The sequence below is a fragment of the Larus michahellis genome, chromosome 6, assembly GCF_964199755.1.
Source record: "Larus michahellis chromosome 6, bLarMic1.1, whole genome shotgun sequence".
Taxonomy (NCBI): Eukaryota; Metazoa; Chordata; class Aves; order Charadriiformes; family Laridae; genus Larus; species Larus michahellis.
In genome coordinates this window covers 58,162,333-58,290,241 of record NC_133901.1, presented here as the reverse complement: position 1 = coordinate 58,290,241, position 127,909 = coordinate 58,162,333, and the positions used below count along the sequence as shown (strand labels likewise).

Here is a 127,909-nt window from a genome sequence, read left to right as displayed (position 1 = left end):
TGTTAAAGGGCGAGGAAAAAACTTCCCTTTAAAATACTCCCAACAGACCCTATTCTGTGTGTTTCCAAACCACATCTACAAGGAGCTTTTAATGAGCACTAAGGGCACCCAGCCAGCAGCCACCCCCACGAGGTTCTCAGCAGCCACAGGATTGGGACCTTTAGTCATAATTATGCTGAAAATCATGAAAACAAACAATTCCATAAATCAGTTTGTCATCAGTGATGATGTTTGTTTACTTTTCTCACTACACTCTGCTGACAAAGATACTAAACTGAGGGAATCGCTTTCATTATCCACTTGCTGGGCATATGCAATGCTTTTCTATTTTGATCAGTGGCTGAGCTGCTTGAATGGTTTGGAAAAAAAGGCAATAAAAATGGATTCTCAAATATTTTAGTGTATCAAAATGAACAGGCGAGCTTTCCAGAAGCTCTCTTGCTTGGCAAAACTGCAGTGCAATAAAAAAATGTGGCACCTCCCATAGCCAGCAGAGTTCTCTCATCGTGCTGGTTTAGACTCTGTTTACTGTTCATTTTCTTTTGAACAATCCTGTATTATTTGCTAAGTACCAGCCATATACCTGTTTCTTGTCTTTGCATTTTGAGTTTTGTTTGTTTGTTTTACTAATCTGTTATTTTCTGGAAGTCACCCAGAATATTTTATTTGTTTTTAACCTCATTTATCAAAGTATTATCTAAAGCATCTGTTCAGAAAATGTTCATTTTAACTGTTTTCCCAACAATGACCTTCTTCCTCCCCCCCAGGCCACATCAAGTTGTCACTCACCAGACAGCTGTGGAATTTGGAATCATTCCTTTTAAATGCTTTACAATTCCAAATGGTAGATTTCTAATGGCACAATATGATTGCCACAAAGATCTTTAAATTTCCCAATCCTCCCGGCTTCAAAGGCTGGACCGTCCTTGATCTCCTGAAGGAATGCTTTTGAATCTTGTGCTTTTATAGGGGCTACCTATGAAGATATTTTAGGGGCTTTTTCCTTTCATACTTAGAGCCTGAGGAACTAAACATTCACATACCCACTGGTTTCTTTCAGAGTAAGATCAAGACTTACGAAGTTGTTTCTAGAGATTTTCAGCTCACTTTTCATTAATTCCAGAGTTTGTTCCAAAACTGTTTGGACTGCTTCCAAAGCAACATAAGAGTATCCTCGGCGTAGCAGTGACTACGATACTGTTTTATCCTGTGTCTGCCTTCCACCTACATGGCTTCTTCACATGGTTCCTAGCCTCTCCATGAGCATGCCTGACAGTGTCCTGCCTCGTGGTGTGCCCACGGGTACAGCGGGGTCCCTTGCTCTTGGAGGATGTTCCACGGTCATGTCACTTACAAGGTAATAATTTGTTCAAGGAAAGTGAGCAAACCTAATCCTACAAGCAGTTTGGGGTCTGCCTTGACCAGGCAACCAAGACAGAGCCTAATTACCTGCAACAATTACAAATTTGCAGAATTACTAGACTTCTAAGCTTCCTTTTCTCTTCCCCTGCAGCCAGAGGCAACATTTTACTAGTAGTCCTTTCTTGCACAGTAGGATTTCTCAATCAGGAGGCTGCCGTTTTTTATTTCTCGCTGGTTAATTCTGTTGTATCTCATCATTGAAACACAGAATCCATCAATCTGAGGTTAAGAGATTTATAGTGCAGCAACAGGAATCCACTTGGTGCTAGAAATAGCCTTTATTTCTATTCAGTTCAGCTTATGTCAAGCCATAAGGCAAATTTGACCCTCAATTCTCTTGTTAATGAAGCACACGTGTATATTAAAAAATATAGAGTATCCCCCTGTCGATCCATTGTTGGTCCTGCAATGGAGCACCACGTGAGCACAAGGTCCCAGCCAGCAGATTCAGCTGTAGGTTGGAGGCCTTTGGCTGCAAACCCCTTGGGGAAAGCACCGTGCTTTCCATGGCATGACCTCTGCTGTGGCTGCAGGCTCTCGGGTATTATTATAAGGAGCAACTAATGCTCTGTCACCACAGTGAGTGTATGCTTAGATATCCCTTATTGCTAATGCACGTGATTTTTAAATAGTCCTCAGCCTAACCTCGGGTTTTGTGACGAGAACAACAAACTGTAGGAACAACTAATTACTAACCCAGTTTATGGGTCAGGGAACGAGCCTTAGATCCTCATTTACACAGGTTTCGTATGATCATGTAAGCCCTACCTCTCCAAGGCCATTTATGTTTGTTTGTTTAGATCAGTTTAAAAAAAAAAATCCCACATCCCAAAATAGAGAATGTTTTCCTTTGGAACTGGAAGCAAACACACTTGATGGCTTTAACATCTGCTGGACAATGCGTGGATGGGTGGTGGGCACCTCACACAGTTTTGTGACAAACACATGTGCGTACAGCATGTCAGATTATAAATCCAAGAATAAAGAGTCATTAAAACCTCCCTTCTCTAGCCCACCTGCCATGAAAACAGGCCTTTCACTCTATCTCTTTAAACTGAAAACGAGTATTGGGAAGGAAAATGCCGGCATTCCAGGGATTCAAGTCAAAAATCTCCCCCTCCAGTAAAGGAGGTCTGTCAACTGAACATAAATTGATCCATTGTCTGTCTCCCATCAGGACCCACAAGCCACCCCATGCACATACGCTTCTATTCTTGCTAGAAAGCGAGACCTCACAGTCCAAGACCATCACAGTAACATTTACATCTCTCATTGGCATGATCTGAAACTCTGCATAATTCTCACATACCTTTTCTGCTTTTGCAGCCTGTTAGTGCAATTTTTGGGTGCAGATTCCAGTGAGATTAACTTGCTCCCCAGCAGAGCACGAGCCCTCTCGGCTCCACCATGAGTGCAAAGCTTTCTGCTCTTGGAAGGGAGGAAAGGAGAAAGAGCCATTTGCACTCTGGATTAACTCTTACCAGAATTCACTTGAGTGCCACGAGTGATAAATTTGGTCCTATTCTTTCTCTTTTCCTCTAGGCTTGCAGTGGACTTATCATTGTTAGTGTGTCTGAATTATTAGTAGCATTATACTGAAACACATCTCAAAGGACGAAACAGCCAGGCTGTGCAAGATGCCCATGACCCTGCAGAGGAGAAAGGGCTTCTGACTTACAGACATCAGTTGTGACTCTTAAAACTGAATTTACTAGTATGCAATGATGGACAAATCATGATGCTCACAGATTATTCTCCTTACCTGTAACTGTGTTTCTTTTTCTGTTTAGACATTGTCAGCCTTGTACCGCTCTGAGCCCTATAACTGCATTAGTAATGCTAGGAAGAGAATAGCTTTTTAAAAGGGGTAAAGCCCACAGCGCTTTTTCCTGTTGCTTATCTCTCTTTCCACACACGCAAACATGCAAATGTGCTTTTTTTTTTTTTTTCCCCAGCATGTACCTCTGTACAAGGAATCAGGGAAGCCATAAGCCACGTACTTGCTTATTTTCTGTCATCCACTCCGAAGCGCAGGGCCCATTTGCTGCGTGGGTGCCCTGGCAGGTGTTTGGATGTGCAGGTGTGTGTGCAGGCAAAGTCCCGAGCGCAAGCACAGACAAAGATTGGAATACCAGGGCCTTTCAGTCCGAACCTGACACTGCCACTTTAAAACCAGAGACATGGACATCAAAGTTTTCCACTCCCCAGAAGGAATGGACTATTTTGCACCCTTCCAAATGATGTCTCTCATCTCTCTGCCTTTCCTACAGCCTTCTCTCTCTCTCACACACACACACACTTTTTCTAATACTATCCCTCCCTCTCCACTTCAAACCATGGGAAAAACCTGGGAAAAGAAGCTTGCCGACTAAGGGACCGTTTCGCTGCATTGTGTTTTCCAGCTAGACCTGAACAGACTGAAATCAATTCAGCTCTCTCTCACTCGCTCTTTCCCTCCCTCTCCCATGTCTTTTTTTGTTTCTCTTAGATCGTGCTCTCTGCCTTAAGAAAGCCCAGTTCAGTTATACCCATCCCCATAGCAATCAAGTGACCAGTGGGGTTTTTTTTATTGCTTGTAAAAACACAGTATCTTTTTCATGGGAGTCAGGTTTGGTTTTGGTTTTAAATGCTCACTGAGCAGTGGCAACAACCTGCAAAATCTTTGATCAATTCTCACGTATCCATTTGAAGTATCTTTAGTGGACCCATCAAAAGAAAGGGGCTTGGTAATTAATATTGTAATACAGTGTACCAGCTTCTCATTGTGTTATTGGCAGGAGGCCCAATTTAACAAAAGCACACAGAAATACCTGTATCTGATCTGAATTGCTACGTGCTCTAAAAAAATATACATTATTAAAGCTGAAGTCCAGCTGTTGCTATATTAATATCCTCTGTTTTTTATTTGCTCCTACCTTTTGGAAGGTTTCAGTTTTCATTCTGAAATTTTCCAGGCTTGCTCCCAATACCGAGGTTATAACTGCAGGGTAAGAACCAGAGGAGAATGCAAGAAGGTTCACTGGAAATTTGAACAGGCGAGATTCAGCCCAGCAGAGCCAGCAGCCCGAAGAAGGCAGAAGTGTCACTTAAATTTTGATCGTACCACCTGTTGACAAAGGCACAGAATTAAGATGTGCATGCAACCTGACTTTTATGCCTTCCAAGCTTTGCAATAGTTAATTACACAGTTAGTGTTCCCTTAACGTATTTTTTTTCTTTCCCTGAGTTGTCCAGGGTTTCAGGGCCAGATGTGAGCTTGCTGTAAAACAACAGTTTCTCTGCATTTGGCAGAATTATGCTGCTTTGCACCGAAACAGGGTATCACCCAAAGACAACACAAAATTTATCCACCTGGCCTATCCAGAACTTCCATAATAAAGAAAACCCACTGCCCAAGATTAACCACAAAACGGAAATGTCCAATGAATGGCAAATGCCGCCATTGCAAAACAGTTTAAGCAAGAAAAAGAAAGGTGCTGCGAAGTTGCAGGTTATCACCACCACCCAGTGGACCTGAGCCCCAGTGGGGATTTTATAGCTTGCCCTAAAAAACCTAACACTCTCCCAGTCAAACTGGACTTGCAAAGTCCAGCCAGCAGATGATGGCATGCAAGAACTTCTTCTCACATAGCCCCAGTTGACCACAAAATGGTGAGGTCCTAATATGCTGTAATGATAGCTAAATCAAAACCAGTGCTGCAGGAAACCACTCACCACTTACAAGGCACTCAGTTCAGTTCGAGTCATCACCCAGTCCCAGGGCAGGTACGTCCCATTTAAGAACTGAATTGTCACCTTCTGTGCTACCTGTAGTTTCCGGCTGGAGCAGTCCTAAATACAAGTCATTGCTCTGAAACCTGCCTTCCAGACTGACAAACTCAAAGCTGTCTGTCTGTCTGTCTGCCTGCCGCTGCCTGCTGAGTATCTGTGAAAGTCAAGCAGAACTGTTGGGTGCTTATCACCGCTGGAAACGTCATTTTATTTAGGTGCCAAAATACTGTTTTCAGTGTCTAACTTCACACTCTTAACACTACACTCACCTGCCTTTTGCACTATTTCGTTGTGGTACAAGCTTTAGTACTACGATTCCAAATTATTTCCCAAACAGCACAGCACAACACGGGCTGTTCTTCCTCTACCACCTCAAATACACTGGCGGGATCAGGTAATTGCCTTGCAACTTAAACGGCCCGAGGTTTATAACCAGTATCTCCTTAGTATCTTTATTTTGGCAGCACCCAGAACGCGGCCTAATTATTTTCAGCCAGCTGCACAGCTTTTCAGAGCTGTGCTTCAGGAGAAGAGGTGATTAATTATGACCCTAGTTTTGTGCAATACAGACTTTTAGGTAAAGGAATTGAAAAGATCAGCCATTCAGGTCGGCAGCAATTTCATTTGGTTTATACATGTGGGTATTGTGTGTGTGTTTATAAATATTCTCTGTATTTAATAAACAGTGTACTGTGTAAATACGGTTTACCAAGTATTTTTCCTATAAATTAATATATGCTAAGTAACATGCAGTATAACAGATTCTATATAAAATTGCAGAAAAGGGCAAATGAAATATTGCACAATGGGGAAATCCTAGATGATAGTAGATATTTGCCGTAGATCATAAATGAAAGTGGATAGAGCTTGTTATCTCTACCGCAAGGTACCTCCTGATTAGCGTGCTTAATCATACAAATGTAACGGTCTCCCGGAAGCTTTAGCACTGTATTTTTCTTTTTTTTTTTTTTGAGAAAAACAATGCTGGATAAAAAGAGAAAAAAAGTAAAAAAAAAAAACCAAAACTAAACATGGGGCAGAGCTTCGGTGTATTATCTTTGCTGTGACTGTGTTTTCAGGAGCAGTTTCCCGAGAGCTCAGTCTCTTACATGGTATGGTTTCTTGTGACTCTTCTGGCTCCTTATTTTATATAATACAAGAGTAAAATCTGAATATACGCTTTTTCAAACACTTGTAGTTGCTGAAACTGCCTGGCGGCTCTAGTTGCCCATTTCCAGGACTGCTGAACTTTTCTAGCTTGCAAATAATTGTCATGATTGTGTGTAAATGCCATCTCTTGGGACTCCTGCGATAGATACTGTAGGAATGCAATTCCCCTCAAAGTAGCCGAGAGGGATCCACTCCCCTGCACATCTTAAAACATTCTTTGGGGAAAAACTCTTTCTCTCCATCCAGACTCTCAATTACGTCCCTGAAAATCCTGGGAAGAGGGTTGAAAACAGGGTACACACTCCAAGAAATGAAAAATACGAAAGTTAAAAAAGAAGGGGGGAAAATAAAGACATTTTCCCTGCTCATATGAACAGATGGACAAGAATAGCCTCCCGAGCAATCTGAACTGTGTACAGGAACATAAAGGCAGCAAACGAGCACTGTATTATAAAGGCAGAGGAGAGAACTACAGTGAGAAAGCAGAGAGATGGTGTTGAGACATTTTCGGGGGCGGGGGGGAGATGATTCGTTGGGCCAAGTGACCTTTTCCCATCCAGCAATTTCTTCTGTCCCAGTGCAGAATGACAATGGGAACCCAATGGCAGCGCAATCTGACATCCACATCCACACCGAAAGAGATTCAACTCGACCATGCTGCGCTGCTGCGGCCACGGGATGCTGTGAAACAAGCCAGACCCAAGTTTCCAACTTGCCCTCTTTTCTGTTGTTGTTGTTATTGCTGTTTGTTTCCATTCACCCCCTTTTTATTCTCCATTTTTTTTCTGTCTTGACTCTGATGGGGGCTCTTTTTGTGCAAAACAAGCCCTTCTGATCTCTTTGAAAGGCCAGCTCTTGTCATTCTTCCAGATCATCATTGTATGACATGTTTTTATATCAGACTGACAAAGGAGCTATTTGATCAGGGGGTATGGTGTGTGATTGTAAGAAATTCAGCTAGCCGGTGGCAACCATTGTTCCCCAAAGCGGCTCCCTGACCCCATTCTATTCAAGGAAAAACTCCCTTGGAGTGGCCTCTATTCATTGAGTAACACCAGTCCGCAGTCTCACTCCAGGAGTATGCTCAATTCAGAGGTGTGTCACCGATATTGCCCATCAACCAGCCTTTAACTCTTTCATCAGCATTAGGTTTCCAACCCAACAGCTGTTATCATAGGATGAGCTGGGGAGGGGGTGGGGGGTCGCGATGCATTCCAGCTCGCTGGAGCTCTCCTTATCTTGGAGAAATTCAACCTTCCTTTCAAAAGTTGCCTCGGAAAGTATCTGTCTGCTGCTTTCTGCAGAGTGCAGCCCGAGTTGTTTGCCTTCCCATCCCCGTGCCCTGAAACGTTCCAATTTGTTACTCAGCTTCTAAAACGAGTATCTCTGGGCTCGCTTAAGCTAATGAGGGGCTTTGCATTGATTTAAATGGTCTTTGGATTTGGCCTAAAATGATCTGTGGCCCTCCTGCGTCCCAATCCCACAACTTTCCCAAATAATCTTGTACCCACGTGTGCATCCGTGGCACCAGTGCAACTACTGGCTGCAAGAAAAAACACACAGCCAAGGCTCATCTGTCTCCCTAGGAGATATTTCGTCTCACATTATTGGCAGAGAAAACTTTGGGCATTCCCACGAGCTCCGAGAAGGCTATTCACTAAAGCTACTCCTGCTTCCTTGAGCGTAGCCCTCCATGCACTAACACAGAGCCTCCAAAACCCAGGGAAATCAGTGCAAAAGCTCCCATTAGTTTTAAGAAGCTGTGAACCAGGCCCACAGTCCTGTGCGTGCAGCGGTTATAGAGCACTGCCATGCAGCCAGAATGGCATCAGACTCAGGCGCCAGATAGCAAAAAGTTACGGATTTGGCACCACAGTGATGGATGGTTTGGAACGCTATTAGGAGAACTGTCTAGATGACAGGATTAAATCTGGACAGCCCAGTACAAATGCAGGTACACAGGTCACTGACAGTGCCTTGAGGAAGTCTGTGGAGCAAGTTAGACTCAGTTCATCCATCTTAGCATGGTTCTCCTGCATCTTTCAGTGCAAATTTTTTCCCCATGCAATGAGCAGGTCCACTGGCTCTTGCAGGCCACCCATCTCTCGTCATGGTTGCAGTGTTCCGGGAGCAGAGTTACTTGCAGGGCCTGACAGTCAACCATTAGCTTTCTTCCCTGGTTGGAAACACAGCCCTGCTTTCAGCATCACCGCTACACCCTCTCCACCTTCTGCAGCCTTCTTCCACCGGCATTGCATCCTGCCCGGGGTTTGGTACCACCTTGATAGCAGCTATCTCCGGGATCGGGATTTGTTAATAAACTCGGGCTCCCTCTGCTGGGACAGAGCACAAAATACTGGGGCGGGGGGGTGGGTGTCTGTCTGCAGGACGGGGTTACTTCACTGCTGGTCTTTTGGCTTTTTTCCCCATGACATTTCGGTAGATGTCATGATGAACCCTGCGTGTTTCTCCACTGGGTGATAACGGTGGAATAAACAGCAATGCTCTGCACTGCAGCATCCTTCACTGCATGCTCCAAAACCTCTGGGAAACTTGCATTAAACTTCCAGTGACCTGTGAAGTGATTTGGCACCATCTCTGTTTTACGCAGGGGGCAGGAGGAGCTCAGGTGGTCAGCCAGTTGTTCCTTGTCACGAGCTGAAATCCATGGCCCTCTCCTCTGTCCATTGAGACACACGTATTCCCACACCACAACACTGGATTTAACCCATCTGAGAACAGTCCCTTAAAATGCCTCTGCCACAGACTTGCTCTCCACCACAAGAGCCTTTTTCCATCAACATCAGATGACCACAAAAGCTGCAGCAGGTTGGGGAAACCTTCTCCTGCCCTTGCCCAGGAGCGAGACCCAGTTGTGTGCACAAAAAGCTGCTCCTTGGGAGGAAACTGTGTCTGCACAGCCATCTCTGCATCACAAGTGGAAGGCACTTCCCTGCTCCACACATGCCATGCTAAGCTGCCGCTCCGCAATTTAAAGCATGGGGAAAGAGTCAGGTGCAGACCTGCTAGCCAGGCATTCCCAGTCTGCAGGTGTGTAACATCCCTGAGCAACGGCAAAGAACTGCACTAACTGGGGCTGCTAGGACAGATCAAGAAAAGGGGAATGTGGGTTAAATCTCAGGAAAAAGATCCAGGCAAGAGTGTAGCCTGCTAGGAAAGAGAAGCTAACACAGTCCTTGAGCAGAACGGACCAAGCTGCAGAGAATACACTTCAGGGAGATTTTCCCAGTGGGTCTAGGACTCTTCCCATCTGCCACCTATGAATTCAGCACGCTACATTATCTCTCTGACCTTTAATCCACCCTTAGTTACTGTGCAGAATGTTACTGCATCAACATTTTTTCCAACAAAAAGTGCAGTGTAGATCGAATTAAATGCATTTCCTCAGCAAAGCTGCTGCCTTCATCGCTCACGTCTCTGCTTCCTGCCCAGACATCACTGCTGAGGGTAAGCAGACTGGGCTGGATGCTCTAGTTTCAAGGAAGGTCAGATATTTCCCTAACAGCTCAATACTGGCCAAATAACTGGAGGAGATCTGTTGCCCTCCACGACAGCAATGACAGATCTCTCGTCAGTGATTCAGGCGTTCAGCTTGTTCAGAGTGGCGTCCTCCAGCATCCTGACGTTCACCCTGCTGCCTCTGGTTTTATCTAGAGCTGAGCCTTCTCTGCGTAGGCCATTGGCAGAGGTATAAATTTACTGTACTGATGGGGAAATATTTGCTTCCCCACAATGTATGTGGGGAAGCAAATAATATAATATATTAACAATATAGCAGCAAGTAACTTCGGAGCTCCTACCCTTGTAGGGACCAGCTATAGGTTTAAATCAGAAGAAGCAGCAGCACATTAAGGATGAGGGCTCCATACTACGTTGCCAACTCTCCTGTTTCCTGCCCTGAGCTCTTCATGCCCTGCCAGCACGTGCCCTACCTTTTGCCTGGCTGACTGCTCTTTGGGCTTCTTGTGGCCTTCTGCACGGTGGCCACCTACCAGGTGGCCTGCTTCAAATGACAGCTCCAAACCTGCCTCAGACAGCAGCAACGGCAGTGTGTATCCCAAGCATAAAAACCAGCAGGGGAGCAATAAGTCAGCACACACAGAGCTTTCCTGCACAGACAGCAACCAGGAAGGCCAGACCCATAAGTACCGACAGTTTCGATGCGCAGTACCTGGGATGCCACGCAGACAGTGGAGCAGAGTCCGATCCCGGTGTCTGACATCTCCCCCAAGAAGTCAGTGGAGCTCCTCTGGACTGTGCGGCAGGACAGGGTATGGCCAGGTCAGCCCAGCTCATCGTGCCATGTGGTGCACCCAGCTCTGGGATGGAGCAGGTACCCAAGAAGTGTGGAGAAGCAGCAAGCAGTGGATGCTACCCAGCAAAACAGCCATGAAATAGCTGCTGTGTCACTGGGGTTTTGCCCTTGCTGGCATTTCCCTAAGTGAGGGTCCCTTAAGCAGCCCATTAGGGGTTCACTTGGTCTCAAGTAGCAGAAGCTGCAAATTTGTCACCTTGGGTTTGCTCAGGGTGACAGGAGAACTAAAAGCCCATGTGCTTCACTGATTGTTTGGCTCCAGCTTCCCTCTCCTCCCTGTAGACATTCTTTCCCAGGAAATGTACTTTAGGGAGCACAAGGGTGGGACCCACAGCCCCTCCTCCTCTCTCCGCTGCTGAGCCCAGCTGCCTTCCAGAGAGGGCTTCTCTGCTGCCTTCTGCCTTTCCAGCTGGGACTTCCCCATGCTTCTGCTCGCTTTGTCTCCTCCACTGCTTGTCTCTTTGCTCACATCACCAGGAGACCCTCCCACACCGTAGGTAGCAAATACAAAAAGAAACGCCACATCCACACCACGTGTAAGGTGACCCCATGTTAAAGCGCTGAGGGCTTGTCCAAAATCCCAGCTCACGGAGCCTCGCCATCAGGGCGAAAACCTCAGCTGTGATTTTCTCTTCCCTGTAGGGAAGTTTCTCACCCTCCTTGATGCTTAAGGCACCAGGGGAGCTCTGGCTGGGGACCGAAGTGCCTGGAACCATGGTGGCCTGGGGGCTGTCACATCCAACCGCACCAGCTGGCAGCATGGCCCATGGGGAGGCCACCTCCACGTCACACCGCACCACCCTGGTGTCCAGCCTTGCGCCGGGAGTTGTACATCTCCTTCTTGCAAGGCGGTCGGAGGGCAGCGTTGGTGGAGGACAGGCGGCTGCTGCGGTGGAGACAGTCATCAAGTGCAAGTCATCCCCCTGCGCCGGTGTCAAGTGCCCGGCAAAACCCATGGCTCTGCAGGGGGAGGTGGTGAAACCCTCAGCTCCTCGCAATGATCGCTCTGAGAGGGAGTGAAGTGCAGACACTTCGGGCCCCATGACGGAGGCTGCAAGGGCTCAGCGTGTGTCAGCAACCACCGCTCTCCCCTCTCAGTTCCCCCAGTCCTTTAGGGGCTGGGGATGCCCCTCCACCAGCCATCAGCAATTAGTAGGAAAGAGCTTTACTTATGATTAACCAGGTCATGATAGTGGTGGGATTTGGGTCAGTGCAGCAGGTGCTGCACATACTGCCACAAGCTGCAGCCATGGCCTCGGGAATTTGCAGTTTCCACAGCACCTTTCCTCCCCCTGCCCAGCCGTAGCCCCTCCATCTTTTGGTCACACCTCGGCAAGTGCTGCGGGACAGCATCTGGAGACAGCGACCAGCTCTTCAAACACAGATTCTGCCAAAACCTTTGGGTATACGAAAACCTCCTCACTCACCGCTGTCGCTGTGCTGGCTCAGTGTAGAATTGCAGATACGGACATTGAGGATAATTGGGTCAAAGCAACCTCTACTCACATCTGAACTAATCCAGAGCGATTCTAGTGAAGTCTGAGGAAGAACTGAGAACATCACAACTGAGAGCAAAAACACCTCAGACTTCAACAACTGAATATTTGAATAACCAGAGATGGAGACCTCCTGGGCAAGCATGAGACTCAGGATTTCAGGATTCATTATAAAACAAATGCTACCTTTGCTTTAGAAATGTGCTGTAGCCTTTGCAGCAGAAAACAAGGAATAGGAAACTGTAACCATGCCTTAGCTGCACCTCCTGCGGGGATTGTCCATGCCTCTCTTCTTCAAAACAGACTGGAGTTACAGCAGTCCCGACAAAATGAGGGTTACAGCTCCACGTGTCTGCTTCAATAGCACCGAAAGTCCCTGCAAGAACCTCTTGGAAAATACCAGCCCTGAGCAGAGAGAGATCACTCCGGTGGGTGGTCACTGCATCATTTCTCCTCCCAAGATCCTGGACACAGCCAAGCCAACGCCGGACTCCACCGCCAGATGCTGCGGCCAAAACAGTTGGCTGCACTTCACAAGAGATGTTGACAGATGGGAATCAGCTTAAAAAAATCCCTACAAGAGCTTGGAGAGACCTGGAAAACCCGCTTGAAGTGCCTGCAGGAGCTTGGTCAGGTCAGTTGGCACCGTAAGCTGGAAGAAAAGACTGCAAAATCAAGTGCCGTGAGTTGAAGTTAGGCAATTTTAAACCAAAAATACCAAATAATATTGAAATATGGAGTCCCTGCAGGATATCCTTCCTTCCTTTTCCTAAAATGAGGACTATGGCATTCACTCAGAAGGCAATGAGCAGGATCCTCTCATCTAAGTATCGCAGAAGATTGGGACCTCCAATCCGTAATAATCCTCATGACCTCAAATCTGCTCATGTACAAAAGCAGGTTCCTTCTAGTTGGGATATGGGACAGAGTCCAACTTTCAGTCAAGGCTGGGGAATCGGACGTGAGGTTTAGAAAAAGATCAGTTTTGTGGTTTTGTACTTCACTTATAGCTCAGACTACTGCATATATACGCTGTTTCCCTCATTGGGCCACTTCCATACCTTTTCCTGGCCTCTTGCAGACTAATTCAGCTGATGCACAGCTCTGCCAGGATTTCTTTCAGATCTTAGTCTTTCCATGCACTAAGTCCCCCCACTTCTTCTCTAAAATGGGGCTATGCCACTTGCTTTCAGCTCCAGCTGGGAGCTCCTCGGGGCTCACCCCGTGTCTGCGCAGAGCCCAGATCAGCATCGGTCGCTGTGGCACGAGGTAAAAGGAGGAACGAGGATGCAAGACTTCGGTGAAACAGCCCTGGAAAGTGGGCGCCGCTTCTCTTGCTGAATTCTCTGCTGAGGGTTTGGCTCCGTTTGCGTCGGCTGCTGAAAGCTAAGCCACCCTGACGATGATGGAGCATTTTTGATGTCTAAAAAAAGCCCCCAGCAAAACCAATCGTTTCTGTTTATAACTGACCTTCTCTGTTATGCAGAAAAAGTCTGAGCAGCCAGAGCTCACCCAGCTCCAGCAGGTGAGAGGCACCCGTCACCACCTCCTGGAAGGGTGCATTTAGCAGCAGCTGAGGGGGAATGAGACACTCAGGAGATGCACAGACCAGGATTGCCGTGTGCACCCCAAACAGTTAAATACACAAGCTGCGAATAAAACATTTACTCGCAGACCCGGGTTGGGGAAAATGGGTGGTCAGGTCTCCTGCTTACCCTAAATTTCTCATTTTTTCCCCTTTGTGAGAATCAGATTCGCCTTGTACGGAACAGAGGGAGAAATCCTGAGCGACTCCTGGGATGCAGGACTCACTGCACATGCGCTGCCCAGCACAGGGGGAGTCCCAGCCACAACCCGGGAGTCCCCAAGGTGGCAAGGTAATCCCAACATGGGCGAGAGCAGAGCTACTTTTAGTAGGTATTTGATAAAATAAGCAACTTTGTCCTGTTTGCACAAGGAATATCTAACACAGCTAAGTACAGAAAACACGCATCGTGCTGGGGTATGTTCTGCTGGGAATCTGGGACTACCGTACCTCCTGTGAAAGGACGGCAAAAGCATGGCATCAGGAGGGGACCAGATCTACACTTCAAGGAACCTTGTGGAAAGATCTTTGAAACATCTACATGGGTCTCAGGTGCTCGTGTCCTGCTGAAAGCCACTGGGACCCAGCTTCAGAAACAGCGCTCGGGCTGCAGAGCCCAGGCCCTGGCAGGACCACTGGTCCCCGGGTGCCCTCAAAAGCATGAGGACCACGGTGTTGTACACCGAGGCACTCACTCCTCGCCCCGCGCCGCTCTGCTACCCAGCGCCATCGAGGTGTACGTTTCACAAGGTCAACCTCTGCAGCACGTCCTCTGCGTTTTCAAAGTCTTTTGCTAACAGGTGGCCGGATCCCTCCTCCCCGTACATGCTGCAGCTTGAATCAGCCACTTTGATCAGGGGAAAAACATCCCAGGGAGAAAAGCCCTTGATGTAGCACCAGCAACGTGTTAGAAGAACCCACCAGCACACAGTGGAGAACCAGGGCCTGAAGCTGCAGAGGGAAATGGATGAAGACCTAACCAGTAACCTTAAACAAAACCCTGCTGTTGGCCTTACCTGGGACTCAAAGAGTATTTTATGTCTTTCATGGAGATACTCACATCTGCAGATGAGTCCGCACTGCCCACCAGCAGACACAGGCCAGCGTCGGTCCCAGACTGCTCAGAGGCATCCCCAGGATTGCATATGCTGACGGGAACCGCTCTCCCCTTACGAGCTCCCAGCTGGCTGTGCAGATGAAAATGGCCCAGGTGATTTGTGGAAACATCCGAACATCCAAACTGGACAAGCTTATCTTTGCAGGTTTGCTAGCTGGAACAGCAACTGTGAAAGAGAGCTGGACACCGAGCAGTTCCCATCCGTGGGGGCTTTGAAAAACATGATGCTCCACACATATGAGTGGTTGCCCTACAAACAGCAGTGGCTGACTACCTGGAGCCTGGTGTGGCCTGCTGGCTGCCAGTCCATCCTAACACACCCCAACAACCCATGCTTTAATTAAAATGGATAGAAATCCTGGCCACCACCTTGCCTGCTCTACTGGTGTGGGACAGCTCGAATGTTTGTCTGAGCCAGATGCGTTCACAAAGTCTTGGCTTTAATGGCATTTTGTGAAACAGGTTGGCTCCTCCACTGCAGCCCCAACTGCTGAGAAATCAATCATTACCAGCAGTTAGCTGTTTGATGGTTAACAGCCTGAACCGAAGCCAAACTGGTTGTTAATTGGGCTAACAACTGATTTCAAGGGGTTGTTTTGCAGGGCCCAACACTCCCAGCAATTGACTCGGAGTTGTAACTAGCAGCCAGGCAGCAATTAACGGAGCCGAGGGAAATTCGCAGGCCATTACCAAAGGGCCGGCTCCCAGCTGGGCATCTGCTTCTCACGGGGCAATGGAGAGCGCATCCACGTCCCAGGGCCTGAGCAGGCAAGTACAGCCAGCACTCAAGGTCCCATTTCACATCTCAGCAGCCAAAATTTTCATAACAATATACAGCCTGGGTCTCATCATCCTGAACTTCAGCTACTCCAACAGCTTGGGTTTTTTTGATGTTACGATTGGAGTTTTTCTCATGTTTGCTATGAGCTTCCACAGGGACACCTTCCAGCCATCCTTCAAATCCTTTCCCAGGACTCTCTCTTGCTGGGGTAGTAACTAGACCCGTGGTTAGGTCTGCCTTGCCAGTTTATGCCATCTGCTACAGCTGACCATATGAAACAACACATCTTTGGGTCAAAGGCTGCTGTTTACTCTGTGAGCAGCTCATAAAAGAAAAGTCTCTACCACCAAGATGTGCCAACTACAGCAGAAAGAACTGGCAAAATGATCACAGCAAGAGTGAGGCTGAGTTTGTCCTTCTCCTTCTACTATAAAAACTTTAAGTGAAAAAAAATATTTTAAAAGACCATATTGGCAGGAGAGGTCATGCCAGGAAGAAGGCACCCTTAGCAGTGCCACAACCATGGGTGAAAGGGATGAGTCCATGGCTGAACAGAGGACTTGAATGGGAGCAGGGGCACAGACCAGGCACCCACTGAGCTGGGGAGGCTCTAGTGGCTCTCACAATCCCATTTCCAGTCCACAACGATTGACAGCACGAGTTTAGCAAAGTAGTAATACCTGGGCATAGTTGGAGTGGTTCTTCCCAATACAGCCAAGCCTCTCCCAGCCTCTGATCCAGGACTTTGCAAACACAGGTTGCATCTTGGCCATTACATCTGACAGCCTGGAGACCTTCTGCTGCTACAGCCACTATAGACGTAGGAGAGATGATGTAAGTCACACGAAGCCCAAGAGCATGCCCTCTGCTCCCAGCACAGCACATCTAAAGTGCATTTCATTGCAGAGTAGCCTGGGCCACTAATCAGGTAATATTAAATCCATCCACACATGAGCCCTCTCTCATCCCCTGGCTGACATGGCACAGGACCGGTGGGTGGACAAACAGTTTTGCTAGAACCCAGCACCACTTTCATGCTGACCCTGACCCAGAAAGGCTGCAAGTTCCCATTAACCAAGTTCCAAATATCCCTCCAACATCTCCCAAGAGCCCCTCTGCTGCACCAAGCCACAGGTGCCATGGTGTCCCCAGAGCCATGGGTTGTGACACCAGAGGACACAGATTGTGCCTGCTCAGTCTGGGAGGAAGGCAAACAGCAAACTTGGCCATCAAAGGTCTTCTGCAGCAAAGCCACAGCAACCACCCCACTCTGCTGCCCCAGGCCTGAAGGGCAGCCCCCGGCCCCAACCCCAAAGCAGAATGTGGCTGCAGCTCCCTGAGACCCTACCCTGAAGGTTTCTGGGAGAAAAGAAGCTGGGGGGGGGGGGCTCCATTTCTAGGGGAGAGCTGTTGCTGCTGTAGGTGTGCATGGGGATGGGGCAGAGACACTGCAGATGGGAAGCAGGGTGGTAATGAGGAGCAGATGTCTAGGTGCTTGGAGCATCCCAGGTGTTACAGAAGTGCTAAGTGTTATTATCATGGCCAGGAAACGGGCTGTGAAAACCCACCATGCTCTGCTTCTCCTTGCTCTACTACTTCTCCAGGATCTGGAGCCAGCTCTCCCCATCAGCCCCAGGAAAACAGGAGCCAGTCTGGAGGTCATTTTGGCTGCAGCCATGCCAGGACACCATGGTCAGAGGCTGTGTGGAAAGGAGAGGAGCACAGAGAGACCAAAGCTCAACAGGAGAGCTGGGTCTGGTCCACATGTGGCCAAGAAGGCTTTGAACCCTGCCACAGCATGACATAGTCCAACACAAGCATTTCGGTAGCAGCGTGGAAAGATGTTTCCCTTCATGAGACTAATTTTGTTGTCATCCCGCCCAAAGTTACCCATCTCATGAGCTCCTGGTCCCACAGAATCACTCCCTTGGGACAGAAGTGATCTCATTTCTGCTCCATCTCATGCCTCCCTCCAGGATGCTCCCACAGCAGGGCACGGGCCAGTGCTGAGCCCTCCCTGCTGGCAGGACGCAGCCCGCCGATGAGCCAGTTTGATTTGGAGTATCTGTGTGAGAGCAGAAATATGGGATCCCCCACAGAGCCCCTGAGCATCCGCGTTTCTGGCTATAAACCCCCTTCCAAGGAGGGGTCTTTAGAGAGCGGGGCTGAGATGATCCACAAGCCGCGGCCATCCCCCGCCCCCTCCCCAAGAGGAATTGCTCTCACACAAATGAAATGTGTGTAATTAATGGGCAGGGGGCTGGACAGGTCCGAGATGAAAGCGTTTCCTGGACTTGTCCTTCATTTGCATGGTATCAGAAGCTGTTCAGAAGGTGTGACTTTTCCCACAGGGAGCCCTCGGCTCGGTGGCACAATAAAGCCAGGACTTCTTACCCAGAATTAATTAAAGGAGGGGGATGGGGATGGCAGGGAGATGTTTGAAAGCTGAGCCTGATGCAATAAACAAACACCCCAGTCCTCCTTCCCAAGGCAGGGCATGCCCAAGGGGGCCTGGGTGAGCCCTGTCCCTCCATCCCTGCCACAGCATCACACAGCCCACCCCTCGTGGTGGGCACCTTTCCCTCAGCAGACCTTGCGGCAAAGTTCTCGTGCGTTGGCCCTGCAATGAAGACCAGCAGTGGTTGTACAGTAAGCGAGGGGAAGGGAGAAGAGACAATGTGTCCCAAAAGGTTTGGGGCTTGGTGGACCAAGCCCTGGTGCAGCCCCTGCTTGGACAGCCTTTTCTTGCCACTTTGATCTATTCCTGCCTATCTACTGTTTCTCTGCCACAGCCACATTTAGCCTAAAAAACAGATCTTCTCCCTGCCTGGAATTGCCCTGGTGTGTTCACTCCACATTTACTTCTTACCCCACATTGGTTGGCTGGACCAGCTGGGCTTCCTGGTCTTGCCTTGCAAGGCAGACTCTCTCAAACATCACTCAGCTCCAGCCTTGTCGCAGTGTCCAGTCAGCATCCTGCCGCAAAGGCAGGGACACACACGCACCACCGCTTGGAGCTCAGGATGGGGTAGTCTTCCCTGCGCCAACAGCCAGGGCAGTACTGCTCCTCTCCTGCTTCATCTGCCACCTCCCTCCAGCCAGCTGATGACAGCGAAGGGACCACAGGGAGTGGTGGTGCTGGGGATAGGCACATCTCTATCACAGAGACTTTGCTAGCTCGCAGCTGGGGTTTCTGCCCAAAACACCCATGCTAACAGCATGAGTCGACGGAAGCAAACACCCGCCTCCAAAGCCTCCTGTCCCCAGCACTCTTCTGGGTCCAGCCCTGGCTCAGTGTCCTGCAGTCCCCAGGGCCTTCGGGTGGCTATGATTCTCAAGCTCGGTCCACACACCCGCTGATGATGAAGAAGGAGGGAAAGGTCCCAGATTCATGAGCTGATGATTGACCCTACACATTCGACCAAAAACCAGGGTTTCTGCATCCCTGAAGGAACAGTAGGTACCACCAGGGATTGTCCCCACCTCCCTGCACGGGTGGTGGGAGCTACCAGCCCTGGAGGACCACACACTCAGGACACTGCAGGGCCCAGGTCATGGGGAAGAACTTGAGCCGCTCCAGCCATTCCAGGGACTAAGCAATATCAGTGCAGAGACAGGGTATGAGGAGCCATTAATTAATTCACTTACTCATTAACTAACTAGTAGTGGGCTCTTTAATCTTCCAAGCAAAGGTAAAACAACATTTGCTGGCTGGCAGCTGAAGCTGGGCAAATTCAAGCAATAAACAAAGCCCCAAGTTTTGTAGCGTTCCTAGGCAGCGTGGCCACCCAAAAACCCTTTAATAAAAAGGGGCTAATTAACCATGGACCAACCAAGCTGGGAAAGCAAGGGGTCCCTTCTCAGGAGCAAGACCTGGGTACCTTTCGCAACGGCAGGCTGTAGCAGAGCAGATGGCAGGAGTTGGGGATGGTGTGTGGTAGAGCTGTGCAAGGACACGGAGGTGTCCTTCCCCCCCTCAAAACCCAGGGTGCTGGGTGCCCCCTGCTCCAGCCCCCGGCTGCACCCCAGGATGGCAGGGATAGGGGGAAAGCCTTACTGGAGCTTCCACACCCGTCCCTGCTATCGCTGTCCCTGGAGGACAGATAACAAGGGAGGAGAGGTCTGCTGACCTGCCTGGAGCCAGTCCTGCCCCTCTGCTACCCTTACCTGGGGCAGCAACCCAGCACCAATTCACCCAGGTTCACAAAGCCATTAGGAAAAGCAATTAGACAAATTAATGAAAGAAAAGCACCCATTAAGGACTATCAAACACCATCTCTGCCTGGGGAAAGGCCAGGAGCCATTCACTTTTAGTTCCTGTAGTCTGGAAACCACAACATGGGGTTGCCCCAGCGCTGCTGGCTCCAGGCTTCTGCAGTGCTTGGATCCCTCCTGGGACAGCCAGGCAAATGTCATCTGCCTTTACCAGCACTGTCCTTCACCCACGACCCCTGCAATGTAGCAACGATGCTCAGAGTGTGGCCGAGTGCTCGGTCCCCAGGCTTCCCTCCTTGAAATTAATGATATATAAGGACAGCTCAGCCCAGCTGGTGGCATCAGTCAGGGGGTGGCTCATCCTTGCACCCTGCAGACAAGAAACACGCTGAGCACTAAGCGATGTCTTGAGGCTGGCAGCACCAGCAGGGCTGACACCAGCAATGGCGAGACTCTCACCTTGCAAGATCGCTCTATTTCTGCAATAAATACGTTTTTTTAAAAAATAATAAAGAATTTAATTCTTGCATCCTTCCATATCTGAGACCACTCGATATCCAAGTCCTACATCAGCTCCTCTGAACAAGACCCAGCACCTCAGCAGGGCTGAGTATTCACCAAAGGAGGGGACCCAACAGCTCATCTCACACAGACACCAAGCTCATCTGGACCAGAGAGGAGCAGATACCGGCTTTCTGTCTTGGAAAGCTTCATCCCACACTTAAAACTGATGGTCAAGGCTCCGCTGCACTCTGCCCCCATCCAGCCTGCAATGGGCCTGTCCCCACAGGGCAAGGAGGTGGCACCTGCCCATTAAACCTGGAATTTGCTGCAAGGAAAACCATGATTTCCACAAGACCCATCGGGGACTGAGATCTCAGAGCATCCTTCAGCGTCCCATGGCTTCTCCCTTGGGAGGAGGCAGCCTCAAGGGGCAGTTTCAGCCCCATCCTGCACCTCACCATCCTCCTCTGCCCCCCTCTCCAACCTGCCTCTCCAGCCCCAGGAAAGCATCAGGCTCAGTTAGACTAATACAAATTTTTAATGCACATATTAAATAAATATTTCAATCATTTCATATTCAATTTGTACACAACCAAAACAAAACACAAAAAAAAAAATCCTCAAGGAAACAAAAAAACCCCAAACAATCAAAAAAAACACGTTGGATGAAAAGTCACCCCTGGTTCTGGCTCCTATCCAGTGTCTTTGTTTGCCCTCCCCGTGAAGAATAATTGCTTTAACCCTTTGGAGAGAGTCGCAGTCCCAGGGCAGCATGTGCAGAGCGGGGCTGGCTGGGGATGTTCGCTCAAGAGATTTAATGTCTCCTTTGGGTTGTGGTTTGGGTTTTGGTTTTTTTTTTGTTTTTTTTTTTTTTTTCTAAATAGAAAATTGGGCTTCTGTCAACACAGAAGTTTTGAAAGAAAACCTCTCCTTTCCTAGGAGGACAAGGACCGTGGTATTTCATCAAAGAGCAAACCTGGAAGAGACAGTTGACAATGGAAGTGCCAACCACAAACCAAATATTATGACAAAACTAGCCCGAAATAGCTCCACAGTAATTTGTAAACTTTTTTTTAATTTTACGGGTGAAAAATTCCATCTGATAAAAAAAATATAAACAGGAGAAAAAATGTATCAGTTTTTGGTGAGAAGTTCACATTTTCCACATGGAAAAAAAAAAAACCAAACCAAAACAGTTACCAGCCTGCTCCACGGCAGCTGTCACCCACTGCCTCACCTTAGTAGTTTAAAACAAACCAAATGCCAAAGACGCTCTCGTGGGTAAGAGGTACCAAGTCAGTTCAGGACTTTCCCTGGGGCGTCCATCACCCCTGTCCCCTCCTGAGAAAAAAAATAAGCTGGGAGCTGTGAAGCCAACAGCGTTTCTGGAAGGATGCAAGCGGCTTCCAGCAACCCCTCGCTCAGCCGAAGAAGCGGGCGCATCCAAGGAAGGAAAGCATCCGGCGGTCCTCACCCCAGGCGTTGCAGCCGGCCCCCTGCCCCTGGCAGTGCCCACACATCCCCCAGGACACAAAACCCACCCGGGAGACCTCAGGCCACCTCTGAAATAAATCCCCTTCCCTTAATTTTTTTCAGACTTTTCCATCTTCTCTGATAAGCGTTAATTCAGTTCATTTAAGTAGCACATCACTCCCAGATTTGGATTTCTGTTTTTTGCTTGTTTGTTTTAAATGGTGATTATGTTTTTTTCTCCTTTACCCCTAGAGCTACAAAAAAAAAAAAATATTAAAAAATAAAACACGACCCCAAACAGACTAGAACATTTCTAAGCGAAGGGCTCTTCCCCCTTCACCAGTCTTTGAACGTTTCATTTCTCTTCAAGTTGGAGTACAAAAATAGAGCCTCTCTCTTTTTTTTTTTTCTCCTTTTTTTTTTTTTTTTGTAAAAACCAAACAACCACCCCCCCAAAATTATCAACAACTAGAGCAGGTAAGTTTTTTTTTTTTTTTTATCCTCCCCCCCTCCCTTATTTTTATGTTTAATACCCATATGGGAAAGTCTCTACGTATAGTCCACCAAGCTCAGAGGAAGGAGAGGCCTCCGGGAGAGGTGCGGGCAGGGGCAAGCAAGTCAAGGGCCCACCCTGGAGTTGGAGTTTCTAGTCCTTTTACTTCTCCGGTTGAAGGGGTAGTTGAGGAACTCAAAGCGTCTGTGGGGCTCGGTGGTCTGGTGGCCTTTGGGAAGCCTCTTCATGAAATGCACCTCACGTTGGTGCTGCCGGGTCTTGGAGCCCTTGCGCGGGCGGCCCTTGCGGGTGAAGGCCATGTACCAGCCTTCGTACTTGGCGTTCTGCAGCGCCGTGTAGTTGTTCTCCAGGACGATCTCCGTGAAGACGCAGTCCTTGCCTTTGCCGTTGCTCTGAGAAGGGGACAGAAGGGGGGATATAAGCAACGGGCGCTCGGTCAGAGGGCTGCTTCTCGCTACCCCAAGCCAGACTGGACGGTGTGGCGGCAGGGCTGCAGCGCTTGCGGGCAGCCAAGGGCTCGCTTTTCCCACCTCCTCCTACAGGTCAGAATTGCCCAAAATCTGCTTTTCCTTAGAAAGCTGTGGGGAGCGGGCACTGTGGCATGGACAGACACTGCTCATTGTAGCTCCTGTCCCTCCATGTGATGCCAGCAGCGGGCTGCCAGCCCCAGCCTTCGTTTCCACTGTACCCATAAGGGGTGTTTTTGCCTGCTCCCATCCTGCCCCCATCTGTGCCAGGGGCTGGATTCCCCCGCCAGCATGACCACAAGCAAACTCTCCATCTCAGTGGCAATTGACCCACCCATCCTATTTTTTTAGGATATTTTTTAGGGTATTTAATATAGGAGGGGCATCGGGGGGCAGGAGCGGTGATGGTCCACGAGAACCATGGTGGCAGGGAGCACAGGGGCAGTTGGAGGCTGAGATCCCCCACTATTACAGGCAGCAGCGGGACCAGGGAGAAGACCCCCATTGGCCAGCCCCAGGGAAGGAGTCGCCATGGCAAATCCTCCCAGACAATCGCTGTCCCAGCAGGATTTTGCACATCCAGCCCCCTCTGGCCCCAGGGAGGGAGCTTCGAGGCTCGGAGGGAGCGTGACTAACCAGCGTGCGGTGGGGCCTGGCCTTGGGGCCAGCCCCACGGAGCATCTTAACATTCCTGGCACTTGTACCATGTAATCGGGGAGAATAGCCCGGCAATCCGCCTATTTGTTCGGGGAGATACAAGGAATGCGCCCCACACGGCACCCACCCACCTCCCTTGCTCCCCTCCTTCCCTCCCACCGCCCAGGCTGCAGGACAGCTCATCCCCCTGCCCTCCAAAGGGGTCCCCTGAGACGCCCATCCCACCTCCCCATCCCCATGGATGGGCTCCGTATCAGGTTAGAGCTCCTCTCCCAGCAAGCCCTGCTCAGCACCCACACCACATCTGTCTCTCCCGTGCCCACCTCCCCATCCCACCTCCCACCACACCTGGCTCTCCCCTGCCCGCGAGCCCAGCGCCCGACCTTGCCGATCAGCTTCCCCTTCTTGTTCATGCAGATGTAGAAACCTGTGGCCGCCCCCTTGATGCGCACGCGGCTCCCGAAGGTGTCCGTCTCCACGATGAGCTTGGCTGGGGAGAGCGGTGGGAGGAAAGAGAGAGGGAGGTCAGAGGGGCTCTGGGATGGGGCAGGCACAGGGATGGAGACCCCGGCGATGCCAGGTGCTGGGCACAGAGGGCACACGCTGGGCAGGGGGGCGGCTGGGCCAGAGAGAGCCCTAAAATCAAGGCAGAAGGTGAAGAGCCAGCCTTGTCCCCTCTACCCTGCCACTGTGCCCCTGCTCTTGGTCACCTTCTTTTGCCACCCTGAGCCATGCTGGATTGGGAGTAGCTCTGCCTTGCCTGGCTCCATGGGGCTCAGTGGTTCAGGTGCCACAGAGTCATCCCAGAAGGGAGGCAGGCTAGCAAGCAGGGCACGCGATGGCCAGTGGAGAACAAGCCAGCTGCCCTGCAAACAGAGGCAGGTCTGGGTGAGCCTGCAGGCAGGCACCCTCTGGAAGCGCACAGCGTGCTGCCAGCTGTCCCCAGCCCAGGGGACACTGCTCCGCGCCTCTCTGCCGGGCCAGGACTGCAGGAGGAGCAGTGTCTTTGCAGCTGGCAGGGGAGGCGTGAAGGGTACGGCCATCCTTTTAATGCCTTTCACCTTTGCACGAGTCGAGAGGGCGTATTGATTTGGTCTCAGTTTTTTAATGGAGGCATCGATCGACTTCCGAAGGAGCTATGCAAATCGCCGGGTCGATGGGCCGCCTATAAATAGACCTGTCACCTTCCCTCCCTGCCTCCGCCCTGGGAACTCGAGCCCCGAAGCCCATCCATCCCCAGGGAAGGGGGAGGATGGGGACAGGACATCCTTCTGCCCAGCCCTGCAGCTGCTGTCCCCAGAGCCAGCTCCCCTCCCCAGGGCAAGCCCCGATGCAGATGGTGGCTACCTGTTTGCACCTCAAAAGCTCTGTGCTGTGCCAAGCACCAAAGATTTCCCCATGGCTCTAAAAAGTCAGCTGGGACTGTTCCGTCTCACCACCATCACCTCTTGCCCAGCATCAGCCCCTAGTACAATAAGCACAATTTGGCAAGGTAATTAGAACGCAGACCGCAAGGCTTCCAAGTCTACAGCCTTATTATGGGAATAAGCCCACTGATGCCTTATTTCTCCTCTCTGATCTCTGCACAAGGGCTGCTTGGTTCCTCAGGACTGTGGTCCACCCCTGGCTTGCACATCTCCATCCCAGGATGCTCAGCCACCGGCGAGACACAGCAAGGGTGATGTGGCTCTGGAGCGGGTGGCTTTGCAGTAGGATGCTTTGAATGGCAGGAGGAGGCTGTGGGCACATGCACAAGCTAAAGTGAGCCTAACTCACACTCCGGGCTAGGAGCAAACTGCTGCCTCTCTGTCTCTGCGACACCCTGATCCTGCATCCCTGGCATCACGGGCACTGCTGAGGTCAATGGCACCGAGGATGGGGACAGCGAGCTGGCAGTGCTGGCAGCAGCCAAGTTCCACAACGGAAAGGGCATCCCAAAATTTGCTGGGACCACCTGATTTAATGCTGCCGGGCAAGCCAGGCTCGATGCGCATGCAGGCACCCCTTCCCCACACTCCCTCCTACCAACAGCACCTCGTGGCAATCTCTCGTCCCCAGACCGCCCTGCGCCCACAGCCCCCCACCCCCAGCCCAGCACAGACTGGACTCAGAGCTGAACAATTTGGGAAAAGCCCACTCCAGGCTGTGCCACCCTGGCACGGACCCAGCATCCCCAAAACCAGCCACGGGAGCCACAGCGCTCTGCAAATGAAGCGCTGAGACAGGGACCCCCTATTTGTCTATATTGGGGAAAGGAAGGGGAATTGATCTCGGAGGCAGTAAAAGGTTTGAGGAGAATTGATTTTTCTCTCCCAGAGATAGAAAGAGCGGGGAGGGAGGGAGGGACGGAGGAGGGAGGGAGGAAGCAGGGAGGCCTCAGCCCCAGCGAGCACAAAACCCCGCTTTAAAGATGCACATCGCTTTCCTTTTGGCCTTTTCCCCCCCCCCCTCTTCCGTGATTTACAGCCACCGGCCGGGTTCGCCACCCGGCACGAGCCCAGCCAGCGCACGGCTCCATCCCTGCTGGCAGCAAAGGACAGGGACAACCTGTCCACAGGGGGACCTGCACACCCAGGCCCGTGTGGGTGACCCACAAACCCTGCAGACCCCCATCCTGACCAGCGGAAAACCCCGGGCACAGACGAAACCGGCCAGTCGGCAGGGAGCTGCACCGGCGTCCCCAGCCACTTGCGGGGTTTAGCCCGGGCTGCAGCCGGCCGCGGTTTGCTCAGTGGCGGGGAGGGACCAGGCGGGCTGCACCAGCCACTCGCCTTTCCTTAGAATTAAAAAAAAAAAAAAAAAAAAAAAGTCAATCAAATATTGACAATTAAGACAGATAACCGAAAATGCCGGACTCGATGTTAAGTCGGCTGTAAAAACGTCAGCGTGGGGAAAGGGGTCATCTGCAAAAATAAATCAACCCTTTTTACACGCCCACCCCCAAAAATGAGATAAAAAAAAAAAGCGGAGGGAAGGGCTCGGAAAGGGGGGCTCTTTTCTTTAAAAGTGGATTTCTAAATAACATTTTGGGGGAGTCCTTTTTTTTTTTTTTTTCCCTTTTTTTTGGGGGGGGAGGGGGGGAACTTGACGTTTTCAACTCTATTCTTTCACTTAAGTGACAGATTTATCCCAGTAAAATTATGTTTCATGCTCAAACTTTGAAGGGAAAGTGGCTACGTAAATGCTGAAAAAATGCAGCGAGACACACTTGATCCCCCAACTGGACTGCGAAGAGGAGAAAGTATTCAGGAAATGTTAAAAAAGGTGAAAGTAAGAAGCGTTTTAATAGTTCTTCCAGACATGGGGGCCTCCCTGGAGATTCATATAGAACAATCCTGAACCTCTATTTTAACATTTACAGACTTGCAACTCTTTTAAAACTTTACATCTGAAAAACTGCTTGTTCTCTTTCTGGTTTAGATCAGTCTTCATTTTCCTCCTTAGCTCTTCAAATGCTTAACCTTCTTTTATTACATTTTAATAGAGTTTTTCAAGCCACCATCAGTCCCCTCCTTCTGGCCTTATTTAAACCTGGTCGTTATTTAAATATGCACTAACTGCTTTTTAAAATCCAGGCATTATAGGACTAAAACAAGACAGGATTTTTTTTTGCTTGGGAAATTAGCTTTCAAGCCAGAGCTGCTCTAGGGTGGGAATAATTCATTTGGAAGATTAATGCTGGATGTATGGAATACCTTATAGATGGAATCTGTGCCGCGATTGAACTGCTAAAGTCCAGTGTGAAATTTTCAGCCAAAGCAAAAGGAAGAGAAAAAAAAATACAGAAGGGGAAGGAAGAAAAGTGTTTCTACTAATCTCCCTGAGCAAGAAAGGGAAATTGCAGCTAATACCAAAGGAAAACAGTTGTGATTCCTACGTACAACACACAGGAATACAGGCGCTTCCCTGATCCAGGTGCAGGATCAGGCCTCCCGCAGCCGGCCCCGCAGCGGTGCTGGGGCTCCCCGGCCCCGCTGACCCCTGCGCGGCGTTTGACTGTCCCAATGTGTCATTAGCGCACGCAATCAAAGTGTTTGGGCTTCAGGGGTCTCTAGCGGAGGGATCGGTCCCCCTGCCCCATGGGGGGAGGTTTCGGGGAGGGGGTGCCAGGGCTGGGGTGGTGGCAGAGGTGCCACGGCAAAGCGCAGGCTCTCGTGCTCACAGAGTCCCCCCCAGTTTGTCTCTGGAGATGCTGCAGCATCTTCTTACGCAGCCAACTGCCTCTGCTTGGGATTTGTTTTGAGAAGGGAGGGAAAACGCCACTGCGGACAGTTCTAGTTTAGGGAAGGCTTCCAAAGCGGCCGTTCCCCCTTCCCCCCTCCTTTTCTTTTTCAACTTGCCTTTCTATTTCTTTTCCAAAAGGAAGTCTCAGAGATTCCCAGCCCTGCAAAGGGCTGGGCTGAGACGACGGCTGCTGCTCGGCACGCCGCAGCCCCGAGCCCTGCCAGTCAGGTTCAAACCAAGAACGAAAAAGAACAGAGCAGAGCCCCATCCTGCAACAGCCATCCCCTCCCTCGGCACAGGGGAACCTGCCCTCACCTTGAATCACACAGACGCTGATCGCTGACCCCTATGTTCTCCCTTTACAAGCCCCCGCAAGCCGAATGATTTTAATGATTTCTGGCTAACAAACAGGACGGAAATCATCAATCGCCGTGCTGGGCTGCAAACACCTTCCCAGTCCTCCCTCTCCCCCCACACCACCCGCCCCCATCGCGCATCCTTACCGTGCACATCCCCATCCTCTGCCATCGCATTGATTTTCTTGTTGTCCAAGATCTGCACATGTTTCCCGCTGGTCCGGCTGTACAGCTGGTAGGTACGGACGAGCCGCCGGCTGAGCTGATCCGTCACCAGGCTCTGCTCCCTCACATGCTGTGTAAAATTAGGTGGGGACTGAACAGTTACCTTTAGGAAATTAAAAAATATACGACACACCATTATAATCTCTACTCCTCAGAGGGGTGAATGGGCTGAGCCGAGATTGCCGGCCTCCAGCCGGGCTTTACCAGGGAGGCACGGAGCCAGGGCCACGGTGGTACCTCCTGCACCAGCAGAGCCTCCCCAGGAGAAGGAGCATTAAGCCCCGGGACGCAGCGACCAAAGCCCTTTACAGAGCTGTGCCTGCTCCAAACATGCCCTAAGCAGAGAGGTGCAGGTGACTTGGGAGAGTGACAGGGCTCGGTGACTCCAGAGGCCTCTCTGGGACTCGGCAGGTCCCGGCTGGAGCACCTGAGATGGGCATCGAGTCTGGGCGCTGGAGAGGGTCCAGGGGGGGTCATGCAGGATGGCACTGGGTTTCCACCCCCCGAGGGGCTGACATATTCGTCCCACACCTCTGTCACCTCTGCGGGAACATGCTACTGCTCCGGCTGCCCTGGACATGTACCCCAGCCGCTGCACCATCGGCTTCAACAGCTGCCTTTCCTCTGGGTTCCAGGCTCTTTATTTGCTCCCAAACACCCCACTTATTGAGCTCTTTAAATACAAAGTCCCCAGAGAAAGTGGAGCTATGAGGTATAAGAATTATAAGAAACCCGTGCCCCAGCCTGGGTATTTAGCGGCATAAAAACCCAAGGATACTAACACGCTGCCCGTGGAAACACATGCCTCGTCCGCAGCCAGCTGTTAGGTGACAGCAGTGGGGTTGTCCCCAGCCCCGGCGCACCGAACCCGTTAGCCCCGGAGCCGCAGCTGAGCCCATCCCCTCCAGACCCGACGCTGCTGCTCCTGGGCTTTGAATGATTTTCATGAGCTGCCAAACCTGCTCCCCCCTCAGCCCCGGCTCGCGCGCCTGCACAGAAGTCTTTTTTCCCCCCTTGTCTCAAATCCCTCTTTTAAGTCTGGAAAGTTTCGCTGCTGCCTGACATTTATAAAGATGTATTCTGAGCAAATGTTAGGAGATAGCTCCTTTCAACATCAGAAGGCTGGGACTACCCCCTGCCACCCCCACGTCAAATGGGAAGCTTTCCTCCCATCTTAAAAAACAACAGAAAAACCCAATAAAAGCAAAAGCCGCTGCTCTCCCAAAGCTGGCTTTATAGAGATATCTCCCCTTGACAATGTCATCTCTCTCTCCCGGCTTCTGCCTGTGCATGTGTGTTTCCTATAGACGGGTTTTGGATAATGCAGCAGGATTCTCTCCCCAGCTCTGATGAGGGTACCATGTGGAGGAGAGGTCATTAGCCATGCTGCTATTTGGTCTCCATCTCATACTCCAAAATATTACAGCTATGTTTTTATACAACTGCACATTCCCAGTGCTTCGTTCCCTTTGCTTTTCAGCTGGAAACTCTTTTTTTTTTTTTTCCAAGCTTCCAGGAAAATAAAATAATAATAAAAAAGAGTAGCTTAAAGGGCATTTTAAACAAAGCTTCTGCACCTGTGATCTCAGGAGTAAGGGGGGCTTCACCCCGGTTTGAAGACGTACCGCTCCCAGCGACGCGTGCCTGCTGGTATGCGGGTGATGCAGAAGCTCTGCCCGGGCTGTTTAATCTATTCATGACACTTCTGTCTCTGGCGATACAAACCAGCGATGCTAAAGTCTGGCAATTTTAAGCTGACTCAAAACCTGCGCTTTTTAGGAAGGTTTTGGTGGGGTTTCTTTCCCCCCTTTTTTAATTCCCCTTTACTTTTTGGGTGAAGCAGCATAGGAAAAAAAGAAAACTGACAAGAGGAACTGGGGTATCCACAGTGCCATTTAGGGGGGGGGACGGGACCTAAAGCTACTTAAAAATAACCCCGTGCGATACCTTGAAATCCCGGGTATCCCTGCCTCGCAGCCCGGGTCCTCCGCATCTTGTTTTGCGGCCCGGGGGGCTCCCCCTCGGTCTCGGCTTTTTACAGCCGGGCCACTTTTGTCTCCTGGGTTTTAAACTGTTCCTCCTCCTCCCCTCCTTTTATCCCTCCCGAGCCCGGGGCCCTCGGCGGCGGCTGCGGGGCACCCCCCCATCCCCGAGGGGCGAACAAAGCCGGGCGACCAAGCGGGCACTTACCTGGGCTTGCAGGCAGAGGACGAACAAGTGCATTAACCTGGGAGGGGAGCCGGGGGGGTGGGGGAGAGAGAAAAGAGAAGAGAGGTGTGAACCGGGGGTCTGCGGGCCCGGGGCGGGAGGGCCGGGGCTGCCGGTACTCACACGTAGCTGAAGAGCGAGGAGCAGGGGTCCATCGCGGCGCCGGTGCGGGGCCGGGAGCCCGGCGGCGGCGGGGAGCGCCCGCGGGGGGGGGGGGGCACGGCGCGGCGCTGCCTCGGCTCCTCGCCTCCTCTCGCCCTGCCGGCGCGTCCTCGCCCCGAGGAAAGGAGGGCACAAGCGGCTACAGAGGGGAAAGGCCCCCGCCGGCCCGCCCGCCCGCCCGCCCAGCCCCCGGGGCGCACGGCCGGCGGCCCCCCGCCGCGGGGCGACCCCCGCCCCGCTCCGCGGCCCCGCTACCGCCCCGGGAGGCGGCGAGGCCGGCCCGCAGCCCCGACGGCGGGGGCGGCCGCGGCCGGGGGGGGCGGCCGCCGCCTCCACAGAGGGAAGCCCGGCCGGACCGCCGCCTCCCCCGCTGCCCTCCCCAGCCCGGCGGTACCTGCCGAGGCGGAGGGGGCGGCGGGCCAGGTGTCGCCGGGCTCGGGGCTGGCACTAAGGGCCGGGCTCCGCCGCCAGCCGCCGGCGGGACGCCCTCCCCGCCCCTTGCCTCAGTTTCCCCATCCGTAAAACGGGGTTTAAAGGCTGGGAAGGAAGGAGGGGGCGTCGGGGCCGCGTTTCCCTCACCGGGGGCTCGCTGCTCCGCGGGCACGTTGTGGATTGGGACCGGGCGGGCGAGCCCTCCCGGGACGTGCCAGACATTAAAAGGATTACCCGGGGGGGGTAGGGGTGTAGTTGGGGGGGGGGGGTATGAAGGGGGCCGGAGTTTCGAGAGGGAGCGAGGCTGAGCAAATACCGTAGCCGGGGTGGGCAGCGGGTTGCTCCCCCCCCTCCCGAGCATCCCCGCCGGGCGCTTACCTGGTGGGGCGGGCGGTCGCCCTCAGGGCCGGCGGTGCGGGGCCATGGGTCCGGGCGACGACGACGGGACGGGGCTCAGCCCCGCAGCCCGGGCAGGGCCGCCGAGGACTGCATTGTTCCGGCGAGCCCCGGCGTTCCCGACCCCGCCACCTGTTGCGCACCGGGGCGGGGGCTGCGGCGGGGCTGTGGCGGGCGGCCCCCGGGGCCGGTACCTGGCCGGGGCCGGGGCCGGCGCCGCCTGCTCGGCTCTGAGTGACAGCTGCTAATTTGCCGGCCGTGCCCCGCTGCCGGTCCCCGCGCTCCCCGCGCCCTCCTTTATCTTATCAGAGCCCATAATTACAATTGCTATTTTGTTTCCTCGAATCAGCAATCAGCGCTATCTGCCGCCGCTGGAGAGGCAGCTCCTGTCAGCCGGCCTCTGAGTGACAGAGCGGCGGGGCCGCACCGCCGCACACACAGGCGTGCAGGGCCCGCCTGCACACACACGCGTGCAGGGCCCGCCTGCACACACACGCAGCCCTGCACACCCCCCCTGCACACACACATGCAGCCACGCAGCCCTGACACCCCCCCTCCACGCAGTCCCTTCCATGCCCGCACAGTTTGCACACCCATAAAGCCTTCCCCATGCAGCCCCTTCCTTCCCACTCGCACCCCCGACACGCACAGTCCCTCCACGCACACGCAACCCTGCACACACACACACACCGTGCACCCCCTCCCCCAGTACAGAGACACACACATCTCTTTGCTCATCCTTACCCCAAAAATACACCCCCCCACCTTGCACACATTTGCGCACATCAGCTGCAGTCACAGGACATTTCTCTCTCTCACACACACTGACATCCAGCTTGCGCGTTTTCCCCCTTCTTCAGGCACCCAACAACCCCAGACACATGTGGCCCCGCACCTCTCCCCACCCCACACTCAGTGTTTCACCCCAAAACACTGCCTACAGTCACCTCCAGGGATGGATCTCCCAGGGGTGCAGGGGGTCTCACCCGGTCTTGCCCAGCATCGTCACTGTCGGGGGGGTGTTGCAGGTGGGCAGGGGAGCCTGGGCACTGCACCATGCCTGCGCTGGCCCCACAGAACTCAAGGAGAAAAACATCCCCTGCATTGGTATTGTCAGACCTAGCACAGCGCAGGGTGGGCAACTGCCTTGTTCTGCCCAAAATTTCCCACAAAATCAGCCCCTTGTGCATTTTCCTTCTCTTTTTCCTGGTGCAAAAGGCAGGACGGATGTTTCTGAGTAATTTTCCTACATTTAGAAAAAAGTCTTGGGCCAAACCTGTGTTTAAGTGGAAGACTTTAGGAGCGCCACAGGAACGGGCAGGGTGGGTACTGGAGATGCTCAGCTGAAGGAAGCGAGGGTTTCCACGGGCAGCAAACGCTCACGGACTCAGCTCATTGGTTCAGCACATGCTCAGGCAAAAAACCCTCCGTGTGGAGCTGTGCGAACAGCTGATGTGCCACAGCATGAGTGAGGCAGCTCCCCGTATCCATCTCTCCGGGTTGCCTAAGGAAAACCAGGCAAAAGCAGAGCAGGCAGAATTAGATATTCCCGGTGCTCTAAGTTCAGACAATCCTCGCTTTTTTATATACAAAAAATTAAAGGGATTTGGGCACTGTCTCTTTCCCAGATGCTGTTCTTGCTCACCGGCGGCCACCCCTCCGGTGGGCGCAGGGTCGCGCCATGTGTTATCCCGCGCACTGTGTTCAACAGCGCTACATCCAGAACAGCCCGGGCTGCCTTAAACCGGGAGATTTATGGTGTCCCGTATGGGGTCAGAGGCAGCGGCGAGCTGACAGCCCCGCGTGCCCCCTGCCCTCGGCAAACAGGCTCAAGTGCCAGTCATGGCTGTAAAATCAAGCCAGTGCGGGATCACCCAGGGGTGGCCACACTTCGCCTGACAGCAGATGACAGACGATGCTCCTGCCAGCCATCCTCGGGCCCTCGGCCAAGGCCTCCACAGCCCCTCTCCTACCCCACCTTTGTGAAGAGACACGAGCGGGTTGGTGACAGCAGCTGGGGACAGGCAGCATCACGGCTGCCGGACTCGTCCCACCTCTGCTTCTGCCTTGGCTCATGGCCACGATCTGCTCCTTGCAGGAAAGCTTGGTGCCTGCACAGAGGCATTCGCCTCCTTCCCTCGGTGCTTTCCAGTCCACCACAGGGTCACCCATGCTTGCATCAAGAACAACGCCCCCCCACCCCCTTTTTGTTTTCTAAGTTAAAACCAAGCCTCTCTGGAAAGTCTTTCTTCTGTGCAAGGCAGCACAAGGGAAATCAGTCTTGCCCATCAGCTCCTTCGCAGGCCATCTGAGCTAAGTCCCCTGGTCCGCAGGGTGAGGGTCCCCTCCATCCCTAGGCACTGAGGCTAAATGACTTGTCTGCCTCTCCCGCGGAGCAAAGAAACCCCAGCCTGCTGCTCCTGAGACCAGCTGGGCCTCAGGCTAAGCTGCTGTGGAGCCGGTGGAAGAAATTCCCTCCCAGCAGAAAGACTTGAGGACCTGCTACGTCCTCAGTGCTCCGGGCAGCCGTCAGGCTGTGATCCCTGGAGGAGGCTACCAGCGTGGTCCCATCACATCCCATTCTGATGCACCACTGCTCCATTGCCCTGATCTGCAGAACTGGGACCACGTTTAGGCTGGGCAGGCACAGGAACGTGTCTCCCTCAGAGAATAGCTCATGTACTTTACGTTCTTCAGGGATGTTAAACGCTGCAGATGACGCAACAAACACCTGAGATGTGACCTGTGGCCCTTTCACCACTTTTCACCCAAAGCTGAGGGTGACCAGGTGCAGCCACAGGGCTGCAACACCCAGAAGCAGGAGCTGAGAGAGGAACCGGGACACAGATGGCTGACTCAGCCTGACTAGGGTCCAGGCTTGCTCCCAGGCATTCCCCACCTCCGCCTCCCCTTTGCACCCCACGTAGAGCCTCCCGGCAGCTGGGAGCTGTGGGGGCAGCTCCTGCAGCAGCCCAGGCTGCAGTCTGGCAGTGAGCAGACCGGGGCAGGATTTGAGGAGATGGAAGGGGCAGCAGGCGAGGGACTGTGAGACCCTGGGAGGGCACTGCCTGTGCCACTGTACAGCAGAGATTGGAGAGAGCGCGGGGGGTGCTGTGGGGCGTCTCTTCCCACTTCCCCTGTGATCCTCAGCTCTGCGTCCCCCCCACCCCAGGGCCACCCCAGCATCATCCCTGCTCTCTCCCAGCATGTCCCTTTCCACATCTGCAGGACACATCCAGGTCCCAGCTCCAGCTTCCAGCCTGCTTCTTCTAGGGCATCATCCCTGCCTGGCATTCTAGGGCATCATCTGACCTGCCAGTCCAGGTCAGAAGTGGTCCGATGACACCCCTCTCCTTCTGCCAGGGCAAGGGATGGCAGAGCAAGCCCCCGCTCCCCAAAACTGGTCAAAGCCAGCAAGGTGTTACCAGCTCCTCACTGATCGTCAACCTAAAACCTCCCCACTTAGCATCGCTTATTTCAGAAAGGCAGAGCCAAAAAACCAGCATCAACCACAGCTTTAGGGACAACCAGTCCACACCAGGGCAAATGGAGGCAAGAGCTCTTAGAAAACTGGGAGTTCACATGACAAGAGGAGGCTGGGAGGATTTGAGGTGAGGGGTAGACAGCAAAACACCCGCAGGAGGTTTGGCTTGAACATCTCTTTGCCAGAGGGAACTGCCAGGCGGAGAAGCGAGCAGGACATCGCTTTCACCCGCAGAGAAGGGCCAAGAGGCACAGTGCCCTGCTCCTGCGAGGCCAGGGACATAGACAGGACCACAGTGCTAATCCCGACTGATGGAGGAGAGTAGCACCTGCAACAGCACACTGCAAGACGGAGCTGGCCGGAGGGTGAGGAGACCTCCTCTCTGCGGGCACAGAGGGCTACGAGAGCCATCAGAGCAGTAGCCTTTGAAAGGGGACAGACAGAGTAGGCGGTGGGGCAGCCAGCATGAGGCTGAGGGTTATCCAAAGGCTGGGGCACACAAAGAGGAGGACACCGGAGCGCGGGCAGCAGTGCGCTGTGCCAAGCATCCCCCTCCCCTCCAACACCATATGACGGAGAGCCGAAACACATGAAAACTGGGATCCTGTAACAGTTTACAGCTACGCCTGGAGGATGCTTGGCCATAAACCAGATTTTGCCACCCCAGAAGAAACATGTGGAGGCTTCCCAGCAGAGCCAGAGGGATGCTAGCCCGCTCCACTCTCACCCTTCCCAGCTCCGCAGCCCAGCACCCCCAGCCCTGCCCGCTGATCCTTCACGGAGGGACCGCAGCATTAATGGGGCGTTTCGGAGGTAACAGCAGCTCCTCCATGCCTGAGCAGTGCGGAGCAGCCTGGGGCGATCCCACCGCTCGCCATTAACCTGCCCCCCCCCGCCAAAGGGAAGGAACTTGGCCGAACCCCACAGGGATGTGTTACATGGGAATGACCTTGTCTTCGTTACCCACAGCACCAAGGCAGCCCCGGGGCAAACGAGGAGCGGGGAGGGGAGACACAGCCCGCTCACAATTAATTCTCCTCTCTATTGAATTACTAGCAGCAGGGTTGAGGCATGTTTCGTGGGTGGTGGGAACGCCAGGCCAGGAGACTAGCTCTGTGTTCTGGTCACAGTCCCCTGGAGCTGTGCCCACCCTTGTGCAGGACCAACCTGGGTGACGTGTCCCTGTTAGGTCCCTCCTCGACAATCTGCTCTCACGGCTTCATTCCAGGGAACTGGGCTCACTCCTCTGCCCTTTGGAGATGGCTTCATCACCTCCTGTCTCTCCCGCCCAGCATCTTTCTGGAAACATGGCCTTTGCTTCCATAATTTCAGGCTGTGCTCCTGGAAGTGCTGGTGTCAATACTGGATCCATCATCCTCCAGTGGCCACGTGCTCTCTCCCAGGCAGCGATGCTCCTGCGGATCAGAGGGGTCAAAGCTGGGCTCTGCTTTCCATGCATGCTGGGTGATTTGGAGAAGAGCTCACTGCCCACACCAGCACAGCAGGGGCAGCCTTGGGTGGCACAGCACAGGACAGCTTTGCTCCTGGTCCCCCGGAGTTCATCCAGGGCAGTCCATGGATGCAGGGAAGGATTTTCCGTTGGTGTTAAGCATCTCTCTCATGGTTATGTTTGGCTCTGCCAAGCCCAGCACATGGCAGGGGTTCAGAGGTGAGCCAGGAACACGGGTAAAGATCTGGCAGTGCCAAGTGAGGTCAGGAGCCTTGTGGAGGGCAGTGATGGGGAGACTCACCCCCAGGCCACATCCACCTGCAAGGAGAGACAACTGGAATGGCTCTGCAGCCATCCAGCTTGGGAAGGGGTCCACACAGAGTCCCACGGCTGGTTTTGAGCTGGGCAAGCCAGAAACACAGACTGAAGGCTCCTAGCTAGAGCTGTTGACATGGGAGCAGCTCAGGGAGAAGGTGGCATTCCCAGCCCTGTGTGATTTAAACCCGAGGTTGAGCATTTTTGTGCAAATCTGCTCCGCATCTAACAGCGTCCAACAAACAAGCAGCCCGACCAGGTGTGGCCATGACAGATGTGCATAGGGAAGGGGTGACACACATGGACATGTGGATGAGGATGTGCGCGCTCATGGCATTTATGGAGTTCCACTACATTCCTGACCCCATTGCACAGACCAAATAGCTTCTCCAATGCCTGGTGCCGACATGTTTCCCGCTGGCACCACTTCCCCAGCATCGGAGCCCCAGGCCAAGCAGCAGCACCCTCCCCGGGGTCTCCAGCCACACACCATCAGGCAGGGTTGGGAAGGGGGGTCAAAGTCAGGCTGGGTGGGAGGGGGCTCCACTGGCCACCCAGGAAGGTGGGAGCTGTCACTCAATGCTGGGGGTCACTGTCCTCTCTCTGGGAAGGGCTCAGAGGCGCCTTCATGGCCTTGAGGAGCTGAGAGAATGATGCAAAATGCTGGCCCTTTGCTGCCCAGGTCCAGCCTCGGCTCCCAGCCAGCCGGGCCAGGTGATTTGGTTTTGGTTTGGGTCCTCTTAGGAAGAGGACTCCTGCGCCCAGCCCGGGGAGGGGGGGTTAAGCCTAAAACTAACAGCAGTGGCCGGGGGGGGCCTGTCCATCGGCTGTAACTCTACCTTCGTTTGTTTGCTTATAGCATCCACCCAAAATGCCCGTGTGTGTCTCCGGGCCCCTGTGTCAGTGGCAGCTGAACTGCTGACCCCAGGAGTTTGCAAAACACCAGGGTTATGGCCCCTTTGACATCCCAGCCCAGCAGAGCCGCAGCTCGTCCTGACCCTGGCCCCGGGGAGCCAGCCCCTGGGGCACCCTACACGGCCTGGTGAGGGACGGGGGGACAGCGAAGGGAGGCCACAGGGCCAGCAAGAGCAAACCCCAAAGAAATGGTGAGGTGGCCACGTTCCCCATGGCACCTGCTGCTCACCCAGGGTGGCCGCAGCCCCTCAGCTTGCTGGCCAGCCCCATGGACCTGCCCCAAAGCCCCTGCTGCCCTTATCCAACCCAGTCCCTACAGCTCCCGTCAGTCCTACAGCCCCCACCCCACACTGGCACTGGGGCTGGCGCAGGAACTGTGCCCCTCTCCAGCTCCCCACCTCTGGTCTCTGAGCCACCCTGCACACCTCTGTGTTTTGGGAAGGTGGGAAGCATGTGGTCCCAGGCAAAGCCATGGTCAGAGACTGAAGACAGTCTGTAATTGGATTCTCCTGGGCACCGGCTGCGGTAGGGGACTTCACACCACCCTGGAGCGTGGCCATGGCATGCATGAGATGCCCAGGCTCCCATCATGGTGCAGACACCACCTCCAGGGCGTGCAGGGATGGGTCAGGGCTGCAGGGAGCCAGCCTGGGCACAGGAGCCAGCACCCAGGGAGTTCAGATGGGGTTTGAGAGGTCTCCAATGATTCTGCTCCCACTTTTTCCCCAGGAGCAAAATCCTGTCTCCCAGGGGTCCAGGCCCACCACTAGACCATGCTGCCCTCCCCCATGAGCTGAGCAGCAGGAGGTCTAGCAGGGCAGACCCGCCACAGACAAGATCCCTGTCTCCTGTTCTCTCTTCATCCCCTGCTCTGCCCGTCCGCAACAACCCTCCTATCCAGCCCCCAAAACCTTCTGTGCTGCCGCACGGGGTTTTCACCCCCCTGAGCCCATCGGGGGAGCAGGGGCTGGAGCCATGGAGGGGGTATGGGGTGTCGCCCAGCCCCTGTACGGAACTATCACCAGCAAAGACACCGCGGAGGCCAAATCCTGCCCCTCCAGCCTAGGGCTCTGCCACCACTGGGACTGGAGAGAGGGGACTGCAAGGGGACCTGCATCGAGATGCCTCGTTGGGAGGATCCCTCCAGCAGATCCTAAATCCCCTCAGGGCACAGCCCAACCACTCTGGGGAGACGTTATCCCCCCCAGCTGCCACCAGCCCTGGCAGGGATGCATGGCCAGCGGTGACAGTCCTGCCAGTGTCAGGGACAGCCCAGGCCAGAGCGATTAGATTCACGCCTTGGAAGGGTCGAAGGCCAGGACACCTGTGACCTCCGGGTGTCTCTGCCGCGGCTGTTGAGCTCAGAGCTGCTAACAGTGCCCTGATGCGAGGCGGGCTGCGGTGGGGACGCTGGAGGGGACGGTGCGGGACGGCTGCAACAGAGCCTCACCCCGGCTGTCTTGCAAGAGGCTCTACCACAGCCCAGCCACGTTCACTTTTAGCACCTGCTTTATGTGTTTGTGAGTTTAAACCCAACTTGTGTCACAGCCCCTGCTCCAGCATCACTCTGTGCTCCCCCTGCACCTTCTACTGTGCACCCGCTGCAGACCATAAAGCCACAGCTGTCGTAGAAACACCTTTGTGGAAACAACCCCCTCTTGTATTCTGGGCAGCGCTGTGGAGCTGGCGACATGCACACCCGCTGCCAGCAGACACACTGAGCAGCTATCGCAGCCTGCGAACACCCGGAGCAGGGCCTGACCATAAGCAACCTCCTGTGCCAGGATGTGCAGCCGGGAGCAGCCGTGGTAAATGAGCCACCGGCACCCGCTGCAGAGCCGAGAGCTGGAGGAGCCTCTTCTCCTCCCACAGAGCAGCCTGTGGGGTGAACACCCACACGTCCAGGCTCCCAGACAGCTCAGGGCACGCTGGGGAGCACCCAGCACATGACTGAGCACCAGCGAGCAGGAGATGACCCCAGACCTGAGTTTCGGCTTCTCCGGTATGCAGGGCTGTTCCCACATAGTGCACGAGTGGCATTTCCCTCTGCAAGGCGTGTTGGCAGGAAGAGGATGGGAATTACCAGCAGCCCAGCCCTTCCAGCCTGGTTATAATGTGTGCCTGGCTCAGCTCTGCCAGGGCCAGCCCTGCGCTTTAGGGTGCCAGCAGCTCCTTGAAGCAATAGCAGAGGTACCTGTGCCCACTGGCTGGCAGGACAGAACAGGGATAGCACAGTCAGCTAACACTGCAGAGGACAGGACACTCATCACACCCACCACCAGGGTGGTCCCGGCTGAGGGTGGCTCTGCTGGCCCTTTTCCTGGCACCTGCTGCCACTGAAGTGCCATGCACCTCTCTCTCGCAGAGCTGCTGCATCCTGGGATAACAGGCGATGCTGCATCTCAGGGGATGTCCCACTGACTTCCTCTGTAGACCGTGCAGCCAAGCCTCAGAGACAGGCAGCGTTACTTCAGTTCAGTGTGGGAACCAGCCCCGGAGAGCTAGCTCATGGAGCAGGGGACCAGCCCCACCTACAGCACGGTCACAGCTGCGCCTCAGCCATGGAGAGCTGAAACCCAGCAAGAAAACTGTTGGGGCAGGACCAGCTGGGGCATCACAAGGAAAACCACTACCTGGCCATGCTCAGCAGAGCAGCTCGTCATCCTGCTCCTCCATCCCTGAAAAAGCAACTCAATCCTGACCTCTGAAAACAGAGCATCCTCTGTGAGCTGCTGGCCCTGCCCAGCCACCCGGCTGGAAGCGGGCAACCAAGGCCCAGCCCAGAGGGGCTGCACCTAGACCAGGCCCTGCAGCAAGCAGCCCAAGCTTCTTACCTGGCGCAGAAGGCCAATTCGGGAGGACTATGGAGAGTATGGTAGCATGGGTGCATGGCCATGGGGCTCATGCATGGTGATCTCCACACCAAGCCATGCTATGGCTACTTTTCTCTGCTGCATGGCTCAGCCAGGGCCAGGGTGCCCTGCTGCTGCCAGAACAGGGAGGGATCCATCCCCAGCGATACCAGCGACACCACCTCCTGAAACACAGCAGAGGGGAGGGATGCTCAGGGCCAACCACCTGCCAGAGCAACCCCAGGGCCATCACCTGGGCTGGCGCATCCTTTCGCTCCCTCCACCACCCCAAGGGAGAGCGACGGACTCCACACCCTGACATGCATCTCCAGCATGGGGACCCCACATACACACATAGACACACAACAACTGAATTTTTCCCCACACCCTACTCAAAACAAGGCAGCCCTCACACCAGGAGCCCCACACGCTTCACTCCCCGTGCACAGAGATCCTCCTGCCCCCTGCCACCCCTGAGCACCCCCCAGCCCAGCCATGCCCGAGCTCACCTGCTCTTAGACAGTCCTGTTTGTTTGCCCAAGGTATTTGCAGCCGGGGGCACCTGCTTTGATACCATCAGCTCCGCGAAGGAAGCTGCTCACCTAGCGTGACCCCTGTAATCCCATCCTTCCCCATTAAGCGCTGTGTGTGAGCGCATCCCCCCTCCCAGCCTCCTGCCATCTCAGCATTTATCTCCCTCTCCCCAAGCTGAGCACATCAAGGCTGTGACATCGCTGGGGAGGGGGGAGCAAACCTCCTCAAGTCACTTAGAAAGGGGCCTGGCAGTGCCAACACCCCCTAGCCCCTCCATTGCCCCCTCTGAGACTGGGGTGTTCCCTCTCCCCCTGGCATTGCCCTGCAGCAGCACTGGGGACCAGGCAGCACTCATGGCAAGGCTTTGGGATGGGTTGGTCCCGCAGTGGGGTGGACAAGCTTGGTCTCCTCAAGCCTCCTGCCACCAGCACCATGTCCCCCATGGTGCCGCATTTGCCCCCTGGCAGGACTGTCCCTCCTGCCACAGCCCCTTGTCCCACAGCTACCCAGAAAACCCTAAGGAAACCAGCACCCTGCCCTGGGCTCTGAGCCCGCCGCCTCCCCCAGACCAACCTTCCAGGAGCATCTTGTTAAAAATGATCTACTGGCTCTTATCTCCCCTAAGCCACGCTTCTCCTCCGCAGAGAGCAAGCAGGACCGAGGGCCGGCAGATAAATTAGCCCTGAACCCCTCCGTGTGCGCACAGCCAGGGACATCTATGAGGTCGCGTGTGTGCCAGCCCTAGCAGGGGCTGGGCGCCATCCTGGCACTGGCGCAGCTTTAGCTCCGTTCATCTCATAGCTCCGCTCCTGCACCATCAGCACAAGGCACTGGTACCCTGTGCCCCACCAGTACCTCTCAAACACACATCCAGCCCTTGGGGAGGATGCTCCCGCCTCTCTTCACTCAGGAAGGCTGATGAATCGCCCGTCCCGCTTCCTACAGACTTTCCCAGGGCAATGAGATTTGCTAGGGGTTCTCACGGGGTATGGGCACAGACCGCCAGCCCCGGGCACCCTATTGCCCCCGGGATGGCGGGGAGGAACGGTGCTTCCCTGGGGGACATGACGCCGCCCAGCCAGCACCCACCCTCCCCGCAGGGCCAGACCCAAACACGCCTCTCCTCCCAGGGACACGGAGCAGGGTGCTGGATGCCCTTGGCATCCCAGGGGCTGCCCAGACCCGGAGAGGGTGGCCACGCAGCGGCGCGAGGGACTGGCAGGGACGGGAGGCGAGCAGAGAAGCCAGGAGCGGGCGGGACGCCGGTACCCGCTCGGGCGGCAGCGGGGCCGCAGAGCCACCGCGCTGCCCGCCTGCCACCTAGCGGCCCCCGCGCGGCGACCCGCCAGCCCCGACACCGGCCCCGAAGCCCGTCCACCGCCAGGTACCTGCATCTGATCTCGTATCCCTGGTCGATGCCTCTCCCAGCCCCCCGGCATCCTCCCCACACACCAGCCGAGGGGGTGCATCCCCCCCCGGCGGGCTCTGCTCTGTCCTCCGGTGCCTCCCGGGCAGGAACAGTCCCCTGGGACACAGCCCCGTGCCATGGGGTTGGATGCCAATGGTCCTTTCCCCTTTGCTGCAAGGGGGCATCAAAGCCTCCCTCCATGCTAGTCAAGGGCTGTTTGGGGCCAGAAGGAAACAGCGAGGACATGGGATGCAGAGAGGAGCTGCACAGGCCTTGGGGCAGAGAAACAGCCCCACTAACAACCTAGGATGGAGCCTGAGCTGAGGATCCACCCTGGAGGATCTCCTACCGGAGTCCATGCAACCGAGAAACTCGCTGATCCAGAAGACCAACAGGGCAGAACAGTTCGTGGTGGTTCTCAAGGACGACTGCCAGCGTCACAAACAAGGAGGGCTGGGACAGGCATCAACCTCGGATGCAAGATCAGATGCAGGGAAACCACCACGTTTAAGGACAGGATCAGCCCCCAAGGGTAAGAAGCACCACCTGACTGAAGCACAGAAAGGATCAAACCCTCTCCAGGTACCCAGACACAGGATGGGGGGGACACGGACTTGACTCTCCAGCAAAGGCCAGAGCTCAAACCTCCTCCACACCCTGCAGGTGCTGGTGTTCCACCCCTCCACAGGACGCTGCTGGTCTGAGAGCGGGACACAAGCGAGGACCTTGCTGTGACAGTGCCCAGCACCAAGGCCAATGTGTCCAAAATCAGGAGGGTGCTGCTAACGGCTGGGTTAGCTTTGGGAGCACACATGGAACTGGGTCCCTTGCCCGTACAGCTGCCTGTGACTCTGCCTCTTCCCTCGCTGGCCTGGATGCAGCACTGAGCTGGCTGATGGGGCACAAGTGTGCAGAGCCCACAAGGGAGAGAGAGGACCCCCCAGGCCCCTCCTGGGAGCAGCATCGCCAAGGGAAGCAAATGTCAGGGACTGGACACGGAGGAGCATCTCCCACTGCAGTGCACGTACGAGGAACCTGTCAGCCAGCAGTGACCCCCCCTCCAGACCTGATGCCTGAGAGACCTTTATTCAGAGTGTAAAAACAATTCTTTACAAAGCAGATTGACCTAGAACCTCCCCCCAAACCTCAAATAGGCTGTGAGCTCCCACCCCACCATAACCCCAGTTGAGGACGCAGCCTGGGCCCGTTTCAAACTTCTAAGTGTATAAAAACCATCTGTCCTGGTTTGGGCTGGCTTGGTTAACTTTCTTACTAGCAGCTGGTATAGTGCTATGTTTTGGATTTAGGATGAGAATAATATTGATAACACACTAGTATTTTAGTTATTGCTGAGCAGTCAAAAGACTTTTCAAGCTTCTCATACTGGCCTGCCAACAAGAAGGCGGGGGGCACCCAAGAAGCTGGGAGGGGACACAGCCGGGACAGCCGACCCCAAGTGACCAAAGGGATATCGCATACCATGTGGTGTCACGCTCAGTATATAAAGCTGGGGGAAGAAGGAAGGGAGAGATGTTTGGAGTTACAGCATTTTGTCTTCCCAAGTAACCGTTACGCATGGTGGAGCCCTGCTTTCCTGGTGATGGCTGAACACCTGCCTGCCCATGGGAAGCAGCAAATGAATTCCTTCTTCTGCTTTGCTTGCATAACATGGCTTTTACTTTACCTATTAAACTATCTTTATCTCAACCCTCAAGTTTTCTCACTTTTACTCTTCAGATTCTCTTCCCCATCCCACCCGGAGGCAGTGAGCAAGTGGCTGCGTGGTGCTTAGATGCCAGCTAGGGTTAAACCATGGCACCATCAAATTGTGGGGAAAGAAAAGCAAATGTACTCGAATGAGTGAAACTGCCTGTCCCACCACTGGCTCTACAGCCATCTGCTGGGGAAGGGGCCAGGAGTGGGTGTTTCAGAGCTAGGGAGAGGGGGGTGCACAGAGCAGAGGTCCAGGAGAGCAAAAAGGCACAGGGCAAGGATCACCCCCTCCCATCCCCGACTCCCGGCACAGGGATGGGGGAGAGGGGATACACCAGCAGCATCCATCCAGTTTTGGGATCAACCTCCCCAGGCTGTGGGAAAGAAGACACCCCGGTGCTGGGAGCAGTCCCTGCTCCCCAAAAAGTCACAACAGAAGGAAAAAAAAAAAAAAAAAAAAAGCAGCAAATGTTGAGGTCCTGGCAAGAGGTGTCCGAGGTAAAAGCCGTCCAGGGAGAGAAGTCCCAGTGAGTACCTGGAGGAAGAACCAGACTGAGATCAACAGCCTCCTGCAGCAGGGCAGCTTCCAGCCACGCTTGCCACGCCGGCGTCACAGCCACCCGATCCCTTCCTCCGAGGCTGCCTGGCCCCTCACCTTGCCTGGAGATAAGTTACCACTTCCTCCTCTACTTCTTGGCTGGCATGATAGGAGCAAGCTCCTTCTCCTCCTCCTCGTCCTCCTCAGACAAGTCATCATCATCCTCCTCAAAGGAAGCATCTTCCCTGTGCACTGGGACACACAAATAACTCCGTTACTCACCAACGTTTCTCTCTGCAAATACAACTGGCCCCCAAGACACCCCAAGAGCAAAGCAGCCCACGGAGTGCTGGAGCAGTCCTAACAAGCAGCTTGTGGGCAACAAGCTGTATCGCAGTTGGAGGGATGTCCCAGAAGGGGCTGGCGACAGCGAGCCATGAGAAAAGGGGACAGTGCGGGTCATCCATATCCCTTTTTCCCATGCACGGCTTTACGGCAGGGAAGTAATCCCTGCAAGGAGATGGCCCCTGGGGAACCAGCCCAAAGGAGGCACCAAGCACACGTGTGGAGCAGCACCATCTCCCAGGGGCTCTCCAGTCGGTGTTCACGCTGGGGGGAGCCTTTCCACACCCCTCGCTCCTCCCAAGCCTTTCCCCACACACAAGTCCTTACTGATCCGGTGCCAGCCAGCGAGGTGTACCGGGCCAGAGCCCGCTGCCAGGCGGAAGGTGACCGGGGGCTGCAGCTTGAAGTTGTCCAGACTCAGCTGCAAATAGAGATGGAGCTGAGTTAGGTGTGCCGGGTTTGGCTGGGGTAGGGTTAATTTTCTTTACAGTAGCCGGCATGGGGATATGTTTTGGATTGGTGCTGGGAACAGTGTTGATAATACAGGGATGTTTTTGTTATTGCCGAGCAGCGCTTGCACAGCATCATGGCCTTTTCTCCCCACATCACCCCACCAGTGGGCAGGCTGGGGGTGCACAAAAAGTTGGGAGGAGACACAGCCCGGACAGCTGACCCCAACTGAGCAAAGGGATATCCCAGACCATGTCGTGTCACGCTCAGCATATAAAGCTGAGGGAAGAAAGAAGGGAAGATGTTCGGAGTGATAGCATTTGTCTTCCCAAGTAACCGTTACGTGTGATGGAGCCCTGCTTTCCTGGAGATGGCTGAACACCTGCCTTCCCATGGGAAGCAGTGAATGAATTCCTTGTTTTGCTTTGCTTGAATGCGCGGCTTTTGCTTTACTTATTAAACTGCCTTTATCCCAACCCACGAGTTTTCTCACTTTTACTCTGATTCTTTCCCCCATCCCATCAGGGGTGGGTGAGCGAGCCACTGCACAGTGCTTAGTTGCTGGTTGGGGTTAAGCCACGACATAGGGGCAGAGGCAGAATGACCCGCAGTCCCCAGCACAGCACCTAGCCCAGCTAAACATGTCCTTCTGAGAGCATCTGCAGCCAGGCCAAGACTACCCAGGGCACTTCCCCGCGAGCTGCAGACCAACTCATGGTCAGGGTGCTAGCGGAAAGGTCTACAAACATCCAGAGACCTTCAGTTCCCTGCAGCCATTGCCACCTGAGTCTTCAAAACAACCTCTTACCAAGGGCTGGCATGACAACTTCAGATTCGCCACGGGCACAGCGATCTCCTGGTTCTCGTGGTTTCGCCCAACGACCTCCACCACGTTGCACTCATCCTTGGCACCGTCCGTGAGGCAGACCTGGGTGGGAGTGGAGATCATGAACTACTGCACTCCCAGGGGACACAGCAGGGACAGCTGGGGCTCTCCATGGGACAGGAGACCCACAGCAATGCTACCAGCCCAGCTGCTGTGCAAGGTGTGAGGATGCTGCTCCACAAAATAAGGAGAGCACAGAGCACCCCCCCAACCCGCCTTCCCCCACAGCAATTGCCCCCGACGGCATCCAGAGGGGCTCTGTGCCTTTCCCAGCTGGGACAGCTGATCCTCAGCCTCAAGAGATACCACCTGGACTGCATTTTCTGCTGATCTGATCCATGGTGGCAGGTCCTGTGCTCCCAGGACAGAAAGCATCCCCCAGGGAGAGCCAGGAATGAAGCCCTGCATCTACTTGGGCTTGGAGGCTGACAAGTCAGAGGCCCAGCTGGTGAGGGGGGGCCACATTCTTCTAGCAGGAGGCTTCAGCAAGGTCAAATATAAGGAAAAAAATACTTTCCTCCACCCCATGTCTGGAGTATTCCCCTGCTGAGAAGCCTCCTGACGCCACTGGCTTTGCTCAAGCACCTCCATAAACGTGACAGCGCTGTGCCCTGTCCTGAGAACAGCCAGTGCTGAGACCTCAACCAAGGTAGTCCCCTGGTCCAGCCTGGCCAGAAAAGGGGGAATGAGACTGGGAAGGAGGAACGAGGCTGTGGGACACCATGGGAGGGGACAAGCATAGTTAATTCTCATTTCTCTTACCACAGACAGGGCCAAAATATGGTCAGTGTCATCTTTCTCGTCCACCTGAAAGGTGTAGGACTTGGTACTGGCAGTCAGCTCACAGCCTGGAAAGAGGAGATGGGAAAAGCTGCAGCAGCCGTTACATGGCACCAAGCGCCATGAGCAAAGGGTTCCCAGGGCGAGTCCTGGCTGGACAGCCCCATGGCATCCCTAAAACACTTTATTTTCTCACGCTCAGGAGCAGCCTCAGGCCAGGGCACCCTGGGCTCCAGGATAAAGCATCCCTAAGAATTATGCACCTGGCTCAGCACCATACAGGGACAAAACTTGTTGTCCCCAAACCAAGCAGTGCCCAGGGGCACCCAAAACCCCTGAGCACAGACAGGGCAAGGCTCATCCCCTGCACAGGCGCACAGCCAGGGCACACTGCTCTGGACAACGGGAGAGGGAGGAGAGAGAGAGGCAGCTCTGCTCTCCCCAGTGTCCCCAAAACATTTGCTCTGGTGAGAGTCTGGAGGCAGAGACACGGAGCGTGAGACCTGAGCGATGAGGAACAGTCCAAGGGGAGGACGCTGGGCCAGGCTGCAAGGAGCCAGTCCCTCAAGGCAAGCCTCCAGACAGATTTTATTACATATTTCTCCAAACAGCTAAAAAAACCAAACCAAAACAAAACACAACAAAAAAACCCAAACAAACCAAAACCAAGAAGGGAGATGCAAAATTATGTCCTCAACGCTCGGGATCAGGACTCAGCCGAGCGTGGGGAGGAAGGAGAGGCAGAGTGTCCTGGGCGTGTTTGGTTGTTGCAGGATGATTCACCAATGTGAAGCAGATCGGGAAAACGCGGACCTGAGCCCCGCATACCAGACCCGGCGTTTGGCACGGAAAAGGAGGAAATGGGCCTCAGCAGACACAGCCCAGGGCAGGGGCTCTTCCCAGCCGCCCTCATGCAGTCAGCTCACCAGGGCAAGGACCGAAATCCAGGCGCATTAAAGGCCCGGGGGTGTGTGTGTGTGTGTGTGTGTGTGTGTGTGTCCTGCTGCTCCGCCCCCCCCCGCCCTGAGGTGCTTCGGGCCGGGAGCAGCCCGGGACGCGCCTGCCCACGCCTGGTCGCACACACGCTCGGGAGCAGCGCAGGGCCACGTGTCGCGGGGGTTTTAAACATCCCCCAGCCCAAAGATCCCCGGAGAGGGGGGACACGGCTATGCACCCGCCCCCGGCCGGAGGGCACCCACCCAATGCGCGGGGGATAAAACAGAGGAGCACCAGCGAAAACCAGCCCCCCCCCCCCCCCCCCAATTACTTCCAGCCCTCTGCACTCACAAGAACACCAAGACCCCACGCAGTTGTTCCCCCCCCGACCCCCAAACCGCCCCAGGACCCCCACTACGTGCCCGCTGCCTCCCAGTTGCGGCCATACACGTGTCCCTCCGCCCCGGTCCCCGCTCCCCGAACGCCAGGGCCTCGCCGGCCGCCCTCACCCCGTGCCCCGTCCCGGCCGTGTCTCTCTCCCCCAGTGCTCCCCCCCCAGCCCCGGCACGGCTAGTACCCACCCCCCAGGGCTCAGTAATGCCCTCCACGTGTCCCTCCGGACCCACGTGTCTCTCTTGCCCTCGCCCTCCGCGTGTCTCTGCCGCCCCCAGCTCTCTCTTTTGCACCCCCCCCGACTCCCCGTGTCCCTATTGCCCCCCCACCTGTCCGCCCCCCCTAGTCAATTCCCCACCCACGTGTCTTTCCTGCCTCCACGCCGTCCCCGCTACTTCCCAAACTCTCCCTATTCCCCGCGGTCTCTCTCCTACCCCCCAGTTTATCGCCCCCATGTGTCTCTCTGGTCTCTCTAACCGCCCCCCCGCCGCCACTTACCGAAGAGGACGCTGCCGGGGCAGCCGGGCCCGTGCGGTTCCATGAGGCGGCAGCGCGGCGCTGGCAGCGGGGCGGGCTGTGCCGGGCCGTACCGAGCCGCCCCGCTCCGCCCCCGCCCCTCCCGGCTCGGGGTGATGCATCGTCCGCATCCCGCGCGGGGAAACCCCGGCTGGCTGGGAGGCGGGGGGGGGGGGGGCTTTCTGGAAGGGCTCCGTGCGAGGAGAGAGAATAGTTGGTGAAATGCCATATTTATAGTATTTTATTTCCTTGCAATAAAAGGGGAAGGGTTATTAGCCCAGCGGGATCCTAATGGCTTTTCCTGGTAACCAGCCCCATCCGTCACAAGATTCTTCTGGGGGGTGGGCAGGAGGGGGAAAGGGTGGAAGGGGAGAGGGTCCTACATTGTGAGGATGAACAGACCAAAAGCCACACTGGAGGCAAAAGACAACACTGCATCCCTTAACTGGGGATCTCCTGCCCATCCTGGCCCACTCACAGCAGGACAATGCACTTACTGACCACACTGCCAGCTGTGGAAATGCCACACTGGAAAAATGGCCCTTACGCTGGTCATCCATGTATGGGACTTCTTATCCTGTCTCCAGGGCACCAGCATCCCCAGACAGCGGGGAGAAGATACAGGGGGCACCAACAGAAGCAGAAGGCCAAGGACATAAAGAGGGGTATCAGAGGGGTAGGATGGTGACAGGGACCGAGGCAGGGTGCACAGTGGGAGGGATCATCTCATCTCTATCTCTTTAAGTGTAGGGGAGGGTGAGGGCAGCATGATCTGACACGGGGGACTGCGGTACAGCAGCCTTTGAATGCAGAAGGCAATATCCTGCTTCAAAACCTATTGCAGGGAGCAGAGGGACAGACTAGCCTTTCAACGCAGAAAAGGCAGCAGCCCAGTCCGTGCTGCAGGGGTGGAGGGGGAAGCAGCTAAATTAAAACCAACCCCGCTAACGATGAGCTCACACCGCGTTCTCGGTAGGAAGCTGGCTCTGCTCCCACCGCAGAGGAGACCTCCACCAGGCGGCCATTCGCCCTGCTCCAGCTGGAGTCAGTTCAAGAAAAACACGAGTGAAGAGGTTTGAAAAGCCGATCCTGGTCCCAGAACGAGGCGGGCGCTCGCTCAGCGATGGTTACACAAGCGCACCCGTTTGCTTCTGCGGTAGCTGCTCTCCGCAGCCATCTGGCTGGCGGCAGCATGTTACATACGTGACCCATGTGCAGCCACCACCCTGGAGCGAGGGAGTCAAGAGCGCCTGCTTCTGCTTCATGCTCCCTTAAAGGAAAAGTTCAAGTCCAAACCAGCCCTCCAGGCAGAGATGTGTTTGACACAAGCAAGTCGTATCACCATTTCTGCCATAATTTCGTGACATAGGCTTCAAGAAAACAAAAGACGACTACATGCAACACATTATGATTTTGTGAAGAAAACCCACTGTTTTAACATGGCACACGTTTACTGGGTTAGGATAAAAGTTTTTAACTGCTCATTTCCCTGCTTAGTTTGCATGTTATCATGTTCTCCACGATATATACCTTTAGCACTGCATAACCAGTGCACTTCCACAGCAGGTAGATGAACTCCTGAGCACTGACCTTCGGAAAAAGCTGCTTTTCATAGCCCTGAGCCATCCCTTTTGCTTGGCTGTCATCCTCAGCAGGAAGCTACTTGCTTCAGCTATCTCAAGTGTTCAGCTTCCCAAGTCAAACTTTGTGGATACTACTAATGCAAGACTGTGAAGCTACAATATTTCCCCTCAAATTACTTTGTGTCTCACCTCATTTCTGCTGGCAGGCTAGTCAGGGTTTCAGCAACCTCTAAACCCATCAGTCAGCAAGAAAAAATATTTAAAAAAAAAAAAAAAAGGAAAAAGAAAAGAGTAAGAAAGAGCAAACAAGCACTGGCACAACACAGCTCACACTGGCTTTGCCAGACACTGGAGACCACCTTTGAAATAACTGGTTTTTACAAAACCGGTAAAGTTCAACTGGTGCTACTCACGGACGAGCCAACAAAAAAGGTCACTGCTACCCTAAAAATCTTTGGGGCAAGTACTTCTGAAGGGTCCCTGGGTACTTGCCTATGAAAAACATCAGCACAGCTAAGTGTCTACCATACAAAACATTGCCACCACCAAAACCAGAGACAAGTTTCTCTGCCAGCTGATCCCAAGGGCATCCAGCACACATGGTGTGATGTAACATACCCTGCTGAACCCCTTCTGGTTCTGGAACCTCATACACAAAATACACATTTCTTATTTACATTCACTTCTCAATTTTTATTCTATTTCTCGCATGGTCTTCAAATACAGTTTTACAGGTCTTTTTTTTCTGCTACAGATACTGTTGATCTAAAAACAGATTAATGAAAGTGGCATTCCAACCTTAATGAAAATTCATAACCATGAAAGATATGTCAACATATCACTTTACAATCCTAGAATGATGGTATTGGCCTGACATTCCATAGGCTTATACAATTAATTTCTATAGTAATAACAAAGTCATAGGAAGAGAAAATGTGGCAGCTCCTTAAAAGCCAAGAAATAAGGCCACAAGCATCCTATGCTGTAATGTTATGCATCCAGATAAAATAAGTTGACTCTGGTATTCATGAAGAAAAAAAACTCTCCCACCTGATAAACCAAGGTATCAGCTACTCAACATGCACTCAAAGCTGTATAAAAACTAGTGGCATTCAGCTCTGACTTACATGAAATCCCACAGCACAACCCCGTACCTCTCTAAAAATGAAATGAACTTGTTTCAACTTAAATACTTTGCTACCGCATTAAAAAAAAAATTGTTCACATTCTGCAAAGGAAAAAAAAAAGTAATCCTGCATGTGACTGCACCAGAAGGCCAAACACAGCATCTCCTTACGGGTCGCAGCCAACATTACTGCAGTCTTAATGCCATTCATTATAGGTTGCCTAATTTCTTCTATGCAGCTGGAGGCTTGTAAAAGGAACTGCACTGCCTTTGTGCACCACTGAAAGAAACCCCAGGAAAATAAAGAAGGAAGATAAAGACAGCTGATGGCAGCAGGTGAAAGGAGCAAGGTGCTGCAAGGTGTGTACCATTGGCCAATTAGGTATCCGGGACACCGGGACTTGACTGAAATACCAATTTCAGAAATGATGCAACTACCTCACTACCAGAACCCATCCCATGCCGATTCCATCCCATAGCCAAACATGTCAGACCTGGGTAAAAACATTAAACTCTTGGAACATTTAAAAGTAGGTAACCATTTAAATAATGTGTAAAAATGTGCTTATTGTGGCATTTCTTGTAGAAAAGTTATTTGATACAAATGTGCAGGACTTGAAGACCCTGATTTAATCAAACTAGTACGAACAGGCTTTGAAAGATGGTGACTGTTCCAAGGACAAGTCCCAGCTGTGGGCCGGCTCTCTCCCTCTCACCATCTTTCATCCACAATCCCGTGCAAACGTTACCAAAATTAACGGGTTCAGCAGACCACCCTGTGAATTGCTGTTTCAGTTCCAGGAGAATGATGACAACCTCAAGCAGCAACAAACTGCTGTCTGAAGGAAGGATCTGCACACCCCTTACACAAGATGGTCAGTTTCTAGCCCTGGATACGAGGCACAATAAGAAAGGTCAGTGCTGAGGACAGATTCATTCTCCATTGTGGTTTTAGGTTATTCAAAAGTGCCATCTCGGACCTATACCATTTCACTTTTCAAAAGAAAGTTACAAAAACTGGTAAACAAAAAGTTAGTCAGCATACGGCTAAGTTTATATACACTGAAATTTACAAGTTTGTCATTAAGTGACTTCTGCCACAGACCACTGCACATTTGTCCCTAACAAAGCACAAAGCTTGAACCAATGGTCATTAGAAGTGACAACGGGTCATCGCTTTATCAACAAGCATAAAGATAGTAAAAAATAGAACTGTAGCTACTTATCTTTAAATTTGCTGATTGACACAAGCAATCCCTCCCATTTCTGCAACTTCCAGTTGCAGATCCTGCTCTATGACAGAGAGAACCCTGCATCTTTATAGATACTTCTGGCAGAGACCACTTTTCTGTTGACACGTGAACGCAGAGAACTGTCGTCAACCACAGTGCCGATTGAGAGGGATTCCTCTGAGAAGCTATAGCCCATGCAAGATTCCTTGGCACTTCACACAGGACCAGGAGAGGACAAGGTTTCTCTTTGTTAAAACAGTATTTTCAGCAGCATTATCCTCTTCCAACAAATTACAGTCTGAACGTGTGATGGGTGATTTTCGCATAGACCCTTCTACCAAGCTGGCTTATTGCTGGCTTTGTACAGCTAGACCATATGAAGATCCCCACCACTACCTGCCCAGCTGTTAAGGGACTACAGTACTGGAACAGTTTGCTGTCAAGCACTTCACAGGCTTCTTCCAAGGATAACAACATCCTTTGGAAATCCTTCCATTTTAGCAATTTCAAAACAACCCAGCTTGCTGTAAAATTCCAGGATTCTTTTATCATCTGGTCTCACTTCACAAAAAGCCCCACGGGAGCCTGAAGAAGGAAGAGAGAAACAAAACACTGTAAGAGAAGAGTTATTCTAAAAAGCACAGACATCAAATATTACTAGAGTTTCCACCTATTTTTGCATTTAAACCAAATGAAACCACTGATTCAATTTCGTATGGAGTATAGTGCCCAAAAGAAAGTAGATTTATAGCAACATAGCTGACCATTGGGGTCAGCTGCACATTGCAGATGTCTTGTCAGTCTGAACTAATCACCTCCCCTCTGCACACCCTTTATTTCACATAAAAGCATCCCGAAACTCTGATGTTGGCTCAGAAAATAGCACTAGAAGCAGGCACCAAATCGTGCAAAGGAACTGTGAACCTCAGGTGCGCAGTAAGGCAGACAGCCAAGTACTTCCCCATATTGAAGGTTTTGGTAATTACCCACCAGTGCACACTGCCACACATAAGAAAAAACATCATTACCAATGCCAGTAGGGGAAATATAAACATTTCTGCGTTGTTCAAGATGTAAAAATGTGTGCTCTCATTGCCAAATTGCTCCCTCAGTTCTTCCTATTTTCTAATTTGCAAGATAACGGCTAAAGTGAAAAGCTACCTCTTACTGAAGACAGCAGCAGAAGTTAGCTATCCAAAAGCTTTTATAATTATTTACCTAAATCTACATTGCCAACTATGGCAGGAATTGAATATCTCAGGCTGACAGGCAAACACAGTAACGTTAATATAACCATCCCCAGTTTGCCTTGCATCCTAGAACCAGCATGTAATTAGGAAACACGGAATTCTGAGTGCAAGAAGCTTACCATTAGCCTTCAGAGAAGAGAGCAGACAGGCCATCATACTTTTGGCCACGCTTGGATCTGTCACTTTTTTGTGGATATCAATCTTTATCAATGATGGGAAGTTGGCAAGAAATGATTCTGGCAATACTTCCTGCTCTTCATGGAAGCTTAGCATTATTTTCTGAAAAGGATATGGGAAGCAGACATTTTCATTTATGTTTATTAAGGGAGGCTGCTTTGCTCACAGAGTACACCTCCAAATCAGCATGTTTTCCAACCACACCTCTGACAGTCATTTTGTTCCTTACCTGCTGAATGGCTCTCTGTATTCCAGATAAAAAGGCAGACTACAGAAGCTTCTCAGACTGTCAAAGGAGGAATGCAAAACTCCTTCCATGGCTTCCCAGTGACCCACACTTCAAGTGAGAAAAACCGTAAGCCAACCCATAACTGACAGCTTGTGCACAGGTATTCATTTTCTTTGTGTTTTACAGGGGCAGTTTTAAGCTTTAAGCGTTCCATCCCTCTCCACATGGATTCTTTGGTTCACAGCAGCCTCGAACCATCTCTCATGTCCATGCAATTATCTTAGACTACTTGCCCCAACAAAGGCAGATTTGTCTCTAGCTTGAAATAAGCCTTGTTGGTGACTAAAAGGTGTTGTTGATCACTTTAGACTATTGCAATCATCCAGGAAGATCTTTGCGAATGTGACATAACACATTAACTTCATGCATCTCATGGGAATAGAACAATCAAGTGAGGTTAATGCAGAAGTAGACAATGACACACCTGAAAGATACTCAAGTCATTCCCCCTTCTGGTTACCGAATTTTAAAACCTTCAGGGACCACTAGCTCAAATAAGCAACCTAACTTCATTTCCCGTATAAACGAAAGTCACCTTCATAACAACCCAAACTATCACACAAGGAACCATAGCACTAGCAACTCCCACATTTTTTTCAGGTCAAATTTAACTGCCATCCCCTCAAATCTATTAACTACCATCTCCCAAAGTCTTTCAGGAAGAGTCTCAGTTCAAAGTTACTATTTCAAACTTGTAGAGCTACTTCAGGTTCAGAACCATGTCTGCTCCCCTGGGCTTTTCTTTATCGCAGCTGTAACAGGCACAATCCCATGGAAAGCGTTCAAAGCTAGCCATGCTGGCTTCAAGCACAAAGGCAAAGGTGATCCCTGTTTCTTCCAACCACAGAAGTGCCACAAGAGGTAAAACAGGTTATCAAGGAGTAGGGTATAGGTGGGACTAAGAAGCTGTTAGAGAGACAATGCATTCATCTCTTGTGATCAATAATAACTAACATCAGGAAAAGCAGATACCACATAAACCTCCCTGAAAGGAACCTAGACAAAACTGCCAGGCAAGCTCACAAGAGTATGACACAAGTAAGGGGACTGGATTTTCCTTTTGTGAATCAAAACGTTTTATATATCCTTATATTCCATGAAGTTTGGGGCTCAAGATGTATTTAAATAAACTGTATTAGAAGTCAACATTTTAAATCAAAATATCTAAAAAGTACAGAAAGGAAGGTTTTCAAATCAAAGGAGACTGAGATTATCAAGAGGTAAGAAGGCTGTAAAGGAAACCAAATCAATCCTATTCTGTGAGAAACCTTTTCCTCCCATGATCTTCAATCACAATGGCTTCTAAGCAACTACTGAATATTCTCTACTTTCCTTTATAGTGTCAAAAGGCTAAATGGATAAAATCCCACAGCATCTGTCTCAAGAGCAAAGTACAAAAAGCTCCTCCCTACTCCCAGGAACTCAAGCCTATACTCTCAAGAAACAAACTTTTTCTGAGATATTGTATGAAAGGCAGAAATCCTGGGGCAATGTACCAACAGCAAAAAATGTTCTTAAACATCTCAATGGAAAAGCTAGTTTACTAGTACAAAACACCTCCTGCTTTCTCTCTGAAGTCTGGCTTTAAACTTCTGGAAATCAAGACCCCTTTCTCCCTTACTGTACCTAATTAAGCTTTGCTGTGTTTAATTTCTGCTATCTTTATATGCATTAGCTTTGCTTCAAAACCTGAATTTACATATACAGTCGAAAGCACAGCACTGTGCAAATGCAGAAGAATCAAGGCATAAAACATACAGACTGCAGAATCAGCTCCACTTCACTAGCAGTAGTGGAGTTATTAAGATACCTTCTACTCACACCTATCCCAGAACAATTCTGCTATTTGCTATGAGGCTTTTTTGTTCTTTTTTAAAAATGTACTTAACTTTTCCCCCACCAAACATGTCCTTAAGTAGTGGCTATTTTCACAACAGGGTGACAAACATGCCATTCCGCTTCCAGGAAGATTTGCTTTGCTTGTGGGAAGGCCTGTGCTCTCAGAGCCATGACCTCCATTAAGACTTTGTCTAAGTCCTACTGCAATAAAGCAAGGGCACACTGCTATATTTTTGCCCTGCCCTTACCAGCTGGGGATTCCCTTAGGAGGCCCACCAGTCTCACACCAGCCTTTGTATTCTGACAACTTGCTGGAAAGTACTTTCTGGAAAATATTCTTTCCTTCTTGAGAGGGAAAGAAAAAGGATAAGAAGTGTTTCTGGGCCTGCCTCTACTACAGCTTTGTCCACACATCCTTCTACTTACAGGTGTGACTGGCACCTCTTAGTATTAACCACATTTCTTTCCTTGACAAGAATGTATCAGCTAGAACTTTTCACTATTTCTGACACTTCAGTGACATCATTTTTCTAATTTCTTCCAAAAAATAGTTCAAGATATTGATTTTTAGCACTTGCTAAAGGTGAGATGATGTTTTGCACCATTTACAGCTGTCACACTCCATAAACAGCTAATGGATTTTAACATCAAAACTAAATGCTCTTTAATTTGTTTTCCATACTTAAACTGGTGTGACTATGAGGGATTAGCTTTACCTGCAGCATGGGGAAACTAGTATCTCATTTTGCAAGAGAACAGAGAAGAAGCAATCCTTTATTTTCAAACTGTGATTTTCTCTAGATTAAGGTGGCTTACATTTACTGCATTGATTACTACTAAAGTGCATCTCATGGGTGTATTACAACACACAGCTGTATCTGACTGGCTGTGAATAATTTTACTGTCACCTTCCAAGATGTCAGATATTGTGCTCATCAAAGACTTCAGAAAAGTATGAAAATTGAATTGCACAGAAGCTCAAAATGCAACAGAAAAACAAAGACCCACTTTGGAAACAAAGAGTTCAGCACACAGGTTTGATCTTATGGGCTATACCAACCTCCGCCTCAGACAGCTCCTTGTCACTATTTGGTTTAGTATATTTTTCTTGCATGAAAGGGATCCAAGACATTTTGCATTTTTTAATGAAAGGAGTCACATCAACTGTTCCCAAAGCATAGCCACATATGCCATCCTCATCTTCTAAGACGAAGCAGTAATCCAGGCTGAGGGTGAGCAGACCTCCTACTAACCTGCAGAAAGAAGTGTCCAAATTCAGCCAAAAGAAGGTCACTTTGAACAAGTATGCTTTTCAGGTACTCTGAGGGTGACTGTAGGGTCATCCAAAGGAAGCAACAGAGTCCTCCAGTCACAGAATTAGTTCTTACAAAGCATTAACAGACTAATCAGCTGTCAAAACTCAGCTACAAGCAACATCCGCACCTCAGAATCCCACAATTTAATTCTAAACACACTGCTCTTCTGACTCACTAGACAAACAAACTTCCTTCACCTTTTGCCCTCAGCTTCCTTGCTGCCATTACCTCCTACTTCTTCCATCTTCTCTTTTGGGTATTTTTTGATACCAGTTACATATCCTTTCTTAACTACCTTCCTGTCACAGAGCAGCCTCTTTACAAAGTTTATCTAAATTAAACACTCAAGACAAAACAAAACAAGAAATCAAAGTAGCTGATTTTACAGCTCAGATTTAATGTCTTTTTTTTTTAAAAAAAAAAACAACCCACCACACAACTTCATCCCACTTGCCATTGCTTATTCTTTTTAAAAGTTGGTACATGTAATCTGTAATGCGTATTTCAGAAAAAAACTCAAGGCAATTATCTGAAGAACTACACTCGGTTGGAAAAAATACCAGATGGTAACTACAGACTATGAACACTCTCATGATATACTTTCAAAAAGTTTGTAATAATAGGATATTATGATGCACAGGTTTCATAATGCAGAGGTTTCAGCTAAGTCTTTTTTTTTTTTTTTTTTTTTAAACAACTCACAAAGGTGACCAGAGCATAAACTGATATGTAACTGTTTATGGTATCTCTAAGAAACCAAAACTCCAATTGTTTTTTCGTTTGTTTGTTCTTTTAAGCAAATGCTATTTACATTCTTCACACACACACTTTAAAAAAAAAATTCAAATTAAATACAGTGTCGGGACTTCATCCTTCAAAACCACCTCTGTCGGTCATTCATTCCTAATACATACTTGTCTCCAATTAAATCTGGTAAACTATGGAAGGGTTGATCAGCTCCATCGGCATACATTTCTCGGCAGATCTTATATACAGATGCCTAAGAAGAGAGAAGAGATGATTTCAAGTCATCAGTCACATTCAAAAGCTAACAACTTTATTTGAGAGAGATTTCATTAACAGCTCCACTGGAAACTAGTACTGACAAGCATTTAAGTTACAGAGAACAAGAGTACCTATCTATAAGACAGGACCTATCTCCCCCCAGCCCCTCTTAAAGTTGCCCGTCAAAAACATTGTGTTGAATGGCTGGGAAGGAAAGGCTGGAGGTCAACCTCCTGCAGGCTGTAATACCACAAGACTAATCCTGAGGGTCAGTTACCAAACACTCAGTGAAGATCAATACCCTTGATACAAAGTCCCTTTTCAAAACCTCCAATGTGCAACAATTTAACTACTGTGAAAGACAGGCACATCCTGACTTTCTGCATGTTAAGGGGCTTTCAGTTGACTCTCTTTGAAGAGTAAACTTTTATCAGTCACACTTTAAATAAGAAACTTTAAGCTTTTCAACAAAAAGGCTTTGCATTCGACATGTCTCTGGCCTCCTTTCATAAAAAGGGAACTCTTCCTCAGAAGAGATATTTTTTATAACTGCATATTTAGTTGCATCACCATTTGTTTAGGTGTCTTAGAAATATAAATTCCATTGTCAAAAAGGAACAAACCACCTTAGGTACAATCCTGCATTAAGGTATGGGAAAGGCTGCTTTACTGCCTGTGAGAATAGCGCAGGACAGAGCCTAAAACTAGCAGGTAAAGAACACGCCCCGTCTGTCTGACTGGCTTCAAAGTCAGGATTCACTGGAGCTGCTCCAAACTCAACTAAATACTAATGTTTCATCTCAATGTGGCTACAAATGCAAAGTCAAAGCTACCTTAACCCTTACATTGTTTAAACTGGATCCATAAAGAGTGTTAACTGTTGGTTGACACATTAATTTTGAGTATTCTTGCTAAGCTAATAGAATAAAGCTACACTACAGATCTGTTCATGAAAAAAAAAAAAAAAGGGGGGGGAAACCCCTAATCAATAAAGATTAATATAAAATTCCTGGTTTCAAAGTCTCAAACACTCTGAAGTGGATTTGACAACAATCCTTGCAAAACCAGACCAAAAAGTTTACCACTCTAATGAAATCAGTAACAATGGCTGAAATATCATCACATAGTACAACCACATTTCGAGACACAATATCAAGGTTCTGCCCATATCGCTCTGAGAATACCAGTAGTTACCCCAGTCATTATTGTGTGACCAGGTATACATACTCCCCCTAAGGTTAAGCCATTGAATGTGTTCCCACTGCAAAAATCCCTCTTCCAGCGGCAAACAATTTTAACATGCCTTTCAGAAACAGGGAAGGCAGTCATAGATTTAAAAAGGTGGTGGGGTGGGAGACTGTGAATCAAGACGTGGCTATACCTGTACTGCTGCACAGCGCGTTGCTGAACCACAGGCAAGTCACTTAACCTCAGTTTTCCCGTGAGATTGCGTTTGTGCCTTACGCAACATACTGGGACACCCATTTCATTAGGTAATGAAGGGACTCGGCAATAACCAGTGTTGCCACAAAAGGAAACGCATCACTAACAACAGCGACAAGCTCAAAAGCAGTTACCTCATCTTTAGGAAAGTAGGGTCGTATGGTGTACACTTTGGAAGTGGGTGTTAATGGAGGTGGTTGAAAAAAGAGGTCATTTGCCCCATCAATAGGCAGCAAACGCTGTGAAAACAAAATACTTCATATGACTGTATGAACAACAAGACCCATCACTCTTGGGTGTGCACTGCAGACTCCCAAATTAACATTTGCTACTTGCAGGCACCCCAGAAGAAGGTGGGGTTGGTATGCTTTATAAATGCAAAGACCTTACTTGAATAGAAAATATCCAATTGGTGTTTTAAAATATGCAATTGAAACAGCACATTAAGAGTCTGTTAATCTTATCTGCTTTAAAATACTTTTAACCAATCATATCTACACTGTCTCCGTATAAGAACATAGAATGTCAGGAGGAAAGGTTTGGTCTGAAGAGGGTTAACTGGCCAGAGGAGACGCTTTATCCCAAAAGCAATGCGCTGATTCAATTTGCTGCGCGCAGAGCACCTGTGAGGGGGGAAAAGTATAGCGCCTGAAAAATCCATGAACAAATTTGAACATGGTATAAACAGCGATTTAAGAATATTTGCCAATTGAAGTCTTTGCAACAAAGCGCATTACAGCTTCATTTAGACAGAAACCAAAATTTGGATGACTATTGCTTTTGCTCATGGAATTCCCATCGGCAGACAAGCATGCGCGCATTGTGCAATTGCGGGCGCAGATAAAAATGCTGTGCGACCTGCAAAGAAACAATGTGAAATGTACAACTAAAGCCGCTGCGCTTCGCATGCGCGTGGGACAGGCAGCATCTCCTTGAGAAATTACTGTAGAGAGGGGAGGAAAATTATTTTAAAACAAGCTGTAAGGCTAATGGGCTTTGGACCAGAAAGCCTTCGGCAGACCAATCCTTCCAGACCTCTGATGTGCAACAAAAGGTTTCTCATAAAACAAAGAAAATGTCATTCAGTTGTGAAGTCATATTGATACCTGGAACTCTCCTGCTAGACCACCTCTAAAGGCCCAGGGTTCTTGGTCTCCACTTAAGAACTGTGCTGAAGATTGACTACGACACCCTGTTGAGATCAGATCCAAGCGGAGAATGTTACGAGAAGGGGGATTTCCTGGGTGTCTAACATGTCCAAAAAGCTAACACACACTTGTGGAAAAAGCTCTCTAACTGAGCTAGAATCCAGGGCTTAGGGGGAGGCTGTAATAATGTATGATTTATAAAGACTTTGTGCTTGCACACCAATTGTGGTATTCCAAATTTTTGATTACCTGTAACAGACTAATGTAAGCACAGGAGAGGTGACTCAGATAATACACCTCATTCCATACCAGAAGGCACAAGAATGGTGCCATTCACAATTATGTAAGCTTCCCAGACATTTTGTACTTTTTTTTTCTTTGTATATTTGTGGCAGAAACATCTATTTAATCTATGAAAAGATGACATCTTGGAAGCTACATGGCTCAATAGCTACTATCGTAAATTTCAGATCAAACAAATGCCATTATCACAGCCCCTTGAAAAAAAAAATGGACCTTTCTGAAGTCACATTTTAGTAATGACTGTTTCTAATCTTGTCAGAAAATTAGGACTGGCAATATATGCAAACAGTCTGGAACAGTTCAGGCAGTCATGACAGTTATATGAAACAGTATTCTTGCAAGAGACTACGCAGATTTACATAATCCAGGCTGCATGTTCACAATGCTGCTGGCATGTTGAAAAATTAAGTAGTATCAACTGGAATTTAACTAGTACACCCTGTTGGTCACAGAGAATACTAGCTTTGCTTTTTAGCATCTTGATTTTTTCCTCCTCAAGCCCATCAGATGCACCAGGGTCCCCACTGATCAACCAGCCACAGCAGACCCACTGAAGTGCTCAGATTTAGTGTATGCTTGCTTTAGAAAATAAGCTTTCATTAGCTGTTTGACTTTTAATACTGTTCTGCCAGCAAGGCATTACAGCCTTCAACAACTAAGATAACATAAATGACAACTCTGGAGGAGAAGAAAAAAAAAAAAAAAGTACAGTATCTGGAGTGGAGATTTCAACTACCCGCCTAGTTTTCTGACAAGATGAGCAGCGCAAATACTCTTTTCCTTTTGTGGACAGCAATCTACCTCCTGTTCAAGTAACAGTCTCAGATCAGTACAGACAAGTATGTTGTGCTAGTCAGAGAGTCCCAAAGTGTGCCAAGTCTGACATTTACGAGAATTTAGGAATATATGTTAATTACAAACTACCCTAAGTACAGCAAATTTCAGAAACAATCCAAGCGTCAGAATTTGAATTTGGTTTACTCCCACATTTTAGAATTCTTAAGTCAAAAGATACCCTTCGCAAGGAGACTTAGTCAATAACTTGGAAGACAGTATCTGTCTGTCCTTTGAGACTACAACTTAACTAGCACTTCCAATTATTACAGTAAAGAGCTGTGTGAATGAAGAGCTGTATAAATGAAAAACATAGTTAATGCCTTAGTCGCTGCGCAAATGTGACTTCAGTTCATGCCTATTGGACATCTAATCTATCTGAGCTGCCTCACAGACAAAACCTTTCCATTTTAATTAATTAATGACGACGCGCTGTGAACATCTGGCGCTGTCCATCCAATAGCAGTAGAAACTTGTGCTGAGGATTCTCCCATCTGTACACAATGGGGAAGAAGACAATAGAAGTCATTAGTAATCCATAGTACTGTACAGCCACACTAATTTAAGGGACTGAATGCTAGCTGGACTTGGGAGGAGAGGTGAAGAAAGTGAATGTTCAGTGGACCATTGAGCACACCGTTTGTTTGGATTTGTAAGGTACTTAGCTTTATATAATGATGTATTTTGTCAATATATGTATTTACCCTAGTGATAAACTGCAAGATGAAGACAAAAGCATCCCCCCCTCACAGAAGCATTATTAGCTAAGAGTATTAAACTGTCAAGAACTCTTACCTATTTAATACTTTTTGAGTACTGGAACAGAACAGTACCAAAGTCAGAGCTAGTATTTGCGGAGTTGGCTTCTAGTGTGAACTATTCCCAACATTTGATGCATTTAAAGACTTGAACCCAACTTTACAGGGACATTGAAAACTGAAAATAATTTCAGCTGAAATCAGTAGGTAGTCTGGTAACTCTGAAATGCAGGCTTAAATTGAGCCCTCAATGTTTTGAGATTACAAGAATCACTGTTCTCTTTATAGAGCTTTGGCCTAGAGTTTTAAACAGATGACATTATCAAAAACAGAGCACTCTTTCTAGCTAAAGGTCAACATACAGCGAGAATAGTAAAGTTGGGGGAGCTGCTTCACAGTAGTCTTAAAAATGCACGAACCAAAGCTTTTAAGCAGCATTAGGCAGAGATGTTAACATACTACAATGCTGGCAAGTTTTCCTCCTAAGCTAGTTTTCTTCTCTGTACTTTGCAGAAGGCAGTCTTAAAAGCTCTTCTTCTTTATCAACCATGCATACAGGGATCCGATATTTAATAAGCACAAAATATAAAGTTGTTGAACACAGACTGACTTGATGACTTAACAGGTCGTCTGTGTCCTTGCTTAAACCTGACCGTGTTTAAGACTATCATTTAAAGACAATCCAAACACTAGAACTCCACCAAGGTTGTGTAATGGTTAACCACTGTGAAGTTTGTGACAGCTACAAAAAGTGTGACGTGAGACCATCAGCTTTGCTGCCTGCTGTGTATGTCAAGCAAGTCCACAGCATATTCCTTAGAGTTGGATTAAAACCTGAAAGTGAAATGATGTCACCAGAATTACCTAGGCCATGCTGGTGCTATCTGCCAACTTAGGATCCCCCAAAAATCTTTCAGAAAAAAAAAAAAAACCAAAACAACCAACCACAAACAAAACAAACAAAAAAAGGCCACACATTAAAAAACCAAAAAGACAAAAAAGAAAAAAAAAAGTTTCAAGATCAGTTTAAGTCTCAGACTAAATCTGTCTAGAGAGCTCCACAATTTCCATCCACTACCAAAAAATAATAAAAAAAAATAAAAAAAATCAACAATTTGGAAAGTGTTTAAAGGAAATTATTTTGCACCAGAATAGCCTTACGCTAAAGCTCGCATGCGCACAGGGCTGGGAGGATCGGCTTCCTCTTGGCCAGGCCCATTGAAAGGTCGCTTCTGCAATTGTTCTGTTGAAGACAGCAATAATGTTATCAAGACAGAGCAAGCAGCAGATGGCTGATGTGGTCACATTTCGTAGTGTCATTTCCAATCATACAGCAGGGCATCCAAGGAGTTACATGGCATAGTCCAGTGTGCATTCAGTCGAGAGTAAGTTAAAGTCAACACTTACGTGTCAGCTGAGATTCAAGTTTCATTAGCCCAAGAAGAAAATCAAGGTCTCCAATCTTAAGCATCCAGCAGACTTCACTTATAATACCAAAGCAAATTCACAGCAAGCATTGCTTCAAATAGTGAGACAGGAAAACCTTTAAAACAGGGTCAAATCAGACCCCACGTCCAATGCCTAATACTTCGTTTTCCCCGTGGGCTAATTAAAAACAAAAAAATACACTATCTGGGATTATAATGGCTCCCAATGCACCTACCTAACCACTGCACAAAAGATTTCACCATTGACATAATACTCTTGATATCCCAGACGTAGGAGTACATGTCATAAAGGATTGTCCTGTTGGCACAATTGGAGAGGCGAGTGAACATCCCCATCACCAAGCTGCACATCTCTTCAAACTTGGCTGCTCGGTTACGCCACTCTTCTATCTATGAACGGAGGCAAAAGATCCACAAGATCAAACACAGCCTTCTAGGGAGGAGAGCTACTCTAAATATGGAAGACGACTATACAATTCATTACTCCATTTTACCAGCACGGACTACCACACCACACATGACTCACGGGTATTCTCTATGTCTGTTAGAAGTGAGGCCAGTCCAGGATCACTGGTCAAATGCAGACACCAGACCGCCTTCACAGCTACATGGTCTACAGGGCTTAAAACAGTAGATTCCACTGGAGAAATGAAAGTTACTGTGACCTGCAGTTAGTTATACACTAACCCTTAGCTTTTAGGAAGTGGAACACTGATCTCTATTACAGACAACATTGGTCAGGATTTTGATTTAAAAGGAGAAAAACAAGATTCACACTCACTTTTTCAGCATCCTTTCCTTTGCAATTAACACTGACAACACTGCTATTTGCTCTGAGCCACTGGAATTCTCTCAGCATCTGTGCACCTTTGGGCCCATGTTCATAAGGAAGATAAAACAAGTCAGCAAGAAGCTGCAAGTCCTCTAAAGTCACTGGTTCTACTGTGTAGAGAGGCTTTTCATTTGGTCCGGGCACAAACTGTTCTTTGTTAACTTGCTCATCAGTCTGCATAGGGGCAATGTCGCTACCAGAGTCTTCCTGCATAGACATCTCCGGGGACTTTGATTCAGCTATGCTCTCCTTATCAGTATCCATTGGCTTCAACTCCTCTGCCATCTTGGCTTCAGCAATATCTGTCAGTATCTGATTAGCATTCTTGTCTGAGTCTTCTTGTTTTTCCACTACCATGTCCATTGGTTCCTCATCAGATTGCTTCTTCTCTTCCTCCTTTACCAAGGCTGGTGACTCGCTGCTCAGTGCTGCCCCCTGACTCATGATGGGTTCTTGATAAACCGTGGTAACCACAGTTGCTGCATTTAAAGAGGATGGTGCCACCAGAGGCCCTACATCCCCTACAGTAGTTTTAGCACCACTGTGGGCCACTTGCCTACCTGAGAATAAGAAGAAACAAGTTTAGAGTTTTCAATATCTAACTATGCATTCAATAACTAACATGCAAATCAGCGACTTCTGCAAATCATGGATGATTCTGCCGCCACACCATCCGATCAGCGCAGTTTTCTTTTGGTACTTTGCCTGTTCTCTTTTGTCATTGTAATTCTAACTACTGACTTTGTTTTTTGCAAGTTTCCCCTCCACATCACTAATTTTCCTAACTTTTCCCCCATCCTATCTTTGCTTACCAGTTAATATTTATGTGTTGCCAGCAGCATTTCTGACTACGCCATCATAATAAAAAGCTCTAAAAGTTAACTTTTTTCTTCTGCATCAACTGACTTGTTAAAGTTTTACTTGCATATAGAGCACGCTTCAAAACATAAGAACTGATGCTTAAATATTTCATCTGCAAAAACGTCTTTTGTGAAAACGGAGATATTCAAGACCTGACTGGACACGGTCTTGGGCAACCTGCTCTAAACTCACCCTCCTTGGGCAAGGTCATCAGGCTAGAACTCAAGAGGTCCTTTCCAACCTAAACTAGTCAGTGAAAGTGAAGGAAGATGACACCTTAATTACTACTCCTCCCCCAACGTTTTTGCTGCAGAGTTTGAGAACGACCAGAAACCCTACAGCAGTTCAAAAGGATAACTCCTCACAACTCTGCTCTAGAGCAGAAGAGGTTCTTCCTTCGATTTCACCACCAGTTATCAGAGAAGGGCACTCCGACCACCGCCAATGTACATTTGAGAAAAACAGATTTTACATCAGATGCCAAGCTCCCATTGCTACAAGAGAGATGTACAATACTGGAAGGAACTCAGCTGTTTTCTATAGGCAGAAACTAAGAAAAAAACTGAAAGAACATGGACTCTGAGGCAGAACTAATGTTTACAATAATCTAACACCCACTTCAAAAAAAAGACTATTCTTATTCTCTTAGGTCTCACAGAAGTCTAGTAACAACTGGGACTAGCAAGATCCAGACTCTTTCCTGTCTTGTGTCATAAGCACCAAAGGATCACATATCAATGTTACTTCTGCTGATCAGTCGGGGCACTGTAGGCACACTGCAGAATGCCAAGCATTCTTTATTTATTAAGGCTTCCCCAGTTAGTAAGGCAGAAAATACTTTCAACAGAAAAGTATGCAAATTGCGAGAATCTGTGAAACATTTTTAGTCTAAATGCAACATTTAACCCCATTTTTCTACCAACCCCAGAATACCACAAAATCAAGACTCACTGCTGTATTGCTGAGGTACACCAAATTCCTGCAACCACTCTGTTAAGGCCAGCTTCAGGGCCATTTGTGGGCTGTACAGAACATCTGTTTCAATATCTTCATCACTCCCCTCATTTTCCAATTTAATCTGGATAGAAACTGTGCTGTCTTCAGTATCGGCTACACAGACAAGTTTTTAAAAGTTATCATGCAAGTTTCATTTAAAATAATAATAAAAAAATGTCACATTAGACAAGGCATTCAAAAACTCTCTAGCAGCCTTATTTCACAAAGAAGGACAAAGCATTACACATCCTAATTAGACAAGATGGAAAACTATGGTCACCACCAACATCAATACAGAAACGTTATGCAGAAACTAGATATTCTGGCATTCAGTTTCTCTTTTGATCTGAACTGCTTATATTCCAATGAAATCAAATCCGTGGACACTTATGTCAAATTTGGACATTAAAATTGCTTGCTGAGAGTGCTTTTTATACAACCACAGACATCTCTCAAGGCTACAGAGATGCTATAGATACTTCCCAGGAAATCCATAAAACAATCTAGATGCTTGTAATTTTTCAGGCAACTGCCGTTTACTTACAGGATAGAAAATGCTAAGGGATCTTAAACAGAAAGAGCTGGTAAGGAAAGGCTAGAATCACTAAAAAAAAATAAAAATCAGTATGACTTACATGGTTAAACATAAATCCCAGCAAACAGTTAAGCATACTTACTCATCACCACATCTTTTCTCACTCCATTCATGTTAGACTTGTACCATGTTGCAAGTGTGTGAATAGCAACATAATTGGCTTCAAATTCACAGTTTGGATTGGTCAGAACTCCCTTTAGTCGAGGGATGAGCTCAGTTGACCGACCTTTGTATGGCCCAAGAAAAAGCCTCTTTTGATCATAATCATTAGCATGAATGTTATCCCAGATAACTGGTGCTCTCCTGATGATCTTAGAAACTTCTTCAATGGACTCTACTGGAATGTCTTTGGATACAACTTTCGGACCTAAGAGGGAAACAAGGTAAGCGGAGGGTTTTGCATATACTTGAGGATTCAACCCCCAAGTAGTCAGACAGTTTATTTTATTAAATGCTTATGAGAAATTGTTTTTAACACCAGCAGTGAATTAAAAAAACTCAAACAACCAAACAACCCACAAAACCCTAAAATAAACAATTTCTACCTGTCCATAACACCTCAATGCCAGGGAGCAGCTTTTCTCCTACAGTCCGTAAATATGGCGACTGTGCAACATTTGGATAACAGAAAGTTCCACAGTACTCTGCACAGGGAAAGAGAATGTTGCTGTTAGTAGAAGAATCCACATGTGTGACAACATACCCAACTGTCTCATGAATGCATTGACAGAATACTACCATGTGAGAAGAGAATCATCTACAAAATTAACAAAGAAAGGCCCAAAAAGTATAAAGTATAAATAAAAAGGACATTATGAATGATACTTAGCGTAAAGATCAGAAGGGAAAGGTAGAGAATTTAATTAAAATTGCTCAAATGTCAAAATCAGGGAAAAAACTAATGAAGTTCATAAATAGAAGGTAAGGTTACAGCAGACAATACACAAGAGAACTAGAAACCCTAAGACTGATTATGAAGTGCAAATACCTAAAAATATTAACACCGGAACATATATATTTTTAAAGTTAAAGGGGAGGTCTGCAACAGAACCAAACCACTATAGTGTAAGGGGATAAACAAATTAACAATGAGGATAACATAGCTACTCAATTGAATTTCCCTTGCAACAATCGACACCGCTGAACATAGTGATTCTCCCTTACAATATTTTTTACAGATATTAGAGGAAGCTTCCAATTTAAAAAAGCAATGACTGAACCTGAGTGCAAGTCATCTTACTTTTTAATAAATAAACAAAACAATTTAGTGCCTAATAAAAGTGGGTAATCTTATTAAAAACAGGTACCAATGACAGAAGTACGCAAAGACTGTGCTGTACCTCTACCTTAAGAAAATTCTAAGAAATTAACAGCTAGCCAGATCCAGAAGCAGAGAGATTGTGGTACATGTCAAACAGAAGTCTTCCTTTAACCTAATTTTCAGTTCAAACTACTTGAACTGTTCTATCAAGCTGCCTTCTTTGCTTGGCATTAAGTTTTTGAGAGATGTGTAGTTTTGGCAAAACCACTGCATATATTTGAATTACTTGAACCTTTCTTCGTAAAACAAATTTCTTCAAACAACCCCAAAATAAACCTTAAAGCAGTGATTAAATATTAAACCATCTTTTGAACCAGTAAGATAATAGGGCCCCTCCTTTAAGGCTGAACTAAATGATTCATCTCATTTTACCTGTAGGACAGAAAAGGAATGTGTCCGGTTCTCCTAGATACTGATAAATTTCATTTGTTATTGAGACTTGAGCATGAGCAAAGGAACTGAAAACTTCTTTGTCTGCTGCACACATGTTGTGATCGATATCATCAAACAGCAGTGCAAAAGATCTGCAGCCAAACTGGGAAACCTGATACAAAAGACAAGAGCAAAAGATTTAATTTTTTTAATTACTTTTATTTTTTTCCTTTTAAAAATTCTACAGTTTGATCTTACAAAGTGACAGGAGTGGGGGAGAGAAGGTAGGGGAGGCAAGACAGACTTCGGTGTCTATTCATAATGAATGCCTATCTCTGACCCACTGCTCTGCTTTTCTCAAAGATTAGACATCTAAAGACCGGCAATCTGTTCCAGCTTTAACAATCCAAATCTGATCCCACTGGACAGACAGCTGGAAAAAAGCTAACTCTTTATCAGCTTTTGGACAAAAGACAGAAGTCAATTACGAGAACAAAAAAGGTGTGTATGTCAGGTCTGCCTCCGAAGGCATTTACTGTGGATAAGAGTTCTTGCTTTAGAAATGCGTCTTGGCTTCAAGGCCCCAAAACACTCTGAAGACAAGCTCCCAAGAATAGCCTTCAGAGTCCAATATAAAATAAGACTTTTTTTTTTTTAAATTTAGATTATCACTAGCCACTTCAGCAATACAACCTGAACGCAGCCATTGGAATCGTTCAGAGGCGTACAAACCACTGCTAGTGCTGAAAACATTGAAGAAGCTAGTAGAAAAGGTGCAAGAGTGAGCAGAGTACTGAAGTTTTCAAATTAAGTAGCACTGCAACCTTGGGAAGTTTGTCACACTTACCTGGTCTAGCTTGCGCTTCAACGTGGATACCTCTTTAGGATTGGAGAAAGTGATGTCAAGTCCAGGTGAGATTGCATAGATAAACTCTATTTCATGTTCTCGTGCAGCTGCTATTAGAGTCATTAGCTGCTCTGGAAATCAAATTCAAACATTTCAGAAGAATTCAACAATTACAAAAAATAATCTTGCATGTCGTTATAGGTAAATTACAAAATGCAGATGCCTCTGTTACCATAATAAAAAAAAAATAAAATTGCTCGAGTTTCTTAAAACTAACACAGCAAAGAGCACCAAATCATTTGAAGAATTATCAGAAATTATGCCAAAAGGAATCACAGAATCAGGCAATGATAGGGGTTGGAAGGGACCTCTGGAGATCATCTAGTCAACCCCCCTGCCCGAGCAGATTCATCTAGAGCAGGCTGCACAGGAACACGTCCAGGCAGGTTTTGAATGTCTCCAGAGATGGAGGCTCCACCACCTCTCTGGGCAGCCTGTTCCAGTGCTTTGCCACCCTCAATATAACAACTATCCTTGTATTATTATTTTTCATGTTAAATTTTTAAAAATATTTTTAAAATTATCTTTATCCCAATGTTGTGAGACAAATGTGGATGTTGTCTGTTTTTACAGTATGCACACCACCCGTTCCAGAATTATTACTCACTTTTGTCACACATACTAAGAAAAAATTCAATGTAGCAGTATGACACTGCATGACATCAATTCACATACTATTCGTATGACTGAAGCTTGGGGCGCATGAAAAAGGGCTTTTTTAACACCACTGTGGAAAAGTAGTTGCTTTAAGAAACAAACTTCAAATTCAATCTTCCATGCAATGAATAAAGAGAATTATTTTTAGAATATTTAACGATTGGTGTTGTTATTGGCCATTATCTTGCAGTATCCTTTAGACTGTATTTCTGCAGTGGTTCCAAGTGGCCTCCAAGAAGGATTATTTAGTTTCAAGCAAGTATCATTTTTCCTCTCACCCAAGGAAAATGATAATCCCCACAGGCTAATAAAACACTGTATATCCCATAAATGCCAGAGGTGGATAAAAGGCCTCACATCAGCTTAAATGGGTCTTTTATGTTCTGATTAAATAGTCAGAAGCTGCTTTTCTAACTGGTACTCTTCATTGAGACAAGCACTTAATGAATGACATAAAAGGGCATGCTATTCACTCATCAATCTTCTCTCTTTTCTGAAGCAAATAATTTCTACTTCAAAATATGGCCCAGATGTTCAAGAGCCAGAGAAGTAATTTTAAGCAACCTTTCCCCGGAAAAAAGTAGATCTCGTAACACAAAGCCTTAAAAGCAGTTTTAGAAATAATCTGTAGAGTTATAGTTAAAAGAAGTAAAACCATGCTTGTACCAAAGCTCCACTAAATACATTTGCAGGGTATTAAGAATGGGTCTCCACTCACCTTTGGAAATGGCTACTGTGATTGAACACACACAAACATATGTAGCAATGTCCAATTCATTCAAAAGTCTATTTATAGAAAATACAGAGGGGAAATAAAGGCAATTACCTGCTTCCTCCACAGAGTACATTTCTCGCCAGAACATCCTGTGCTTGTAGTCATCCTTTGGAGCATACAGGTATGTATTTAGTCCCCACTTCTGAAGTCTATAAACACAGGATAAAAAACCTTCATTGGAAGAATAGTCTACAAATTCAGGAATTCTACATTTCACTTGATCTAATTTCAATTATTTTTACTTGATCTAATTTATTTTTTTCTTCATTGAACAATAACGTTACACACAACTGATATTGGACAAATACAGTTTAGGCAAGATGGAAATGTGATTATGAGCCCCTCCTAAGAATATTGATATTAGCCAAAAAGCTGCTCTAGGTTAGAACAATAATTCTTTTCAGGCTTAAGTGGAAGATTATGATTATATTGTGATGGAATGTGCTGCAGTAAGAGGAAACACGACTTGCCTTCTAAAAAGTTCTTTCCTCTGCTCCATAACCCAAGGTCTTCCATAAAATCCTACAGGAAACAAGATTAAAGTTATCCAGTTAGATGTTAGATTATACCTGCTTCATGGAAGATTATATTACAACCCACCATTTTCTTCCTCTTCTGCTACATTCATCAAAAAGCTTCCCAAACCAGAAGGGAAAAAGTAAAATCTAGACAGACAGCATTAGGAAAGTGTAATAACCTAAACTGATTAAATTTAAAATGCAATTATAACTTATTTCATTACTTATGATCCAAGGTCTTATAATTCTGGCCACCGAAGCAATTAATTTTCAGAATACAAACTGTATTCCTGAGTATATGCCCTTGAAAAGTCAGCATTATTATAAGAGCAGACTGAACAGTCACAACCTAATTACACTATCACTCCAGACACCTACAAAATGGATTTTTTTGTAATGTGAACACTGAAGACACTTGAAAATATTTACTAGCTCGAAGATGCTTAACCAGTGGTACAGTTTAGAATGCTAAGTACACACAAAGAGTATATAAATACATACTGAGGTAGATGATGCGTAATTAAAAAAAAACACGCAAGTGAGTCAACAAAATGCTTAGGATTTCATTCCTTTTATTCAGTTGAATAGGCTCCTTGTCAAAATTAACTTGCAAGTTGATATCTTACTTTACAATTCCCCCATCTTTACAAGCTAAGACTATGTCTTCAAATAATCATATAAAAGTATCTACAAGTGATTTTAGAATAGTGTATATTCAAAGTCATGGAATTCCATAGAAATTGTAACTGCTTCTGGTTTTAAATCTAATCCTTCCATTCTAGAAACATAATACTTTAAAAAGCACTCTCAATACACTCTTAGTCAAGTAAATTCACTTAGACCTATGTGCAAACAGTTTAACCACAAGTGGGCACTTCAAAACAAAGCTTCAGCTTGGCAGTCTGTGCAAAGACCAGAGACTAAAATAACACTGAAATTTAATAAGCTCTTATTTTCAAACAGCACAGCCACTCAGTGATGAATGATGCTCCTAATACACAAAGCTTACAAGTCCCCACAGAACACCAGTTCAAAAGGTAGACAATATCTTCATTTCCAGAGTCATTCACCATTGTAAATCTAAATATTTGGCCTCACAGAGGTCAAAACCACCCTCCTACAACCTTTCAAAATTCAAAACTGATGCAACTGAGCATTTTCCATATACTAACAAGTATTTCAGTTACTTGTTAAGTGAACAACGCTCTTTTAAGAAGCTTAAAGCAGGCTCAAGTTTTAAGAATTAGTCTGTCAGAGGGATCTTAAGACTAAACGGCACCACGAAGTGGCAAAGCTGAGTAAGTACTACACTTCACAAACAGCAAAGTGACAAATGGAGGACAGTTAAATAGAGGAACAAACAAGAGCAGTTGCAAGGCATAAAACCCTCCCAGTTTATTTCACCCAGAACAAATTTCTCACTTTCACTAGCATTATCTAATTCCGAGTGACGCTGCTCTTTCTTTACCTATGCCACTACTGTTTCAGACCTCCTAGCCTAAAGCAGAGCAGGGGCCTACTAGAAAGAAAAAAAAAATAAAATAAAAAAAAGAAAAGAAAAGAAAAGAAAATCAGGTAACAAAGATGTGGTTTAACCCCAGCTGGCAAGCAGAACCATGCAGCTGCTCACTCACTCTCCCTGGTGGGATGCAGGAGAGAATCAGAAGAGTAAAAGTGAGGGAAAAAAAAAACACTCCTGGGTTGAGATAAAGACCGTTTAATAAGTAAAGCAAAAGCCACACATGCAAGCAAAGCAAAACAAGGAATTCATTCACTGCTTCCCACAGGCAGGCTGGTGTTCAGCCATCTCCAGGAAAGCAGGGCTCCATCACCCATAACAGTTCCTTGGGAAGACAAACACCATAACTCCAAACATCCCTCCCTTTCTTCTTCCTTCCTCAGCTTTATACTATACGGTGTCACACTCAGTGTATAGGATATCCCTTTGGTCAGTTGGGATCAACTGTCCTGACTGTGTCTCCTCCCAGCTTTTTGTGCCCTCCCAGCCTGCCCACTGGCACAGCCATGAGAGAAGCAGAAAAGGTTTTCACTGCCTGGCAACAACCAAAAACATCAGCGTGCTATCACCACTGTTTCTCATCCCAAATCCAAAACATAGCACTATACCAGCTGCTAGCAAGAAAGTTAACTCCATCCCAGCTGAAACCATGACAAAAGACTGATTAAATATGACCAAAGAGAACACGCTAATTCAAAGTGAGACTTTTCTGTCACCACTTTTCTTAGATTACTAATGTCACCATCTGATGACAGTTTTTGCATCTTTCTATCCAACTAAAAAATCGACCTGGTTTTGTATTACTCCCTCAAAACTGTGTATCAGGTTAATACAAAGTCAACAGATCATGCCAAATACCTCATCCCAGTCACCACACTCTCCACCACTAAAAGCCAGGATAGCCTGGAGGCAGAGCACCAGAGCTTTGCGTCCTGTACTCACAGATCTTATTACCCCCCCAAAAGAGTGAATTTGATATCTGTCAAACTCTTCACATTCTTAAAGAGCACACCCAGTATTTGGCCAATTCCCCCGGCTCTTCTAGAAAAGATCCAAACTCTCCACCTCACTGCTTTAATTTCACCATATCTCTAGTCTGCGTTAACCACTGTACTATGTTTAAATATTTATCTATACTTCTGAAGTAACTCCCCGTTTTTCTCTTACCCCTATAATTCTCTTGAGTCACTAAAGAGACAGATGTTTTCACCCACTACCATTTACCTCATTCACCACAACAGAGTTTTCCTGTTGTTGTTTTTGGTTTGTTTTGTTGTTGTTTTTGGTGGTTGGTGTTTGTTTTTTTTTAAACACTCCCCTATTCCTTTTCTTCTTGTATACATTAATGGTAGACTAGTAACTCTTAACTAGTGTTAGACTGCTTCATTGGGCAGAGGCCATTTTCTAGCTTCGCATTATACACGGTGCAATCAAGAATACCTGCACCAAAATATATGCAGAAGAGATCAACAATGTAACTATGATGACAAGAAAAAAAGATTATAGTATTGGTGGTTCTGATATAAACCTGGATGAACAGGTGATCCATGGTCAAGGTGTATCATCAGAAATGTGAGAAATCACGCTGTTACAGTCTGTATTTCTGTTCACTGTTATCTGTCTCCAAAGCCTTCAGTTTAGCACCTATCTTCATAGAATTAAGTCTATTAACTAAGCAAAGATATCTCTCTCCACACTAACTGCATTTAAGCCCTAGTAAGTGCTAAAAAATAAAGGTATTAACTGGGCCTAGTGCACTTCGCACAGTGACATTTGCAGGAGCCAAATGGTATTTTCTTTTTAAGATATGAACAAAAGCCATTCTGCAAGCAATGCAGATACTGACTTTGACAAACGGCCTGTTTCACTCTCTACTCCATCTATTAATCATTTCATTCTCCTACTGGAGATTCATTACAGATACAGAAATAATAGCAGTCCACAGGAATTTAGAACGATTCCAAATCAACTATAGTGTTGGGAATAAACCATTTTTCTTGCTGGCTTTCAACCACCTACCTTAACTGGCCTGTCAGAAACACAGATAAATTCTGTAGTTATTGAGAAATGCAAAGAGAGTCCCTTTATTCTGCAGCTTCTGCAACAATTTAAACCTTTTAATGTTGCAACTATGCCAAAAGACAAAAGAGAACTGTTCTACAGCGCAATTAAAATGGTAAGCTACAACATTTCAGAAAACAGGGAACATTTAATATTAATTCCAGAACAGATGTCTATAGAATCACCTATTCCCTATCCAGGAAACTCAATCCGAGTCTCTGGTGCGCAGGAAGAGCATGTACAGCTGGGATAATCGCACAGCAGCTCTTCTCTCTCTCCTACCTCCCCCTTTAGTCGCGTACTAGCAAGCACTGCCTCAGCCTCCATTAGGAATCATCGGCCCGCTGGGGATGCCAGGCCTGCCCTCACCCCGCCTAACAGCTACCATCAAAGGGCACTCCCTGCTAGCCAACAGCTTCCAGCACAAGCCCCAGGGGGAGCAGCCCCGCCCGAGAGCCGCGGCTCCTCCCCACCCCCCCCTCCAGCCTTCTCTAGCGGAGGGAGCCCCGGCCAAGAACGGCGCACCACCCTGCTCGCAGAGTGGGCTCCTCCGGGGGAGGAGGCGGCACAGCAGCGCCAGCTGGGACCAGTTCCTCGCCTCCGGTCTCCCGCGAATGCCGACCCCCCTCCCCCCCCCGGACACCCCCCGCCCCGTCCTCCCACACACCCCCGTGTCCCAGGGTTATCGGACACCCCCTCCGAGAGCTCTTACCTTCCACGACGCCGCAGAGGAAACGGCGGGAGCCCAGCGCCGTCTCCGTCTCGGTGTCCGTTTCCTCGCCCCCCGGGACGGGCCCCGCGGCGGCGCCCGGCGGCTCTAAGGGAGCGCCGGGCACCCCAGCCGGGTTGGGGCTGCCTTGGGGCTCCTCCAGCGCCGCCTGCCCCTCCTTCTGCACCATCCTGCCGCCCGCCGCCAGGACCCCCGCTCGCTGGGCCGGGCCGAGCCGAGCCGAGCCAACCCCAGTCCCTCCTTCCTCCTCTCCACAACCCCTTTGTCTCCGCCGCTCCGGGCCGCCGCCGCCGCTTCCTGTTTACGGGGCCCTGCGCCTGCGCGGGGAACCGGCCCCAACCGGTCCGCACCGCTCTGCCCGCAAGCCGCCCCGGTCGGAGGCACGCCCGGGGGAGCTTCTATCGCCGCGGAAAGGAAGAACGCGAGCCGCCGCGGCCTCACGGCCCCCCGCCGCCGCGCTGCCGGGACCGCGCCGCTCGAGCGGGAACAACGGACTGAGACGAGGGAGTTACCTCAGGGAACGGGCGCGCGGAGCGGGGGGGGGAGGGGGGGTTCGCCCACAGCGCATGCGCGGAACGCGGAAGGATGCGCACTGCGTCTGCGCGGGGAGGCGGGCTGTGCCCGCCGCGCATGCGCGGGAGGCCCCCGGGAAGGGAGGGAGGCGGCAGCGGGGCAGCGCGCACGCGCAGGGCGGGGGAGCGCGCACGCGCCCTGGGCTTTGTGTAGGGAAGCGGCGCCGGGGGGAGGGGGGCGGGAAGGTGGGAAATGAAGTGTTTACTGCGGCTCCGCGCATGCGCCTCGGGGGACGGCGCGCGGAAGCCTCGCGGGCGGGAGCGCGCCTGCGCGGAACGGACCTCGGTCTGCGCAGCTTCGCTTAACTCGGCGGCCGCGCGGGCTTCCCTTGAGCCGTGACCTACTTCTGGCGACGCCCCGCGAGTTAAGCAGGGTCCGGTGGGGCCGCGGCGCGGATGGGAGACCGAGCTGCTGTGTCCCTGCCGCAGGACGGAAAGGGGCCGCGGGTGGGATGCCTCTACAGTCGCTCCTTCCCAGGACAGCCCGGCTACGCTCGCAGATGTTTCCACGCCTGGAAGGGTCTACGAGGATGCTGAAGGATGGGCTGCGAAGCTGAGGTCATCTCAGTAAATCAGAGAAGGGGCCTGAGGTCAGACGGCATCTCTCCAGGGAGAAGCTCTGCAGAAGCAACAGCCTCCCCCCCCCGCAAGCATGAGTCAGAGCAGAGGGCTGAGCAGAAGACCTCCCATGAGGCCAGGGAGGTAATCCTTCCAGCACACCCAGCACTGGGGAGGCCACGGCAGGTACCAGCCAACAAGAAACCAGTGAGCAAAAAGCTGCTGGAAACCCCAGCGGGGGGGGGGGGAGCGGGGCGGCTGAGAAAAGTGTCAGACATCACAGCAGCTACATCACGTGTCAGCCAAAACTGAAAAAAAAAAATAGTGAAAACTGATTAAAAGCATATCCCCTGCTGATTTGGGCACTGTTCACCCTTACCCAGCTCACTCAGCTCTCCCAAACCCCTCCCTGGTATTTTCTGAAGTCTGTTTCCTGCTCTTTAACCTTATTTCTACCAATGATATTTTGGCGTGATGAGAAACTCAAGACAGGTCTGTTTCTGGCTCCACCTATACCCATGCTCAGGAAGCTGCAGCAGAGACCCTGGCCAAGGAGCATCTCTAGTTACCGTCACATCCAATTTAAAGCTTTCAAAGAGCAAAAATAGAAGTTGTACTGCTGCCCCTAAATAGCAACTAGCTAAATTTATTAATACGTAACAAAGCTTTACAGAAGTGTTAGAGAGAAGCGCACAGACTTTGGGTGGAAGACACTCAGTACTCTCATACCACCGTGTGCAGAACTGGACAGTTGGCTGGTAGGTCAGAAGGGACCCTAAAGCAGGCTTGCACTCACAGCTTTGATCATCCCAAAATAATCCTATGGTGACAATTCCCCCAGCGTTGGGATCTCATCCTTTTACAAGATGCTTGTGTTTCTAGGCAGCATTCGGGATGCTGGAGTGAATCACTGCCCCAGGCTGCATCAGCTGCCTCATCCAGTTGCTCAGCTGTTTTCCCACATAGCCACTGTTCTTTTTTCCTCTGAAAGCTGGGAAAAAAATGGCTTGAAACAACATAAGGCCACCCTTTTCTAAGGACCCATCAGCTCTTACCTCCATTCTCAGCATAGACCCAACAACTTTGCTGTTACCCACCTTTAAATGCCGCATCCTAACAAGGGACACCTGGTGCCAAGCCCTGCCTCACACAGCAGCTTCTCCTAACAAGCTGATGACACCCCTGGAGGGACTGATCCAGTCCTCCCTGCCCTCAGCCCCTTTCCCGAGGGCCTGCCCCAGGGTGGAGCTAAGCAGAGGTTATTTTTTGACTCCCAGGTTCAGCCATCCCCCCCACCCCATAGCTACCGGCTGCGATCCCTGGACAAATATATTCCCACTTGGCATGAAAAGGCTACGGTGGCATTTGAGGGCTGAGTGAGCCCCACAGCACCCTTTTGCCCCTTGTCATCCCTACCCCTCATCCTGGGGAGAGGGACCCCACCCGTGGCTTACAGCATCCCTGTGCCACAAGAGGGCACGTCAAGCTCACAGATGACATTGCCCAAAAATAGCAACCAGCCAAGCAGAGCTCACGGGGGATAGGATATACTGGGAAGGGTGGGTTAGAGGGGGAAAATGCACTCAGGCTCATTCATACTGCTGTACACAGACCTTGGTGATTGCCAGCGGGTCAAAAAGGTCCCTGGGGAGTCAGAGGCTTTGGAAAGAGCAGACTCGCAGCTTTCCCAGTCCCATGATGGTAATTCTCCCCATAGCTAAAGCCCATTATTTTAAGATGTCTGGGTCTCCAGGCAGCTCTTCACACTGAGCTTTCAGTTCTTGGACCACAGACTGCATAACGCTGGAGGTGTCACTGTCCCACACCAGGTCCGTGATGCTGTTATTCTCCTGATTTCTTACTCACTTGCTTCTTTTTTCTTCTTTGTTTTGCTTCAAGCCATTTTTCCCAGTTCTCAAGGCTGTGTTTTACCAAGGATCAGTGATTGCCCATCCATTCACATCCCTAAGAAAAATCCCTTTCCAGTCCATACCTACCTCTTCTAGGTGGTAGCTGACCATCTACCTGTTAGCTCAGCCTTAAATGACCCATCCTAACAAGGGCCACCTGGTCCCAAGCTCAGGTTCACTCAGCAGCATCTCCTGACGAGCTGAAGACACACTTGACAGCCCCACTCCTGAGACCTGACACACTCGGTATGTGTGTGTCACCCTGTTAGCCTAAAGCCTCTTAGCAGGGGAAAGACTGTATTTATGGGGCCATCGATGGCGTGGCCAGGCTGTTTGGGACCCTGACCAGCTCAGGGTGCAGCCTGTCCCCCACGCAACCTCCCAGAGCACCCATGCAGAGCAACCTGCAGCTGCAGCATCCCAAAAAGACTGCCAACCCTCTGCGGAGACCCTCGGACCCTATTTCCCGCATCCCCCACCAGACGACTGACAGATGCAAAGATGTTAACGGTGGTGTGCATAGCGATTGTGGTTAGATTTTATTGGTTTTTTTGTTGCTTTTTTTTTTTTAACCCATATTATTGTTATAATACAAAATATACAGACTGGAGATGCCAAGCGGGTTGTGGGTCACCATGCCCCGGAGTGGGGGGGTGGGGGTGGGGGGTCACACCATGCGACCTGCAGCGTGAGGGAGGAGGCAGCATCTGCTCCGTGTGGCCGGTGGGTACCCCAGAGAGCCTGGGAAGAGGGAGGACTGGGGGGGAAGGAGACGGGAGGGGTAAGGATCGGGATACCTGCCCTCCCACCCTTGCGAGACTGCAAGTGGGAGCTCAGCCCCACGGCAAACCCAAGGAACAGGACTTGTGAGATGAACGATGTGTTGAATGAACCTAAAAAAACCGCATCATTTCTGCAGGGGCTGGGCCAGGGACAGTCCTGCTGGGGAGCAGCCCCGTAGCTTCAGCTCAGGGCCCTGGGGGCGGCTGTTTCTAATGGCTCCGACACCAGGGGCTTGGCCTGGGTCTGGGGCCTGGCCCAGCATGGGTACTGGCCTTGCTCACCCCCGCCCCATTGATCCCAGACGCCGCAGCTCAGGCCAGCCCTGGCTGCCCTTGTCTGCTAAGGATGCGGAGGCTGGAGCAGCAGAGCTAGGGGCTGCTGGGGCCAGGTACGTTCCCAAGGCCTGTGGGATTGCACAGAGGGGCTTCTGGGGTTGGCATGGGGTCATTAGCCCATGGGCATCACTGTCCCAGCTACAACTCGGAGGGATACGTGAGCAGGACAGGTCTGCCTGCACACACACAGCTCTGAGGAGCTGGTGGTGACAAAGACGTGGGGAGCCCCAGGGTGCTGGCTCCACCCCTGGGGTCCCCAGGCTGGCTCTCTCATGGCCGTGCCAGGAGAAAGGGCTGAGCCCACCTCCCCCGAGGTGACTCGCCAGCCCGCCGGCAGCACAGCAACGACTCCTGGTCGCCCCCAGCCTTGACTTTCTCCCCAGGGAGCTGCCAGCTCAGCCATGTCCCCAGCACAGGGCTCTGCCTGTTGGGGACACCTCTCTGCCCCATTGCTCGCTCCCTGGCTCCCCAGGCAGCAGGTGGGCTGGGACGGGTCAGGGCACGGAAGCAGGGGAAGGTCATCAGCAAACGATGCTGCGTGGCCATGACGCCTAAAGGCCGGGGTGGCCGCCGGAGCCCGGCACGCCTCCCTCCTCCATGTGTCCCCATATCCTGGCCGCCCTGTCCTCACTGGCTGCCCTGCCCACAGGGAGGGGTGGGAAGGGTGTCTCTCCATTGGAGCCTCAAAGTGGGTCCCTGAGGTCCCCTGTGTGCCAGCACCCCGAACTCAAGGGACAGGGGCTGAGGTTGTAGCTCTCCCAGCCCAGCATCCTCCATCCTGGGGGACCAGTGCCACAAGAAAGCACCTTTAGTCTCCCCTCTCCCCATGTCAGGATGGACCTCCTAGGTCTAACTGGGCCCCCTGGGATCAGAGGCTACCCCCCACATCTCATACAGCGATGAACCCCGAGTGCCTGTGTGGCTGCCTTCTCCAGGCACAGCCCCTCTGCCCACCCACCGGCCCAGGGGCTGGGCAAGGAGGGTGGCCAGTGGCTCATGGCCGACATGCCATCCATGCTCCCCGCAGCAGGGCACAGCTGGGGCAGGGGAGGAAGCCGAGGCACTGGCGCCCATTGCAAGACTTTATTGGTTTCTAGACAGCATCGCTGGAGGGTTTGGGCTGGAGCTGGGGCTGGGGGCTCCCGGGGCTGGGGAGGGTCAGGGGTGGGGGAGCCATGGCTGCACGGGGTGCTGTGCATGTGGGAAGCCTCTATTGCAGCCCGAGACTGCGGCTTCCCTGACAGGAAGGGGTGCAGGGAGGTCCATCCGGGCCAAACGCTCGCCCCGTGCCAGGCGTGCCCACGCTCCGATGTCCAGGAGCACCTGCTTGGGGTCCCCCGAGGAAAGCAGAGCCAGCCCAGAGGGAAGGGAAGATCCCACCGCTGACCACATCTCTGGGAAGGGAGGCTCCTTCCTGTGGGGGTGTCTGTGCAGCCGGCAGAGAGAAGGCTCAAAGGAAAAATCGAGAGAGAAGCAAATTCTGGGCCCAGTGGCAGGAGAGCTCAGCTGGAGGCAGGTCCGGGAGCTAAATCACGTTGTCAAAGAGCTGCATGGACCGCATGATGTTCTCATCCTGCAAGAAGGAGGTGGGGAACAGGTGGGTTGGGCACAGAGCAGTAACCTGGGCAGCTCCCCCCAAACCTGCCTTTATCCTCGTGGCAGCTCTGTCCCCCTGGACAAGAGTCCCAGGGATTACAGGCAGTTTCCAAGCCCTACTGAGATGCACAGCTCTCATCCGCACAAAGATACCAGCATGGATATGGTTCCCAAAGGAGAGACCCAGCCTTGCCCCTTGGAGACCTGCCTTCACCCCCTCTCTGCCAGGAGACCAGTGAGGGGACAGAGGTCCCCAAGGGACAGGGAGGTGGCCCAGCCCCAGAGCAGTGCTGCTGGTAGCTTTACCTTCTGGCAGGACTCCAGGAACTCCTCGATTGTCACCACGCCATCCTTGTTTCGGTCCATTTTCTGCAGACAAGCACAGCACGGAGGGCATGGCAGCGAGAGCTCCAGCCCCAGGGAGAGCCCAGCACCACCTGCCTGGGTCCCACAGGGGCTGGACACAGCGCACCCCTGCCCCAGCCATCCCCAAGCACCCAGCAGGACCAGGATGTCTCCCTGGCTCCAGCACAGCCCTGCTTCATCCCCAGTGCGTGTTTTCTCCTGCACCATGCCACGTTTTGGGCAGCCACCGGCTCTGTGCTGGAGCTCTGCTTCCCCAGGACATGCTCGGCTCACCTGGAAGAAGTTCTCCACATGTTCCCGGGGTGCTTCCTCCCGCATGGCTGGGTAGGTGTACTTGCCCATCATGTCATAGATGGACTTCATGATGTCCAGCATTTCCTGGAGGGAAGGGGGTTGCAGGGTCAACATGGGGCTCTGCCTCTGTCTAGTCCCCAACCCACACCCTTTTGGTGATGCTCCTGAAGGGCCTGTGGGGTTCTCACGCACGTTTCTGCCAGCTCCGTGCATGGTGTGGGGCCATGTGTGTGTGCCTGCAGGTGCAATGGAGACCCAAAGCATTACACCTTTCATCCACCCTCCACCCCAGAGACACACCAGTGCCAGGAGGGACCTGTTTGCAAAGCTGAGCTCAGTAATTATTGACCCCTGCCAGCTCTCCTCCAGAGCTCAGCCAATGCCCCTGAGTCCTGCCCTCATCCCTGTTGGGCACAGACCTGCGCTGGCCCCAGGTACCAGCCCAGACCCCCCCATCCCACCTCTTTGGTGATGCAGCCGTCTTTGTTCAGGTCGTAGAGGTTGAAGGCCCAGTTCAGGCGATCATCAATGGTGCCCCGCAGGATGATGGACAGCCCAGACACAAAGTCCTGCAAGGATGGACAAGGCAGGCGGATGGGAGTTACAGCCACAAAGGGTCTCACGGACACAGAGGGCAGAACCTTGCTTGTCCCTCCCGCAGAGGGAGAACTCAGACCCAAGGCAGATATGCCCCAGAGCTGACAAGGGAAACGTTGAGTATCAAAAAGAGCCTGGGGAAAACCGATTGCTTGTCCCCAAATATGTCCCACACTAGTTCTTTGGGTCACAGCACCCAAGAGGACAACATGCATCGGGACCTGCTGTTCAGCCAAAGCCTGAACAAGATGCAGCCATGGCTGTGCCTGCCAGTCTGGGTACCTACAAGACACTAGCCAGAAAATATAGGAAGCCCCCTTTTTTGTTGCTTTTCACTGTTTTTCCACTGCCTCTGTGAATTTAATAAGTGCCACCAGCCCCTGGGAAGCTCTTCATCCATCTGCAACAGCAACACTGCTCAGCCCAGCCTGTGGTACCTGAAGGGACGTGCCCTCCCTGCCCCACTGCCATCCCCTCCTCGGCCACAGCTCACCTCAAAGCTGACGGAGCCATCGTGGTCAGTGTCGAAGGCGTTGAAGAGGAAGGTGGCGTACGTGCTGGAGTCTGCGGGGAGACCGACAGTGTGAGGGGGTGTTGTGTGACCCCCCGCCCTGCGGAGGCACCCCTGCGGGGCATGGGGATGGGGGCAGGCACTCACCTCCCTGCGGGAAGAACTGTGAGTAGATCTGCTTGAAGTTTTCTTCATTGACGATGCCGCTCGGGCACTCCTGCCAGGGCAAGCCACATTGTCACCTCCCCATTGTGGAGAGGGGCCGAGCATCCCCCTAAATCCCTGTGGCTCCCTTGCCTTGCCCCCTGGCCCTGTGCTGCCTGGTGGGGTGGCTGGCAAGGCTGTGTGGAGCATCTCCCTGATTTTGTGGGCTGCACCCCTCGCTGGAGGGGCTCTGCATACCAGGCACCCAGGGAGGAGGCTCTCTGCACCAAAGGGATGGAGCACAGGATCAGGCCACCCCACTGAGCTCCCTGGAAGTGGAATCAGGCCGTAGCCTGATAGAAACTTCAACCCCAAGGTCCCAAAAACCCCAGGCACCACTGGGCGCAAAGCATCCTCCGAGCTGGACGTTGCAGCGGGGGGAGGCTAGCAAAGCTGGTCGAGGGGTACTCACATTCTTGAAGCCTCGGTAGAGGACCTGCAGCTCTTTGCGGGTGAACTTGGTCTGCTCCTGGAGCTGCTCCAGCCCCTCAGGGCGGTGGCAGACGGTGGAGAGCTCAAACTCATCCTCAACGCTGTCTGCAAGGAACCCAGGGGAAGAGAGGGCAGCTGAGGCCAGCACCGTCCTGCCTGCCCTGCTGTGCTGGGGGGCAGGAGATGCACCTTGCACAGCACACCCCATCCATGGTGACACATTTTTGGGGTACCCTGCTCAGCCAGAGTTGGGTATATGCCAGCAGGGGACACTCAGAGACACCCTGGGGGCAGACCAGCAGCTGACACTGGGCAACAGTCCCCCCAGCCTCTCATACAGCACAGGCTGGGCAGAAAGGGGGCATGAAAGCCCCCCAGTGCTGAGAGCCCCCCTACCTGCCCTTCTCCTCCCCCTGGCACAGGCATCTGCCCTGCGGAGCCAAGACCCTGGACATCCCGCAGGTGTGTGCTGCACTGGAGCTCGTGTCCAGCAGGAGAGCTGCCCCCCAGAACCTCCAGCCCCAAATGCCTCCCCAGCCTTGTCTAGACCCTGCCCTGCCCCTTGTGCCCCCACCTTAATCGATGGTTTCTCCCCACCATCTGGCAAGCTGCACGACCCCAGGCCGCAGCAGCCAGCACCCCCAGATCCCACTGCAACCGAGGGGCTGCGGCCCCACAGCGGTTACCCCCCGCTCTGTGGGGCAGCTCAGCACTTGCCCCCTCCATACTCACCTCTTCTCCCAGGGGGTATCAGCTCACACCACGGGGCAGGGGATGACCCCAGCCAGGGGCTCGGACTCACCGAGGGGCCAAGCGTAACCAGTGCAGGGCGGGTAGGGGGCTCTGGGCAGCTCTGTGCTCACTCCCTGCTCAGCCCCTTTCACCCCCCCCATCACATCTCCATCTCCAAACTGACACCGAGCTTTGAGCAACAACCCTCCCAGCCCTTAAACCAGCACCAGGAGGGTCCCATTGCCCCGAGGCAGCTCCAAAGCGGGTCTCGCCGCTGAGCATCCTGTGGGAGACGCTCCTGGGAGCTGGAGAGGGGGAAAAACCACCCTGGAAGCAGGCAAGGAGAGAAGTGGTTGTAGAGCCCATCGGATCGCACCCCTCCGGGGCAGGGCTGATCCTGACAGTCCCAGCCTCAGCACAGCGGGGTGGCAGAGGCATCCCTTTCCCGCGGGCAGGGCCAGGGCGGAGGGCAGGCAGCAACACTGCTGGGGACACACACACACAAAGGCAAGAAGAAGCACTTGCTTTCGCTGAGCGAGGGGATGGATTTGGGCCGGCAGCAGGGCAGCAGTTTGAGGAATCGCTGCTTCAGCGCTTTTTTAGTTTGGCCCGGCGGGTTGCCTGGAAGAAAGAAGGAGTCACCAAGCAGAAGAAGAGTTAACGGAGCAGCGGCCCCCGGACCCGGTGGGCAGCAGGGTTGGGCACCCGGCACAGGGCGAGCGGGGCCGGAGGCAGCACATGCAGCGCGACGCCGGAGGAGCAGGAAGGCGAAGCCCAGCCCAGGCTCTGCTCGGCCTTTCTGCTTCATCCCAGGACAAACCCAGCACTGGAGTTTTCCTCCTGGGGAAGGAAGGGGGTGACAAAAGGGCAACCCTGCCGGGCTACTCACACCCAGCACCTCTGCACAAACCCCCCATTGCAACGTGTCGGGGTGTGCTGGAGACATCCAGCAGCCCAGAGACCCAGGAGATGGCAGGGCTACCCTTTAGCCTGGAGGCCAAATACCTGCGCTCTGGGATCCTCCCCTCCCCAAGGGGCTATGCAGGGAGGCAGGGCAGGATGGAGCCCAAGAACCAGCCTGTGGCTGAGACAGGGCTTTGCATCCTCCCCAGAGCTCTGGGCTGGGTTTGATCCTGCTGGCAGCCGACGGCTGAACGCGAAGCATGCACCGAACCCAGCCATGCAGCCCGGACTGCAGCGTGCACCCCCACCCCAGCGTGGCACTGGGATCCCAGCCCAGGGCTCTGCTTCGAAACAGCCAGAAGGGGAACGGGGCTCAGGGCTTTGCCTCGGCCAGGCTATGGGGGCAGGGTGAGGGGCTCACGATGTCAGCCTGGCCCGTAGCCATGGCTTCCAAGTGGCTCTGCATAAACAGCAAGCCCCCTCGCTGCACAGACCTTCCCCCCCCCAACCCTATTCCCCCATCTGGACCCCAGTGCCTTTGCTCAGCCCCATCTCTCCCTGCTGGCGCTGCCCCATGGCTGCAGACCCACTCCCTCCCTTCCCACAGTGTCTCAAGCCAGCAAACTCAGCGCAGGACTAAGGCTGCAGGCAGGGAGGGGGATGAAGGCCATGCCGGGCTCCAGCCCCCAGAGGTAGGCAGAGAGCGGCACGGGGCACCGACGGGATGAAAAGTGCAAAGTCCCTTTGGGGATGTGCTGTCACAGCTTTTGATCCAAGCGCCCTGGACATTTGCAGGCAGCAGGTCACAATGCCTGCGCGCCCTGAGCCCTGGTTTTGGGGTTGTTTCTCTAGGGGGGTAGCAGATGGGGCTTCTCCAGCAGCTTTCTCAGCCTTGTGGGGCTGAGCTGAGCCCTGGGGGCTGGGGAAATAGTGCTGCTTGGTACCCAGATCCAATGCCCAGAGGAAGACCTGGGTCTGCAGGCAGCTCCATCACCCTGGGGCGATGGAGAACAGCTCCAGGAGGTCATTGTCCCACAAAGCCACTCAGAGAAGGCAAATTTGTCCCCAGGGAAACAGCATCCACAGTAGGGTGCCAGTGATACACAAATGCACAGGGATGCACGAATGAACCCCCTGGCATTTGTCACAGGGTGACAGAGGCAAGGGTGAGGGCCAGGATCTTGGTGCTGGCAGCACAGCCTGGCCCCTGTCTGCTCTGGGGTTTGCGGGCAGGTGAGGAACGAGGCTTTCTCCTTCCTAGAAGCAGGCATCAGTTGTGCCTAAAACATGATTTCAGCCCAGCTACTTTTCCAGGACTTTAATTTGCAAAGGGAAAGGGAAATTGCACCTTTCAGCCTTCCAAGGATGCCCTGGGGCCAGGTCCCTCCGGCAGAGCCGAACTATGGGAACAGACCTGGGAGGCAGGAGCAGCCCCTTTGCCCAGGGGAAAGGGATGGGACGGGCAGAGCAACAGCCGGCGCCAGGGTGATGGACCAGGGGAGGGAGGGAAACCACACAGCGAGAGAGATGCAACAGAGAGTAAACTGTGGTTGGACTCACAGGGGCAGCAGGTATAGGCACGTGCAGTAGGTCAGGTCAGGTGCAAGTTACACTTTAGTTTGTTATAAAGAAGGAAAAAGAAAAAAAAAAATAAAGAACATGGGCGTTTTCTTAAGGAGGAAACTAAAGAGGGCCCGATTTCAGGGGCCCCGGGGCAGGGGAGGGAGCACGTTCAGCACATGCAGCTTAACAACAGGAGAGGGGTGACCAGGGATGGGGTTTTGCTGTCCTGGCTTTGGTGCACCCGAGGGCTCTGCTGGGGAGGACGTTCCGTTCTCCTTTCTGTCCCCCAGCATCCATGTGAGCAAGTCCCGGGGCTCCCTCGGCTCCCCCGCACTGGGAAGCAGCTCTGCCCGAAGATGGGGAGCGGAGCCCAGCCATGTGCTGTCCTGCTGAGCACACAGGACACCTGCAGCACAAAGCCCTGTGCCTGCTCTTTTTCCAGATGTCACTCTGTCCTCCACCCCTCTGCAAGAGCCATCAAGTGGCTGGCACAAAACAAGCCAACGGAAAGGGCTGGCAGTGTTTTATCTGCGGCAGGAGGTCTGCCGGGTTAAGTGGCTTGTCGCTTTCCATGCATCACTCCACAGCCCAGCGACTTCAAAACACACTTACACACAAGCAGAGCCTCCATCCTTGGGCAGCACCAAAAGGGGAAGGGATTTCCCATCCCCACCTCCACATGCTGTCGAAATGTATCCTGGAGGTTGCTGGATACTGGCTCTGAAGGGACCCACAGCAGGTAGATCCCAAACCCCAGCAGTGACCACCACTGGGATGGCCATGGACCACTTTGTATTGAGCCACCAGCAGCTGATGTACCCTTGGGGGCTGGATCCAGCCAGTGCTGCCATGTCGGGGGGTTACACGGTGCTGGGCTGACACCTCTCTTCCCAGGGAGGACCCAAACCTGGTCTGGTCTCTCTGGTCTCCCCAGAGAGAAAGCAGGACCTGGGGTCAACTCGATGCATAACCATGTCCCTGCCCTCCCCACAGAGCCAAAGCCACCAGTGCCCTCCCAGTGACAGCTGACTGGGGAGACCAACCCATCCCTTCCACAGCACCCTCCTGCTAGAAAAGACCCTACAATAACAAACCAAGAGGCAGTGCCAACCACCTTCCCCACCAGTAACCCATCAATAAACGCATCATCACGATGAGTGAGACCCCTCCCAGTGTCCACAGCTCAGTGCCTGGGCACAGCACCATTCCAGGATGGGAGCAGAGCACCAGCAGGCAGAGGGTGGGTCATGCAGCCCCCACAGCCCCTTCTTGGCCCCATGGGGTAACACCAGGTCAGTCGTGAGGTCAGGAGGAGCTGGTACCCCAGGGGCGATCTGCCCTAGCACCATGCCCTAGGAGGAGGGCTGGCAGAAGGCAGCTGGGTGAGGGGACCCCTCTGCCTTTTAAGATGTCCTGGCTGGGAAGCAGGAGGGCAAACCCCAGCCAGTACAGAGCCAGAAGAAGGGGCAGGGCAGGGCCAGGGAGCATGGGGAAGGGGTCAGCAGTTCCCAGAACATGCTCTTTTCAGTAGAAGAGCCTCCATCCTGTTCCAGAGCATCGTCTTTTCCTGGGAGGCCAGAGGCACATCCCCAAGCTCCCCCTGCCAGGACATGTCTCCGAGTCCATCCAGGCAGTGATGCTCAGCTGCCCCTACCACCTGTGGCTTGTGGTCATCCCTGTGCAGGGCTCAGCTCTGAGCGGGGTCCACCAGCCCCCGGCTCGGCTCCCCCTCTACAGCACCTAGCCTCGGGCAGTGCCACCTCCTGCTCAGGGGGACCACAGCTCTCCGGGGTCTGCAATGAAGGCCAGCAGGAGGAAGAGACAGCGAGCTCCCCCAGCCGCCCCGGGGAGGGTCAGGATGGGTCCTGCAAGCAGCAGCTTTGCAAATGACCCTCATTAGTCAGCGGTGACAGAACTGAGCACAGCCAGGGCCAAGGTGCCTGCAGCAGCCGCTGGGGCCAGACAGTCATCCATTAGGGGAATGAAATCAGAGCTGGCATCTCCAGGGGCAGAGGACGGACAGAGAGTCCCTGTCCTGGGGGTGGGACAGGGGTGGCCTCAGCCCGGACACCCAGAGCCAGCAGGGCTGGAGGAGCTGTGAGCAGCAAAGCTGCCGTGCAAGACCTGAAGTTCATGGGACAGCAGAGACTCAGAGCTGGGACGCTCCCCAGTGCCAGAGAGGGGAGAGGGGGGATGTGGGCCAGAAGGGCTACAGAGCAGAGTGGGACTCACAGTGGTGCTGTCCCCATTCCCATTCCCAGCCTGTGACAGCGCTCCCAGACAGCCTGGCTGTGCCCAGAGGAGATGTTGGCAGAATAATAATTTTTCAGGCCACACTACATACAAAATTTTGCAAGAAAGGAATGGGATGGGATACACGTACCAAGGCACAGTGGACCTCAGGGACTCCCCAAAAGGAGCAGGTAAGGCCGCAGGACCGGGACAGACATGTGCCACAAAAACCCACTTGCAGGGACACATCCTGCCCTGTTCCCATCACCACCTCCATGGCAGGGACATCTCTGGCAGCAGCAATCGGTGCATCCAAGGTGCCAGAGGAACTGCCCAAGAAATGCCCCAGCAGAGCAGCAGCTCCTCTTGGCTGCAGGCAGCGTGTCCCATTAGAGAGCTGGTGCCCTGCATAGCCATTTCCCAGATATCATCCATACCCTCCCCAGTAAGGCACATGTACGAAGCCTGGATATGCTTCAGCCACAGCCCAGGCAGCTCAGGGACATCCTCCATCACAAGGGGGTTGAAAGCACCTCCCGGGCTCAGTGGCCTCCTCCCCTCCCTCTGTTCAGTCACTAATTGCTCCTCTGATCACTCCTACCCGCACATTCTCCCATCACAGCTCCCAACCCCGGGATCTGGCCGCCGGAGGGGATGCGATCTGCAGCCCCTTCATCTGGCAGCATCCCCAGCACCAGCCAGAAGGCAGAGGGCTTGGGGGCAAGAAAAAAAAAAACAACCCTAAATCGCACTCATGCACAGTCTGTTGGCAGCGCTTGTCTGAGCCAGGACTGTCCGTGGCAGAGCCGAGGACGGCAGCAAAAGCAGACAAGCCAGCTGCACCGTGCAGTGCTCTGCACTCCCGCCCTCGCCAGGCACAACCAACAGGTCCCACATCCCTTGTTCCGACGCGTTCCGAGTCCTCTTGCCTGGCCACATCCAGCCTTGTCCTTAGCACCCACCTGCCAAGCCAGGGAGCTCAGCACCCACGGCAGCCCCTTCCCTCCCCAACCCTGGCACAACCCCACAGGGAGGGTGAAGGGGCCGGGGGCTCCAGCCTCTTTTAGCCATGCTCCCCCCGTAGCCACCAGCTCCTGCGGCAGCAGGGAAAGCTTTGTCCTGCATCACTCCACATCCATCCCTCCCTGCCCCCAGCTCCCACCCCTCTCCCCAGACCCAGTCACCTGCAGCCCTTTTCCCCATCATCTGACAAATCCTGGCTCCCTGCATTCCAAAGCCCCCAGACTCCAACACCCCAGACAGTCCCAGGCCCCCAGCACCCCACACAGCACTGCACCCCAATGCCCTGAGATATTCCCACCCCAACAGCCCTCATACCCTTGCACCCCGGTGCCCTCTAAGCACCCTAACACTCCCAAACACCCCCGACCCCAACATCCAGACACCCTCACTTCCCCAGCTCCCTACACCCTAATGCTGCCAGACACCCTCCCATACCCTAATGTCCCCCTAAAATGCCCCAAAACACACTAATCCTTCCAAGTCTCCCTCAAGCACCCTGCAGCCCCTCGGATGGGAAATGAGGAGCACCTCCACCACAACTGCCCCATCCCATCGCAACCCCATCCCCATCCCCCTGTCCCACCTCCACTGGCCGGGTCGATGATGCCCAGGACATGGAGTAGCTTGAGGCTGGAGCAGAGCAGCAGGATGATGCCCACCGTTTGCAGCCCCTGCAGATCCCAGGGTGCCCCAGCAACCGACATCCCCCAGACGTGCAGCCCCAGCAGGCAGCTGGTCTGGCAGTAACAGACCCAGCAAGGGAGGAGAGGGGAGGGCAGGGGAGGAGAGACCTGCCTTGGCCCTCCCTCTTCCCGCCCCGGCACCCTCTGGGGTCCCTCAGGGCACCCAGGCTGCAGGGGAACTGAGAGCCCATGCATATCCCCAAGGGACTTAGGGGCCAGCTCTCACCCCAGTTACCCCGGGGAACCTCACTGTTGTCACTCTGCACCTACACAGCCTGGCACGGGCACCCCGCAGCCCCCGAAAGCTGTGGAGGGGTGCAGAGCTGGCACCAATGGGTGCGTGGAGGAGGCTCAGCTGCCCCCGGTTCCCACCCCAACAGCACCATGTGGTGGCAGCCGACCCTGGAGCTCAATCACTCACAGTCCCCCAGGACACTGCTGCCACCCAGCCCAACGCAGCACCTCCGCCCCATCCCAGGCCACCAAACCTGTCCCCCAGCAATGCTGCCACCCTGCATGCACCCACAACACAGCACAAGGAGCTCCCAGCCTCAGGGCTCGGACTTGTCCACTGATCACCTCCATGGACACCTGCCATCCGCACCGCTTCCCTCTGCACCTGCTGGGGGAACATCTGCATCTCTCCACTCAGCAAGTAAGTCACAGCCATCTGCAAGATCCGTGGCATGTAGAGGAGCTGCAGCCGGGGGCTGCCAGCCCTGAGTACTTTGCTTGCTGCTGGAGGGAAATGCACCCCATTCCACTCCGGGGTGCTCCCTGGAGGGAGGGCAGCGTGGCAGGGCGGCCAGCCAGGGTGGGGGTTCTCTGCACCCCATCCAAAGCCCTGCCTCATGGGCAGCAGGGCAGAGACCCCAGCCTGGCAGTAGTGGTTATTAGAAAGTCTCTTTGAGCTAGTTTTCCACGCATCTGTCCCCTAAAAACTGCTTCTGATCTGGCCACCCCCTGCTCCAGCAGCACAGCAAGCCCCAGGGCAGTGGCCCATGGGGAACGAGACATTTCCCTGCATCCCTGGGAGGGGATGCTGCAGCCAAGCACGGACAGCATGTGGGACCTCCTGCTGCCTGCACTCTGGGGACCACAACCACACAGAGCCCTGGCCAGGGCACCTCTATTCCCACCTGTGCCCAGTCCAGGGGTCTAATCCTGCCCCTTGCAAGGGAGAGGTGAAAGAGACCCTGTTGAGCTCTCACAGCACCCTGCAGCCCAACACAAGCCTATGCTAGAGAGCCCCAGGCCGGCTTCAAGCCAGACCTTCCCATTGGACTCTGAGGTTTCATCCTCCACCAGCAGAGCAGGGCTGCAAAGAAGGGTTGTCTCAACAGGTTCCCTTACTCTCTAGCTTTATTGCTTTTTCTCCAGTCTGCAATTTTCTCACCTCCCTGTGGCTGAGCGATCTCCCTGCCCTTCCATCCACTGCCTCAGAGCATGTCCCTGGGGCAAGACAGAGCAGAGTGGGGTCCCTGCTCCATGTCCAGCCAGGTCCCCTTGCTCCCCTCTCCAGGCACATCAGCAACAGAAAGAACAAGCCAGGCCACAGGGAATTGGGAGAGAAGCAATGTGAAAAGTGATTAACGCGAGGCCGGCGGCAGAAGAGATTCAACAAGCTAATTACGTCTGGCTGGGCTGAGCGGGACGTGACACCACGCAGTGTCAGGGTTGGCGGGGTGCGTGCCACGGGCACTGTGGTCCTCGGGGAGCTCAGTGCTGGGAGAGCTGCCCTGCCCTGGCTCCAGCTGCAAGGGTCACAGCCAAGAGCCAAGGAACCAGGGCCAAGTCCCCTTCTCCCCCAGCTTCACCCTCTCCAGGCAGGGTGAGACAGCACAGCCCGTCCTGTGCCCACGCTGATAACCAGGGCTGATGTCCCTGGGTGTGGAACGTGTGGAAGATGCTCCACCGGGGGAAGCGTAGGGTCCCCAGCAGACCTTCTTCTCTAAGACCCCAGGATGTGGCCCAGCTACAGCATGCCTCGGTGTGTAAGGCCATGCCGGGATCCAAACCCGGAGCCTGGCCATGACTATCAATCACACACCTCTGCCCCTTCCCCTCCCGCTTTGCAAGCCCTCACCATAAGCCAGCAGCTCTCTTCTGATTCAGCCACCAAACCCTGCCTAGCTCCACAGCCAGCTGAAAAACCTGCCAGCCCTTGGCAAAGGAAAGGGAAGGGTTAAACCCCCTGTGCACGGGAAAATCCCTGGTGCACCTCACCCCAGGGAACCCCAAGCTTCAACCTGGAGCACCTGAAGCTGTCCCACACCAGATTTCAATGTTCTGAGATCTACCCCACCCACAGCCAGGTTGCCTTGACCTCTTGGGTCTGTCAAACCCACCAGGCTGGATAATGCCCTTAGCCCAGGGACCCCTGGCACCGCACACCAAAGGGCTGGTCCCTCCCGCAGCCAAGATGCTGCGCTCCTGCCAAAGGGGTTCCTGGAAAGCAGGAGGAAAGCAGGGCTTGGCACAGGGCTTCACTATCGCCAGTGCCGCAGGGATGCTCATTTTCTCCCTCTCTGGAGGGACCCTCACCCTGAGCCAGTCACCAGGAGGTGGCCATGCTGCTCGCTGCCACCACCCTCCTGCCTGGCATCCTTTGGGGTGCCGGTGGCACCCAGCCGGGCTGCTGCCCCCTCCTCTTTCTCCCCAGACTTTGGAAGGCTTTGGCACCCTCTCCAGCTCTGCTTCCCCCTCCACATCCTCAGCTCTGGGGCAACAGCAGCAGCCTCCCAGGGAAGGCAGGGGCCAGCCCACCCCATGTCAGGGGCTTTCCACGACACCCCCAATCCTGCCTGCCCCATGCACGGACTCTGACCCAGCCGAGGCAGGGACAGCCCTGCCAGCCCTGGGCAGGCACCAATTATCACGCCAATAGCAATCTGCAGCTTCATCTAATATTCATCTGAGGCAGCTCTCCCGCCTTTTACCTCCCGCCCACCCCTCCTCCCAGCCGGGACCGATTGCTCCGCGTTGAATTATTGATGCTGCACTTCAAGAGCCAAAATCAATAGCGTTTCTCTTTGCCTGCCCCCTCCTGCGCGCTTGGCCAAAGTGGTCTCTTGGTAAGGGGCTTGGGAGCCCCCCAGGCAGCTCGGCAGCGCATGTGCAGCTCTGCCAGGAGATGTTCAGGGCTGGGGACAGGCATGGTGGCACAAGGCACTGGTAGGGTGACGTGGCCCATCAGTGATTAACCAACTGGTAAACAACACCAGCTCCGTCATCGATCACCCCTGGAGCGCAGAGTGCCCACGGGAGATGCTCTGATGCTGCTGCCAGACAGCGGCTCTGGCCGTACCACCAAGGCTGCACGGGATCCGGGGGGGACAGTGCCAAGGGGACATGTCAAGGGGGCACAGACAACCAGCGCTCCCATCCAAGCCCTTGCGCAGAGGAGGGCCATCTCCAAATGGAAGGATGGGTCACTCGGGGCCTCATCCAGCTGAGTTTGGGAACCCACAAAGCCTGGAGTTCCCCCACATTTTTCCCCCTCCCCTCCACAGGTCAGACAGGGTCCCACCGCAAGATGCTCCCACCAAACCCTTCCCCAGGGCTAAGGCATTTTTCTGGTCTCCTCTGGAGATGCTCCATCCCCAGACCATCACTGTGGAGGCACAACACTTCCCAGCACGCACCGTCCCCAGGAGACCACCAGCACAGCTTGGGCAGAGAGACAGCCACAGGCAGGGGGCCGGCAGGGACAGGGCAGGGAGAGCATGATGTGGCAGCCGGGACAGGGGAAGCACAGCAGGCGGTATCGATGACTCCTGAAGCGAGTGGCGGAGCCCCATGTCCATTAGCAGACCTGAGCCATTAGTGTACGGTTTCAGGCTTTTTGCGGTCCCTGGGCTGCCGCTGCCGGCACAGCTGGTAAACAACCCCCAGAGGGGACTCAGCATTTCCCAGCCCCAGACACTGCCTGGGACCTTCCCTGGAGAGCAAAGTCTCCTACCTGCTGCCTCCTGAGCTGAGGGGGTGACCCACACAACAGCATCTCACTCCCATCCCAACACACAGCCGCTCACCTGCAGGACTCCCCCTGCAGCACCCAGAGCTCCGCTCAACCTCCGCTGATTCCTGCCCCTTGAGCAACACCTTTCCCTCCCCTCCAGGCACCTTTTGGCAATGGGAGCAATTGCTGCCAATCTGGAGCACCTGGGTCCCACTCCCACTGCCACAGCTGGGGCAAATCTCCAGCCAGGCCAGGGGGACCCACAGCTCCCAATCGTGGGACAGGGCAGGCTGTGCCTCCCCATGCTGTATAGTGACACCATGTCCTCCTGGGGACGAGAGAGGACTGGTGGCAAGGCTGGTCCTTCACGGGAGGCAGGCATGCCACCATCCATCCCGGTTCCCTCTGGAGGGCTGCTGGCTGACAGGTACAAGGCTGGATGCAGGACACCCCATCTCCAACTTCCTGTCACTTGCATGGGGACGAGTGTGCCCCAGGGGACGGAGGAGCACATCCCAGGCAAGGAGCAGCAACACAGGCCAAGGGGTGGCCCCTGCCTTGTCTGCACCCCTCAGCAGGGTTGCTGCAGGGACCAGGGGGCTCACTGCCCCCGCTGTCTCCACTGCAATCTATGCCACCACCTTTGGTCCAGAGCTTCATGGAGCTGCACAGGGAAGCAAAAGCACAGGGAAGGGGACAAAGCAGAGTCTGGGGGAGGCACCCCCCAAGTTACCAGCAGAACTGGGGAAGGGGGGGTCTAATCTGGGCACAGTCAACATGTTCCCCCCTGGGGCTCACAGGCAGGATGCCTGGCAGTTAGTTCAGCTCTGTCTCAGTTTCCCTCCTGGCACAACCCACCTAGGAGCACTGCCGCTGGAGCACTGGGACAAGGAAAGCAGTTAAGCAGCAACAAAACCCACTCACCACGCTTTCTTGTCCTGCAAGAAGGTTTGCAGGGCCACAGGGAGCGATGCCCCCATCTGTCCCCTCCCTCCTTCCCCACTCCCAGGCACAGCCATCCCACAGGTGCAGTCCAGGGGTGCGAGAATCAGCGCTGCAGAACCAGAGTGGAGCAATTCCAGGGCACCAGTGGACCAGGCAAACTGCCTGTCACCTCCTCACCCCGTGGGTGCCCCAAATGCCCGGGGACGGGCAGGCTGCATCATCCTTAATATGGGTGTCTGCAGGCACAGGCAGGGGCTGGGTAGGGCTGGGGGGACCTTCCACACAATCGTCACCCCTGGGAGTCCAGGGAGCACCCGACCAAGCGGTCCTGGCCTCCGTCCCACCCCACACAGTCCCTTGAGCAGATCTGAGCTCCACCAAGCGAGCCCCACACACACCACTCAGCACTTTGCATGGTCCCTGCCCAGCTGGGCAGCAGCTCGTGTGTCCCCCCACCCTGCCCAAGGGCCATGGGGGGACTCTGGGAAGAGCCAGGAGCAGGGAATGCATCAGGCACCCATCCTGCCCAGGCTCTGGCTGCTCTGCAGGCTGGTGCTGAGTCTGACAGCTCATGTTCGTGCTGCTCAGGGTGAGGTGACCACAGACCATGGGGACACGCTGCTCCTCTAGAGGTGCTGGAAAACACCCTGGTGCCCACTTGCATGCTCACACACAGTCCTGGTCCATGACACTCCAGCACACACCAAAATCACCACCATGCAGCAGATTTTCCCCTCCCCTGTCCCCTCCCCATGTCCCCAGACACTGGGACCTTGCACGGAGCAGGCAGGACACCCCGCTCCTCGCACCAGGACCCCCCTGCTCGCCCCTATGAGCAGCAGATGGACACCACGTCCCAGGACTCTCCCGTGGATGCAGCACTTTCAGAGCATCCTTGGGGGCAGCTCTGGACACCCACCAGCTGCCGCCCATGTTCCCAGTGGAGCCAGCACCGCCCGCGCCCGTTACCTTCCAAGGACACGGGCTCGAAGAGGCCAAATTGCTCCAGCACTTTGACGAAGAGGACCAAGACCACCAGCACCGCGATCATCTCAAGGCCTTCCAGGTTCATGGTGGGGGTGTCTCATGGCCCCACCCCCTCCCACCCCCTCCCCACTGCCGTCCTGGAGCCTCCTCACCCCAGCGCTGCGACTGCCGGACCATGCATTCCCAGGGACCCCCGCCGCTGTCCCCAAGGAGGGATCGGCTGTCTCCCCTCTACTCAGGGGCGTCCGCCATCAGCTGTGGGCGAGCAAGGGGCCAGCATGGGGCTGTGGCAGGCAGCTCGAGGAGCTGACAGCCCAGGCAGAGCAGGGCCGTGCCTGCAAGTAAGAGCGGAGAGAGGCCAAGCGGAGGGAGGCGTGGGGGGTGGCGGGGATGGGGGGGCCGGAGGGGAAGGAGGCATGCCCTCCCATTCCAATGACACCACCTCTATCGATTTGCTTAATGCAGTTGCTAAGGAAACGGGCCACAGATATTAAAAGGCACTCGGTTCCCGGGGGGGGAACGACACAGGGAGGGCACAGGACGCTGGGCACTGGCTAAACATCCAGGATGGGGATGACTCAGACTTGTCCTTTGCGCCCCACACGCGTACCTGCCCCATGGGGACAACCATGGCTGAACACCCCAAGGTCCCCACAATCCTCTCCTGGGCAGGGTCTGGGGCAACAGGTCCAGCTGCCCCATTTCCGAGCTGGCGGATGAGTCCGCCTGTCTCACTGGGAGAGCCAAGGGGAGACAGGGAGCAGGGCTGGGGGAATGGGCCGGGAGCAGGGGCTGTGATGTAGGATGCCTGAGACACTGCCAGACCCGCAGGCAGCACAGCAACAGGCAGGAGAGGAGGGGACAGAGGGGCTGGGGACCCCGTGGGACCAAGGGACCCAGCCAAGGTCACGTGGCAGCAGGAGGCAGAGGGCGAACCCAGGCATCCGCGTGCCTCGAGCACACATCCACACACAGCCGACGGGGCTATATTTAGCTCCTATGCTTTTTTTAACAGCATCCCAGCCTTTGCCTGGCTGCTCGATCACAGACCACAGGGACCACCGGGAAGCCAGGCACCCACCGGTCCCTGCCCCATCACCAGGGCTCAGCACCCCTTGGGGTGCGTGGCTGCCGCTGGAGACACCGCTGGCACTGCCCATCCCTGGGTGGACAAGTCCCGCATGGGGCGTGATGCAAGAGCAGTCCCAAGTCCAGCACCAGTGTTGCAGGCAGGGAGCAGGGCTGTCCCCATGCCACCACTGCTCCCTATTCTGCTTTGTCACCCTCAGGAGCAAGGCCAGCTGCCACAGGTATAGGTGGAGTGGCCATACCCAGACCATGGGGAAGACCCTCTGCCCAGCTCTAGGGCCCTCCTGCCCCCACAGAGGGCCCTGCAGACAGGACTGGGGCAGAAAGCCCCCTTTCCTCCCTGTTGCCTTTGTGGTGGTGGGGGGGGAAATACGACACCAGGGGAAGAAACATCACCAAGGGAAGAAACATCACCCTGTGACACCTGTGGGAGGAAGGGGATGTCGGAGGTGCTGGCTGATGCTGGCAAGATCTCGCAAGAGGGCTGCCCCACACCAACCCCCACACCCAGGACCCCCACCCAGGACCCCATTCCCAGCCCAGGAGGTTGCAGGTTTGTCCCCTGGCAGGGGATAGAGAGTGCTGGTGGCTCAGTCCCAGGTCATGGCATAGCTAGGCTATTTAGCAACTCCGTGCCACCCGGCTCAGCATCTCCTGCCCGCCTGGGGCACGCTCCCAAGGCTCTGACACCAGCAGAAGATGCCAGCAATGCATCAGAGGTGGCTTGGGGAGTGAGATGAAAGTCCTCCCTGGGGAAACATCCCTCAGGCTGGAAGTTTTCCGACCTAACATTTCCTTTTCTTGGAAAGAAGTGAGTTTCCAGGCACTGAGCCTGGATTTCAGCCGGCTGGCTCCTGGCTTTGGCCCCACCCTGAGCCAGTCCCTTCAGGGATGGGGTGGCACAGGCCTGTTGCACTCTCGGAGGAAGTTTGCCACTGATGCCAACTGCATTTTTAAAGCTTTTTTTTCTTGCTAAGCCCCAGTTGCAAGCCATCATGACCCCAAGCCTCCAGCTGCTCCCAGGGCCGATGCCTGCCCCGCACGCCATGGGGCTATTTATGCAACCTAATTTTGGCCAGATACAGTGGTAGAGGAGTCTGTCCAGCCTGGGCCAGGGCTAGTCCCAGCAAAGAGGGTCTGGGGCAGCTCCTCTGCAAAGCGAACCTGCTCAATCCATGTGAGTGGACCGTTGTCGGCCCCTCATGTGTCTCTGCCAGCGTCGTGGGATGCTGGGGCCAAAGGGTACAGTGGAAAGTAAGCCACCGAGTGACAGCTTCCCCGCCTGCCCTTGTGCCCATCCCACGCCAGCCGGCCTCCCCATTAGAGCCGCAATAAATCACCCACCGGACGCCCTGACAGGATTACTCATTCCTGTGCCGGAGCCGTTAATAAAAGCCCTCCACTCCGCTGCCAGCACGATGCAGGATACCACCAGGACTGGCACAGGCACCCGGTGCTTGTCCTGTGTCCCAGTGCCACACACCGTGCCAGAGCCCAGCTCTCAGCACCCCCAAACTCACCAGAGTTACTTGCCCAGGGCACATCCCCTCCCACCGACGGCAGCTCCAGATGGGCTGGAGGTATCAGGGTACCACCCCCTCGGCTCACCCACATCCCCAGGGATGCTCCTCAATCTGGAGCTGCCCCCAGGATGGAGGAGACACATGGGACCACACGTGAGGCTTCACCCATGGAGCCAGACCCGCGGCCGCCTTGTAAGGGATGCTGGAAAGGCCATCCAAAACACATGCACCCAGCCAGAAGTGGGACAGGGCTCTGCCATCCATCCCATCAAGGGGCATCGTTCCCAGGGGTGGTTTCTCATCCCCACAGCAAGCCAGCATTTGGCCATGCTGTGGGAAGAGCCACGAGGGCCTGGCTGAGCTGCTCGGAGAGAGGTCACACGGATGGATGGAGAAACGGACGCCCCAGGCACGAGAGGCCCTGCACGTCCCCAGACAAGCGGTACCAGTGCCAGTTCTCCTCCCCACCTTGCCTTGGGGGTCTCACCCTGCAAAGCCCCCAGCACACACATCCCACTGCAGTGGGGCTTAAAGAAACCCTTCACTGGGGAAACCGGGACCCCCGCCACATCTCAGAGCTCCCCAACACACCAGCTGAGGAGCAAAGATGTAGGTCATGCCCAAAGGGACCAAGAGCCCCAAAATGCAGGTTGAGGCCCCAGCATCAGCACCGGGCACCCCCGACAGAACAGGAGGCACTGCGAAGCCCATCTGTGTCCCTGTCCCGCAGCGAGGGACAGCGGTGCCTGGACGCCGGCAGCATGGTGGAGCTGGATGCTCCTGGAGCAGCCCTGGGCACAGCTGCAGCTCAGCCGTGGCTGCCACCGGCTGCTCTCGCACACGGCGGAGGAGGACCAGGGGCAGGAGGAACAAGTAAAGTCACCAAGGAGGAGATGGAGGTGCCCCAGACAGGCAGACAGGGAGGTCCCCAATCCCCCTCTCCCGCACCAAGCGCCCGGATCGCCTCACCACCTGGCTTGTGGAAGAGTATAGGATGGGCCAGTGTCACCCTGTCCCCCTGTGTCCCCAACCCCGTACCTTCGATGCCGCTGATGATTTTGAAGCAGCGGGTGGTGAACCAATAGGAGATGAGGAGGAGGATGGCAATCAGGGAGGCATAGAGCAGGCTGTCGTTGTGCAGGGCTGTCCTCTCCATGGCTCCATCCCCTGTGCCCGCTTGCGCCCCCCACCCAGCCCTGCCACCCTATCTGGGGCAGTCCCCCGCCGGAGGAGCCGGCCACCGCGGGCAGGGAGGCGGGGGGCCGCACGGGCAGGCAGGCAGGTAATTGGGAGCGGCGTGTGAGAGCCAGGCTCCCAAACCAATTACCTTAATTGTGCTCAGGCAGCACATGGCAAACAGTTAAAAATAACCCTCCTGGCCCGAAGGGAGAGTGGCACAGAGACGGAAGCAGGGGGCAGAGCACAGATGAGGCTTGCTACACATGTGGCTGAGTCTCTGTGCCGTGGGGCCAGCAAGACATCGCCACAGCGTGATGGCTGCTCTGTGCTCACTGGTGACCCCAGGACCCTCAGGGCAAAGCCCCTTGCTGCCAATCCACAGGAAGAGCTGGGAAGTCCTGGAAACTGGTCTCTCCAGGGTGTGATACCGCAGACCAGGATTGGCAAATGCCAGGATCTCCACTGGGATGCCTGCACCTGTCCTTGCTCCAGACACAGGGCCTTGAAAAACGGCAACCCTACAGCCCTGCTGGCCCGGAGAGCTGGCTCTGGCAGAGAGGTGCTGGCATCTCGTCCCCTGTGCCCCAGCGCAGCACCTCCCTGGGGACGCCCAGGATCAGCCTTCCCTTTTCTCAGCTTGGAGCCGGAGCCAGCCAGCCCGGTTCCTGCTCTGCAACACCAGGGGCACTCAGGCAGTGCCACTGTGAATTTGGGCACACACACCGGCAAAACCCAAACCCCACGGGATTAGCTGCACCCATGCCTGAGACACCTCTGTCCCCCAGACCGCTGGCCGCCCCATGGGACACGTGGCTGGGGAAGATGCTGGTCCCAACTGTTTCACTTTGATGCCTCTTTGCATACAAGACGTCGCATCCCCACCCCTGCAGCTACAGCCAGGGGACATGGCCACCCAGGCGTGGGGTAAGGAGCACAACGTCACCCCGGCTATGCCCCTTTCAGGGCACAGAACCCAGGCATCTGGGTCTGTCCCCGCTTCCCTTCTCTCTCCCACAAGACCAGCTGCTCTGAGCACCCAGAGGGGACACAGGACAGAGTGGCAAAGTGGCCCCGGCATGCACCCATGGCTCGGCGCTTGGCAGGGCAGCCGGCCCTGTAATGCTGCCCCAGGCACAGCCGTGGCAGGATGGGCAGCCCAGGCTGGCACGAGCCCGTGCCACCTGTCCCACTTTGGGCTGTGACAATAACAGCCATGAAGCATCCCCTGCTCAGCCACCCCCACCCTGGCTCTCCTGCGCCGCCGGCAGCACAGCCCTGCCACCCAGCTAAAATTAACCACCCCACCAGCCACACGCTGGGTATAAATAGAAATGCCCAGGAGCAGGGTTTCTTGACCAGCAATCAGCTCTGTGCCATGGGCATACACAGGGCAACACCCAGAGCTTTCAGGTAGCCAGGTGACTGGTCCCTGTCCCCATTCTCCCAGTACCACCAGCAGCTGGGCATAGGGAACTGTCTCCCGCTGCGGAATGGGAGCAGATGGGGAGGGAGCAGGGCAGTCACCCATTGCCAAGGGACCTGTCTCTTTGGGAGGGGACCATGTATCTTGACCACAGCCAGGCTCTGCCCTGCTTGTCAGCCGTCTCTGTGGCTACCTCTAGGGTGCTTCTAGCCCGGTGTCGCAGGGTGCTAGGGCACTACCCCCCCAAAATGTGCCATGGGACCAGCTGGGCCACAGCAGAGGTGACGTTACGGTCCCAGGGCACAGCTGGGCAGCAGCTGCCCAGGTCCCTTGGGCGCCGCCGACCCCCAGCAGGGGCAAGCCTGATGGATAGGAGCCTCTCCTTTTTTTTGGTTCTCGGGGCCATCATCCATTAGGGAGAGTTAAATTTAGGTTACAGCTGATCCCATATTACCTCGCTGCTAATCAGAGCGCGAGCAGATTATTAATAAGCACATTAAAATATTGGCGAAAAGCTATTTTTGGGAGGTGAAGTCACAGTTTTAATCTGGTTAATTGATTGAGTCATTTCTCTTTCCCCCCATCAGTGACCTGTCCTTGGCTAGCTCCCCAGGGCACCCAGCCGGGAGGGCACACCATCCTGGAGCCCACCTGGCCGGGCACCCCTGCGGTGAGCTCTGCAGGACCTCCTTCACCTCTGCAGGGAGGACAGAGGGGCTCACTGCCCCCCAAAAGGGAACGATGTGGGAGGATAGAGGCTGGAGGGGGTACAGCACCCTGGTGACCCATGTGCCACATGGACCGGTGCAGTGGCTGGGGAGGAGGGGATGCTGCAGAGGGGAGAAAGCTGTGCAAGCCCCACATCCCGGTCCCAGCTCCAAGCTTTTGGGGAGTATAGACCTGGCTGGCTCTGGATTTCACCCCACTTTGGCTTCTCCACAGCTTAGGAGGACGCTGAGAAGAGAGCGAGCAGCGGTAGCCGGCGCCCCACTGCCAGCCCTGCCTCCGCGCCCATCCCAGCTCCAAGCAGCACAGCCACCCTGCACGCCCCGGCAGGGCTGCGGGGACAGCACAGGGCTGAGCCCTTAGGGCTGCTCGATACCGCACCTGGCCAGCCCAGAGACCTGGTCCTGGGTCCCCACTACAGACCCAGTCCCCCGGTGCCCAGCTGAAAAGCCCAAGACACTGGGACAAGGACCTATAGGACATCCTTGCAAGTGGTGGGGATGGGAGCACCCTGAGGTCCCCTTCCCACTCCTCTCCATCACCTGCAGCTCTGCCCCTTGCATCCAGGGTTGGACTCAGCTGACTCATCCCCTGCCCACTCCACTCTGGGCTAGTTGGCTGGTGCGTGATGGAGCCAACTAGTGGGGACGGACCTGGCGCTGCCCGCGGACACCCCCAGCCTCCAGCACCTGGCATGCCGCTCAGCCAGGCCCACGCTTACCCTTACACCTCTTCCCCTGTCACCATGGTGTGGGCTGCTGTGGAGCCCTGAAGGGCCCACGGGGCTGTGAAGTGATGGGAAATGCCCACGGGGAGGGTTTCTCCAGGCGACCCTCCATCGCAGGGCTTGGGTCCCCACGGGCAGGGAGGTGGCATGGCAGCTGGGCACGGCTCGCAGGGCGGATACTGCTCCCATGTCCCAGCCCCCAGCGCTGCGCCAGGAGCATCTCCAAGGTGCCCCCGCTATCCCCTGGCCCCAGGGATGGGCGCAGGCTGGGGAGACCCAGGGACTCCCCCAGGCGAGAAGGGACAGAGCCGGGGAGGGTTCTTCTGGGCAGGGTGGGCCCTGGGGAAGGCGGTGCAAGTCCCAGCCCCGCTCCAAGGCGTAACGCTGCCACATTGGCCCAACAAGGCCTTGCCCATGCTCCCGGCACGGCACGTCCCTCCCCAGCACTGCTGTGGCCTGGAGGGGCAGCCCAGGGGTCCCAGCCATGGGGAGGGCAACCTGCCCCCAGCATGGGGGCACGGGGGCAGGTGCAGCAGCCAGGCACACAGTGTCCCAGCGTGCAGAGGCGCATGATGACCTCCCTGAGATGTGCCCATTGGGGTCAGGAGGTGGCTCTGGGCTCAAACCCAGGAAAGGGGGTCCTGGCCAGCTGAATGAGGGTCCTGCCATGGCTGTGACAGCAAACTGGGGGGCACACAGCACGCAGGTCTGTCTCCAGGACCAGGCAGCACCCCAGGATACAAGCAAGGGTGGATGCAGGCACCAGGGTGTGTCCCTGCCCCAGCCCACGGGCACACCCAGGGCTTCTCCAGCCGGATGGATGGAGGGCACAGCCCAGCCCCAGAGGCGGCGGGTGCCTGGCATGGCAGGGAAGGGTCGGAACAGTTGTGATTTATTTCCACAGCAGTTTTCTCACTGCACCAGTCCCCTCCCCAGATAAAACATTCCCATCACCCCAGGTCCACAGGGGACATTCAGGGGCTCACATTGCCTTCCGTGAGCATCTTCAGCTTTGCCCCACACGGAGCCCGGTGCAACCCCTCCGCCTGGGGCTGAATCGCTCAGCACCCCTCAGCACCTACACAGCATTTCCCCCCCTCCCGAAATAACCCCACAGAGCCCACCAGGCAGAAACACCGCCCCCACAGAACAGAGCCCCCGTGCCCCCCAGGGCGGCACCTACCTTGGGAGAGGGTCCCGGTGAGAAACTGGTAGAAGAAGCGGATCACCCGGCCCAGCTGCCTCTTGCAGCGCTGCTGGCAGTGGCTCATGGCTCCAGCGCACAGCGCTGGGGAGGGACCCAGTCGCACCCCCTCTCGGCTGGCAAACAGCCCCCCAGCTTCTCCGAGCAGATGGCAATGCCCGGGGGCAGCACAGAGCCTTCCTTGCCCAGAGCGAGCCTGCGGGCATCGGCGGCAGGTTCAGCCCAGCGGAGAGGGCACAGGCAGCGCCTGGCAGCGCGGCAGCCGCCAGGCCCCGCTCCCAGGCGGCAGGCAGCCAGTCGGGAAGTTTTGTGCTGGGATGCTCCTGTGCAGGCTGGCTGTGATCCAGAGGGGCCGGGAGGGCTGGCGGTGATGCCCCTACCAGGGCTTAGGCTCACAAAAGCTGACCACAAGCTCAGCGAGGGAGTGGGGTGCCCGGGCGAGCCCCCCCGTGCTGTGCCAGCCCGCCGGCTCCCTCCGTGCAGCAAAGTTGCAGGGAGTAGCGTCAGAGGGATGCTCGGGACTGGGGAGCCCAGTGATGCCAGCCAGCTCTCCTGGAGAGGCGGATGAACGCCTCCCCAGCTGGCAGAGTCCCGGGTTGCCCCTGGCTCCTGGTCCGCCCCTTGCCACCAGCTCGACCCGGCACTTCACGCCCCGGCTGGCCGGGAACCAGAGGCAGGTTGGTATGGCAACCCGCAGACTCCACAGGTCCCGCTGACCAATGAGGCACTGCTGCATCCCAGGGCCGCCTCTCTCCAAGAGCAGGGAAAAATGCTCCTTCCGGAGGGGAGCCAGCACAGAAAGCATCCTGCATCCTTGGGCATCAGCCCTCCACTCCCAATATAAAGTGCTGTGAGCATCCTGCATCCCTGGGTATCAACCATCCTCTCCAGCCAGCCAGTGCTGCGAGTGTCCTGTATCCCTGAACATCAAGAATCCAGCGCTGTCAGTGTCCTGTATCCCTGTGGCAAAAGCACTCCGGCACTGCAAGCATCCTGCATCCCCGGGCAACAGCCCTCCGGCACCGCAAGCATCCTGCATCCTCGGGCATCAGCCCTCTGGCACTGTGTGTGTCCTGCATCCCTGGGCTTCTGCTCCCGCTCCCACTGGCTCCACGCAGGGGAGGAGACAAGGATCAGTACAAGGATGGGAGGAAGAGGAGTCAGACTCCCAGACCGCCCAGGCTGAGAGCTGCTTGCTCCAAAGCTCAGGCTGGCAGTGAGTTGCTAGCTTGCACAGTATGTCAGAGCCAGAGGAGAGTCTGGCGCGAGGCGGCAGTGGGATTTCCCTGCTCCCAGAGCCAGCCCAAGATGCTCTGTGCCGACTGGCGACCACATCCCTTCCCCAAGTCCCATTTTCCCAGCTGCAGTTCCCTCTCCACATCACATCCACACACCGTACCAGCAGGATCTCTCAGCTCTGCATCCATCCAGGCTCTATTATCTCATAAGCTTCATCTCTTATTAATGGGGGAGGAAGTGAAGAAAAAGAGACCTGATGGAAAATATAGCTTCTGCTCTCTTGGGGATGGGAAAGGGGGTGAGGGCATGATCCATCCAGGAACAGTCAGACTATCCAGTCCTTACCAATGCCTCAACAAGGAGCCCCAAGGGAAGGGGCAGGACACCCTCCAGGGGTTGGTATGGGGTCACCTCACCCCCTGCTCCCCAAAAGAAGGGCCGTCCCCTCCAAACCAAACCCTCCCTGTCTGTTATGCTGGCTATGCCCCTGCAAAGCCGGGGGGGGGCAGCCCCCCAACGCAGAGCCCCCACACCATGGCAGACAGTGCCCCAGTGTGGTGGGGACAGACGCCAAGGGATGCTGCACTGGTTGCTGCAAGGCTGAGCCAGGTTTGGGGAGACCCTACAGCAAGGTACAACACACAGCACAGCAGGGGCTTGCAACCCTACAATAATACACCCCCAAAGCCCCTGGCCAGGGAAGGGCTGCAAGGGACATCGGCCCTGTGGGCGAAAGGGGACAGCCTAGGCAAGCCGAGGCAGAGCTGGCAGCTCAGCGGACGCAGAGGCTCCTGCAGGGCCAGTCTGTGAATGCAACACCCCGACTGAACCTACTCCCCCCTGCAGACCACCTGCCCACAGACGAAAGCTCAGAAATTTGGGCTGTCAGTGGTGCCCAGTCCCCTCCTGCCACCTCCCGGGGACAGGTGAGAGGTTTAGGACTTTCATCCTTAGCCACAGTATCCAGCAGCCCTGCTCCTGGCTCAAACCCACAACACAAACACGCTGGGACAGTTTCTTGCACCGATCAGATGCCATGAGCCGTGTGACACAAGGCCAAACCCTGCAAATGCAGAGCTTGTCCCATGCTGGGGGAGAGACCTGGCTCCACAGCATCACAGTAGGGACCTGCCAGCGCAAACCAGCCCAAGGCAGCCACAGCATCCCAAAAACCCGGGGGATAGAGGAGAGGTGGCAGAACAGCCACAGGAGGGTGCCAGAGCCCGCAGGACCCGACATCTAACAAAGTTTGCAGATCCATCCCAAAACTGCCATCCAGCTCCTTGGGAGCCAGATCCCACCTGGCCAGGAAGGTTGTTCCACCCCAGCGTGTCCCAGACAGGTGGGAGATGCAAGTGCTGTCCTGTGCACCCTGGCTGTGATGGCCATGCAGGACAGGAGAGCTCATGTGCCCCATCACCATGAATAGACCACCCCACGCCGACCTGCAAGGACACGACAGGAGAGAAGAGCCCAGCATGGATGTCGCCCACCCCGATTCCAGGCTCGGCTGCCCACCAGCATGCCCGGGTGCTACAACCACCGGGACACCAGGTGGTGATTTCCAAAGGAGCATCACCTCCCTTGGCTCTCCTGAGAGACCCTTGTGCACTAACACTGAGACAAGCTCAGGGGGACCCCATGGGCTGAGCTAGGGGGCCATCCTCTCCCTCTGCACCCAGCAACCTGCAGCAGGTATTTTGTAAGGATGGTGCACTGCAGAGAGCCGTGAGCCGCCTTGCCCCCTTCCCGGGGCTCCCTCCGAGCACACGCTCCCCAGGCTGGCACCGGGGACGGTGTGTCTCGCTCCTGCAGAAGGGCGGCAATGCCACTCGGTCACTCACCGACCTCTACCCCAGCAAGACAAACAGGAATCCACCAGGAATCAGAAACAAGCCACAAAGCAGGGCTGTTGAGCCCACACAGTTTCTTGCTGACAATCTGTCACCTGGGTTGCAGCCACCAGGGGTACCACTGCAGGGTGTACCCCGCCAGCCTCCCGCCCTGCCTGTGCTTCTCCCAAACCTGCTCCCCCCGCAAGGAGGACAGTGGCTTCCCCCCAAACCCCTGCCCCAGCCCCAGGTGAACTCCCGTCCCCACAGTGCCTCACAGGGCAAAGAACGTTATCTCCCAAAAGGGTATTTTGAGCCAGCCTGTGTCCCCAGAGCATCTGCTGGGCCCCCGGTAGGGGACACAGCATTGCTAGGGACACAGCATTGCTAGAGCCACAACAATGGGAAGGAGAAAGACCATGGCTCCAGGCTCTGTCTCCAGCTTTGCTCCCCCCAGGTGCTCTGGCAGGGGGAGCAGCTGCCCACACCTCCCAGCGCCCAGCCTGCCCTGGGGACCAGCCCAGCTCCCCACTACAGGGTATAAACGGCAAATTCAGGGAGACCGGAGAGCAAAATTGTCCCCCCACTTCCCTGAACCCAATCCCTGCTGCCCGCCTGCAGGTTTTGGGGCTGCAGCGTGGACGGGTGGGAGCCCAGGGCAGACCCACGCAATGCCCGTGCGGTGCCACGGCCCGTGTGGTGCCACGGTGCCGGTGCCGTTGCCGCTGCCTGACGCTGAGAGGAGCCCCCACACAGCACAGCACAGCGGCAGGGCCACGGGGAGGTGAGCCGGGGACATGGTTCATTCAGACGGCTGTGGTGGCTGGTGGCACACACGGGAGACAGGAGGGGGCACGTGTGGCAGTGTCGGAGCATGCTGGCAAGAGTGGCCGCCTGGGCAAGGCCGTGCACAACAATGCATGGGAACCGGGAAGGCCATCCATGCACGGACACATGGCCATCACGCTCCACTGGCAGTCCCTTGCAGGCTGTAGGGACAGTGACAGCACCGCTGGGGAAGGGGGACGCGACACAGCTGTCCACACCAGAGCCACTGCGTCCTTCCCTGCCTCTCCCTCTCCTCCTGAGATGGCTTCTTGGCAGATACATCCTTCCTAAGCCACCGACATCTGGGCTGGTACCTGCCGTGGGAACGCTGGGGGCAGGGAGCAGCCGTGGGAATTCACGCTGGTTCCTGGCCATGAAATATTCATTAGCACAGCCGTGAAGAGAAGGGGAAAAATAAAAGATAAACAGAAGGCAGGGGGGGGAAGCAGACACAATGCTCGCAGGCGGCTCAGCATGGCATAGACAAGCCCACAGGGTGGCTGGATCAAGGTCTTCAGGGCCGGTGCTTGTATGTGGGTCCCCTCTGCCTGTGCAAAGCCCGTCCCACTGTCATGGGTGTCACAGGCACATGAACACCCCTGGAAAATACAACCAGGATACAGGCAGGCACACACTTGCGTGGATGGCCAGTGTGGGCAGGGACACCCTGGGACACAGACATCCCCAAGGGTCATAACACTGGGCTGGTGCTCGGGGGCATTCCTGCCTGTGCCAGCCCTGGATGGTGCCCAGGCTTCAAAGTGTTTCAGCCCAGACCACACACCCCAGGAAAAGGACCAGAGCAGGGCTCCAGCCCATGGCCACCCCAACCAGGGCATCTCTGGGGTCATCCTGGGGCTGGCACAGGGCAGACCCCTGAGATAGCATCTGCCAACACCTCCCTCGATGAGGCAGGGCAGTCAGGGTGGAAAGGAGGCACATTTCACTTAACGAGGAAGGGCAATCAGGGTGGGCAGAAGGCACATCTCCATTAACGAGGAATGGAAATCAGGGTGGGAAGGATGCAGGGCACCTGCAGCCCTGTGCCAAGCCTCAAGCCACCACTCCGGTCCACAGGGACTGTGCAGATGCTCTGTACTCTCTGTACCTAAATCCAGAAGTCACCTTTTGGCGGGGGATGGAGGACATGTGCATCCCAGCAATGCCAGACCCACAGCTGCTTGTGGGGGACGGGAAGGATCCTGGCTGGAGGGAGGGCTCAGCAAGACTCACCCCAGAGCCAGGGCATGCCGAGGGACGAGGAGGGGGACATCCCGAGAGCAGGGACTGCGGGAGCCACATGAGTCCCTGGTCCCAGACACATCATGTCGGGGCGGGCGGCTCCACAGGAGCCAAACACCGCTGCCATCCACAGAGGCAGGTTCAACACAGCCAGCCCTGCCTGTGGGTCCCGCTGTCGCTCCTGCCTCCTCCCATGCCTGGGGACCCGCAGCCTCCGGGACTCAGGGAAGTGCTGAAAATGTGATGCCAGAGAAAATAAATAAGGCAGCTAATGAGGTAATTTGCATAGCTATTAGCAGGCAGGATTTGCAGCGGCTCTGACATGGGATGTGCTGTCACAGTGAAGCGCAGCCCGGGGGCTCTGCTGGTGCTTGCAGAGGAAAACACACAGCACAACCCCGCGGCACGGGCCCACCTCAGGCGCCCACCACCCCACCGGGATGGGGAGCCAAGGGGGACAGGAGCAAACCGAGCAAGGAGGTGGGAGGAAGGCTCAGAGAGGGGCAGACAGCCTGGGAGGTGTGCTCTAACCGTCAGCCCACGCTGCCTTTGGCCACACACGCCGGGGCTTGGCCCTGCGATGTACAGAGCATGGGGCAGCACCCGGCTCCCACCTTGCCGAGGTGCAGAGAGCATCCATGAAAGGGTGAGCTTGCAATGGCCAAGGGAGAGCTGCCAGTAGCCCAGGCTGCCTCACAGGGCAACCCCACCATGGCACAGCCAACTGGCTCCGTGCACCTCCCCATCCAGAGCCGGCTACAGCTCCCTGCATGCCTTACTTCCCCTTGCGCCCTTGTTAACCTGGCCCAAAACACATCCCAGGACAAGCACAAAACCTTTCCTGTCTTACCCCGGCTGCCAGCGAACCCAGCTCACTCTGACTCCCTGCAGAAGGTGCAATTTTGGGGTGTAGGGCTGTGCACAAAGTCCAACAGCAGCCCCAGCTCTGCATTGTGGCTGCCCCATCCTTAGATGCTCGGGTCAGGAATCAGCACAACTTGCAGGGCAGGAAGACACTGGCCATCCCGGTACCTCCAGGGATGCAGGGGCAACACACCTGCAACCTGTGACACTGCTAGATCCCCAACCTGCTCTGCTGGCATAAATGCCCCGTAAATCGGCCACGTGATGGAGAGAGGTGGCGCGCAGGGCCACCTTCCCGCAGGGCTGCCAGGGCACGTCTGGCTTTGATCACAAACCTGTGGCGACAGCTCAGCTCGTTCCCAGCCGATGGATCGTGTTAAAAAATGCATGTGACGTGATCCGTCTGCTCGGGAAGGCGCTGCCAGGGAAAGAGCCCAGCCCAACGCTGTGCACCAGTCCCGCAGCGCCGACCTGCCAGCAGCCGGCATGCAGCGGATGGCGGGGCAGCAGCCTGGCTCTGGTGGCACCGGGCTGGGGACTGGGACATGCCCCAGCCAGTGGGCTGAGCCTGGCACGGGGCTCCAAAGCACCCCTGCAATGCAGGGAAAGGATGGGGGCACCCCCCCCACCTGACGGCAGAGACCCAACAGATGGGTGGTCAGACAGACAGACAGACAGACACAAGCTCCACCAGCAACTTCGGTGGTGGGTGTCAGGCAAAGGCCAGGGCCGGAGCCCCCCAGGGACCACCCCCATGCGTCCATCACCCCCATCACCCCCTGTGATGGCCCCCAGCCCTCCAGGTTACGTTGAGGCACTGTCTCCTCCCAGGCTGTATTTTTTAAGTCAGTTCTGCTAAATATTTCAGGGATTTACACAGAAAAGCTCTCTGTGCTCCGTGGCACGTCAGCCCCATCGGCATCACGCAGGCAGCCGCAGAAACCCCCCCACTCCCCCCCCCCCCACGATGGGGCATGAATAATTCATTGCCCCCACGCACAGGGTAGGGAGCAGTGGGGAGGAGGGGACAAAGGAGGAGGGACAGGCTCCATCACCTCCCACCCAGGCTGCTGGGGTGCATCCCAAGCCTCTCCATGCCCTGCAAAGGGAGGGCAAAGACCAGCACCAACATCTGCAGGGAAACTGAGGCACGGAGAAGGGAAAAGAGCCAGGAGCTGAGCCCAGCCCTGGTTATAGGACCAACATGTCGAGACAGCAGCCATAAGTAAGGACACCACAGCCTGCCTGTAGCATCTGGGGCCATTTCTGAGCTTGTTTGGTCTAGAAAACACAGCAGCTCTGGGGGTGTCCAGGATATATCGGGCAGCAGAGCAGCATGGCCCCAGGACCTCCAAAGAGGACGGCCTTCGCAAGTGGGGACATCACCGTCTGGGGGTGCACAGCTCACGCCAGGGCACAACACAGCACAGCATCACCTTATCCTGAACCAGAATCTTTTGGCCCCTCGGATGCCCACCCTGCTCCATGCCCAGGGCACTCCACAGGGATCAGCCAGGGTTTCCATCCCTAGCACAGCACCTCGCATCCCCAGGCCTGTCCCACCTCCCGCTCCAAGCCTCAACGGGGTCTCCTGAACTGCAAGGCTGGGAAAAACCTCAGCCTGGCCACAAGTGATGCCAGCCCTGCTCCCATAACTGCTCCGGGGGAGGGCACGGCCCTTGGCATCCCAGCACGCTGCTGCATTTCCAGCCTTGCCACACTCACCGCCCCGCGCCAAGCCACAGCGATGGTGACAAATGAACGATCCCCGTGCAATCACACACAGGTTGGGCTCCGATAAATGGGAGACGGCACTAGGCTAATTTCCTTGCAATCAGCGCTCCCTCGGCCGCCGACAGCTCCGGCTCGGCGGTGACGGGAGGAAACGCAGCGGGGACGGGCTGGGATGTGACCTCGGCTCCCAGGTGTGCCGGCAGCATGGGGCTGCCTGTGGGCCAGGCAGTGGGGCACCCTCCATCACCCAGCCAGATGCCGCTGGGCTGAGCGGCACGGGAAAGGCTATTAGCACCAGGGCTTATCCAGGCGCCCCGGCACGTGCCGGCTGCACAGCTGGGAGAGGGAGATAAGGCACCCAAGGGATCCCGGGGAGGAGAAACATACTTCAAATGGTAGGAATCTCCCCCGAAACAGACTTGGCGTGAAGGCACCGAGAGTATTTGCTGCTATTAATAACTCTGGCTCTGCAACAAGGCGCCTGCCCCCAGCTCCCCGGCTCGGACCCTCCCCGCCTGGGGAGACGCAGCGACAAGGCAGGGAGGGAAAGCAAAGCGGATCTGGAGATGGGGCTGTGTCCTGATCCACGGCCCCTCCTCTATCCCCATGCCAACAGCCCCCGACACTGGCCTGAAACCCCTGGATGAGTGACAACCTGGCTGGACACACACACAAGGTCAGCGCAGCCCCTCCGACAGCCCACCTGCGTCTTTCTCCAGCCTCAACCCAAGACGCTGCACAGCCCCACACCCGGGTTGATGGCCCCCCATGCCAGCACTGACCCTCTCCCCACTTTTATCCCAAGTGATGGCTCAGCCATCATGCAGGGCCACCCACTCGGCATCTCCAGGGCACTCGCTCAGCCCACTGCCAGCCCCGGGGAGCCCCCAGAGACTGCCTTTTTAAACTGACATTTTGGGGCCAGGAAAGCTATTTTTGGTTGTTTCAGAAGCAGTGTTTCCGTCGCAGTTTGTCTGCCTTCGCCCGAGGGAGGGATGCTCTCCCTGGGGGTGCCGTGGCAGGCAGCTTTGTGTGTTGGGCTGTGGCGCTCAGCACCAGCTCTGCACCGCTGGGTCATCCTCACGCCTCCCCACCGCCCACCCTCTGCCTGGAGCCAACGGGCCCAGGAGCAAGTAGGAAAAGATGTCCCTGAGTTCCCCACCTGGGCATGAGGGTCGGGAGCATCCCACCTGGCAGGAGGCACAGAGCAGAGCCTGGGGGCCATGCTCCCACCGGGGACCTCCCCAGCACCAGCAGGATGCCTTTTCCATACACCTTGGTGAGACACCCCCAAAAATGAGCACACAGAGCTGAACAGCCCCCCCCCACCCTCTCCCGAAGCCCCCAAGAACTCTTGATAGGAATAAACGTGCCTGGCAATTACGCGGGGGGAGAGTACAGCCTCCCAGCGCAAGACCTGCTGAGAGGCTCAGAAATAAATATGTTAATAATCAAATATCCATCCTGCGCCTGAGCTCACGGGAGGACTTTCAAGTCTAATTAGCAGCAGATTTGTACCATCGCCGCCTGGGCTCGAGGGACAATTCGCCGTGGTTCCCACGAAGCGAGAGGCTTGGCTATAATTAGCCAGCAGCTCCCAGTCTGGAAGGATTACCTCCAAATCCCCGTTCCCGCCCCCCCTCCCCCAGCTCCAGGCTGGGGAGCAGGCGGGACCCAGGTAAACCGAGATGAAAGATGCCCCCAGGCTTTGATCTGTGCAAAGCCGCTCCTGAGCTGCAAATCCCGGGCAGGCAGCAGGACAAGCAGCGCACCGGGGCAAGAGGCACCCTGAACCTGCAGGTCACCCCACGGTCCCCTGCCTGCATGAGCTCTTCTCCCCCCGGCATCCTGCCACGAACCCCCAGACTGCTCCCAAAACCTCCCCATCCCCAGACGGACCGTTTCCAAGCCAGGTCTCCAACACCCAGGGCTGCTCCAGGAGGCCAGTCCCCAAACGTGGGACATTTTCCAGTCTACCCCAGCCCCACGTGCTGTACGTCTCATCACCAACGCAAAGAGCTGTCCCCAACCTCCTCAAGACCAACACCAAACGTAGCTTGCGACGCCGCTCGCATCCCCAACTCGTTGTGCTCGGGGTCTCGGCACTGCGAGGGAGGGGGTCGCATCTGCAAAGAAACCTGGTTCCTCGCTGCAGGCAAACACAAGCCTCGGGGCTTGGCAACAGTTTGGGGACGTTCATCAGTCCCCGGCTGGGCTAGACTGCCCTGCCGCAGCTCCGGGCAGCGTTTTGTCTCGGGGAGATGGAAATCCCGTCAGATCAGACCTTTCCCCAATCCATCACAGCAGGACAGGCAGTGCTCTGGGGAGCGCTCCCACCGCCCCTGCCCATGCGTTTTCAAACAGGGCCACATCCTGCTCCCAAGGACGCCGCCACAGACACCGTTCCCGGTGCTACACCAACTTGCGGGGTGGCTGGGATGGGGAGAAAGGGGCACCCAGGGGAGCAGCACCTGGAGGTGCATCACTGCCATTGCCCAAACTGGGACCAGCCTCCTGGGGAAGGCACAAAGGTGGAGAGACAGCGGATGGATGAGGGAAGGGATGGAGAGAGAGCCAAGGGAGCCACGTCCACGCTGAGGACCAACAGCACAACCGAGGATGCTCTGCCAAGCAGGGAGCGCAACCCACGCGTCCAGCCCCATGGGGGCAGATATTCAGTTGGAGCTCACTGACCCAGCAGCAGCTGCCAGGGACACTCATTAGCACCAACTAATTGCGGGCAGAGGCGGCTGGCCTGGCTGTGGGCACTCTGCCCGCACACTCCTCCTGGCCTGGCAGCGGGCACAGCTCTGAGCCGAGGGCAGAATTACAGATGGGGCCATGGCAGATGCGTCCAGGACACATCCTCAGGGATGGCCTGGAAACGTCTGTGCCAGAGGTGTCGTGTCCATGAGTAACAAAACGAGCGCTTCACCCCTCTCAGGGGCATGCAGGTACCCCTCATTCAACCATGTCCCCCAGCCATGGCACAGCCCTCCCCGTCCAGCTCCTCTGCCAGCCCAAGGGACCTCCCCAGCACCACCAGGTTGTTCATGCCGGCAAACAAGGGGTTACCAGCCCCTCACTTCCCCACGGTTATTTAATTAAGCAGTGATAAAAGGAAAGAGGTATTATCCGGAGAGTGACAGCAGGTTGTAATTACAGCAGGGCGGGCTGAGAAAACAAACAGCGCCGAGGGAGGCGCGGGGTGGCATGGGGCTGGGGAGCCACCAGAGCCCCTCAGGACCCGCGTCCCTGTCCCAGAGCTGTGGCCCAGGGCAGAGGTGGGACCCTCAGGTCTGCGGGCAACAGAGGGGAAAAGGCTCCTTTACCCCGATGGATGTGGTCCCAAGAGCCTCCCGCTCCAGCTCCCACTGGGCTGGGGTGGCCCTGATCCCTGCCCCTTCCCAGGGATGCTGGGTCTGGACCAGCCCCAGGGAGCAGCAGGTTTTCAATGTGTTGCTTTGAAATATTAAAGAGCATCTCCTGCCTCCCCGCACTGCTCTGGGGCAGCCCTCTGCACCGTGGGGACTCGCTGCCCAGCTGGAGGAAGGGGACAAAGTCCCCGCTGGGATATGGCACCCCAGAGGGGCTCTGCCTGCCCCCCACAGAGCCAGGCACGATGCCCATCTGCTGGGTTCCTCCAGGCTTGGGTTTGAAACTTCTGCCCCATTTCCCATGCACAGCAAGGGGCAGGAGTGGGACACGGGGCACGGCCACGCCACGAGCAAGCAGCCCAGAGCCCTCTTCCTGCCCAGCAGGGGTGCTCATCCTGGGAACAGGGAGAGCTTCACCCCCGTGTCCCCCTGCAGCTGCTGGTGGGAGTCACTGGGAACCACTGCAGTCACAGCTGGGACACACTGGGGTGGCTCGGTCCCGAGGGGTGCACGGCCACCTCCTCCCTCCTGCCCATCGTGCGCCGTGGGATGCTGCTGTCCCCTGTGCAGCCCCCGGCCCCAGCCACATCCCTTCCCTTCGATAAATCCTCCTGCACTCAGCCCAGTCCTCTTAGGCTCCCCCTCTCCCATTGCAGCATCTTTAAATTAATGCCCGGCCGAGCGTGGGATAGAAGGAAATTAACCCTGGGCAGGGGGGCAGCCTCCGCCATGCCTTTTAACGACTAAAGCACTCTTCCCTGCCCTTCTCCCACCTTGCCGTGCGGCGGAACAGACATGATCTGCCACAACCACAGCGAGCATTGCCCCAGCAAGGGCTCCTCGCACCTGCGGTCCTGCGCTGGGGTGGGGTGGCTCCCAAGCCAGCCCCCTGCTTGGGAGACTGTGAGGTCCCCAGTAGGGAACCCCGGCCATGTGTCCCACGCACGGGTCTGTTGTTGCCAGTAGCCACAGCCGGCTGGGACCTCGCCGAGAGCAGTTGCAGAGCTGCCCTTCGGGGCCACAGAGCCCTGAGCCACGCAGGGTCCCCCACAGCCTGCACCCCCACCGGGGCACCTCGGGGTCCCTGTCTCTGAAGCAAGAAGCCAGGAGGGATTTGGCTGCTGGTGGGAAGCATTTGCAACCCCACGGCTTGGGGAGCTCAGAGGAGCTGGAGAAGCACGTGTCAGGGATGAGGCAGGGATGCAGGATGCCACAACACACACCCTGATCAATGCAGGGGATGCTTCTTGCCCGTGTCACCATGGAGCAGTCGGGACGAGCACCCTGTGGAGGAGCTGTGCGAGGGCGGGCAGACACCGAGGCCACGACAAACAGGTCCATCCCGCCCAGCCAGGGTCCAGGCAGGACTCAGCACTTTTGGGAGAACATCTCAGGGAGCTGACACCATTGCTGCCAGCACAGTGCGGCCATGGGAGCACAACCCCAGCAGGACCCGGGATGCTCCCAGCCAGCAATCCCACCGAGCTGCCCTCTCCCGGGGCAGCGGGGAGCCAGGGCCAGGCATCACCCGCCAGAGCAGCGCTCCCGCTGATGCTCTCCATTACGCAACAAATTATTCCACTCGCATTAATGACTTTGCGGCAAAGGGGGAAATGACATGAATGATTCCTGGTGCCTGGGAGTGACTCACTTTGCACGGCGGAGGGGAGGCGAGCGGGGAGGGCGGGAGCCAGGCGAAATTTGTTCGGGTCAGCATGAGCCAGAGCAGGGCCGGGGCTGGGCTCAGAAGATGGGACTTATGGAAAGAGAGTCGGGGGGGGGGGAAAAGAGGTCCTTAAGGACAGATCCCACCACCCAGGAGAGGGCTGAGATGTCCCCAGGGGACACCAGGATCAGCCATCACCACAGCATATTACAGCATCCCTGGCTACACTGCCCAAAACCCAGTGCCAGTGGCCGTCCCTCCCCGCTCCGGGGTCACACAAGGAGCTGAGACCCCATGCAGCTGCAACCAGAGCTGGGAGTGCTGTGCTCTACCGCCAGACCCCCCCCCCCCCAGCTCCAGCGTGCCCCCAGGAACACCGCAGGATGGACAGGGTGGGCAGCTGCCCACCACAGCCCTTGGGGCAGGAGTGGGGGGCAAAGGGGACCTGTCACACAGGCTGCAACCCAGAGACCAGCACCTGACCCTCTGCCTCACCTCCAGGTGGCTTTTCCAAATCACGCCATTAAAAATTAATCAGTATTTCCTCACGGAGTAAATCAAGAGCTGTCAAGGGCCGGCCAGCCCAGCCAGCCACCTCCTGGGGACACCAGAGACACGTGGAGACACACCGGGGACTTCAATAACCCACTGCCAAGTAGCCCCAGGGGGACCATCGCAGTGACGGAGGGCTGGGTGGATTACTGCCTTTAAACCCATTCAGGGGCTTTCTGTAAGCAATGCAATTTTAAAAAACTCAATCTAGGAAGAAGCGATTAACCAAGCGGGCCAGGAGCAGTGGCTCGCCTGTCTAATCTCGTTAGCGAGCAGGCCGGCTCTCATTTCACCCCACCGCGGCTGGATGGGCCGCAGTAACGGGGTGAGAGCAGCGAGCCAGCTCTTCCCTGGCTCCGGCTGGGTCTGAGGTGACCCAAGGATGCATGAGTTTGCTGGTGCATCCCTGCATCCCACCAGGCTGCACCTTCTCCAGCCCAGACCAAGGGAGACATCCTAGAAACCCTCTTGCCTGTCACTCAGATCCTGGTCAGACTGTCAACAATGCTCCATCCCTAAAAAGTGCTTTTTTGGTGCCCAATGCATAGCTTTGGTGATGGGAAGAGGGCAGGTGGGGCAGCCAGTGCATCCCAGCCCTGCTGCTGGGGTCAGTGCCTGGAGCCAGGAGTAGCATCCCACTTTCTGCCCCATGGAGGCTCAGTGACGGGGTCCTGCCAGTCTCTCATGGTAGCATCTTGCCAAGAAACCTCCCTCCGCTTCAGGCTGTCGAGCCCCTTCCCAGCAGGAACATCACTGCCACAGGAGGTGGCTCACAGGGACAGCAGGACAGCCCAGAGGGGTCCTGTCCTGCCTGGTCAGTCCCTCCGTCTCTGCACGGCAGACCTGGGGCAGTGGATTCGTGCCACCAGCCCGCCTGCAGAGTTAGTCACTCCATCACTGTCTCTGACCTGCTCCCGGGAGAGGGACCACAGGCGAAGCTATACATCTCCACTGCCAGCCTGGCACAGACCCTCAGGGCTCTGATGCTCTCAGCATCCCCTGCCTGTCCCCGGGCACCGCTGCTGCTGCAGTGCTCTCCTTGTCGGACCTCTCCGTGGGTCAGCCAGACCCCACCAGGTCCCTGACATCCCCAGCTGGTGTGCGCAGGAGCGGCATGGATGGGACACCAATCCTCTTGCGGCAACCCGGAGCCCCCAGCAGCGATGCTAACACCATTCCAGGGTGTCCAGCTGGCAAGGCTGCCAGCTGTCTGAACAGGAGCGATCTCAACCCGACAGGTTCAAAAGCTGGGTGTCTCCTGCCAAAACGGGACTGGAGTCACCAAGAGCCAGACGGAGCTGAGGCCTGGGGCTGCTGTCAGCCACAGGCAGGGGAGGCATGATGCCACGAGTGTGGGCACACACGTGTGTGTATACGAGACCCCGGCCCACGAGAGTCCATAGGTGACTCACCCTGTTGGAACCAGAGAGGAAACGTTTGAGAAGTCCCAGATTCAGAGGTAACAAAGGTGAGAGTCCCTCTCTCCCCCATCTCCAGCAGCTCCTGTCGAACACAGCAGCCATCCTGACCCTAGCTCTGCTCCCGCAGGGCTCCGTTTCCAAACAAGATAATCACTCACGCTGCTCCCCAGGGGGCTGCGCCCACCCATTTTCATTTGAAGCAGAAAGCAAATTTACTTAAAAACCAAAGCAGACAGGGCCACAGCAGCTTGGGGACCGGAGGACCCAGACAAGAGCCTCCTGCCCCGCACAGCCCTGCTGACACATCCCCTTTGCAAAGCTGCTTGGTAGGGTATCGCTGAGAGGGGGGACACTCCATCCCTGCATCCCAACCCCAGCCCGGTCCCATGAATCGTCCTGCCCCTCACCCCCATGGCATGGCACCCACCCAGCCCCAGTTGCCGGCAGAGCACCCTGCCACGGGCCATGGGTTGAACAGGACCCCCACACCTACTCACAGCCCCCCCAGTGGAAAAGGGCTCCTCCTCCCCTTTCCTCCCAGCGAAGCCGCTTGCACCAGCCCCAGCAGTTCATTTGCTCAGCAATAACCACCCCACCCCCCGCAGGGCTCCACACACCCTTAGCAGACGATTTTGTTCCCCCGTCCCAAGCCAGAGCCCCTCACCGTGGTGTCAGGGAGGCAGCCTGCCTGGCTCAGCCCCCCCCAGGCAGGGCATGACAGGGAGATTCATTTCACTGGAGGCTCATTCATCTGCAGCACGATTAAAGCCCAGGGCTGGGATCCATCCCGGTGGCAGGAGAGCGATTTGCCAGCAGATGGATTTATCATCTCCCAAGCACAGCAATTTGGCTTAAACAAAACCAAACCACTTCTCCTAATGAAAACACCGCTAATGAACAGAGCCAGTGACGGGGGAGGGGGGGGCAACTCCACTAATGGGGTCTCTCCTGTCCTTCGGGGCTGGCGCGACCCTCTGATGCCCCAGCTGCACAGCAAGGGCATGAGGCTCAGCTCCAGCCGGGACGTATGGACCCGTTACAGCCTGGGGGAAACCAGAGCCTGTTCCAGGGACCAGCTCCGCTCACCCCCCCAGACCTGCTGTCCCAGCTCCCAAGACTTTGGGGCCAACTGGTCCCAGCACAGCACACAGCAGAAAAGCAGCACCACTGAGTCCAGACACCTTCTTCGGCTGCAGCGCAGCCAGCCACAGGGAAAAACTCCTCTCCATGCCTGGACACAGAGATGGCAAAAGAGCAAACCCTCCCCTGCCCGCGCATGGCCAGCCCTGTGCAGCAGGAGCTCTACACCTTGGCCGAAGTTGCGGCAGCCCATGAATTATGCATCAGCATCTGCAGAAATCAGCCCTTTCACCGCCCCGACCAAACCCACGAACTTCCTGACAATTAATCCTGCGCCACCAATTCCCCACGAGCTCCAACCGGCCTCTGCCTGCGGGGATGCAGCCGCGGCTGCCAAAACCTCAGCTCTGGCCTCTCCACCTGCAAAATCCAACCTGCCTGCGGGCAGCAGTAACCAGTAGCATCATCCCCATGTCCCCTGCCCCGCATGCGGCTCTGCCCTGGTGTGAGATCAGAGCAGCATCCCACCTCCCCACTGGCAGGATCTCAGCCTCCGGTTGGTCAGGAGAGGCCACAACACCCCAGGAGAGGGGATTCATCGGCATCAAAGGGCTGCAGACAAGCCAGGACAGCAAAGAGGGAAGAGGCAGAGGGGTACAGATGCCGGGGAGAGGGAGAGAGCAGAGACAAGGCAGAGTCAGGCAAGGCTCCCATCACCCCGGGAAGGTGCAGCATCCATCGAGGGCAGGGCGCTTTGGCACAGAGGGGAACCCCCAGCACCCCCCCAGCACAGCGCACAAGTGGGAGCCCTTTCCCCACCATACTCCACCCTGACTGGGAGCCTCCTGGGGAGCTCGAGGACCTGGCTGGAGGGTCAGCCCAGCTTCCAGCCCAGCCTCACCGCCGGGCAGTGGGAGCAGAAGCGGCAAGCAGAGTGGGGGGGACATGTGGGGCAGCAGCGGCAGCGTGGAGGAGGCAGGTTAGTGGGGGAGCAGGGGGACGGGCAGCACACTTGGTTCCCATGGGCTAGACCCCCCAGGGAAAGGACATCAGTGTGTGTCACCCCTGCTGGGGACCGCTTCTAGGAGGAGGGGACAACCCACGCGTGCTGCTGGCCACAGGGATGCAGGGCCGTGCACCCAGGGATGCTCCTGTGCTGCTCGAGGAAGCAACTGGGCAAGAGAAGGAGCTTTTTTCTGGGCATGGGTGAGGCGCTGCCATGGTCTCGGGCACGGTCCCCATCTCAGTTCCCCTCCCCGGGATCCACCCCCGCAGGCAGCCACAGCCACAGCACACAACCTGCCACACACGCTCGCAGCCGGGCACCTGTCTGGCCCCTGCCTGCCTCCTGCCCTCGCTCCCACCACATGGGCCCCATCGCTCCATCCTCCAGCTGCAAATCCCGGCGCTTCTCCCTACACACACTGTTATTTGGGACCAGCTAGCGCTAACCCCCGCTCCTCACCCTGGGAAATAAATTATCCCCTTTGCAGGTGGAAGTCCTACGCTACGGCAAGCTGGCAGCGATTTTCCTCCCGCCTGGCTGATCACGGGCTGCGAGCAGCCACAACGGAGCCGCCGAGTTTGCCGGCAGCAGAACAAGCCCCTGGCGCAGCCCTAGATCTGCCCATCACCTGGTACCCGCCTGCGGCAGACGCATCACTGGGGCACGGCTCTTCAGCTTTACCCCACGTCAGGGATCGGAGCCCGGCTCCCGCTGTCCTCCTGCCAACCCCACTGACCTGTTGTCCCCTCAGCGTGTTTGCGGGGGACCGCTCGGCCCCATCTTTCCTTTCTTACTGCCACCAGGGGTAAGATACACCCTTTGATTGATACACCCTCCCTCCAGGTAGGGAGGAGAGCTCAGCCAGATGCTGCGTGGCTGCTACACCGGTACCTACGGTTTTCATCTCTCTGGGTGGGCTGCTCAAAGTGCTACGAGTTAGGGAGTCCCCATCCGGCAGCCGTGCCTCGGGAGGCAGGAGGATCCCAAAGCTCCGCGCATGGTCTCTATAGCAATTGCTCGCCCTCTGCAAACGCTGCGGCTGCCTTTGGGGTGGAGCAAAGCAGTTGCTCAAGACCCCACAACATGACAATGGCGGGGAGAAAGCAGGGGTGAAAAGTGAGCCTCCTAACCCCTTTTGGGGGACCAACAGCCCCGAAGGTGAATCCTTCACGCTTCCAAAATGCAACCAGGGGGTTTGACCCACCCCAACCAGCCCGGGTGTTGCACCTGTGCCTGGCACATGCTATCGCACTCGCAGGACACAGCACGGCTGGGACAGGTTTGTCCCACGGGGTACGATGGGGCCCTGGGCCACCCACCCCGGCTCCCCAGCTGGGACTGGGGCAGCCCCGCTGCCCGCACACCCCTGCGGAGCGGCGGGCGGGAGGGAAAGCCGCCTCCAAGCCCCCCTCGCCTCTCCCGCTGCCGGGATGTGGGGCCGGGGACGTGGTACCTGCGCTCCTCAGGGCAAAGCGACACCGGGGTCCCGTTTCTCCTGCAGTGAGGGCCATGTCCAGAGCAGTCCCGAGACACTGGCTTGGGGCTCTGCTTGCACACTAATCACCTGTGTCATTAGAGGGCTGGAGGAATAATGTGATTTATGGATGGCTTTTATTTCTCGCTAGCGTCATCTAAATACCCCAGAAATGGACCAGTTTAATTTCCTAGTGGCGTAACCTAAACATTTCTCTCCTTAACACCCAGGTGGGCACCCAGGCTCAGCAGCTGGGCACGGCCGCTGTCTGCTGTCACCCCACACCGCCGCAGCGGGCCCCGGCGCAGGCAGGGTTCCCCGGCACAGGGAGCCAGTGCCTGCTCTTCCCGCCGCTCACACGCAGGCAGCCTTCATTCACTCGGGCACTCTCGCCTCTCACACACACGTCCACGTGCCGCACGCCCACGCAGCCCATGGATGCTCTGGCCGGGGACCAGGGTGGCCGGGGCACCGCTGGAGATGCCACGGGGAGGAGGAGGAAGGGGGCTGTCACCTCACCCCATTTTCTTGAAATTTAAAAATCAGTGTGCTACTGGGGAAGGTGTGTGTTGGGGGGGGGGGCGGGTTCTATCCTGTGCATGGCTTGGGGTCCCTTCTCCTTCATTTGGAAGGGAGTATTGCTAACCCTTCTCTGGGCATGGATGGATGGGGGGTCTCTTTGCCCCCACTCCTGTTTTTGGGGAGTGATGGGGAGGCAGCAGAAGTGGCCGCTATCCCCCTGCACACCGGCAATCGCTGGAGCTGCCATGGGACTGTTGCATCACCTGACATCAAATCATCTCTCGGATAACAGCTCTTGCGTGGCAGATGTCCCCCAGACCCTGATAGACCCTTGACAGATGGGGGTCTCCAAGGCTGCAGAAACACCCCAAACTGCCCATGCTTGTCCCCAAGCAGGGCTGAGCTACCAAACAGCAAGGACCCTCCCATCCGCAGGGAGAGGCTAAACCCATGCTGGAACTGCCAGCTCCACTCCGGGGCTTCACTACGGCCCCACGGGGGTCCCAGCCCCTCGCCGAGGGGAACTGGGAGAGCCTAGGCCAGGGGCTTGAGCCGTTAAACCCTCCCCAGACCTAAGTCTGCATGCCCTCTCCTCCTGACTGCATCACTTCCACACTCTTTCTAGGAGAAAAACAACTTTCCCTTCCCAGGGAGGGATGGCTTTGGCGCATTCAGCCAATGTGGGGGAAATCGGTGCCACTGGGACCAGCTCCCTCCCCGGGCACCTGGCGTTACCACAGGCTCTGCCCTGGCAGGTCAGCGACCTGATAGAGACGGCAAATGAGTGACGTGCCCTCCCGGAGCCTCCGTTTCCCACGCTGGGAAATGGGGCAGATATTTCCAGCCTCATTCCCCAGAGGTTTCCCAGCAGCCCCATCTCCGCGGGCAGGGGCTGGCACAGTGGCACGGCTCCCTTCTGCCCGGGTTCCTCATGCACGGCTGGCTCGGGGGTAAGCCCAGGCGTAAAAGGTCTCAGCCTCAGAGAGACTGGAATTTATTTTTAACCTCGGTTTGATTTAAATCCATATGGACATTTTAAAGTTACCGGAGAAACCAAAAGTTGTGTGTGGGTTCCAAGTTCCTACACAGCTCAAAAATATCTTCCCTGCAGCACGTTTGGGCAGGCAGCAAGCAGCGTGTCCCACGTGTGGGGCTGCTGAGGAGGGCAGAGCAGGGGTCCTGCCCTGCTACCAACACCTCCTTGAAATTCCAGAGCAAATCCACTCCAGTCCGTGGCAGGAAAAGCATCACCAGGGCTCGGGGGAGCTGCCTGTGCACACAGCCCAGTGCCTGCGGCACCAGGGCACCCAACCCCACTGGCTACGGACAGGTTGGGCTCCGTGGTGGGTCCCAGGAGGCAGGCGGGAACTGCTGCCCCATTTCACAGCTCCTGTGACAGAGGCCCTGAAAGGGGACAGGTTTTGGCCTGATCCGTGGAAAGCACGTGACGAAAGAGGGCTGTCACCTGCCCTTGCCCAGCTGCTTTGCTACCAGACAGTGGGGGATGAGGGGCAATGCATGGATGGATGTGGTGGGATGTGGCAAAGCCAGGCAATTCCCTGCTGGGGCAATGGATGGAGAGGGATGCAACAGGGTCACAGCTGGGTCATATTTGACCTCCCTGTCCCACGGCCATCCCATCCCAGGGGCAGAGCATCTCTGGAGATGCTCTGGGGGACACCAGGTGACAGGTGAAGAAGACACCAGGCTCCGTGGTGCTGCTGGGGTTTGCGGAGCAGGGTGAGCCTCCCTGTTCCCAGGGGAACCTGCTGCCGGGGTGCTGCCGTGCCACCCCAGGCTGCAGCGGGGGGTCCAAAGCATGGCGGAGAGACCCCAGCGCCAAACGCCGGTGTCCCGAGGGGCGGCGGTGAGGGAGGGTGAGCTTGGGGGCGGCCAAAAGCGATTCAAGCATCCCGCCCCCCCGGCGGGGGCTTTTTCCCTGCAAACCTGCCTCGGGGCAACCTCCGCCCGGCTGGGACCGACCCTAATTCCGCCCCCGCCCCCCCCCGGAGCATCCCTCCCCCCCGCGGGCCCGGGACTGTCCCCCTGCTCCAGCGCCAGGGTCGCGGCCGCCCCCCCGCTCCCCGGGCAAGGCGTGCGGCGAAGCGGGGCGGGCAGAGGGGTGGCCAGGGCTCAGCCGGGTCTGGAAGCGGGCGGGCCGGGGTGCCCGGGGCCGGGTCGGGGTTCCCGGGGCCGCGCCCGCGCCGTGGTCCCGAGCGGCTGCTGCACCTTCCCCGGCGGGCGGCACTCACCCGTCAGCTGGTCGTAGGAGCCGTCCAGGTCGCGGGAGTCGGACAGGCTCTCCTTCCTGCCCTTGCTCCGCATCTTCCCGCCCCGTCCAGCGGCGGGGGGGAACCGCGACGGGGCGAACGGGCTCCGCCGCCGGGCAGGGGGGGCCCGCGCCCGCCGCCTCCCCCCGCCCCGCCGCCCGCGGAACTCACCGCGGCAGCAGGAAGGGGCCGGCGGTGCCGGGGAGCTCGGCTCGGTACGGCTCGGTACGGCAGGCAGGAGCGCGCAGCCGCCCCGTTCCCCGCCGCCGCCGCCGCCGCCGCCGCCGGGGCTGGGCACGGCCGCCCCCTCCCTCCCGTCCTTCCCCGCCTCCTCCCGGGAGCCGCCGGCCCGGCCCCGCCGCCCTGCGCCGCGGGGAAACTGAGGCACGGCCGGGGGCGGGTTGTCTCCGGCGCCGTGGCGGGGTGGGGGCTCCGGGGGGAAGAGGCAGGGAGGGAGCTGCTCCGGGCTGCACCGAGGTGGGGGCTCCGGCGGTTTGGGAGAGCCCCGGGGGTCAGTGACCGGGAGAAGGGGATGGAGATGGAGAAGTCACGAAGCAGCAGGCGGAGCGCAGACCCCCCCAGCCCGCTGCAGGGGAGCGAGGGCCCCCCACACCCTCTGTGTGGGTGGCCACGTCGTGCTGTGCCTTGGGACCCCCCGGGAGTTACAGGGGAAGGGGGACCCCAGCTCTGCCCAGTCCAGGGCGGCTGCTGCACCCCCTTTTGCGGGAGAAGCTGGGTGGGAACTCGGTCAGGGGCAGAAGGGATGTGCAGTGGTCAGGAGACACAGCAGAGGTGTGAGGAAGGTGGCCCAAGTCCGCCTGCT

General features: G+C 54.3%; 4 protein-coding genes across 11 annotated transcripts; all 4 read right to left on the bottom strand.

The window, feature by feature from the left end:
- Positions 1-21,240: 21,240 nt before the first annotated feature.
- Positions 21,241-31,994, bottom strand: FGF8 (fibroblast growth factor 8). 4 transcript variants are annotated; one of them, XM_074591108.1, is made up of 6 exons: positions 31,494-31,994; positions 30,645-30,792; positions 30,504-30,540; positions 28,236-28,416; positions 23,892-23,998; positions 21,241-22,776 (listed from the first exon to the last, which is right to left on the bottom strand). In XM_074591108.1, the coding sequence occupies exons 2-6, from the start codon at positions 30,674-30,676 to the stop codon at positions 22,489-22,491; spliced, it is 645 nt and encodes a 214-aa protein (XP_074447209.1). In that variant the 5' UTR covers positions 30,677-30,792; positions 31,494-31,994; the 3' UTR covers positions 21,241-22,488. The 4 variants fall into 4 exon arrangements, with proteins under 4 accessions (XP_074447209.1, XP_074447211.1, XP_074447210.1 ...); XM_074591110.1 differs by having other exon boundaries at positions 28,236-28,383; XM_074591109.1 differs by lacking the exon at positions 31,494-31,994 and having other exon boundaries at positions 30,645-30,805.
- Positions 31,995-43,536: 11,542 nt separating this feature from the next.
- On the bottom strand, positions 43,537-49,288 carry NPM3 (nucleophosmin/nucleoplasmin 3). Its single transcript, XM_074590127.1, is given in 7 exon segments — positions 43,537-44,717; positions 44,838-44,972; positions 45,393-45,486; positions 46,324-46,443; positions 47,164-47,249; positions 49,009-49,127; positions 49,129-49,288. Coding segments are annotated over 6 exon segments (552 nt in total). The 5' UTR covers positions 49,158-49,288; the 3' UTR covers positions 43,537-44,717; positions 44,838-44,868.
- A 3,479-nt stretch (positions 49,289-52,767) lies between these two features.
- OGA (O-GlcNAcase) lies at positions 52,768-77,449 on the bottom strand. Its single transcript, XM_074590125.1, has 16 exons — positions 76,904-77,449; positions 72,564-72,615; positions 72,145-72,242; positions 70,602-70,732; positions 69,755-69,926; positions 68,607-68,705; positions 68,144-68,428; positions 67,422-67,580; positions 65,559-66,169; positions 64,993-65,167; positions 61,393-61,478; positions 60,421-60,525; positions 58,753-58,838; positions 57,583-57,775; positions 54,337-54,496; positions 52,768-53,552 (listed from the first exon to the last, which is right to left on the bottom strand). The coding sequence occupies exons 1-16, from the start codon at positions 77,088-77,090 to the stop codon at positions 53,416-53,418; spliced, it is 2,736 nt and encodes a 911-aa protein (XP_074446226.1). The 5' UTR covers positions 77,091-77,449; the 3' UTR covers positions 52,768-53,415.
- A 3,018-nt stretch (positions 77,450-80,467) lies between these two features.
- KCNIP2 (potassium voltage-gated channel interacting protein 2) lies at positions 80,468-127,400 on the bottom strand. 5 transcript variants are annotated; one of them, XM_074591505.1, is made up of 10 exons: positions 92,122-92,489; positions 90,735-90,743; positions 86,337-86,432; positions 85,060-85,184; positions 84,591-84,660; positions 84,426-84,496; positions 83,797-83,904; positions 83,315-83,419; positions 82,982-83,044; positions 80,468-82,652 (listed from the first exon to the last, which is right to left on the bottom strand). In XM_074591505.1, the coding sequence occupies exons 1-10, from the start codon at positions 92,408-92,410 to the stop codon at positions 82,605-82,607; spliced, it is 984 nt and encodes a 327-aa protein (XP_074447606.1). In that variant the 5' UTR covers positions 92,411-92,489; the 3' UTR covers positions 80,468-82,604. The 5 variants fall into 5 exon arrangements, with proteins under 5 accessions (XP_074447606.1, XP_074447604.1, XP_074447602.1 ...); XM_074591503.1 differs by lacking the exons at positions 90,735-90,743; positions 92,122-92,489 and adding an exon at positions 127,069-127,400 and having other exon boundaries at positions 85,060-85,180; positions 86,333-86,432; XM_074591501.1 differs by lacking the exons at positions 90,735-90,743; positions 92,122-92,489 and adding an exon at positions 127,069-127,378.
- Between the last annotated feature and the right edge of the window lie 509 nt (positions 127,401-127,909).

Coding starts and splice junctions, on each gene's coding strand:
- FGF8 (XM_074591111.1), bottom strand. CDS start 29,212: ATGGGCTCAGCTGCGGCTCCGGGGCTAACGGGTTCGGTGCGCCGGGGC. Junction 23,999..28,235: donor AGAGGATGGGGATGTGCACG/GTAAGGATGCGC, acceptor CGCTCTCCCCAG/CCAAGCTCATCGTGGAGACG. Junction 22,777..23,891: donor AGGGGAAGCTGATCGGCAAG/GTCGGGCGCTGG, acceptor TCCCCTTCTCAG/AGCAACGGCAAAGGCAAGGA.
- OGA (XM_074590125.1), bottom strand. CDS start 77,090: ATGGTGCAGAAGGAGGGGCAGGCGGCGCTGGAGGAGCCCCAAGGCAGC. Junction 72,243..72,563: donor AGGAAAGAACTTTTTAGAAG/GCAAGTCGTGTT, acceptor CTGTGTTTATAG/ACTTCAGAAGTGGGGACTAA. Junction 68,429..68,606: donor CATTGAGGTGTTATGGACAG/GTAGAAATTGTT, acceptor TTTCCCTCTTAG/GTCCGAAAGTTGTATCCAAA.
- KCNIP2 (XM_074591500.1), bottom strand. CDS start 86,757: ATGTCTCCAGCACACCCCGACACGTTGCAATGGGGGGTTTGTGCAGAG. Junction 83,045..83,314: donor ATGTGGAGAACTTCTTCCAG/GTGAGCCGAGCA, acceptor GCTTGTCTGCAG/AAAATGGACCGAAACAAGGA. Junction 82,653..82,981: donor TCCTGGAGTCCTGCCAGAAG/GTAAAGCTACCA, acceptor TCCTTCTTGCAG/GATGAGAACATCATGCGGTC.